This window comes from Lissotriton helveticus, chromosome 1_1 (genome assembly GCF_964261635.1).
Source record: "Lissotriton helveticus chromosome 1_1, aLisHel1.1, whole genome shotgun sequence".
Lineage (NCBI taxonomy): Eukaryota > Metazoa > Chordata > Amphibia > Caudata > Salamandridae > Lissotriton > Lissotriton helveticus.
The window spans coordinates 102,105,961-102,250,139 of NC_136057.1; the positions used below are offsets into that span (position 1 = coordinate 102,105,961).

Consider the following 144,179-nt stretch of genomic DNA (forward strand, 5'->3'; position numbering starts at 1 on the left):
AGACTGCAGCCCCAAACACTAGAACACTGTATATTGCAACACCCTAGCCACAGATATTTCGAATTATTTATCCGAAAAAGCAGATACTACAGAATCACGACAAGTAGAATGGGAAGGCATTTGAGACAGTTATTAGAGGTTTAACTATCAGCACAATATTGGGAGCCCGATAAACGATTAATAGAGAGCTAAAAGAAACAGAAAGTAGACTGGAGCAGACAGCAATCACTGAGACCTCAAAGGAACCGGCCGTACAGGAGGCTTTCAAAATGTGTTATCCCGCTGGAGTTTGTGAGATGGGTTAACTTATTATAAACGGCACCTACTGCATGGGGCGGCATGGGTGCCCACATTTCACAGTCCTACCCGGTAGCCCATGGCACGCATTAGTGATGCCCACTGTCTCCGATTTTGTTCGTATATAGCACTCGAACTATTAGCCATCAAACTACGTTCTGTTGCAACAAAAAAGGGTATTAAGATCGGAAACACCACCCATATTCTCTCATCATATGCAGATTATATTATACTTTATTTACACAACCTGCAGGGTGATCTCAAGCCTATCCCAAGTATATTTGTTCCCTTCCAAAGTCTTTCAGGCCTTCCCATGAATGAGTCCAAATTGTATGCCTACTATTTCAATGACACAGCAAGGGTAGAGCGATCCGCTTTGGCCCCTGGGCATTCCCATTTGAGCCTACTTCTTTCAAATACCTCGGCATACAAATATATAGGGGAACTCAGGAACTACTGGACAGTAACCTATTACGTGCAACCAAGGCACTTAAAATCAGATCACATTCTGGACCTCATTACCACTTTCGGTGGCGGGGAGAGTTGCCATTTCAAAAATGGTTATGCTCCGAAGACTGTTATGTTATTTCACAAATCTGCCCATGGTAGTAGTACCAAAAACCATCTTCAAAACCTTGAACACGCTGCTTTTAGAATTAATATGGGGTGGGGCCGCAGGAGAGTGGGGCTCTTGAAAATTCAGCTGAGTACTGACCAGGGAGGCTTGGGGGTCCTGGACTTTGAGGCACACTGCTATGCGAGTCAACTTTAAAGGCTATCACACTGGACTGCAGGTCATAACCTCCATGAGACAGGGATGACGCAACAGACACCAGACCAGAGGACCCTCCATACCCTGTTATTGCCTGGAGGAAGGACCCCAATAGCGGCTCCCCCTTTGCTGAAAACAGCCCTCAGGTATTGAAAAAAAACAATCCAATACACTAAGAGGTTACTCCCCTGCGCCCCTAATGTTCCATGGTTAGGGATCCCGACACAAACAAGAGTAATAAAAACTAGAAGCTTCTCCAGATGGACATGAGAAGGTGTGAACACTGTTGGGATGCTGTTCGCTGACAGTGTTGTATTAGACCATGCGAACTTTGTTAGAAAGCAAGGGGTACCACATTCACTTTATATTCTACATGCGGCATCAGTAGGTACATCAGACGGAACTGGGCACCAGATAGCAGAGAGTCCCCCTGACACAATTTAATACATACATTACACCTTATGGGCAATGGAAGGCATTTAACCCTATGGCTGTACAAGGGAATTCACTCCCACGCAGCAGTTTCACTAGAGGCGCTCAGAGAAAAGCGGAGCACTGAAATAGGTAAAGAAACAATTGACAAAGAATGGGACATCATATTAGAATACCCCAAAAAAGTATCCTGCAATGCCAAATTAAAACGTATTCAACACATGGTGTTTCATAGGGCCTACCTTACACCGCACCGATTAAAAAAAGATATACCCGGAGGTGGGAGATCACTGTTCCCAATGCTTTGCACAAACTGCTGATCTGCTACATATGGGCTTGTACTCGATTGCTCCCCTTCTGGGCAAATGTGATGAAGGTCTAAGGAACTGTTACGAACATAATAGGGGGACACACCGCAGAATAATGTATACTAGGACTGCGCCGTAAACGCAAGAAACAAACAGTGCAACCCGATTTGCCAACTTATCCCTAATATTGGAAAAACCCTCAATTACTATGAGGTGGAAATCCGCATTGCCCCCTGCAATGCTCACCTGGCATGGAGAAGTAGTCAGATGGGGAAGGGCCGAAAGCATGGCATTAAGGAGGAAGGAAACCAGGGGATTAAGAAAGACCCCTATTTCACTAGAATGGGACGCAGTGCGTGAACTCTCTATATCCTCTGAAGCTTCATTACATTCAGACGCTGTAGTTTAGATACTCACCCACCAATACAAAACGTAGAAAAACAAAAACAGATCCCCCCCAGACATTAACAAACCAGATACACGCACAGCTGTAAACCAATTAATTTGAAATATACACACAAACAGGGACTAAACCAATTATTTATCGGCTCATGGGAGGACAGGAGGGAGTCTAGGGAAGGGAGGGGTGGGAATGTTTAGTTGTAATTTACAGGAAGGCGGGGGAAGGTTAAGTTGATGTAGAATGAATGAACATACCAGTGACACCAGCACTGCTACTACGAGTTACAACACTGTCACTGCATCTTCTATGGTGGTAACACCGCTTTACAGAATATTAGTATGTTGAAATGATCGCCCTCTGATTACAGTAGGAAACTCATATATGCATTTTTTTTTACATATGATTCGCTGTCTCGCTGGATTGTTAAGCATAAAAATCAATAAAATATGTTTTATTAAAACAGAGAAGCATGGGAACTTTTCATAGTACATTTGGATGACGGTTGTCTGGCTGAAGAATGTTATAAACTAATCCCTCTCCTGCAGTACATAGTAACACATGACATGTGGCCTCAGAGAGTCCTAGAGATGGAGGGGTGTCATACATGCATCTTAAACAGGAAGCTGTTCACGCACACTGGAGTGTATGTCATAATTGAACATTTAAAGGGCTTATAACTGTTCATGTGCACTGGAGTGTACAACGTAACAGAAGATTTTGAAGGATAAAAGGTTTAGCAAGTTTTGTGTCAAGAACTATCAATTTTATTAACTATACGAAGGTGAGGATTATGCTTCTCAGTCTTTGCTGCAATATTCGCAGCAGCCATGAAGACAGCCAAACACAAAAACTACATTTACCATCAATTCAGTGACTAATCAGCGCATACATGTCCCTTTATCAATCAGAGGCACCAAAACTATTCCTCTCTATTTGCTCAATTGACCAAAAGATCAACAACTTGTGGATTTCCACTATAGAGCAGAACCCTCCAGGAGGTCATGGAAGTGAAACTTTTGTCACTAAAGACAGCAACTCCAGATGAATCACAGATCCAACCTGTTAATGGCCACTTCCTAAAGAGGCCTTTCCTGCGCTTCTGCTCAGTACATCAAACAAGGTACCGTCCAACCCAAAACGGAACATTCAAATAATAGAGAGGGACTTCAAACAAACATATTCAAACAAGACACAATTATGGAATATAAGATTATGGGCTGGATTTATTACTGGGAGGATGGCCTGCAGTTTTGCTTAGGGAACTGAATATATTACTTCATACCCATGGTGGAGAGCAGTCCACCTAATTTATAAATGACTGCCAAGCATTTCTCAAAATATGACGGCGGTTCCTGGCAATGTGTATTACTCTCTTCTATGGGGCTGTGCCAGCAGGACGCAGCCCTGTAGCATGGAGTAATTGTTTATTGTTTGCAAAAAGAAAATCCTGAAACTATATTTTCTTTTTGTAAACAAAAAATATATTGCTCCTTTCGCCATGAGAGTCTTCTCTCATGGTGAGTGGAGCATTATAATACTTTTATTGTTCCTTCTGGCAGTAAGAAACAGCATAAAATTACTACATGTTCAGGATCTAAACTGGACGGGCATGTAGCCATTTCTCCAATGGCTCTTACTCCTGAGGGCTGTTGGAGAAGTTATGCCACGGCAGAGAGGGAGCAGTCTCATTCTGGACACACTGAAGGCACACCTGCATTTAAATCAAGCAGATGGACCCTCATGTTGGCGGTATGCATATTCCGTCACTGTTGAGATGGAGTATACCCAACACCAACATAATATTCAGGACCTAATTCACATCTAATGCACATGTTGACTAACACTGGGATAATCCTCATCCTGTGCCCTTAATAGAATTGAAAATTCTTGATGCAGGAGCTAGATCATTTTTTATTCTATGTCAGGAACGGAGGCTGAGATTATGCTTGTTTAATGCTGGTCAACGAGCACAGATGGCACATTGGATATTGGTTTATAATAAAATGTCTTGAAAGTAAAATCAGATGACCAATCTATACAATCATTAGATCATCTAACCTGGCGCATAATGAAAATGATTTGGGCACCACTGCCACTGAGCCCCTGACGAGTGTGCCCAAATTTACTCATGTCAATCCGGTCTTCTGCCATAAAAGCCCAACCCATCTGCCCAGATCAGCTGATCTGACAGGACCATATGGCTTTTGGCAATCAACAAATGGTCTTCAGCATCTTGCTTGAATCCCATCGAGCAAAGCTCATACGCTTTCAAACATTGTACAACACAAAATGTAGGCTCATTAGGAAAACCTGAATATGAAACATTTAGGAAAGGTGATATTCTGTCTAGAAATGTGGCAAGACATCCCTTCAGGCGAAAATACCTCTTAGATCTTAAGCTCTTATAACCAAAGATCTGCTACATGACATCCAGCATACAAGCATCGTCAGTCGGAACAACAGTTGTTGCACAATCTGGGCTTTTCTCAACCCGTCTGCCTTTTAGTTAATTAAGTCAATAGAGCTCCCCTCTAGCCTCAACTCCCCTCTACTCCCCAGGACTCACCTCCCCTCTCCCCCCTGGAATCACCTGCCCTCTGCACCCCTGGACTCACCTCCCCTCTACACCCCTGGACTCACCTCCCCTCTACACCCCTGGACTCACCTCCCCTCTACACCCCTGGACTCACCTCCCCTCTACTCCCCTGGACTCACATTTCCTCCCCCCCCCTGGACTCAGCACCCCTCCCCTCCCCCTCCCTGGACTCAGCTCCCCTCTCCCCACCTGGGCTCACCTTCTCTGTACTCCCCTGCACCCACCTCCCCTCTCTACACCCCTGGACTCACCTCGCCTCTACACCCCTGGACTCACCTCCCCTCTACTCCCCTGGACTCACCTCCTCTCTCCCACCCCTGAACTCACCTCCCCTCTACACCCCTGGACTCACCTCCCCTCTACATCCCTGGACTCACCTCCCCTCTACACCCCTGGACTCACCTCCCCTCTACATCCCTGGACTCACCTCCCCTCTACACCCCTGGACTCACCTCCCCTCTACACCCCTGGACTCACCTCCCCTCTACTCCCCTGGACTCACCTCCCCTCTACTCCCCTGGACTCACATCTCCTCCCCCCCTGGACTCAGCACCCCTCCCCTCCCCCTCCCTGGACTCAGCTCCCCTCTCCCCGCCTGGACTCACCTTCTCTGTACACCCCTGCACCCACCTCCCCTCTCTACACCCCTGGACTCACCTCTCCTCTACACCCCTGGACTCACCTCCCCTCTACTCCCCTGGACTCACCTCACCTCCCCCCTGGACTCACCTCCCCTCTACACCCCTGGACTCACCTCCCCAATACACCCCTGGACTCACCTCCCCAATACACCCCTGGACTCACCTCCCCTCTACTCCCCTGGACTCACCTCACCTCCCCCCTGGACTCACCTCTCCTCTACACCCCTGGACTCACCTCCCCTCTACTCCCCTGGACTCACCTCTCCTCTACACCCCTGGACTCACCTCCCCTCTACACCCCTGGACTCACCTCCCCAATACACCCCTGGACTCACCTCCCCTCTACTCCCCTGGACTCACCTCACCTCCCCCCTGGACTCACCTCCCCTCTACACCCCTGGACTCACCTCCCCTCTACTCCCCTGGACTCACCTCCCCTCTACACCCCTGGACTCACCTCCCCTCTACTCCCCTGGACTCACATCCCCTCTCCCCCCTGGACTCACCTCCCCTCTACTCCCCTGGACTCACCTCCCCTCTACTCCCCTGGACTCACCTCCCCTCTACACCCCTGGACTCACCTCCCCTCTCCCCCTGGACTCACCTCCCCTCTACTCCCCTGGACTCACCTCCCCTCTACTCCCCTGGACTCACATCTCCTCCCCCCCTGGACTCAGCTCCCCTCTCCCCCCCGTCCTCTCCTTCTCCCCACATGTGCCCCCCACTCTTCTGCCCCTCGCCCCCCTCTCAGTCTCACTCTCTCTCCTCTCTCAAGAGTCTCTTCTCCTTCACTATTGGAAACTAATGAACAGTTTCACTTCCGGGTCACCCGGGGCAGAGTCGGCAGAAGCAACGGAGCCGATGGAGCTCTCCCCAGGCCTGTGAGGTGAACAGTATCCTGGTCCAAGGGGCAGCGTCAGCACCAGCAGCGGAGGCCGAAAGAAGCCTCCTCTCAGGATAACATTACCCCGTCCCCGCCCTCTCAGTAATATCTGCTTCCGGGTCAGGGGCGGCAGCGTCAGTACCAGATGCTGCTGAGCTCTCCTCAGGCTTGTGAGTGTGATAGTATCCGGGTCAGCGGGGGCAGAGTCAGCAGCAGCAGTGAGCCCAAGCCTGCTGCAGAGGAGAGGATCCATGAGGGTCTGTCTGTCTGTCCTGTGGAAGGAGGAGCCCTGAGGGTCTGTCTGTCTGTCCAGTGGAAGGAGAAGCCCTAGCTGCAGTTACCTTCAGTTTCATCAGGGGTAAGTGAGACCTCTCACAACCAAGAGGTGTGCATACAGCCTGAGGTGCACTGACCTCACACCATCATGGGGGGGAGGGAGGGTAGGTGTACTGACCTCACACCATCATCAGGGGGTGCAGGGGGCAGGTGTACTGACCTCACACCATCACCGGGGGATGCAGGGGGCAGGTGTACTGGCTTCACACTATCAATCTGGGGGGGGGGGCAGGTGTACTGACCTCACACCATCATCAGGGGGTGCAGGGGATAGGTGTACAGGCCTCACACCATCATCGGGGGGCAGGTGTACTGACCTCACACCATCATCAGGGAGTACATAGGGCAGGTGTACTGACCTCACACCATCATCAGGGGGTGCAGGGGGCAGGTGTACTGACCTCACACCATCATTGGGGGGGCAGGTGTACTGGCCTCACGCAATCATCAGGGGGTGCAGGGCAGGTGTACTGGCCTCACATCCTCATCAGGGGTGCAGGGGGCAGGTGTACTGGCCTCACACCATCATCAGGGGGTGCAGGGGTACTAGCCTCACACTATTATCAGGGGGTGCAGCCTGAGGCGTACTGGCCTCACACCATCATCAAGGGGTGCAGCCTGCAGGTGTACTGACCTCACACCATCATCAGGGCTGCAGGGGGCAGGTGTACTGACCTCACACCATCACCAGGGGTGCAGGGGGCAGGTGTGCTGACCTCACACCATCATCAGGGGGTGCAGGGGGCAGGTGTACTGGCCTCACACCATCATCAGGGGATGCAAGGGGCAGATGTACTGGCCTCACACTATCATCGGGGGATGCAGGGGGCAGGTGTACTGACCTCACACCATCATCAGGGGATGCAAGGGGCAGATGTACTGGCCTCACACCATCATCAGGGGGTGCAGGGGCAGGTGTACTGGCCTCACACCATCATTGGGGGGAAGGTTTACTGACCTCACACCATCATCAGGGGTGCAGAGGGCAGGTGTACTGGCCTCACACCATCATCAGGGGATGCAGGGGGCAGGTGTACTGACCTCACACCATCATCAGGGGGTGCAGGGGACAGGTGTACTGGCCTCACACCATCATAGGGGGGCAGGTGTACTGACCTCACACCATCATCAGGGGGTGCAGGGGGCAGGTGTACTGACCTCACACCATCATCGGGGGGCAGGTGTACTGACCTCACACCATCATCAGGGGGTGCAGGGGGCAGGTGTACTGATCTCACACCATCATCAGGGGTGCAGGGGGCAGGTGTGCTGACCTCACACCATCATCAGGGGGTGCAGGGGGCAGGTGTACTGGCCTCACACCATCATCGGGGGATGCAAGGGGCAGATGTACTGACCTCACACTATCATCAGGGGGTGCAGAGGGCAGGTGTACTGGCCTCACACCATCATTGGGGTGCAGGTGTGCTGACCTCACACCATCATCAGGGGATGCAGGGGGCAGGTGTACTGACCTCACACCATCATCAGGGGAGAGGGGGCAGGTGTACTGACCTCACACCATCATCAGGCGGCAGGTGTACTGACCTCACACCAGCATCAGGGAGTGCAGGGGGCAGGTGTACTGACCTCACACTGTCATTGGTGGGGCAGGTGTACTGACCTCACACCATCATCTGGGGGTGCAGGGGGCAGGTGTACTGGCCTCACACCATCATCAGGGGAGAGGGGGCAGCTGCACTGACCTCACACCATCATCAAGGGGTGCATGGGACAGGTGTACTAGCTACACACTATCATCAGGGGGTGCAGCCTGAGGTGTACTGGCCTCACACCATCATCAGGGGGTGCAGCCCAGGTGTACTGACCTCACATCATCATCAGGGGATGTAGGGGGCAGATGTACAGGTCTCACACTATCATCAGGGGATGCAGCCGGCAGGTGTATGTGTAATGTTTAATAATTGTGAGACTACATGGCCCACTGTTATATATGAATCCCTTCATTTAGCCATGGCTCTTTAAAGAACATTGCATTATGAAATGTAAACACCCATATTAACAGTGTTTAGATCCAAGCTACATGTCCCCGAATGCTATGTATCCTTGCGGAAATTGAGGACTTGAGGTGTACTGTGCAAGGGGGTCACTTTGTCACCTTGTTATAATACATCAAAGATTTAGTGTGGCCTTAGTGTGTGGTCTTAACTCCTGTATACACTTACAACGCAGGCATTACATCGTAACATCCTTTACAAGGCATGACACTACAACGCAGGCATTACAACGCGTGATACTACATCACAATTCACTGCTTTGCAGGCATTACAATGCATACCATTACAACGCATACCATTAGAGTTAGAATAGTAATTTTTACCCCTACACTATCCAACACTTACCCTACTGTTGCACCCCCTGGAGTTGGAATAGTAATTTTTACCCCTACACTATCCAACACTTACCCTACTGTTGCACCCCCTGTAGTTAGATTAGTAATTTGTATCCCCATACTATCCAATACTTACCTTAAATGCAATGTGATGGTATGCGTTATAATGATATGCGTTGTAAAGGTAGTATGCGATATAATGTTTGTATTCAGTGGGAGGTTGTCTCTGCAATGGATTAAGAGGTATGCTAGGAGGAAACAAAGGCATATTTTTTCAGAACAAATTTGTTTCTTCTCTCAGAATACACATCTTTATTAAGCACCTTTGTCCACAGTTCTGTACACAGTTCTGTACATTGTACATTGAACCCTTTGATATCCGCACTTTGTTCCCTAAAGTAAGGTGGTTGTTTTATTCATAACTAGCATATGAAGCTGACTTCTATTTCGTTGATATACTTAATGATTTGTGGGGGCAGGAGAACACATATTTGGGGCTCCCTATTTGGAAAACATTTGAATTTATTACCGCGTTTAGGGTCATTGAAGTCCGTGTGATGCCCCAAAAATATTTAATCGTGTTAAACCTTCAGAAACCGGGGCCGGCAAAAGCATCTAAAAGCCCAAGCTGGCTATAGTCCACCAGCCAAGTACTATCAAAGCAGCTTGAACAGACATTGATAAATATTCTTTTTACGTTTGAGTCTAGATTTTTTCCTGCAAAAAGGTTTCATGTGGCTGTCCAGTCAGGTTGTTACTCCCATTGCAGGAAATCCTGTTATTGGTTATGTGTTCTAAGTTTAGTGGACTAGTGCATAATATTACAATAAAAAGACATAAAGCACTTGAAAGTGTAGCTTTAGTTGCTGAATATTTGTAATTACAAATAAATCCCCTTTCACCATTGGCATTCCTGCTGCAGCAACGAAAAATCAAAGCACCGATCTCAGGATTTTCGCCATCGCATTTGTGAAAATAGAATAACTTTCTCTTTATTTCTCTTCCCCGCCTTGTCCATCTCAAATTCTATATATGTGTAAACCTACAGCTAAACCCGAGCCACTTTCAGTGGAGGGCCTTGGTGGGGTCGCATACCCCAAATCTCAACAACAATCGTTTCACCGGTTTCCCACAAATGCTGCCAGGGCCACAAGTATTCCTTTTCAGCGTGTTTTTATTTTAAGCCAAGTCACTCGGCGTGTTTCGGAGGCAACATCCTTGTTCACGAGTACGAGTGCAAATCACAGTGTTTATACAATATCATGTGACACACCTCTACGTAATAGACAGTGACAACAGATTCAAGGTGTTTGAACGTCCTCAGAGCTGGGCAAAACAGACTTGTTTAGTCAATGTTGGGAGATACATCGTGAGACATTGCATTAAAATCATCATGCAGTATGTAAATTAAACATTAGGTCATTGCTGTGGACCTAAACATTTTTCTTGAGTTTTTTACGTGCTGTTGCGAAAAGCATTAATTCCGCATCATCACGTGCGGCACTTTGTCATTTCCAACCAAATAAGTGCTGGTGAAAGTTCACTGTGATTATAAAATAAACTACGTCATCTGTAATTCTACGCGCTTGGTGTAAAACACATTCAATCATTAGTGCTGGTGACCAAGCGCGTAGAATTACAGATGACGTGGTTTATCTTGTAATCACACAGAACTCAACTCTGAGTTGAGGCTGGGTAGACCACGCATATACAGTTGAATGTGAGGGTTGAGACCGGGCACACCAAGCATGCGCAAGAGAATTTGAGGGTTGAGACTGGGCACACCAAGCATGCAGAAGAGAATGTGAGGGTTGAGTTTGAGCACACCAAGCATGCACAAGAGAATGTGAGGGTTGAGACTGGGCAGACCAAGCATGCGCAAGATAATTTGAGGGTTGAGACTGGGCACACCAAGCATGCAGAAGAGAATGTGAGGGTTGCGGATGGGCAGACCAAGCATGCACAAGAGAATGTGAGGGTTGAGGCTGGGCAGACCAAGCATGCGCAAGAGAATGTGAGGGTTGAGGCTGGGCAGACCACACATGCACAGGAGAATATGAGGGTTAAATCTGGGCACACCACGTGTGCACAAGAGAATGTGAGGGTTGAGGCTGGGCAGACCACACATGCACACTTCGGAGCAGATTTATTATTTTTAATGCAACATAGATCAGCAGTTAGGTGCAGCGCTGTGATGTGCGAGGGGGAGAGAGCCGCGCCAAGCCAGATTTATGAAATACAGCACGCTGCTGCTCACTATCCCTGCACTAGTACACAGTCTACCTAGTGCCACACAAAAAATACTTAACATTATAGGCCAGAGGTGCGTGTGCTGTCTAGCATAGGATTCGTACTGGAAGCACACCATTCCAGTATAAAATCCTATACAAAGAGTAATCCTTAAACACTCCAGAGTTTGTGTTTGTGCTGTAAAGTGCTGCACAGGTTGTGTTTGTGCTGTAAAGTGCTGCACAGGTTGTGTTTGTGCTGTAAAGTGCAGGGCAGGTCGTGTTTGTGTTGTAAACTGCAGGGCAGGTTGTGTTTGTGCTGTAAAGTGCAGGGCAGGTTGTGTTTGTGTTGTGAAGTGCAGGGCAGGTTGTGTTTGTGCTGTGGAGTGCAGGGCAGGTTGTGTTTGTGTTGTGATGTGCAGGGAAGGTTGCGTTTGTGCTGTGAAGTGCAGGGCAGGTTGTGTTTGTGCTGTAAAGTTCAGCGCACATGCAATGTGGGGAGTGTTTGAAGAAGTGACCGTTTCTCTGAGTTATCACCTGATTCAAGGGTTTTTTTAACATAAAATTCACAGATCCTCAGTACTCTCACAATGCGATATTGCAGCGTTGTACATTTTTCCATATTTCCGCGTGTCGCTAATATATGAAGTATCGCGTGTCCATGGAGGTGATAAAAAAGAGAAGTTTATTTCTTACAGAATGCTCCATCCACAGATCTGCTTCCTCCTCAGATACTGACACCTTCCAACTACCTCAACAGCATTCCTCATTGGGTGTTGCCTCAGAGACTCTGGGATGTCACAGCTCTGTTGAAGAGACTGCAAGAACTTTGTGTGAAGAGTGAGCCGTGATTATTTGAGTTGTTACATGTGATTGTGCAGATCTGTGCCCACCCTGTGTGTAGGTCTCTTGGAGTAGTTGATGTCCGTGAATGGCTTGGATGAAGCTTAACCTTTTACTACAAAATGTATGGAAGTGATTTGTGTGTGCGAGACAGTGTGTATGTGCTTGTTTGTGATTGGTCGTCTTGGGTGGATACATTATATATGAGCCTGTAAGCGACTGATCCGTCTGATTACACATTTCCAGTGTGTAGGTCTTTGTGCCTGGGGATGAATTATGTTTCATATGTGTGTGCGCGCAGAAGAGCACAATGCCTGTGTAATTGTGCAGCATTGAAGATGTGGTTAAGAAATATCTGGTTTGTTACATTAATCCATTTATAAATGAGGTGTGAGGCTGTACCAGTGAGAGCTGGAGTTTGTGTCACATCTGTGAGTACACAATTGAATGGACTTTTTAAAGAGCAATTTTTTTTGTGTCCGTGTTTGTTGCAAACATTTGGGGTGTGTGTTGCAAGCTTTTTGCTAAAGACAAGACTGTCTGCTCCCAGGCACACCTGGCCGCCACCGCTGGGACCAGAAGTCAGGTAGTATACTCAATAATTCTCATATTCTGCATAAGATCTAAAGTCTTTCAGGTACACAGATTTTAGTATCTCCCCCATGTTTGTTTCGTTTTTAGAGGCAAATGGCGTGTATGCCAGCCACACATATAGAGTAATCTGGTATTCAACAGCCCTCACTTTGGACCAACAAACAATAAGACTCTTCTAGATCCTCAGATTGAGGAATCGTTAAAAGCGGCTTTACTAAATCCACCCTCCCTAGGCAAAGATAAGGTGGAAATACTCAAATTATTAGAATCTTCTAAGCTGGATATCCTGTTTTTAACTGGAACCTGGTTGTCAGAGGAATCTACTCCAGATCTCCAGAAGCCATTCCCGAAGATGACCAAAAGAGAACAAGCTCAGAGAAAGGAGGTGAGATATCAGCAATTATTCTCCTGTGGATTCACACATCTCTTTTACAAATTACTCAAACTGAAGGGGTAGATCTGCTTTCCTTTCTCAAGTTTCGAATTGATGACGACAACTCGGTCCCTAAAGATAATGAATTTGCTGATTTAAGGATGTTGAATTCACACCAACACATTACATGCTCAGATCACATAAAATGAAATCCCTTAGATCTTATCTGGGTGTATAATTCGAATTGACTGAATATAATCATCCTTCCTTGCATACGGTCCAATCAGTATTTGATCAGTGTTTGTATTCCGGTCGATTTTTCTAACTTGATCCGCAAGCAGGAAATGAAACCACACACACATGGCGATACAGTAATACAGAGCCAGTGTTATCAAAACTTTCATACCCCTCCCCCCTCTTCCCATCAATTGAAGACATTCTCTCCAAAGAAAAATAATCCACTCTGAGGCTCAGACAGGGTAGTGACCCACACCCCTCAAATCCAACAGCGTGTTATAAACCACACCAGACCAGTGCCCTGGTGCAGGCCAGAGTTAAAGGAGGCAAAACCTGCATTGCGTCGACACTGGCAGGAAGGTGATGCTGAAGAGAGCAAAATCACATATTAAATTGTGCTTGAGGAATATAAAGACAAACCCTGTTCCATGCAAAGTCCTCTTAATAGGTAAAAAAAATCTTAGAAGGAAATAAAACATTTTTTTTGATATCGTGAATGATTAGTCGCCCCAAGATGAAATGAGAACTTCCCTGACTCCTATCGAGGCATTCTGTGACAATGTAAATGCTTAACAAAAACATTCTTTAAAGATAGTATAAACAAATACAGCAGCAGTAATTCTGAAGTTGAGTCTGAAAAGAACTCTACTCTCCTTATCCTTGTTTGAAGAAATAAACAAGCTCCATGAATTTATGATCAAGGTCAAATCTGGGTCACCAACTGACCCTTGCCCTCTAGCTGTCATGGAATCTCCGACCTCATCAATCAATTAATCAGCATTTATAAGGTGCACCCCAAGGATATCGGGGCACTGAGGGTACTGCGTCTGTCGAAAAACCAGTTCTTGAGCAGTCCCCTGCAGAGCGTTTTCATCAATCAGCAGCTCAAGTGATCGCTCCAAGCGCGTTTCAAAATGTTGTAGAGCTCACGTTACTGAAAAACCAGGGAGAAGTCCTGGATATAACCAAGAATTATAGATCAAAACCTCTGCTCCCTTAACCTGCAAAAACTATTGGTCAGAGAATTGTCTTCAAGAGGTTCCAGGCTTTATAATTCTTATCGATGGAATGTCAGCCTCACCACTCCAGGTTCAGAATATGATGCAATTTGATGACTACTTGATGAGGTTAAATCAGATAAAACTGAATATTGACCAAACTATGATTGTAATTTGAAAGAATAAGACCAATCCAACAAAAATGAGATTGTTGAACCCAATTTTCTCAGGACTTAGGTAAGTTGCTCCTTTCCCTTCCGGAGGGCAACTCTTTGTGGGGGTGGGGGGGGGGTGGGGGGGATTTTAACGCTGTGGTCTCAGGACATTGTGACAGACATCCACCAAGGGACATACCATCCGGTCACACGTGGTTAGCGGACTTCGTAGAGACATTTGGCTTTACTGATTTATGGCGTTTCAAACACCCCAATGACAACCAGTACACCTTCTTTTCAGGCCCTCATCGCTCATTCTCCCGAATAGACTATATATTAACACCTCTACAGCATGGCCCCACCGTCCAAGAAGCCATAAACTTAACACGGGCATTTCGGACCACTTCCCACTGATGGTACATCTCACTATCGGAGATAAACGGTTAGGAAGTATAGTGCCGATTAATGCCTGGTATCTCCGTAATGCAGACACACGGAAAGCACTGACACTTGCGATTGACCGATATTTTGAGGGCAATGACGGTACGGTAGACTCCTCGGTGGTGTTATGGGAGGCTTTTAAAACTGTACTTAGAAGGGTGGCCCTTTCGGCGATTGCGGGCCGTCGTAAGGAGATGGAGGCACAAATGGTCAAATTGGAGGGAGATCTACAGGAGTTGGATGCTGCGGCTCTTGCCGAGGGTGGTCCAGAGGTTACCCACCACATGCAACTCTAAAGGGCTGAATATAAGGCGGTGGCCACTGATGCCGGCAAAAACGTAATCAGGGATAGAGAGGGTAGAATCTTTGACCAGGGTGATAAGGCGGGCAAGCTCATAGTTTGGCTGGACAAAAAGCAACAGTCACAGAAGGTAGTGGCGGAGCTCAGGACTGAGTCAGGAGCGGTTATTACAGAACCACGTGAGATTGTCAAGGAGTTTGAGCGGCACTACCGGAGGGTCTATAGTAGAGGGTCTGACCGGCCTGAGGACTCGATGGACTTGCTTGCAGACATCCGTCTCCCTACCCTCACAGAGGAAGAACGGGAGACCTTGGAGGCTCCGCTCTCGGCTGAAGAGCTGGGCCGAGCGATTAGCGACCACCGCTCAGGGAAAGCCCTGGGATCTAACGGGTTGTCTATCGAACTTTATAAGTCTAATGCCCTCAGCCCGTACTTGAAGTAAATGTTTGAGGAAAGCAGGGAGAAGGGAATATTGCCGCGAGACCAGCGTATAGCTACTATAGTGTCCATCCCTAAGGACGGCAAACCTAAAGACTCGTGCGCCTCTTATAGGCCTATCTCTTTGCTAAACGCGGAGCCCAAGATCCTTGCTAAGGTTCTGGCCAATAGGCTCAAGCCGGTACTGCCGTCACTGGTCCATCCGGACCAGTCGGGCTTTATGCCCCATCGCAATATGGCACTCAATCTCCGTCATTTACACAGAGTGCTGGGGCGCTGTCACACTATGCGGGAGGATGCAGTGGTGGTGTCGCTCGACGCCACCATGGCATTCGATACGCTGGAGTGGCCATATATGATGGCGGTCCTTCGGAAATTGGGCTTCGGCTTCGAATTCAGTCTCCTCTACTCAGAGCCCCTGGCCCAGGTTACTGTCAACAATAAAATCTCCGAGGTCTTCACTTTGGAGAGAGGGACACGACAGGGGTGTCCCCTCTCACCCTTGCTTTTTGCCCTATCTCTGGAGCCCCTGACTGCCTGGATCAGACAAGACCTTTCCTTAAAGGAACTCCGCTGTGCTGACGGTTGGGAAGACAGGATATCGCTTTACGCGGATGACATCCTTCTTTACCTCACGAGACCTCGTAAATCACTTATGGTAGCCATGGACATTTTCAACAGTTTCGGGAGGAACTCGGGGTACAGTATTAACTGGGGCAAATCAGTACTGTATGTCCTTAGCGGAGAACCTCCGGCGGTCCCCCGGAACTGCCCGATCAAGACAGCCACGGATGGGTTTAAATACCTGGGAATTTTTGTCTCCAAAGACAAGGCCACCAGGTATGAGAAGAATCTCCTGCCACCTCTGCAACGATTCAAGAGGGACTCTGCCTCCTGGCGGAAGCTGCCGTTGTCCCTACTAAGTAGGGCGTCACTCTTTAAAATGATGGCGTTACCACGATTCTTATATGCCCTGCAGAATTGCCCAGACCTGGTTCCGCAATCGTATTTTGCATCTCTCGAAACCACGCTGAGAGAGCTACTGTGGGCCGGGACGCCTCATATTTCCCTTCAAAAACGTACCTTGGCTGGTTTGATAGAGGCATAGCCCTCCCTGGCGTTCGAAAGTACTATTGGGCTGCGCATCTTTCGGCCATTAATCAGGGCACATACTGCGATGGCAACGACCCGGGGTATGGAATGGACCGGTGGCTCTTACCAGGGGGTAATTTTGAGGCGGCCCTGTACTCCAAACCTGGCAGGTACCCGCTTACCGGGCCTACCAAGCACTCAGTGCAACTGTGGCACATAGTGCAACGGAAACTGGGCTGGGCTAACACTCTAACTATGGCTACCCCGTTATGCGCTTCGGAAAGACTGGGCACCCTAGGCAGCACTAAAGGGTTCCGCAATTGGGACTTGATCGGGAGCTCCCACATAAAAGATTTATGGGGTCCAGAAGGTGTTGTGTCCTTTGCCTCACCCCAATATACATATGAGCTCGCTCAAACAGAACACTACCGATACATGCATGTCAGGCACTCCCTCCAAGCTAACATCCCCCCGGGGACCCTCCCCCCAGCCTCGTCACCCCTGGAAGACAGACTACTAGATGGTCACCTTCCCGAACACGCCATTTCCCTCACATATAAAAAAATTATAAATAACTCCCCAGACTTATTACACTCCCTTAAAGGGAAATGGGAGTCCGATGTGTTGGAAATAGACGAGGAGGAGTGGAGAAGTGCGCTAGCGTCCCCAAAGGAAGTTGCCATATCGGCCAGACTTCGCTTGATTCAGCTTAAGATCCGCCATCGAGTTTACATTTCAGGGACCAGATTGCAATTGATGGGCCGCAGTGCGGATGGGCTCTGCAGGAGGGGATGTGGAGAGGTGGGGACATTCTTCCACATTAAATGGGAGTGCCCATTGCTCCAGGGTTATTGGCAACGGATACATCGCTGCATGCAAAAGGTGTGGGAGGTGGAGCTACGAGTTGAGGCTAAGAGGTGTCTACTGAATATTTGGGAACCTACTGACCTGTCGTCCCGAGGGAGGGCTTTGGCCACACTGGGCTTCGCCATCGCAAAGCGGAATATAGCTAGATTGTGGGGGGCAGCCGGGCACCCTGCACTTAGTTCCTGGAAAGCAGACATGGACTGGTGCATGCTACAGGAGAAGACTGTTTATGTAGCATGGGGATGGCCACAGAAATGGGCCGCTATCTGGTCCAAATGGAACAAATACAAGGACCACATTTGCGAACCCCCCTAGACTTCCCAGGTTGACGAACCACTCGCATTGCTGAATGTATAATGAAGAACTGTAATGAGTAATATCAAAGGTACACTCGTTGCTTTGATTTTCCTAAGGTACTACTGTATGTCTTTAAATGTCTGACTGTGACGACCACCACTGTTTACTAAAAAGTTAATAAAAAAGATTTTTTATTTTAAAAAAATGAGATTGTTTCCCGAGCCTAAACCCACAGCTAAAAGCCTCTGCGTGATAATCAATAGCAATCTTAGCAAGAACCAGCAGGCTGGAGCAGTAGGATCTAAATGCAGATTTGTGCTGGAACTGCTTCAGAAACTAACCCCACTCCTCCCACTTTAGACAAGAAACGCAATAGTGGTGGCCGCTTCATCACCCTTCATAGACTACAAGTAATTCACAGCAACGCAGCTTGTTTGCTACATCATCTTCAGAGGTGGGCACGCGCCACACCTAGATTGAAATAACAAATCCACTATCAGACCCACCGCCTCAGCCCTAAAGGGTTGTGATGTCTAGCCCCTCACTTCATTGCAAACCAGGTGGAAATGCATACACCCGTACAAAAGCAGAGATTTCCTCACTTGAATTTACTTGCTATTGCAAAATTATAGAAGATCAGATCAGGTGGACGCAGCTTTGGTACAAGCTCCTTTCATCCAGAAATCTGACAGCCCACAAGCCTATTCATACTAGATTCTTCCCTGGTCTGATTTGTTATCTCCTCTTTTATGTATTTCTGATTCAGTGCCAAGACACCCCCGCTTGAACATGCTCTCTATATATACAATGACATAACAAGCGTTTTGTAGATCCTGTAGAGGTTTGGTGTGTTGGCGCGTCCTTCAGTCACTGAACTGAATACTGCAAAAGAGAGCTGTACAGTGCAAGTGAGGATGATAGGGCAGTCTTGTCTGCCAGGTTATTATAATCCTTCGATTGCTGCAAGGCAGTTACAATATTCTCTTTTTGTGGTAGCACAGTATACAATTTGACCAAGGAACAGACATAGTGTTGGAAACACATTTCAAATCCGTGCCTTTCATAATATATGAACTATGTTGCGGGTATTGTGACATTTTAATCATTAATTTTTTTCTAGTTTTAGAAATGAGCGATGTTCTCTGATCACACTGGGGTTGGTGAGACAAGAAGGAGTATTTTGACCTAATTGTCCTGTGATAACGTGTTGTCTTTCCTCTTTTCATCTGTTCTGCAGACACTTGAGACTTGAGCTTCAATTTACCGGAATGGGGAGAAGACGGGCTCCAGGAAAGAAAGTGACAGCGCAGGGTTCACGTGAATCCGTAAGAGCCACAGCCCCATCTTTACCTCTCCATAACGTCTCCGCTTCGGGATCTCAAAATGATGCTAAGAGGGACCAGGACCTGGAACCACTTTCAGAGAACCTGCCGCACATTATCCTTTTATCCATGCTGGAGGAGTTGGAAGCCAAACTGGAGAACTTGCTGAACACTGTGGAGGACGTACCTTCTAGAGTCACTGGGCTGATTAAGAATATCTGGATAGAAAAGGATCAAGGTTCCCCAGATAATGCTGGAGTGACATTGAAGGTGGTCTGTCCGGCGAGCATTAGAGATTGTGCTGTTAGCGGTCTCCTGCGACACCTCAACTGGACAGGTCAGAGGAACCGAGCTTGTGTCTCCAGACAGTGTTTTCTGATGGGCATGCACCAAAACAGGACTGTACACTCTCTTCTCCGACCGATGTTCAAGGGCATCCAGAGGAGCCAAACCTTTGTCTACAGCCAATGTTTCCAGATCGCCATCACCCACAGCAGGACCAGTGGGTGCAACCTGGGTTTCCAGATGTAAACGAGTCGCAGCAGGATGAGTGCATGCAACCTGTGTTTCCAGATGTACACGAGTCACAGCAGGACCAGTGCATGCAACCTGGGTTTCCAGATGGAAATTGAGTACAGAAGGATTGTCCTCTATCCCGGTGCCCTCAGACAAATCCCCCAGGCAGATCACTGGAGGCAAAGCTGTGTCTTCACTCAAAATTTGTTGATGGGCAGACACCACAGCAAGACCGGAGCGTACAGTCAGCCTTCCCAGAAGAGTGGGAGCCAGATGAGCCCCTGAAGCAAGAACCATCCCCATTGTCTGCTAATAGCTGGGACCAGCAGCAGAACCTCTGCCCACACCCACTATTCCCCGAAGGACACAAACCACAGCAAAACCACCGTATACAACCCACGCTACCAGATGGGAAGGAAGCTGGTGATCCTTTGGAGGAAGAATTGATGTGCTTTGATTTCCAAGATCCCCAGGAGAACCGCAGACTACAACCCGTGTCACCTGATGGGAAGGCACCAGATGAAAACTTAGAGTCTGGGCTGTTGTCCTTTGATGATTTGGGGTCACAACAAACCCAGGGCCTACAGCAGCACCTATGCTTGAAGCAGGAACTTCCTTATGCACCGGATCCAAACGTGAATTACGAGCTGGAATCCAAGCGCCCTGAAGCACAGGAACCAGATCAGAACGACAAGCTAGAACAGACCTGTGCAGATGCACATGGTTCAGATGAAAAGTACAAGCTAGAACCTCCCTGTACTGATGCAAAGGGTTCAGATCACAACAGCATACTCGAACCACTGCACCCTGAATCACAGTATCAACATCAGAACTGCAAGGCAGAACTGTTCTGTACTGATGAGCGGGGTCAGTGTGTGCCTCCATCATTCCTAGGAGTGGATACAGATACTGCAGATGAAGACTCAATGGAGAGAGGAAATACAAAATCACATTTATTGCTGTTCGAAGCTACCCCAGGTATGTGTTTCACTATAAATGGACTCTTGGAGTGCATACTAACACATGTAACCTCTTCAAAATGCGTATGGGCAGATTTGAGAAAGTCTCTGAGGGGAGGATTATGGTTTGTATGGAACCCACTGAGCAATACTGACACCAGAATACGAGTACACAGGGTGCAGATGTTTCCCTGCATTCTCCTCCTCTGGTTCCACACAGGACTGCATCCTTCCTGTGCAGAAACAGGCCTGGTAATGGGATGTTGCAGGAGACAAATAGGCTAGTAGCTCTTGTCGTTCCTTGTTCATCCTCATTCCAGGCTGATGAACTGGAAATAACGCTATTCATGGGAGGAATTACTGGCCAGAACCACACGTAATAGTCGGATGCAAGTGATGTGGTGTTCATTGAGAATAGCAGACATGCGCAGTCTAGAGAGGGAACTGTGTTTCTAGTTGCACAGTTGCATTGGGTAAGACGCAGTCGTCTCCAGTTCCTGATGTGAAAATCCTAGTCTGTATTCGGCCTCAACAGCATGGCTGACCAGGGATGTTCTTGTCACTGCAGGGTTCTCCAGGAGTGCACATCATCTCATCATAGACAGATACACAAAGGTTTTGGAACTCTGAGGTGACTTGCAATAATCTTATTATATGCACCAGGTGGTACTTTATCCTGTATAATACATGGTCACACCATCACCTTTCTCACAAACCTTGGTGCATAGCTCCTACATATGCAGCAGCTAACATGTTTGCAAACATGAAGAATGAACATAAAACCTCGTGTGCAAAAGTAAAAATAAAATTTTTTAGATATTTGTTGCAAAAAGATGTTAGAAATAGTTCAATAAAAGTCAATAAAAAAAAAAGCTGCAGTAGCTCGGAACGTGTAGAAACATGCAGAAAGATTCCACCCTTCCTTTATCTAAGGAAACTAATAAACATATTCCCTCTGCTTCTCATAGTAAGCTAATAACATACAGCAGAAGTAATAAAAGCAAAGTTCTGTTTGTTGCTTTAAACAGCTACTCCAATTATGCTTCGTGACTTTCACATCAGCTGGCATTCTGCCCTCAGGACTCAACTGTAATAACTTACAAAAGCCGAGTTCTGACGTCTCTTCTTCATAATCACTGACTTGGTGCGTCACAAATTTCTCATTATAAAGAAATTAGAGACTGCCATTTATACAGGGATTACAGAACCCCACGTAATATAATTATATATATATATATATTCACTGAAAAAACCATAGGTTATAGACCATATATAGTTAGGAATTAGCATTTAAAAAACCTTATTTTACTCACACAAAACCATTGAAATTCCATATATAGTTAGTTGCAGTAACTATATATCGCGCACCCGCAATCCACTGCTGATCATGTCACATATTACATCATTCATGACATGGTCAGTGACATCACTGATGACATCATCTAGTGTCTGTGTGTTTTTGTAAAGTTTAAATATGTTTTACATATTGAAGAATGAGTGGATGTATGGAAGACTGAGTGTGTGTGTGGCTGGCTGGGAGGTGTGTGACTGTGCATATCAATGTGTACTTGTATCAGTGATTGTATAAGAGAGTAAGTATGTGTTAGTTTATGTGTGAAAAGTATGGTGTTCTGTGTTTAACTGTATAGATGAGGAAATCGAAGTGTGATTGATTCTTCACAGGACTGACTAGGTGTATGAGTGCATATGATAGTGTTGTAATAATGAGTGACTGTATTTATGAGTGATTGTATGGGTGAATGAGTGAATGTGTGTGTAGACGTAGGAATCAGTGAGTGCGTATGTAGTAACTGGTATTGGTGTGTCATGATGTCATCACTGATGTCATTTGAGATGTCATCAGTGATGTCATCAGTGATGTCATTTGAGATGTCATCAGTGATGTCATCAGTGATGTCACTGACCATGTCATGAATGATGTAATATGTGACATGATCAGCAGTGGATTGCGGGTGCGCGATATATAGTTACTGCAACTAACTATATATGGAATTTCAATGGTTTTGTGTGAGTAAAATAAGGTTTTTTAAATGCTAATTCCTAACTATATATGGTCTATAACCTATGGTTTTTTCAGTGAATTTTCAAGGTTTTGTAAATGCTAATTCCTAACTATATATGGTCTATAACCTATGGTTTTTTCAGTGAATTTCATAGGTTTTTTAATAGCAAATCTTTATAAAAATAATACATTTTAAATCTAATTTTATATTTTATAATTTTTTTATTTTTTTTTAATATTATTTTTAGTGCGCTCCCGGGGCGCGGACAGGTGAACGCACGGGTAAGCGCAATCTGGCGGCGCGCCCCGAGGCGCGTACTAATGCGCGTCCCGGAAGCGCTATTGTCGAGAACGAAAACAACATCGTGACGTATCGCGTAGCCGCCACGCCTTGCGTCATAAGACACGTATCGCGTAGCCGCGAGATGCGTCTTATGACGCACCGCGTAAGCGCACCCGGAAGCGCATACGATCGCGCAACGTAAGCGCCCCGATGCGCTTACGATACACGCCCGGGACGCGCCCCGGGCGCGTAGCGTAAGCGCGTCAAACCATGTGACTTTAAAATAACACTTTTCATTGGTTCAGAACTTTTTTTTTTCCAAATTGTGTGAAACCCACCCATTTCTCTCACTATTGCTTTGTACTTGGAGAGAGCAAGAGCTGTTGTGTCTACTCTATCTCCTACTTTTCTGATCTCCAGCAATGGCTGCAAGAGAGTCATCCAGCAGTGATTCAGAGGGATTTTTGGATGAGGACCCTCCTCAGCAAAAGAAAAAAACCCATTTCATTTGGAAATTTTACGACATCCCAGAAGGACAGAAAAAAGTGAACGCTCCCAAAGTAACATGCAAAATATGTGGGAGTAGTTTATCCAGAGGCAATCCTCTGAAAAAATATAGTTTTGGCAATGCCAATTTGATCCGGCATGTCAAAAGAAGACACCCTAACAACTTTGCCAGGGAGAGTGTCAGAGAGCTGGCACGGAATGTACCAACAGATGGCGGCAGCACCTCCACTGGTGGAGCAACACCTTCGGGACCACCCCGTGGAAGAATGATCCCTAACATTCAGCCGGTGTTTGCGGGCATCAAATTTTTGTGCGCAGAGTGTGACGAACTGCTCTGCTATGGGGAGCAGAGTGTTGAACTGATTGCCCTAAAGAAACAGCAACACCGCTGCTCTTCCAGTCCCTAAATTTTCAATTTTTTTTTGCTCCTGTTGAGCAGTTTTGGAATCCTTGTTTTTGTTTTTCCCTTGAAAAAAATACAAAAAAAATATAAAATTGTTTTAAAAAGTCTAAAAAAATATAAAACAAAAAAAACAAAAAAAAAATATATATAAAACAACAAAATGAAAAAAAAAGTTCTTTTCAGAACTACCTCCAATTTTTAAAAAGAAGCTTTATTTTTTTTAAAGTCTGTCATTTTTAATCTCCATGGTACGCTCCCCCGTACGCTCCCCGGTGCGCGTACCGGGCGCTCACCCCCGCGAAAATCGAATTTTTTTTTATTTTTTTTTTCACCCGCGGGAGCCTTTTATGGCCCCCACATGTAACCTAGGGGGTCAGGGGGTGTGTACCCTGCCCCCTCTTGCTCATTTCCCCCTTTGATTTTTGCCACCTCTTGTGTCTCAATCCTACCGAGACACAAGATGGCGGCCGCTGCGGACTGTTTCGAATGTTTATAGACACCCGAGAACCAATCAGCTTGCCGTGCGCAGATCGCGTGGCGCGCCTGGAGCGCTCCCCTGTACGCGTACGTGGGAGCGCTCCAGGCGCGGCTCTAGATATATATCTTTTTTTGAACGTTAATTTCTCAAAATCCACTGGAGCACATATATTGAGACCTACAAAAGGCACATCGGGCTACCAGTCCCTACAAATTTGCCAAGTTTCGTGCAAATCCATTCAGCCGTTCGGGCTAAAAATGAGGCTAACCGCCCTATGGAAAACTCAATGTTAAAAACACGTTTTGGGACCCCCCTTTTTTCTCGGCCCCCCCTGGACCAACTCCCCCCAAATTTCCAGTGGCTGCTCAGAAACAAAATGTTCCATTTTGCTGAAAATTTCAGCCAATTCCGTCCACAAACGCCAAAGTTATTAGACATAGAATTTTCAAAAATCCCATAGGGAAAAAATCCTAACTATATATACCTACTGGCGACCGCCATATATATATATATATATATATATATATATATATATATTACCTACTGGCGGTCGCCAGTAGGTATATATAGTTAGGATTTTTTCCCTATGGGATTTTTGAAAATTCTATGTCTAATAACTTTGGCGTTTGTGGACGGAATTGGCTGAAATTTTCAGGAAAATGGCACATTTTGTTTCTGAGCAGCCCCTGAAAATTTTGGGGGGGTTCGTCAAGGGGGGGCCGAGAAAAAAGGGGGGTCCCAAAACGCGTTTTTCCCATGTTAATTTCCATAGGGCGGTTGGCCTCACTTTTAGCCCGAACGGCTGAATGGATTTGCACGAAACTTGGCAAAATTGTAGGGACTGGTAGCCCGATGTGCCTTTTGTAGGTCTCAATATATGTGCTCCAGTGGATTTTGAGAAATTAACGTTTAAAAAAAGATATATATCTGTAACAGCGGACCGGGCAGCGCCCCAGGACACGTACTTTTCGCGCAACGGAGCTTTGTGAAGCGAAGCTGATTGGTTCTCCGGCGTCTCTCAACATTCCAAACAGTCCGTAGCGGCCGCCATCTTGTCTCTCGGTAGGATCGAGAGACAAGAGGAGGCCAAAGCGAAGGGGCAAATGACCATAAGGGGGCATAGTACATTGTCGCTCACCCCCTAGGTTTGATGTGGAGGTTTTAAAAGGGCCCCGCGGGGCAAAAAAAAATAAAAATAATAATAATCGAACAGCTGAATGGATTTGCACGAAACTTGGCAAAATTGTAGGGACTGGTAGCCCGATGTGCCTTTGCTAGATCTCAATATATGTGCTCCAGTGGATTTTGAGAAATTAACGTTCAAAAAAAGATATATATCTGTAACAGCGCACCGCTTCGCGTACTTTTCGCGTTACGGAGCTTTGCGAAGCGAAGCTGATTGGCTCTCCGGTGTCTGTAAACATTCCAAACAGTCCGTAGCGGCCGCCATCTTGTCTCTCGGTAGGATCGAACAGCTGAATGGATTTGCACGAAACTTGGCAAAATTGTAGGGACTGGTAGCCCGATGTGCCTTTGCTAGGTCTCAATATATGTGCTTCAGTGCATTTTGAGAAATTAACGTTCAGAAACAAGATATATATCTGTAACAGCGCTCCGCTTCGCGGAGATAAAATTATATGTGTATTACCTAGCTGTTGCTAACACCAGTTAGCGACGGCTAGTAGAAGATAGCGACCATCTTGGGCCCCACTTTGCATGTGAGTGATATTTATCACTAATGACATGCAAAGTGGGCATGCCAAGATGTTAGCGACTGGAAACAGTCGCTAACATCGCTATCTCCTATTATCAACTTTTGGAAATATTCGAGATAAGCGCGAATATCTCCAAAAGCTACCACCTGCCCTGAGCAGTTCTTAGCCATGTTATCCAATGGGAGGTGGATAACATGGCTAAGAGCATTATCTCGGTAATGCATGAATATCGCTGAGTTTTCAGCGATATTAATGCATTGCGGTCGTTTTTTATCGTATTTCCGATAAACCTTGATAATAGCAAGGTTTATCTGCGATAATTTCTGACGGTAAAAAAATCGTTGCTAAGCATCGTTAGGGATAAATATCGCTTAACTTTGGTAATATGCCCCAACGTCTGTTAACGTTCGATTCGAAGGAAATCAGGAAGTGTTGAAAAACATTGTCTGCGCCATCTTGTCTTTTTTCAAATGCCACACTTTTGTCGTGCACGGCAGCCATTTTAGATGCCTTGACCAGACCCACTCTGTGCACGCTGTCGATCCTTAGCATGGCTCCCCACCCTCGCAAGCATCTCCCCCAGGCAGTGGTCACCCCCGCTCTCTGTCTTATGCATGGGTAATAAACCTCCCCCCATCTGCGCTGCTCTTCCCTGAGAATCACACCCTGTGCCCGCCCGACACCTCCCTTTCGCCCTATTCACTACCGCACCCTCTGACACTCCTTTTCCTCTGTGTCCGATTGTCCAGGCTGGTCCTAGGGTATCAGCTAGCCCTGCAGATGTAGTTTATGGCCACAGCTGTAAAGAATCACCCCTCTTCAAAGGAGTTATAGTAGATCAAGGCCCACACTCGATGAGATCCGTCACAGCAGAAGCGTTGCTATTATCTGAAAACCATCCTGTATTGTGATTGGGGAGGGGACCGAGCCTGAAGCGGAAGATTCCAGGGATGACTCTTTGTACATCAAAGTTTTTACAATTATGTGTCACATTAAAAATATATAGCACTCCGACAAAGTAGTAAGATTATAAAACTTTAATAATTTATAAATATATACAAGAAAACAAAAATAGTAATAACATATAAACATTTTTAGGGAAAAACAACGAAGTAGCGGTCGGCTGTGCGAATAGTCCCAACGCAGCACAACGTCCAGATTTCCGGCGTGGGGCGTCGCGGGGGGTGGGTCATCAGTAGCAAACTGTTGTGCGAATAGTTCCAAGGCAGCAGAACGCGCTGAAATCTAGATGACACGAAAGTGATGTCTAGTAAGTTGCCACCCAGCAAATAACGGCATGGGGCGTCGCGGGGGGTGGGTCATCAGTAGCAAACTGTTGCGCGAATAGTTCCAAGGCAGCAGAACGATGGCACCAAGGTGATGTCCAGTAAGTTGCCGCACTGGTTTTGGTATCCTACAATGCTGCTCCGAATAACGGCGTGGGGCGCCCCGGGGGAGGCGGCGTGAACGGGCCTCTCCAGGTGGAGTGTCATCTGTTGTAGTGGGGCGCCCCTTTACCGTTTCAGTTGCCATTCCGTCCGTTTTTGGTCCACTGTGTCAAAAGCCGCAATTCAGCTGAGTTGCGCCCACTCTTGCGGTGCAGCGATAGGCGGCTGTCACAGGACTCTCAAAATGGCGGCAGGCTGTTTCCTTTTTGGGCCTGGTCCACTGAAATGGCCCTGGGACACCTTGGAAATCGGACGCTTGTCTGCTAGGTCTTGGACCCCATTCTCGAAAGCGTCCCCTCCGCCTTGAGAATTCATCAAAAGTTTTGGGGGCTCCGACTCCTGCAGGCTTCTGGTGGGGAGCGGCTGCCATGATTGCTCGCGGAATGACCACGACTGAGCTACGAGATGGTGGTGCTCTCATGCTGACGCCAGCTTCAGTCTGAAACATCCAGAAACAAGGTGGGGCTTTCATCGTTTGGGAAAAAAAAAAGTTTTCATCCAATGAAAAGTGTTGTTTTTAGGTCACATGATCAAGCCTTCCATCATTAGGAAACCAAAAGTAAAATGAACCAATGAAAAGTTTTATAAACAAGTCACATGACCTGTTATGCGGCATAGGGTGTAAAATGCGGAGAAAATACGTTGGCACGTGAGGCGGCGTCAGTAGCGGACCGATGTGCGAATAGGCCGAAGGCAACACAACGCGCCAAGATCCGGATGGCACCGAGGTGGTGTCCAGCAAGTTGCAGCACTGGTGTGGCCATCCTACAATGCTGAAAGTCGGCGTGGGGCGCCCCGTTGGCCTGTGAGTTTGCGTCAGTAGCGGACCGATGTGCGAATAGGCCGAAGGCAGCACAACGCGCCAAGATCCGGATGGCACCGAGGTGGTGTCTAGTAAGTTGCCGCACTGGTGTGGCCATCCAACAATGCTGAAAGTCGGCGTGGGGCGCCCCGTTGGCCTGTGAGTTTGCGTCAGTAGCGGACCGATGTGCGAATAGGCCGAAGGCAGCACAACGCGCCAAGATCCGGATGGCACCGAGGTGGTGTCTAGTAAGTTGCCGCACTGGTGTGGCCATCCTACAATGCTGAAAGTCGGCGTGGGGCGCCCCGTTGGACTGTGAGATGGCGTCAGTAGCGGACCGATGTGTGAATGGGGCCGAAGGCAGCGCAACAATATTTTCGGAATAGAAGACACCCCTAGGCGCTGAGATGCCAAGATCCGGATGGCACCGAGGTGGTGTGTAGCAAGTTGCCGCACTGGTGTGGCCATCCTACAATGCTGAAAGTCGGCGTGGGGCGCCCCGTTGGCCTGTGAGTTTGCGTCAGTAGCGGACCGATGTGCGAATAGGCCGAAGGCAGCACAACGCGCCAAGATCCGGATGGCACCGAGGTGGTGTCTAGTAAGTTGTCGCACTTCTGTGGCCATCCTACAATGTTGAAAGTCGGCGTGGGGCGCCCCATTGGCCTGTGAGATGGCGTCAGTAGCGGACCGATGTGCGAATGGGGCCAAAGGCAGCGCAACAATATTTTCTGATTTGAAGACACCACAAGGCGCTGAGATGCCAAGATCCGGATGGCACCGAGGTGGTGTCTAGCAAGTTGTGGCACTGGTGTGGCCATCGTTCAATGGTAAAAGTCGGCGTGGGGCGCCCTGTTGGCCTGTGAGATGGTGTCAGTAGCGGACTGATGTGTGAATGGGGCCAAAGGCAGCGCAACAATATTTTCTACAATATTTTCGGAGTAGAAGACACCACAAGGCGCTGAGATGCCAAGATCCGGATGGCACCGAGGTGATGTCTAAGTTGCGGACCGATGTGCGAATGGGGCCAAAGGCAGCTCAACAATATTTTCTGAAGAGAATACACCACAAGGCGCTGAGATGCCAAGATCCGGATGGCACCGAGGTGATGTCTAAGTTGCGGACCGATGTGCGAATGGGGCCAAAGGTAGCGTAACAAGATTTTCTGTATGGAAGATACCACTAGGCGTTGAGATGCCAAGATTCGGATGGCACCGAGGTGATGTCTAGCAAGTTGTGCCACTGGTGTGGCCATCGTACAATGGTAAAAGTCGGCGTGGGGCGCCCTATTGGCCTGTGAGATGGTGTCAGTAGCGGACTGATGTGCGAATGGGGCCAAAGGCAGCGCAACAATATTTTCTGACTGACACCACAAGGCGCTGAGATGCCAAGATCCGGATGGCACCGAGGTGATGTCTAAGTTGCGGACTGATGTGCGAATGGGGCCAAAGGCAGCGTAACAATATTTTCTGTATGGAAGATACCACTAGGCGTTGAGATGCCAAGATTCGGATGGCACCGAGGTGATGTCTAGCAAGTTGGTGTGGTCATCCTACAATGCTGAAACTCGGCGTGGGTCACCCCATTAGCCTGTGAGATGGCGTCAGTAGCGGACCGATGTGCGAATAGGCCGAAGGCAGCACAACGCGCCAAGATCCGGATGTCACCGTGGTGGTTTCATAGTTGAGAGGCACTTCATCTGCAGTGGGGCGCCGAGATCCGGATGGCACCGAGGTGATGTCTAGCAAGTTGCTGTACTGGTGTGGTCATCCTACAATGCTGAAATGTAGTGGGGCGCCCATTTACCGTTTCAGTTGCCATTCAGCTGAGTTTCGGCTGCTCTTGATGCTACAGCGACAGGCGGCTGCAAGAGGACTCTCAAAATGGCGGCCTGTTCTTTGGATTTGGGCCTGGTCCACTAAAATGGCCCTGGGACACCTTAGAACTCGGACGCTCGATTTTTTTTTCCTTTCCTGTACATGCAAAAAAAGGTAAATGCCCGGTACGTTACACGCTTCATCTGCCACGATGAACTCTCCAGAGGAACCGAAAAAAAATATAGTTGTGGTAACTATACCATGCATCGTCATATGGAGAGGTGGCACCAATTAATTATAGTGCTGCATAAAAGAGAGATTTGGAGGAGAACCCCTGACCTGCTAGTACATTCATCAAAGAAGTGGCACTGAGAGCTTCAGAGGCAAGGGAAACGGTCCCAAATATTTAGAAGAACTTTGGAAAGATTAAAATGACATGTTTAGATTGTGGTAAATTAATTTCATGTGGACAGATGAGTGTTACTCTAATAAATACAGCATATGAACATCATCATAGTCGATGGTTGGTAGAGACATTTTGACTATATCCTGGACCTGCCCGTCCTCGCCCAAAATGGCGCCGGAATAAATGGGACTCGTAACTCCTTGTTGTGTACTGGTTGCAGAACCTTGAAATCACGAGATACGTATGCAGTTTTGAAGCACATGGCGGGCGGGGACGAGAATTGATTGAATATTTCGACATCCCTATTGATATTAAGTTCTGATGTGTTATTGATTACTGTACTGTTGAAAATTCGAATTAACGTCACCCATGGTACTTGCCCGCAAATGTATATCTAGATAATTTTATTGTAACTGGCCCTGTCGTATTTTAATTATAAAATGTACGTCCACCGATTCCGTAACTGTTAGACACCTTAGTTCTTGCAACCTAATGGCCCGCCCGTTACGTTCCTCTACAGTGTAAATGTCTATTCATCATATACGATTACAGTTTGCTCCGTGGCAGGCCCACGTGGTTATAGGCTCGTATTTGTATAATGAAATTTTCACAATAAAGGTTTTTAAAAGAAAACATGGTAGTAGTATATACATTGGTAAAGTTTTTAATAATAGTCACTGTTTTAGAATCATTAAAAGTCAAGTGAAATAAAGCAGACCAATTACATGAAGGGTAAAAGGTATAATACGAAGGAACGCAGTAAAGATAAATGGTCAAGGGCTGTTGTGTTTTCTATTCCTGCAACATAAAGTGATCGATAAGAATCTCATATTCAGGCGTATCGGCGACTAAGACAGCAGGTCGACCCTCTTTTGCTCAACGGCTCCGTCATGGGACGAAGAAACGCTCTTTTTCTCGAAAAAAGAATATATTTTACTTGCAGGACAGTTGTAAAATTTCCGGGAAAGTACATTAGCCTGGAACATTATAACATATATTTAAGAAAAAATAATGTTCGGAAGTAATTAAAAGCGTAATTTTTAGGTGATATGACCAAGGCTTTCATCATTAGAATAAGAAAAGTAAAATGAACCAATGAAAAGTTTTATTAACAAGTCACATGACTTGTTATGCTTACGTTACGCGCTGCGCGCCCCGGATGACTTCCGGATGCGCTAACGCGGCGCGTCATATGACGCATTACGCGACAACGCAGGTCCAGAATATAGTCAAAATGTCTCCACCAACCAGCGGTCGAAACACAACCCCTTTCAGCAGGCTAAATAGTTCTGTTAAATGACAACAGAAGGGACAGGCAACAAGAACCATCAGTCAAAGAGGGGAGGGCTAGTTCTTCTCTACCGGGTTACATTGGGGCGCTACCGGAACTGATCGAATTGGTAGTCTACAGTGTTTCTGGATGTTTCAGACTGAAGCTGGGGTTAGCATGAGAGCACCACCATTTTGTAGCTCCGTTGTGGCCATTCCGCAACCAATCATGGCAGCCGCTCTTTATCGTTATTTTGGGCGAGGTGGGTGGCGGAGCCGAGCTGTTTTGCAGCCATCATTGTGTGGAGTTCAGTTCATCTCACTAGTTTTGTATTTGTCATGAGGGGTTGTTCCTAATGTTTCTATTTTAGCGAGGTCAAAAAGAGATCCCATTAGTGGCCTACTGATTTTGCTCGATTCCTTTTCTTTTTTTTTACACGATTTTTCGTTATCTGCAAAGACTAAACAGAGTATTGCGACTCTGTGTTTGTTTGTAAATAGAGAATGAACCAAAGAGAACTAATTCTAAAACAGTAAATACTTGGATAACAATCAATCAAATGGAGAGAGAAGCAGGCACGACGGATTACAACGGGGGCAAAGGCCTGCGTTAACTACCTTTCACTATCTGCAAAGAGAGAGTACTCCTAATAGAAATGAGGGGGGGGGGCACCATTCAAAGCAGATCAGTGTGCATAAACACGAAAATGTTTTCACTTACCACGTACTTGACATTCGACAGCTTATGATATTTGCTATTAAAAAACCATTGAAATTCACTGAAAAAACCATAGGTTATAGACCATATATAGTTAGGAATTAGCATTTACAAAACCTTGAAAATTCACTGAAAAAACCATAGGTTATAGACCATATATAGTTAGGAATTAGCATTTAAAAAACCTTATTTTACTCACACAAAACCATTGAAATTCCATATATAGTTAGTTGCACTAACTATATATCGCGCACCCGCAATCCACTGCTGATCATGTCACATATTACATCATTCATGACATGGTCAGTGACATCACTGATGACATCACTGATGACATCTCAAATGACATCACTGATGACATCACTGATGACGTCTCATTTGACATCATTCTTGTGCTAATACGATAAACCTCTTCAGACTCTAATATAACCTTAGATACACTCAGTGTATACAGACACTCACACACTGCCACTCATCCATGGAGTTACTCACACACCCAGTCAGTCATGCAAAGAAACAATCTCACCTCCATTTCTTCAACTATACAGTTATACACACCTTACTTATTGAAACATATACTAACACATATTTACTCTCTTATACAATCCCTGATACAAGTTCACAATGATCGATACAACCACTCACTCATTCAGTGGCTCTCATGCACAGTTATTTATATATGCCAACTCTCACATGTACTGTGTTTTACATATGTACTTACTATGACATGTAGCATTGAGATATCCATTCACTCATCAATACACTCATGCACACAGTCAACTGCCCATGTAGCTGTTTCCACATGCACTCTTGAACTCATACACCTAGTGAATAAACTGCTCACACATCTATGCACAGAGTCACACACCTTCCAGCCACCCCCACACAAACTCAATCTCCCATAGAAATACTTGGGTAACCAATTAATAACACATATAGCCTCTCGTATAGCTAATGATCAACACATGCAGCAGTTTACATCACAACAGACATAATGATGCACAAATTAAGACAGTTTAGTCACTAACCCATGCATTCAGTGAGACACATTTAATCACTCACTCATACAGTCAGTCACGCACCTACTAAATCCTTCATCCAGACACTTATACATCCACTCATTCTTCAATATGTAAGACATATTTTAACTTTACAGAAACATACAGTCACTGGATGTTGTCATCAGTGATGTCATCAGTGATGTCATTTGAGATGTCATCAGTGATGTCATCAGTGATGTCACTGACCATGTCATGAATGATGTAATATGTGACATGATCAGCAGTGGATTGCGGGTGCGCGATATATAGTTAGTGCAACTAACTATATATGGAATTTCAATGGTTTTGTGTGAGTAAAATAAGGTTTTTTAAATGCTAATTCCTAACTATATATGGTCTATAACCTATGGTTTTTTCAGTGAATATATATATAGTTATATATATATATTACCTACTGGCGGTCGCCAGTAGGTATATATAGTTAGGATTTTTTCCTATGGGATTTTTCAAAATTCTATGTTGAATAACTTTGGCGTTGATGGACGGAATTGGCTGAAATTTTCCTGAAAGTTTGGGGGGGATTCGTCAAGCGGGGGCCGAGAAAAAAGGGGGGTCCCAAAACGTGTTTTCCCCATGTTAATTTCCATAGGGCGGTTGGCCTCACTTTTGGCCCGAACGGTTGAATGGATTTTCACCAAACTTGGCAAAATTGTAGGGACTGGTAGCCCGATGTGCCTTTGCTATGTCTCAAGATATGTGCTACAGTGGTTTTTACGAAAATTAACTTTGAAAAAATATATATTGGCCTACATTGGGCTATATATATGTTAGAGCCCAAATGTAGCCCAATGTAGCCCAAAGATGGCCACAAGAGACAAAAAAAAAACAAAAGTCCTAATATCAGCCAGATGTAGCCCAACTATAGCCCAATGACAGAATGTCCCAGAGTGTTCTAAAGAACAACTAGAGCGCTAACAGTCTTACTTATGACAAAAGTATGGCACACCTGAAGTCATCTTGATTGGAATAAAGTGTTAACACTTAAAACATTTAATTTGCAAAGGAACAAAATGAGGGGGTTCATTTTGCCATAGAAATTATGATTAGTGCTGAAGAAAGAAAAATTAGGGCACATTTTGAGTGACTTCTCAAATCCTCTTATATTTCATTACAAAAATTCTGATATGCAGTCTCCCAAGATGGCCACCAGAGACAAAAGAGCCCAAATGTAGCCCAAATGTAGCCCAATGTAGCCCAATGTAGCCCAAAGATGGCCACCAGAGACAAAAAAAAACAAATGTAGCCCAAATATCAGCCAGATGTAGCCCAACTATAGCCCAATGACAGAATGTCCCAGAGTGTTCTAAAGAACAACTAGAGCGCTAACAGTCTTACTTATGACAAAAGTATGGCACACCTGAAGTCATCTTGATTGGAATAAAGTGTTAACACTTAATACATTTATTTTGAAAAGGAACAAAATGAGGGGTTTCATTTTGCCATAGAAATTTTATATATATATACATATATATTCACAGAAAAAACCATAGGTTTGAGACCATATATACTTAGGTATTTGCATTTACAAAACCTTGAAAATTCAATGAAAATACCATAGGTTTGAGACCATATATAGTTAGGTGAATATTTTAATCATACAAAACCAATGAAATTCCCATATATAGTTAGTTGCACTAACTATATATTTCGCGCACCCGCAATCCACTGCTGATGATGTCACATATTACATCATTCATGACATGGTCAGTGACATCACTGATGACATCTCAAATGACATCACTGATGACATCACTGATGACATCTCAAATGACATCACTGATGACATCACTGATGACATCATCCAGTGACTATGTGTTTCTATAAACATTTAAATATGTTTTACATATTGAAGAATGAGTGGATGTATAAGTGTCTGGATGAAGGATTTAGTAGGTGCGTGACTGACTGTATGAGTGAGTGAATAAATGTGTCGTACTAAATGCATGGGTTAGTGACTAAACTGTCTGAATGTGTGCATCAGTATGTCTGTTGTGGTGTAAACTGCTGCATGTGTTGATCATTAGCTATACGAGAGGCTATATGTGTTATTGATTGGTTGCCCAAGTATTTGTATGGGAGATTGAGTGTGTGTGGGGGTGGCTGGGAGGTGTGTGACTCTGTGCATAGATGTGTGAGCAGTTGATTCACTAGGTGTATGAGTTCAATAGTGCATGTAGAAACAGCTACATAGGTGGTTAACTGTGTGCATGAGTGTATTGATGAGTGAATGGATATCTCAATGCTACATGTCATAGTAAGTACATATGTAAAACACAGTACATGTGAGAGTTGGCATATATAAATAACTGTGCATGAGAGCCAGTGAATGTGTGAGTGGCTGTATGGATCATTGTGAACTTGTATCAGGGATTGCATAAGAGAGTAAATATGTGTTAGTATATGTTTGAATAAGTAAGGTGTGTATAACTGTATAGTTGAGGAAATGGAGGTGAGATTGATTCTTTGCATGACTGACTAGGTGTGTGAGTAACTCCATGGATGAGTGACAGTGTGTGAGTGTCTGTATACACTGAGTGTATCTAAGGTTATATTAGAGTCTGAAGAGGTTCATCGTATTAGCACATGAATGATGTCATCAGTGATGTGATCAATGATGTCAAATGAGATGTGATCAGTGATGTCATCAGTGATGTCATTTGAGATGTCATCAGTGATGTCATCAGTGATGTCATTTGAGATGTCATCAGTGATGTCATCAGTGATGTCACTGACCATGTCATGAATGATGTAATATGTGACATCATCAGCAGTGGATTGCGGATGCGCGAAATATATAGTTAGTGCAACTAACTATATATGGGAATTTCATTGGTTTTGTATGATTAAAATATTCACCTAACTATATATGGTCTCAAACCTATGGTTTTTTCATTGATATATATATATATATATATATATACATATAATAACTTTGGTATAGTTCAATGAATCTGCACAAAACTATTTGGGATTGGCATGGCTAGTTTCATGCAGTGTTTTTTTGTGGTCTTCAAATTAAGCCACTAGTCATTTAAGATAGATCTAGCTGGACCTTTGGCCGACGAATGGTCCGTGCATCTGGCCTCGCGGACCCAAATGTAAAAATATATTTGCTCCGATTGGATGAGGAAGCTTTTTTGACCATCGATTTCGGATACGTAAACCCAAAGTTGGGTCTGCGGACCTGAAGCTCCCTGATTGGCTGGCTACATCTTGAACCATTACATGATGAAGAGACTTGTTCCCCGCATCCTGTAAAAATACTAAAGAAGCCATAAAGAGCTGTGGTGCCATCCTGTCTCTCCCTGGCACAGGGGCTGCCTAATGTTAAAATGTAGAAAGAAATTGCTGATTCTGAGAAAGAGGTTGGATTCCACATCATGACCCTTGAGGTCCGCAAACCTTAGGCAGGTGTCTGCGCAGGCACAGTAATTGGCCTTGTACATTGGTGGACATTTGTGATGTTTGGAGACCTGCTGCTTGGTCTGAAACCCTATTGATGTCCAATAATGATACACAAGTTGTAGGGGTCCGAGAACCCTTAAAAATAAAAAATAAAAAAACATAAGCCAGGCCCTGTAGGGAATCCCCTGCTGTGCCCAGGCACCGTTGAACACCTGTGCCTGCTTGGAGTTGACTGCAGGTAACTGTTGCGTGTGTATATGATGAAAAAAAAAACACTGAAAGAAGCATTGGCAAAACAAATAGGTGTCTCCTATCCGAAAGCTATTGGCTTTGGCAACGACTTTTAACCATTATGTACACCGGTGTGACTGCTGTTCGGCATGGCTAAAAGTTAGTGGCACAGGGTCGGTGAGGTAGATAGAATGGGGATAAATTGGGGTAGAGTGGATTGGCGTAGGTTGGAGTCAAGTGGGGTAGATTGAATTGGGGTAGATTTGGGTGGAGTGGAGTAGATTGAGATGGAGTAGTATGGATTGGAGTGGATTGGAGTGGGATAGATTGGGAAAGAATGGGGTAGAATGAGGTAGATTGGAGTCGAGTGGTGAAGACTGGAGTGGAGTAGATTAGAGTGCACTATTTTGGGATAGATTGGATTGCTGTACATTGGACTGGAGTAGAATGGAGTGGCGTTATATAGAGTGGTGTAGGGCAGATTGGTGTGGGGTGGGGTAGAGTGTGCTGGAATTGAATGGAGTAGATTTGAGTGGGATAGATTGGGATAGGTAGATTGGAATGGATTAGATTTGACTGGAATGAGGTAGGTGTGGGTAGAGTGGGGTGGAGTGGAATTGGATAGATTGAGGTGGAGTGTTGTGGGGTAGATTGGGTGGATTGTAGTGGGGTGGTTTGGATGGAGTGGGGTAGATTGTATTAAGTGGGATAGATTGGGTGGAGTGTAGTAGATTATAGTAGATTGGAGTTGGATAGATTGTGGTAGTTTGGAGTGAGTAGATTGTGGTAGATTGGAGTGGGTAGATTGTGGTAGGAGTGTAGATGAGTTGGATAGATTGCAGTGGGGTAAATTGAAATGGAGTTGGGTAAATTGGACTGAAGTAGAGTGAGGTAGATTGGGGTGAAGCCAGTTAGATTGGAGTAGATTACAGTTGTGGTAGATTGAAGTGGAGTGGGGTAGACTGGGGTATATTGGAGCAGAGTGGGGTAAATCTGAGTGTAGTGTGGTAGATTGGGGTGGAGTGGGGTAGATTGGAGTGTGGTGGGATTGATTGGGTTAGAGTGGGATAGATTGCGGTGGGTACATTCGGAATGGATAGATTGGAATGGGGTGAATTGGAGTGGGATGGATTGGGGTACTTTGGAGAGGAGTGGGATAGATTGGAGCGGGGTAGATTGGAGTGGGGTAAGTGGTGTGGAGTAGAGGAGCGTGGAGTAGAATGTTGTTTCATGGAGTGAGTGGCATAGATTGGAGTGGAGTGGTGTGGAGTTGAGTGGTGTGGAGTATACTTGGTGTGGTAGCGCACTGCCATTACAGACAACACATTGTGAATTGAAATGATCATTATATTTCCACCGAAATATGGTTTTACTGCACACGAATGATAATGTTTGCAAATGTCATCCCCTAGTGTACTAATGTGTTTCAATCATATTGAAATATTTTTCTCCACACTTCATAATACAAAACAAATGTGCTTTATTTGTACTAATTCTGATATATTCTGAAACACCAGCCCAGTTCTTTTTTGTATGTCTTGCCGCAACAGCGCTTAACTTTGTGGGCTTACTGCTCACCCATTGCTTTTTATTTGTTTCTTCGAATCTCCTTTAAACAGCCTTGCTTCCCAATGGCTAATCTTTCGTACTTGTCCCTCCTTTTCGTAGATTGTTCCCTCCCACGGAGCACCGTCCCGTTACTTTTATCTTTGCAATGGTCCCATATTATCAACTGCTTTAGGCACTTTTTCTTTTTTCATTGTCTAAGAGCACTTCATATGAGCACTTTTTTCACTCTCTCCAAGTTTTTTTGTAAATGGCTGTAATTCTTGTTCATATCTCGTCACATTTGCTGTTCATTCACAGACCAAAATCAAATGTCAGATGATTTTTCCCCTAAACAGCCTGTTCTTTCTCTGACTTCAAAGTAAGAGAGCCAGTTCCTCACCGTCTCACTCATCGCTGCTTGCCTCTCCTTGCTTGTTATTTATAAAAGCAAATTACTTCATTTTCTTGCCTTCACCACCTCCCCTTTGCATAATGGTAGCAGCCGTTTCAGCTAAAGTGCTCATGTCTACTGCTGCCGACCAGAAACTTCACTGTCGACTGTAAAGTTGGCACCTAAGGTACTAGAAGGACGGCTTGGGGTGGAGGGGACATTGGCATGTACAGAGGGCCGTGCCATTGAAGCATCTTCTGGCAGCTCTCACCAGCAGCATCATGACGCGACCCTGCCACATCTGTACAATGTGTCCGGGCCGAAAGCAGTGTAGGATAATAGCTATATATTCTGTAACCAGTCTGTTTGCTATGTACAATCCACTGTACTAAATGATAGGAGGTATTCTTAGTACATGTATTTCTAAAATGTCACATGTTGTAATATTTAGGACACATACTATTGTAATGCAAGTTGATCTCTAGTAAAGTTTAGGACATGTATTATTTGTAAAGTAGAAATGCTTTCCACTTAAAATTGAATATATATACTTGGTAGTTTGTTTAAAGGACTAATCAAACCAAATGCCAGAAGTACAATGCTAAAGAATTGTGAAGCACTCTGATACCCAGTTGGGTCATGTTCGCGCTATATAAAACACTGAATTAATAAATGAATAAAAAACCTGAGTCCAGGGAGACCCCCCACACCTGGTACCTGCTGTGAAGAAGGTGTGTGACCGCTGAAAAATTACCTTCACGCCCTGCAAGGCCAGCGCCCTCGATGCTGCCTGCGTGGTGGCCATATTGAGGCAGGAAAGCATCAGGACATCTCAGGCATTTACACCCAATACCGTGAAAGACGGCAAGCCCGTAGGCCGATTTGGAAATTATTGGGTGCTTTGCTAGTGGTATCTTGAGGAAAATAGTCAAATAAAGTACGGCGGCGCGGCCAAACTACTTTTCAAAAATAACATACTCACACTAGGGAGAGACTTCTCAGGCTCTGATTGTGGACTGGGATTCTCTGCAACAGAGAGCAACCATATCTAGCTTCTTATCAGACTAATAGTCCCCTTTCCCTGCGTTCAGAAAAAAAATACAATATCAGCATTTTTAGGTACAGCACCTAAGGAGCTTATTGACGGCACAGTAATAACTCTCCGTACCCGGCATTCTAATTTCATTAATCATATCCACCACATTTGATCAGTAACTACGTGTTAATCTTTGTAACCCGGCAAAATGCAGTAGGATATTTCTTTTTTGACTGATGGTGTGGGACACTGCTAAAAGTCAATTGCAGAGTCAGTAGGTTTTCAAGGCAAGACCAATTGGCTTTGCCAGTCCTTGTTTTTTGTTGTGCGCTAGGAAAAAAATCTTACACTTTCTCTTCTTGTATGGATACTCAACAGAATTGTCACATAAATTCTCTCATTTTGAAGTCATAGGAAGAAAAGTAAACACCAAACTCCCTCAAAGAGAGAGCTTGACATTTGACCTCTGTCTTTGAATGCACACCAAATGATAAAAACAAGATTTAAAGGCCTTTTTACAGAAAGCGTGTTTGTGGAAGAATACAGTAAACAAGGTTTGGGCAGCGGGAGGGACGGATGTGAGTTACAAACCACAAATCCAATGGTAAGGAGTGGGTGGAATGTATTCTCACTGATGCTTTTTGAATATCCCCAATATGTCTTTAGCTCTGTCTGGTGGTCTTGGATCAAAAACAAAAAGGTCACAATGAAGTTATTATTGGGATTGCTTTTAACATCTTAATTTATGTTCATTTGAAACACACTTAAACCATAGTCTCTCTCTCTCTCTCTCTCTCTCTCTCTCTCTGTCTGTCTCTTTCTTTCTATCTTTCTCTCTTTCTTTCTCTCTCTTTCTTTCTATCTTTCTCTCTCTCTCCCTTTCCCTTTCTCTCTCTCTCTTTCTTTCTATCTTTCTCTCTCTCTCCCTCTCTCTCACTCTCTCTCTCCCGCTCTTCCTTCCTTCCCTCCCACGTAATTTGTGGTTTTAAGAGTTTCTATTGAAAAGCAATTATTTCTTTGCTAATAACCTTGGAATCGGGGGGCAGAGCTAGCTCGCAACCAAGATGGCTGCTTGAGCCAAGAGCTCCCCCGTCTCACTAAACTATCTGGCAAAAATCGTGTGAGCTGCACAATTATCAGCGGTCCTAAGCACACGGACTGGGTCCTCCGATTGTTGCTGATCACAAACACCGAAGGTGCAGATCTCTGGCTTCCCCCCTTCTTGCTGCCCGGACAGCGGTGGCTTGGTGAACTGGTAGCCGTTGGAACGGCGGGGCTACGTCGGTCCCTGGGGATTGCGGTTCAGATTCAACCGTTGGCCTGGTCGTTCGGTGGTTGCGGAGGCCGGCCCTGAGATCGGAGAGGGGAGTGGAGTGCGTGATCCTCCCACCCCGGATACCGCTGGACTGCCCGTCCGGAGTGCGGAGTAAGTGGCAGCCTGCGAGATGGCGGCGTCCCGCGTGAAGCTGGGTGCGGTCCCGACAGAGCCTGGGGAGCGGCGTCCTGCGGGGCCTGGCCCCTGGGGCGCGAGCGCTCACATCGCGGCTGCGGGCTGGAGCGATTGGGGAAGAATTAAGATGCGGAGCGAGACCCCAGTGGCAGCGGAGCCCCGGAGGAGGGCATCATTTGAATCGACCCGAGAGGGGCTTCCCAGTCCCCTTCCCCCGGCGGTGATTAGAGGTGTAGGTGCCATATGGAGGTGAGAAGTAACAGTGAGGAGCACAGCCCTTGAGAAGTGTTGAAGGAGAGGAGGGCACGGTATTCCTATAATGGTGGCTGGATATTACTCGGGCCCAGGGTCCATTGGAGGTCCGCTTCCCCCAGCGGTGATCAGAGGTGTAGGTGCCATTTGGAGGTGAGGAGTAATGGTGAGGAGCACAGCCCTTGATAAGTATTGAAGAGGAGGAGGGCGTGATATTCCTATAACGGTGGCTGAACATTACTCGGGTCTAGGTTCCATGGGAGGGCCCATCTAACCCCTCTCTGCCAGCAGGAGCGACTGAAGGTGCTGCCACTAGGTTTACAGTGCAATTGGGAGCCGACATTGTGGTTGCATAGTGTTCTGCGCCAGTCGCCTTACATCACGAGTACAGGAACTGCCCGGGGCCCTACTCAGCTGCCGCGGTGAGCTACGTGGAAAGGACCCAAGTGGGTGGAGGGTGAAGTGATCGACTGCGGGCAGATTTGAAAGCACAGAGGGGCCAAGAAACGGTGTTTAGTGACGCGGGGGTCCTGATTATAGTCCTGCAGATACACACGTCTGCACGTCCTGCTGAGGGGTGGTGCCTGGCTCTGGGGTATCGCGGCGCCTAACCCCGGCGCTACGAGTGGCGGTAATCGTGGACTGAGTTCCGCTGGAAGGGACCATTTCCTCCTTACGTAGAGACTTATCTCGTGGTGGGGGTCGCAACGACACCTGCAATTGGAAGCTACCGGCTGTGTTGCTCTTCCCCTGGTAAGGAGCCACACGGCAACATCACGATGGGTCGGGTGGACAGGAATCAATCTAAGCTTTCGTTTGATCCTAAGAGACCCAAGCCTAGCGAGGCCACACCGGAGGGAGGGCCATGCGAGTAAGAGCCAACTGAAGAGAGTCCACAGCAGGATATTCGCGGCCTATTGATCGCCATAAAGAAGAGCCTTCAGGGAGGGATCGCCTCCTTGGGAACTAAGATGGACGCACTCACATACAGAATGGATCGCATGGCAGAGAGCTCGATAAACATGCGGAACGCATTGACATGTCCGAACGACGCCTGACGGAGGTGGAGGAGGCTCATACCACCCTGGATACGGAGCACAAATAGCTGGGCAGGGTTATCCAGATCTTACAGGTCCATTACATCTGGGGTGTTTCCGGACTGTTGGAAACATGCCACACTCCTCCCGCTGAAAAAAACCCAAATGGAGATCCGGAGGATTTGAGCAATCTCCGACCGATTTCCCTATTGGCTGCTCCAGGTAAAATGATGGAAAAACTGATTCAGCACCAATAATTGATTAGTTTCATTGAAGAGAATAAGATCTTGCATGAAACTCAATCGGGTTTTAGGCCGGGCTTCAGCACTGAGACCCCCCTGATTGAAGTAGCTGAGTCGGTTAGGTGGTCTCTAGATTCAGGAGCATCTGCTATGCTGGTGCTCCTGGATCTATCGGCCGCATTTGATACGGTCGACCACGGCAGACTTCTGCAGCTCCTAGAGGACATTGGCCTTCAGGATAAAGCACTTGGGTGGCTTTATTCCTATTTGACCAACTGGTCACAGAAGGTGGCGTTGGGCTCTTTCTCCTCTAAACCTAAGCGACTGGGGTGTGGGGTCCCTCAGGGATCGGCACTTAGCCCGCTACTCTTTAATATTTATCTGGCACCACTTTTTACTATGATTGCCAAATGGGGGGTCATGGCAATCTCATACGCAGACGATACCCAGCTCGTCTTCCCCTACTCAGAAGTGTCGGAGGCAGCCTTCGGTAAATTTAAGGGGTGCCTCCGCGATGTAGCCAGCTGGATGAACACCAATAAATTAAAGTTGAATGCTGGCAAGACGGAGGTGATCTTTTTTGGGAAAGGCCATCTGTGGTGGCCATCTGAGATGGGCCCTGCGCCTTCCCCCAGCACAAAGACTAAAAACTTGGGGGTAAGGTGGGATGAGAGCTTGGACTTCTCTGCCCACATTCAGCAAGTGACAACAGGGTGCTTAAGCAAGCTGAGGAATTTGCGCAAGTTCCTCGTGTTGCTTCCAGAAGACTGCCGAAAAATGGTAGTCCATGCGACGGTCACCTCGAATCTGGACTATGCAAATGGCTTATATTTGGGCCTACCCAAATATTTGATTCAACGTCTGCAGACCGTGCAGAATGAGGCTGCGAGGCTGATAAAACACATTCCTTTTAAACAGCATGTCTCTCCGCATTTGCGCGAGCTGCGCTGGCTTCCGGTGGCAAGCAGAATTAAATTTAAGGCGCTAACACTGGCTTTCAGAGCTTTCCGTGGCACCTGTCCTAGCTATCTTAAAGCAAGACTCCCTAGGTATGAACAGGCGAGACTCTTACGGTCAAACTCTCTATGCCAGTTACACGTCCCACGAGTCAGAAAGGCGCCTTTGGGAGGCAGGACCTTTTCAGCAAACACGGTGAAGCTGTGGAACGCCCTACCGCCTGCCATTCAGTCGGCAACATCAGAGATTGGTTTCAGGAAACATTTAAAAACTTGGCTTTTCACTTAAAAGATCTGATCCACCGGCTTTACTTATTGTCTACTTTGAGCTTCTCACATAGCACCGGGACACCTCCTTGCGAGGTAGCTGTTCGCGCTTTAGAAATTTCTGTATTATTAGTATTATTATTATTACAGGACAAGACGGAGGACTTGGAGGCCCGCTCTCTGAGGTTCAATCTCCGCATCACTGGACTTCCGGAAACCACCAAACCACCAAAACCGGGAATATGGAGCTGTTCATAGAAAATCTTTTGAAGACCTTGCTAGGGGACACACCTTTCTCTGGAATGTTCGTGGTCGAGAAGGCTCACTGGTCCCTGGGCCCGAGGCCAAAGCCTGGGGGTCCTCTCCGGCCTCTAACTGCGAGGCTGTTAAACTACAGACTAATGTTTCTAACTCTGCCTGGGAGATTCAATGTATGTTCCTTGCCCAGTGCTTGTGCCTGGTATTTTGGGGGAGGGCCTTTGGTTGGATGGCATTGAGATTGAAAAGAATTAGGTGGTGGTGAGTCCAGTCGGTGGGTAGGATAGAACCGAGGGATATGGTGTTCTGCTTAGAGACGATTGCATCAAGGGTAGAGCCAGTTTAAGCCAGTGACAAATGTGAATTATAAAACATACATATTCAGCCAAGAATGCCAGAGACCAGGTAAGACCATTGATGAGTTTGTTGAAAGAATGGATGTTTGGTAAAGCACAGTAAATTCAATTAATTTATGATGAGGAGGCTACCCTCCTCGGAGTAATCAATGGATGTCTGTCGTATGCATTTTAACGACAAATGCTGATGGAAACTGAGCTTGTATCAAGTCCTCAAGGCTGCTTGAGATGACAAGCGTGCTTATCGCTAAGTGACTGACATGGAGGCCGTAGGCGCCCAAAGTGCATCGGTCATGAGCACAAAAAGTAAGCCACGGTTCAAGGCTGAGGGACACAATGTCCTGACTCCACAGAACAAGCATTTGCAATGCAATAGGTCTCGCATTAGGAAAGTTTGAGCTATTGGTATTGTAAATGACACATTTTTTATTTATGTGTTGGTTTTGAAAATAGCGAAATTAATAGCTTTGTCATTTACAATGCCAACAGGTTTACCTTTCGCAAATGTGACACCTATAGCATTTGTAATGCAATATGTGTTGTATTTACGTGACTTAGATGTATCGATATTACAAATAACAATGGCTTTTAGGGGGGAGGAGCCAAGCTGGCGACCGAGATGGCCGCTTAGGCTCCTGGCTCCGTAAGCCTCCCCATCCTGCTACGAGATCCTGCTAGTTCTCTTGTGCCGGTGCAATGCCCCTGTGAAGGTGAATTGAAACGATGCAGTATCGTGTAACCCCGACGGTTCCATGACCTCTGAGTGCGGAGAAACGTCGTCTCAAAGTTTGTGGCCCACATCAACGCTTGAGCCGGGACCCCGAGTAGGAGTGCACCCGGCTATCAGTTGAATAACATCGGCCATAAAATTGGGGTGGACTCGGCCCGCCAGAGCGGAGGAGGAGTTTGGTCCCGTCGCGATGTAAAACATCCGTACTGTTGGCGCCGTAATGGAGTGACTTAATTACGCTATGGATGCAACTGGAGTGATATACTGACTGAATTCGACACCTGAACGGCTGGAACCGTCCGACATGCGATCTGATGGTCGTGGATATATCCTGGTCAAGGCTCCGACCTGTCCTGGCACGCAGACGGATTGAATTACGGGCTCTCGCTCCTAACCTCTGGGGGGAGTCTGTTTGGGGGCTCTGTCTTTAAGGGCCCGGGTGCCTGACCGGGACCGGGAGCGGAGAGCTAGACATGCCGCCTGACATAGACCCTTATGAGATTCGGACCTGCTCCTCCGAGGCATCCGAACAAGGTCGTGCTGATGACCTGGGAAGATATGTCCTCTGTACGGGGTCTCCAAAACCAGACCATAAACTTGCTTATGTGGGGACACAAATGGAGCGGTTCGGTGTTGAACCTACGCTCGGAGGAATAATGGTGGCGATCGGTGAACTTTTCTTGAGCCGGAGCGTCCGAAACCTGGAAAGAACATTGGATGCCGCTGCCTTTGAATGGGGGCATGTGAAGGCGGTTGTTCCTCAATCTAGATGCACTGAGAGAGTAGCGGAGTCCATTGAGCCCGGATTGATTGAGGTCGTCGACTCTGTGACAAGTGGGATGTATAAGACTCTAGACGGTATTTATGTTAATGAACAGAAATTGGATGTCCTGACTGTGTCAGTGAGTGCGAAGTTGAGGTTGATGGGAGGGAAACCGCGCCATGTATCGAGGCCGACGGCTTCTGTGAAGACTTGTGGGTGGCACGGCAGGGAAGTCCACTCATCCTTTTCGGACTTAGTGCAATTGGACTTGAAGCGACGCCGAGAGTTCTTATCAGCGTGGATGGGACCTAGAATCTATAAGCTTGAATCTTTCAAATCATCTTGGCCTCGCTCATGTTTGCATTCAAGCGTATACCACCGGTTCTGACTCTTTTGGGATGGCGGCCGTTCGGATGAAGTACAAACGTATGCCTGATCGTGCGGGTCAAGGCTGAGGACGACTTATTTTTCGGGACATTGGTCTGAGTGGTAACAGTGTGGGGTTCACTTTGAATGATGGTACCGGGAGGCAAGGCTGGCGCGTATTGAATCCCCCATTCTTTGCTAATAGTGTAGTCACTGTTGTGTCTGGAATTCTGGGGAGGACAAGTGTTAGCGGGTGGGGGAGCGGCCGGGAGCCTGTAAGAAGGCCCTCCTCCATACACTGTTTTAGTTTTTAGTTCTTCTTTTATATCTCTTCGTTCTCTCTATATTTCGGGTTCCAGTTATTTGGGGCGACAGGCACGCTGCTAGGGGGGGTTGGCCGTAGCCATCTGCAGGGGTGCAGGGTGGGGGGTTGGGGGAGGGGATTTTTCATTTTGCTCGTTTCTATGGCCCTTTTCTCTCTTTTGTTTCTCTTCTTTTGTCTTTTCTTTCGTTTCTTCATTTTTCGTGTCAACGTAGTGGGTCCACTTTTGTGTATATTATCGATATTTCATATCAGTGCCTGTACTTCCTACAGTATTATCAGTATCAATGGGCAGGCGCTTAACTGGTGCGAACTGTAACTATATACTTGTTTATCCTGAATCATAAGCCTTAGCGCCATTGTTCTAACTGCGATCGTTTTAACTGTGGATGTTTTATTATTCTGCTCGCACTTCGAATGACTGTGTTATTGTAGGGCACCTGATCCTTTTATTTTTATATTATAAAATGGAGCCTTTTGAATACTGAAAAAAAAAAACAATGGCTTTTAATTTTTTTAAATAATTAATACTTAAATAAAAGGTATTGTAATTTATAATGGCAATAGCTTAAACTTTTGTAAATACCTTTTGCGAAGATTATGTTCAGTGTATTTTATTGTGACGAAAATCCAAGAACAGAAGTGAAATATTAACATCTTTTTGTGACATTTGTAATAAAGCTTGAAACATGGAGAGAACATATTTGAACCAGTTGTTGAATGGTTGCACAGATTGATGCTGTGGTGGCGCTGAGTGATGTGGTGGTGACGAGTGATGCTGTGGTGTTCAGTGATGCTGTGGTAGCGCATAGTGATGTTGTGGTAGCGCATAGTGATGTTGTGGTGCCCCTGAGTGATGCGGTGATGGTGCTGAGAGATGCTGTGGTGATGCGACAGATAGATAGAGTGAGGGCGATAGATAGAGGGAGGGCGATAGATAGATAGAGGGAGGCGATAGATAGAGTGAGGGCGATAGATAGAGTGAGGGCGATAGATAGATAGAGTGAGGGCGATAGATAGATAGAGTGAGGGCGATAGATAGATAGAGTGAGGGCGATAGATAGATAGAGGGAGGGCGATAGATAGATAGAGGGAGGGCGATAGATAGAGGGAGGGCGATAGATAGATAGAGGGAGGGCGATAGATAGAGGGAGGGCGATAGATAGAGGGAGGGCGATAGATGGATAGAGTGAGGGCGATAGATGGATAGAGTGAGGGCGATAGATGGATAGAATGAGGGCGATAGATAGATAGAATGAGGGCGATAGATAGATAGAATGAGGGCGATAGATAGATAGATAGAGGGAGTGTGATAGAGAGAGGGTGATAGATAGAGGGAAGGCGATAGATAGAGGGAGGGCGATAGATAGATAGAGGGAGGGAGATAGAAAGATAGAGGGAGGGAGATAGATAGATAGAGGGAGGGAGATAGATAGATAGATAGATAGATAGATAGATAGATAGATAGATAGATAGATAGATAGATAGATAGATAGATAGATAGATAGATAGATAGACAGATAGATAGAGGGAGGGCGATAGATAGTTAGATAGATAGAGGGAGGGCCACAGATAGATAGATAGATAGATAGATAGATAGATAGATAGATAGATAGATAGATAGATAGATAGATAGATAGATAGATAGATAGATAGATAGATACCGTACAATCTATTCCAGTTCCAAGGAAAATAATCATGTCCGCATTAAGAGCGGGGCAAGAAGGGGAAGAAAGGGTACATAGATTAATATAAAACAGTAACATTAATATCCATCAATGGTAGGGGGAGAAAGAGGAACCCAGTTTTTGTCCCACTTAAAAAGCCCTCTACGGAGTACAAAGGGTCTAGGCAGCAGTTTACTTAACAGGTCAAACGCACATATTTTTCTTCCTGCACTTGCCTGGGGCCTGGCTCAGTGTTTACACTATAAATAGTTAAGGGGGCCAGGCGACGGAGCTACACGTCACAAGGATAAGGAATGAAAGAATGGAGAGATACACCATACAAAGTGGAGATAGATGAAAGAATAAAGAGAAAATGCAGAGAATGGATAGATAAAAGGGAGAGGACAGATGAGGAATGTGCGGAGAGACGCAGGGGATAAGGGAAGGAGAGAAAGAGTTAAGAGAACAGAGAAATGCATAGAGATTAAGAGTGAAGAGCAAATGAAAGAGTGGAGAAAAACAGGTAGTACAGAGAAAAGAAGGAGGTTCAGAGATGCAAGGGAGAATGGAAAGGTTCCGGAGCGAGATGTAGAGCCTAGAGAGCAGAGAAAGAGGAGTTGGTCCGGAGAGAAAGAACGAAAGACAAAGAAGAAAACCATAAGAGGAGAAATGTGTGAACTGTAAATAAAGATAAAAAGACTGAGGGGAGAATGGGAGCACGTAGAGAAGAGTGAAATGAAGGGATAGAAGAAAGGGGACAAAAAGGGCCTAACGTAATTTAGTAGAAAAAAAGAGAGAGAAGTGGTGAGCTAGACATAGTGCACAATGGAAATATCTGTGGAGACTGGATAGAAGGGAAAGTGGAGAGATACGTGTAGGAAAGGTGGGGCGGGGTGAATGAAGAAAAGCAGTGAGATACAGAGCCATCGTGAGGCAGGTAGAAGGAAGATATATATGGAAGTCTGGACAGATATGGCAGACAGAGGCAAGAGCAGGGGACAGTTAAGAGATAGAGGGGACAGAGCGAAAGGGACAAGAATTCGGTACTGCTGCGCAGTCACTCACAGTAAAGGTGAGGATTTCAGCAGACACAGGCAAAGGATCACACGCTCGGGTGAGAGGCTGACGAGATTCACAGCTCCTCCCAAGGTATCACTTGCACAAAGGAAACCCTTATCTGCCAATAGTCCAATTTCATGCTGACAGGAAAGGGAAAACATCTCTCAACAAGCATTGGCAGCCGCAAAATTAACGTTAAAAAAAAATCCATTTGGCCTCTGCGAAAAGCTTCTCCTCGGCAACTTGTGGTAAAGGGTGACAGTAGCACGTTACACATATAATAGGTACACACTCGCCAATGACCACTCGATAGCAACCGCCTTCATCTGAAGAACATAAACTTAGTCAGACAAAGAGAATGTAACCTCACGCAAAAGAGAGAACGCCGGTTATCGCCACCCAAACTGAGTCCGTACAAACAGCAGCACACAATTCACACCAACACTGAACACTGACACCAGATACGAGAAAACTCCACTAGAATAAAAAAAATACATCACTGTACTTTTGATGGAGACTACCAAAAGCACATCAAAATATTCTAAATGCATGATACATATGTACTATATATATATGTACACTCCACTTTTAAAGGACATTGGACCGAGCACACAGAACACAGTTTAGAGCGGGAAATAGCCACAATCCACCTTTGAGGGAAACAAACGAACATTTAGCAATCACGCCACACTCTTGAAGAATCTCCTCCCCCCCACATCTAACCCCGGGGCTGGTGGCTCAGTGGACTAATGCGTTCACTCTAGGGGACTGTTTGACCTTATGGTCGCAGGTTCAAATTCCGGCGGGTCCACTCAGCCTTTCATCATTCGGAGATCGATAAAATGAGTACCATTGAGTTGGGTAACAATAAGCATCTGTTATTCAGCACTAAGTTGCCCCCGGTCGAACGTGCATTTTGTGATGTTATAAAGCAGTTTCCTCCACCTCTCAGTAAGACAGGAGCACTCCGACTACCAATATGGAGTGAGGAAATGATTTATGTGATATGGTATTCAGAACCTATAACTATTTAGCACCAGGTAGGTCAGCAAACAGTAGAATATGAAATTTTGGAACAGGGCCAATACAAACAAACAAAACCCGATGCATACTGGAACCTCGGTAAAGAGCAAATTGCTCTCATACAACACCCTCCATTCTTTCAAAGTGTCTGGAGTCAACACATTCGACGCCTTAGTGCTTATTCACTTAAGCAACACATTGAAGAGTGCACAGGTGTTTGCAACCTCCGTGAAGGTCGATGCACCAACCAAGAATCTTGCTAGGCAATGGATAGCAGCACCTTCAAACACCACTTTATATGCACTGTTCTGCATTCCTTTTCCCTGGTGGGTGCCTTTCCTGTCCTGTCCCCTTTCCCGTACCTAGTGCACTCCTCCACCTCACCACCATGACACCACCGTTTCTGCTCCCGCTATAGATTTCGGCAAGTCGGCCTAAGCTCTGACAGGAATGTCACCCGCCAACAAGCCTTTTCAGGCAGGAGCGCCGCATGCCCCCGGCCTGAGGAGACCCGCGCCTTAGGCCTCCGGTCTGAAGTGCGCGCCCTGCCTGAGGAGCGCCTGGTGCCCCCGGCCTGAGGTGCGCCTCCTTCCCCCCCCGTACCCTGTACCCCGGCAGTTAGTTCATGCCCCGTCCAGCGCCCCCCACACCGGCCTGTGGCCCGAGTTACCTTAGACTCCGCTGAGGAGAGGCGCTCCCTTCCCCGGCACCTGTCACTTTCCTCCACCGGTGGCCTCCTCCCTTTCCCGGATCCCTGCCGCCCCGTTCTCCGTGCGGCCGTGCGCAGGCCGGAAACAGTTCACAGACTTCAGCGTAATGGATCACGGCGCATGCATAAGCACTGTGCTTTAAAGGGACACCACACGGATGAGCTGCGCTCGCTAAATTGTAGGTAGGGCACTATCCGTCCGCGCTTGCGCGGTCATTCTAGGCATGTTTCTGATCATCGGCTGACCACGCTCCACACGTCAATGGTTGTGCTTTTGGTCAGGTTGGTGCAACTGCGGGAATGCTAATGTAACAGGCTGAGAGGATCGCCGGGCGCGTAGCAGCGCGGTGGGAACGCACGTCGCCGTGAGCGTGCACATCGGATCGCCGGAAAAGTTAGCCGATCTCCGAGTCTGCCTGCTGCAGACACTGACCCGCTGCAGAAGGAGAGGGAAACGCGGAAAGAGCCGGTGAGTGGGGGGTGAGAGGGGTGTGTGTGTGTGTATGTGTGTGTGAACAGTGTGCTGCACGTGGCCATCTCTTGTCTGAATGCTGGTTTGCCTGCGGGACAGGAGATGTGCACGGCTCCGTGCACCAGTCGATCTCCCTTGAGACCCAACTCGACAGCAATAGGTCGAGAGAGCTCGACCTAAAAAGAAAATGTGTTACAGATATAGACTGTCATTTCCACACTAAGGTAAATGTCCCACCATTGGACAGATATGCATACACTGTGGTAAAGCAAATCATTTTGTGACGACTCGCAGCGCAAAGATAAAAGTAAGTGCGTTGTAGCCTATAGACAAAATGGCTGACCAAACGCTACATCAGTGACATTCAATGTACTCCCACAAGGCTAATCGGTCACACCAATTGAGGCAAATCGACGCAAAATGAAGTTGATAATCGTCTAAATCGTCGAGAAAGAATTCCTCCATGTCTGTTTACAATGAAAGGGACAATGACAATTGTGCAATATTGATGTTTACTGCAAAAACGCATGCACATATGGGGCTAGTCGAATGTGATAAAAAATCCAAAGTGAAGACATTTCAACATGAAGACAGCTGTGCGTCGATAAATATTATGCCGCTGGAGATGTATCACAAATTATCTCCGGTACCACAACTTACGAATTCAAAGACTAAAGTATACTCATGGACTGCCTCAACGCCCTTCAAAAGTCAAATAAAAATTTTGTAGCCATGATGAAATATAAGAAAACTGTGGTGAATGTGCCTATTCATGTAATTCAAGGAACAGCTTCAAGTGTTTGCTGAGTTTCCATAGTGCTACGGATATGGGACTGATATCAGTGAACTACACTATGAGTGCTCATCATAAAATTGTAAGTCAATTTATTTCATTATTTCATGGGTCTGGAAAAGTCAATTAATTAAAGTAAGGTTACACATAAATTAGAATTTTCATCAAAGACACAGACGAGTTGTGTTTCACTTGCAGGAAGCTGTTAAAAAGGAACTTCATTTTTTACTTATACATGGCATCATTGAGCACTTCATTGGTTCGACACAATGGCTTTCTCCCATTGTAACAGTGCCTAAAAGAGACAGTGAAGGACCTGTACGCATAAGTGTTGACATGCGTCAGGCAAACAGGGCAACTGAGCAAGAGAAACCTCACAGTCCGCACATTGCTGATATTATAACTCAATTGAATGGCGCAGAGTTCTTCTCTCGACTCAACCTAAATAAAGGATCTCACCAATTGGAACTTGAAGAAAAATCCAGATACATTGCAACCTTTTCTACGCATATTGGTTTGTTTTGCTAAAAGCGATTGAGTTTTGGTATATTCTCTGCTGTAGAACTTTTCCAAGACGTCATTTGACTTATCATATAGCCTGTAGTAAATGCATTTAACTATAGTGATATATTGGTATTGTGGGGCTGCACAGAAAGAGAATTTCAAAACTCTCATGCAAGTATGTCGTTTACTGAATGATGCAGCCTTAACTCTGAATGCTGACATATGTGAATTCAACAAGAAAAGCTTGAAATTCTTCAGTCATGTCTTTTGTGATGGGGGTATGAAACCTGATCCATCTAGAGTACAAGCATTGTCTACTGCAAATCCCCCACAAGGCATTTCTATCTTACGATTATTTATTGGAACGGTCAATTACTGTTCTAGATACATACAAGACTTTGCTATAGTCATTGCACTAGAACTAACCAAAAAGTATGTGTGTTTTCATTGGTCACATGAGTGTGAGAAGAATGAATGAATTTAAGTTTATATGGCGCGTAGCTACCCTGAGGCCTCCTATCGCTGACCGAGCGGCAGAGTAACAGCAATGTTAGGTCGATGCCTTGAAGAGATGGGTTTTCAGGAGCTTGTGGAAGGCCAACAGAGCTTCCAAAAACTCAAGCAAACCATTGAGAGCGCCATTTAAACGCCCAACTTTGATCCCAAACTCCATACAGAGGTTGTAATTGATGCTAGCCCTGTAGGGTTGGGCGCAATCCTTGCACAGCACAAGGGACTGCCAAATTCACTGAGGCATATCGTGGTACATGCCAATAAGAGCCTGTAACAAACTGAACGTGCATACTCACACCCTGAGAAAGAAAGTTTGGCACTGGTTTGAGCTTGTGAATAATTTCCATGTGTTTGTGTATGGAAAGCCTTTCACATTAGTGGCTGATCAACAAGCATTGTTGATGGTATTCGGCAATTCCACAGCAAAAATGCCTCCTAGAATTGAGCGTTGGGGTTTGAGGTCACAAGAATTACAACTAAACGATTCTTCATCGTCCAGGGAAAGATCAGAAACTGGCTGATTATGCCCTGGTACCCAATCTAAGACAGTGGAGGATTACATCAAATTTATGGTGAAATCGAGCACATCAACTGCCATGTCTTTAAAGAAAATTGTCACAGCCACAAGCCAAGGTAGCGGCATGTCAAGATTAAAAGTTGTGCAACCAGCATTCTAAACCTCTCACTAATGACAGCGAGTATATGAAGTTCAGAAATGTAAGAGATGAACTTTCAGTAATGCAGGACGGCCTCATTCTGCAAGGTATTCAGATTGTTATTCACCAAAGTCTCTGTCAACAAGTAGTCCCAAGAAGGAGATCGATGAATAGTTGCCACTAAGAGAGCTCTCCGTGATCGAGTCTGGTTTCCTTATCTTGTCGAAAAGGGTCAAAATAATTGAAGACTTGTCACATATGCAACTGTCTTTTATCTCAAGTTAGTCAGCAACCTTTGATTATGTCAGAATTGCCACAATATACTTGGGAGAGAATTGCTATTGATTTTTTATGGCCCTCTGGATAATGGACATGATCTTCTAGCTATTGTTGATCAATACTCCCATTTTCCATTGGTAGAAGACCTTTCATCCACTACACATGAGCAGGGTTTTTCAAAACCTAGATGCAACTTTGCGACATGACTTATACCTGCAATTTTGAAATCTAACAACGACCCACCTTTTAATAGTCGAGAATTCAAAAACTTTCTAAATCAGAGCTGAGCGCTGTAGTTTGGAGCTGTGGAGACGAAGAGCAGTTTCTGGGGAGTCCTGGAAGGATTTCAGGACTTTTCCTCCCCCGAGCAGCAGTGAGGATGATGATGACACGGTCTTCGACGGGCAAGGAGTTCGGACGAGGAGGGCAGCCCAGTCCCGGCGACCCCCAGCACGAACAAAGTGCGGGTCACCCTTACCCTTCTCTGTGGAGGCGCTGATGGTGGACACAAGGTGCTCTCCACGGGGAGTGCCCCCACCGTAGCCGCCGCACCCCACCTTCAGAGGGGCACGGGACAGCCCCAGTCCCCAGGGGAGCTCGGCCTCCATGGACACCGCCTCGGTCAAGTCGGAGAACTCTGAGGACAGGGGCGGCCTGGGCCAAGGACTGGGGCAGATACTCTCTGCTGCCAAGAGTCAACCCCCCACTCCTCTGTCCCCCGTCTGGGATACGCCAACTTGCCTGCTGGCGATGCGATCCTTGAGGGGAAGATGCGGCGCTGACTTCACAAGGTACCGCCGTTGTGATCACTCAAAACGTTATTTTCCTGACCGCTGAGACCTGAGCAACATTGCGGATGCCTGGTGGAGCTGCTAGACATCTATGGAGGAGATTGGCCCTGGCATCCCCCTTGACCGTCACCTACCCAGCCGGATATTGGGCACATTTCCTCCTCGTCTCCTCGGCATGACTCCTTCCTCCCCTCCCTCCTACGAATTCTTGCAACATTGTTTTTGTGTACTGTACCTTACTATGCTCTTGTAACTGATGTAATTCTTGATGCAATGATCCTAAATGTAAAGCGCTCTGATACTCTCTTGGGTCTAGTTGCGCTATATAAAACTTTAAAAATAAATATCTCAATATAAAGCATAAAAAAAGCACTCCTCTTTGACCCCAGGCAATGGTCTGATAGAACGCCTCATGAGTACTCTAAAGAAAGCTTTTCAACATTCTGCATTGGGGAAGCTCGACCTCGAAGGTTTTGAACATTATTATTTGAGGTTACCGTTTGACCCACTCACTCAACCTAAGAGGATACTCCTGCAACTATCATATTTGGAAGAGTCATGACAACCAAGCTTTCCTAACGGAAGGGGCTGGGTGTGATAGGGGATACATCTGCATTCATCTGCTTGCTGATAGTCTTCTTGAGCTGGGAGAGAGGTCATTCACACTTTCATTTGAATAGGTTGTGTCCTGCCCTCACTTAAAGGACTGATTTACCCCCTCACTTAAAGGACTGATTTACCCCCTACTGATCGTCTGGAGCCAGGACTGGGCTGCAAGGGACTTTTGCACACTTCTGAGGATTCATTTGAAGTCACCCGTTCATCAAAGACATTTTTTTTTATTGTTTTTATTTGCATTTTTAAAACCATATGAACATTTCAAGCATGTCACATAAGAGCACTCACTATCCCCTGCCCCGTCCACCACCCTCCTTCCCAATAGTTTCACAGGACAAAGCATATCCAAGAAAAACAATAATATACCCCCCAGCAGTGTGTCACGCAGCATCTTCCACGCCCCCCTCATGTGTCGGGACACAAGGAGGTCATCTCCCATCCCCTCAGAGCCCCCCATCCAGACCATAGTATCATCTCCATTTCCTCCACACTCTACTGAACTTCTTGGGGCAACCCCGGGCTTTATATGTGACCCTTTCGGCTGCCATGTAAATGTCCATACCACTCTTCCATTCATCCAGTCTCGGATGATAGGCGCGCCCCAAGCCCGGGCCACGTCTCTCTTGGCAACCACCAACGCCAACTGCAGGAAAACCACTAATGGGCGAGCTAAATCCACCTTGTGTGCTATTCCCAGTAGCACCAATTTAGGCTCGACTGGGAGGGCCGCTCCCAGAATGGCACTGAGGTCCTTCAGTACCTCGGCCCAGTATCCCTGTATGACCCTGCATTCCCAGAGAATGTGATAAAAATTCCCCTCCTCACAAACGCAGCGCAGGCAATTTGGGTCGCCCGCCTGCCCCATCTGATGTAAGCGATACCTGTCATAGTATACTCTATGCAGGATTTTATATTGTATGAGACGAAGTCGGGACTTTATCGCAACCTCTCTAGGGTGCATCAGGGCCGTCTCCCACTCCAGTTTGTGTCCATCTCTCCCAGGTTTGACTCCCATGTGTCCTTTAACTTTACTAGCCCGTCCAGCATATTGTTAAGTAGGGTTTTATACGTCAGGGAAACTATTTGAGTAGGGACGTGCTCTTGCAGCAAGCGCCCCTCCAGCGGTGCGTATTCCGGTAAAGGCCCTGCAAGCACCACCTCCGCCCTCCAGGCGTGTCGAAGCTGTGCATATTTCAGGTATTGTGTACGATGCAACCCATACTCCAAACTCAGGGCCTGGAAGGACTTCAATGCCCCCTGTCTCATCAGGTCGCCCAAGACAGAAATCCCAATGGCATCCCACCCCTGAAACCCCTTCAGTTTATGTAGCTCCTTAAGCCACGCACAATGCCATAACGGGGTCTGTCTCAACGGTTTATGCGCCCAGCCAATCCGCTTTGTCGCCCTTGCCCACATCTCTACCGTCACGCGCATGGCCGATAGCAGCCCGTCTTTCTCCCTGCCACCATAAAGGTAGTGTAAACACGTCCGATGCGCCATCGTCACCCTCTCCAGTCTGTATGTGGGGTGGTCTGCCGGGGCATGAAGCCAGTCGTTTATTGGCGCTAAATGTTCAGCCCAGTAATATGCCTCGACGTTAGTTTTTTTTTTTTTTTGTATTGGTTTCTCTGCAGTGTCTCTAGTGCTATCCTGGGCTGTTTCCCCAGCCAAAGCAGTGCCCGCAACCCCCCGTTTATCTCTTTGAAAACTTGGCGGTGGAGGGGGAAGTATTTGTTCTGCAGCGCATACAGAAACCGCGGCAGCGTTATCATCTTATACATTGCCGCGCGCACCAGAATCGTGAGGGGGAGGGATCTCCATCTGGCCGCATCGTCAGCGAAGTTAGCAAGGACCCGCTGGATATTTTTCTGATACGAGGTTAACCGGTCCCTCGTCATGTAGATCCCCAGATACATAAACCCCTCATCCGTTACCCGGAGCGTGGCAGGCAAGGCAGGACCTCTGGCCTCCCATAGGGGGCTGTATAATAACGACTTGTGCCAATTCACTGTGTATCCTGATCGCGCTCCTTAGTGACCTAACAAGGCAAACAGGCGTGAGACCGAAACCTCTGGCTGGGTGACGTACAGAAGGATATCGTCCGCGTAAAGCGAGATATTTTCCTCAGCCGCATCGTTCTGGTCAATTCTAAATCCTTTATCCCACTGTCCTGACGTATTGCGCATGCCGCTATCTCTCTAGTGAGGGCAAACAGAAGCGGGGACAAGGGGCACCCCTGCCGGGTCCCCCTCTATATGGGAAAGTCTCTAGACAGCACCCCATTGACCTTAACCCTCACTCGTGGGTCTGTGTACAGAAGGTTTACCCACGTCCTGTACTTCGGTCCTAGGCCAAACTTAATCAGCACCCTCTCCAGGAAGGGCCAGTGAACTGCATCAAACGCTTTTTCAGCGTCTAGAGATAAAAACATGTGCGGCTCCTTACGATCGCAGACCGCCATCAACCAGTTGTGGGTCCTCCGTAAATTATGCCTAGTCGCCCTGTCAGGTGAGAAACCAGTCTAGTCCAGATGTACCAGATCTGAGAACACCCGTCGCAGGCGCAATGCGAGAATCGTCGCCAGGAGTTCCATGTTCAACAGGGAAATGGGTCAGTATGACGCACGCTCTTCTGGCGGCTTACTCTGTTTATAAATTGGCACCAGTGTGGCCATGCAAAGATCCGGCGGGAACGAGCCCTCCTGAGCTGCATCGGTGTACAAGGCCAGCAGATGAGTGGAGAGTAGATCGGCCATTTTTTTTTTTTATTCTACAGGAAACCCATTCGGGTCCGGAGATTTCCCCGGACAGAGTCTAGCTATAGCCTCCCGAACTTCCGTGATTGTTATCTCTTCTTCCATACACTTTTGGGCCTCCTCGTCTAAGGTAGGGGTCTCAATGCTAACCAAACACTGTTCCACCTCCTCCGCCGAGCCCTAGTCCCTTGCCTTGTATAACTCGTCATAATACTCCGCGAACGCCTGTGCTATCTGGGCATCCGTCTGTTTGGTACGGCCCAGGGCATTCGTCACCTTCTCCACCCACCTCGCCTCCTGTTCTCTATGACTTAGCCATGCCAGAAGTTTTCTCGACTTATCCCCTACATCATATAACCTATGCACGGTCGACTTTGCCTGTGTTTTGGCCTCGTCAGTCATCTGGGCCCTATATTGCTGCTGCGTGTCTAGTAATTGTCTAAGTGAGTGTGTCATCCCATCCGCCACATGGCGGCACACCAACTCAAAGATACGGGTTGCAAGGTCATTCAGATCTCCCTGCACCTTACGTTTTTCCCCTGCGATTCTATTCTGCGTCCTGTCTCTCATAACTGTTTTAAAAGCTTCCCAGAGTGTAACCCTTGACTGCACTGTGTTCAAGTTTTCGGCAAAGTACACCTTCACATCTGCCCACAACCCCCGCAACAAATCCTTGTCCTGCAGGTCCCAGGCCGCCAATCGCCAAGTCCCGCCCAGTGGGCCGCCCTTCATCCCTATTGTCACTAGCAGTGGTGAGTGATCTGATACTCCCCGGGCCAGGTATTCTGCTCGATTCTCAGCTCTAAGGGCATGACGTGGAAGGAGGATGTAGTCCAATCTAGAGTACACCTTGTGGGCCCCTGGAAAGTAAGAGTAAGTCCATCTCCAGACATCTGTCAGTCCCATCATGTCAGTGAACTGCTACAGAGGGGAATGTTTCAGAGTGTCCGCCCGCAACCCCGATCTATTCAAGGTGGGGGACATAACGTCATTAAAGTCCCCTCCTATCACTTGTAGTGTGGCTGGAGTATTTAAAAGGATATCAGCTACTCCCGCTAGGGTTCGGGCCTGTAGAGGTGCATAGACAGAAACTATTGTGACCTTCTGGTGTCTCCAAGTGCCCGTAACCCCAACGTAAGTACCCAGGGGGTCAGTCCACGTTCTCTTTACGGCAAAGGGAGGGGACTTCCTAATCAGAATGGCCACCACTCTGGATCCCGAAGTGTATCCCACATGTGCCAACACGTTATAGGTCCCCCGGGCCAAAAACCCACATCACGTACCACGTAGGTGAGTGTTGGACCTGACCCACTTGGCAGGGTCATCCCTAAACTTTTTGCCTTCCTCCAATACTCTCTCTGACCTGTTTTTGTTGGTTTAATGACTCTGGGCACTTTACCACTGCTGACCAGTGCTAAAGTGCATATGCTCTCCCTGTGCAAAGTGTACATGTGATTGATGTCCATGATTGGTTCATTGGATTTACTGTTAGTCCCTAGTAAAGTGCACCAGGAGTGCCAGGGCTTGTGAATACCAACCCTGCTAGTGGGCCTGCAGCGCTGGTTGCGCCACCCACAGAAGCAGCCTTAAAATGTGTCTAGGGTCTGCCATTGCAGAACCTGCGTGCAGTCTGGTACTGTCACACTGGCTGGGCAAGTGCACACACTTGCCAGCCCCTAAAACCTTCCCTTAACTTCATATTAGTCACCCCTATGGTAGGCCTGAGGGCAGGGTGCATTGTAAGTGTAAGGTAGGACATGCCCTGATGTGTGTGGCATGTCCTAATAGTGAATTACTGCCAAATTCGTGTTTCACTATTGTAAGGCTACCAGTTCCCTTTAGGCCAGATGGGCTGCTGGAATTATTACCCACTGGTAGAAATTAATGTTTAGTATGCCTGAACTCAGAATGATAGAATACTTCTTTTAGTAAAGTTTATTTTAATATCCTGGGTTTGCAAATGCTACTTTTAGAAAGTTAGCATTTGCTGGCCTAACCATTTCAGCCCGCCTCTGCTTGGATGTGGATCGGACTGTCTGGTGTGTGTGAGTGACAGGGCTGGGAGTTGACAGGTAGTGAATAGCAGGATGACACCTTAGTGGGTGGTGGGAGTTTCCCCTGAATGATGCATCAGGCTGTGCTCTGCCTCCACAATGCTGGCTCCGCCCTCCTGGGGAGCGACTGATGACTCAGCCTGCACCTGGCCCAGGAAGGACCGAAGCTTGTCAACAAAGTGCTCAAGCTGCCTCTGTCTTCACAATGCCGGCTCCGCCCCCCTGGGGAGCGGCTGATGTGCCGGCCCTCACACTGAATGCAGAAGCCAGAAGTACCCACCACAAGTGCTCAGAGACTGGAGCAGTTATGCAGAGGCCCCCCTGGCTTGCTAGAACAAAAGAAACTGGGTATAAAAGAAGGAGCCCTGCTCCGTGTAAATTAGATCCTGTTTGTGCTACAGAAGAAACTCTGCCCGAAGAGAAGGACCTGGAAGGACTACAAGGAGGAGTACTGACTCTGGCCTGTGTCTGGTGCCTTGCTGCCAAAGGAGAGGAAGAGAAAAGACTACAAGAGACTTTTGCTTTTATTTTGAACTTTGTGCCAAACTCTGCTGAAAGATCTCCAAGGGCTTGCTGTTGAACTTGCCCCCTGACCAGCGCTCCAGGAACAGTGAGCGCTAACCCCTGACCAAGGCATCTGCTGTGTGTGCTGCTTATCGCTGCAGCGCTGATTGAGGAGGACGAGGGCATCCCTCCCCCTGCACACCGTGACCGTGGGGTCAGCCAGTTGCCCTAGCACCGTGAGGCCCAGCCGCCGCTGGCCCGAGCATCGTGACGGCGTCTGCCTTCTGCCCCACACGAACAAAGTAACGGAGGACCCGTCCGGTCCAAGCATCGAGGTCTACTGGGCCCCAGCGCCGTAGACTCCCCCGCAAAGACGGACTGCCGCCCTTCTGTCCTCCCCCGCTATCAGCGTCCTGCCTGCTGCCCCGCTGAAGGGACATCACCGCGACCGGCACTTTGGCTGGGTACGTCCCGCACTGGGGATCGTACTGCCACTGCGCCACACCCAGCCGCCGCCGTCAGGACGAAAGAGAAGACTGAGTAAAAGGACCTGAGCCCCCATCGAGCACCGCCGCCCCCGGGTGACCCGTGACCTGCTGCCTCGAGCCGCCGCTCGCCTCGCCCGTCAAGGAAGCAACGTGACGTGGGACAGCTCCCCCTTCAGCCGTCCTCTTCGAAGATCACCGCAAGAATTTAGAAAGGTACTGTGTCCCTGCCTTCACGGTGCGAGAGCTCTGCAATCCGAGCCCGCACCGCGCTCTGTGACCTCGGGCGCCCCGGGAGCCTCGCAGCTGCTGTCTGCTTGGCAGCGCGAGCCGCCCTCGAGTCAGAGGCTCGCTCTGCTCCTGGCCCCCGAGGCCCCGCCTGACGCTCCCTGGGGCCCACGGCCCCCGCTCCCCGAGTCGAGCCCCGAAGGGTGACTCAGTTCTAGCGCGGAGACAGCCGGAAGCGCCTCGGAGCGCCATAAGACACTGGAACCTTTTTAAACCTGGGCAGAAGGCCCAAAAGAGTGCATCTATTTCACGAACTGTGACTTTGATAAAGAATACTGGAACCTGCATTGAAGAAGTAACCAAGACTGTATTTACAAGCCTGCTTGAAATTATATAAAGAGTATATATTTTTACCAAAATACAGTTTGGTGTCATTGTGTGGTGGGTTGGTGGTGATGGTGTAATATTGCAAATGTTTAACCCTATGTGCCCCAGAGATTAGCCTAAGACTGCTTAAGCCACACTACCTAGAGGGTAAGCAGAGGTTGTCTTGAAGGTAACCCTCAGCCCTGACGGGGAAGAGAGAGTCCCTGCTTGTCGCCAGTGCTGCACTGCGCCAACTAGAGACTCCCCCTTCCTACATTGGACACAGCGGTAAGGATTCGCGAATTTACATTTGCAGTGTTTTACCTTAGCTACTGACCATTGCACAGTGATGACAGTCCAGTAACTAAGCCACAGACTCTTTTTATGTTTTGCGAGAAGAGATCTCCATGTGTTTTTGAAGTCATGCCTGTGTCAGTGAAAATGGAAAAGGCAGCATCCATTTCTTCTATTGACTGTGATTGGGAGAAACTAGAAAACTACACTGGGAAACAGCTCAGGAGCTTCTGCAAAAATTTGAACATTTCCATGACCGGACTCTCCAGAAGGGAGCAGTTCCAAAAGGCGCTGAGGGCCTGGGTCAAGGCAAGGAATGCCCCTGGAAAGGATTTTGAATTTGAGGATGCAGAACAGCAGCTGGAGGGACCCCTGACTCCAAAGTGTAGGGGTGCAACCTCCCCATTGGGTAGCAGTGTTTCTGGCCGAGGTCTGTCGCCAGAGGAGCTGGCGGACAGACAGGCAACCCGAGATCATGAATTGAAGTTGGCAGAGCTGGAAATAAATGGGCAACTGGAGCTAGAATCTAGGAGGTTAGCCCTGGAAGTAATGAAAATGGAGCTTGCGCATGACTTAAGAATGAGGAAACTTGACTTGGAGCTCGAGGGGCTTGAGGCCAGGAGGCCTTCAGCCCAGCAACAAGAAATGTGTGTAGCTCAGAGATTGAGCTTTGCTGAGTTGGAGGTGGAGTCCAGCTCAGATGGTGGCAGCAACATTCAGGTATCTAGTGCAGACAGCATAGCGCGCGCACCTAGAGATATGGCACCTGACTTGGAGGGGGTTAACTTACACCAGGAGGTTCAAGGGCATGAGGTAGCTCCAGTAGTGCGCAGCGTCCCTGAAGGGAATAGGGTAGCTGGCGTAGGAGTTCATGGTCCTAGTGGCGGGAGGGTTTCCCCCATGGTTGAGGTCCTGGTGGGTGAGTGTAAGGACCGCCCAGAAGAGTGTGGGTTGTGTGACAGAGACAGTTCGCTACTGTCTGGCCAGTCTCAGAAGAATGGTGTGGAGTATGTGTGTGAGGCGCTGGATGGTGAGGTGAAGGATAATTTGGTTAACCCTGCTAGGGGGCTGTGTAATCCAATTGTGGGAGAGCATATTGTAAGTCCCAGTTTTCCAGAGCTATGCCAACACCTGTTTGAGAGTGAGTTCTCTGACCCCAGGGAGCTCACATTGGAGGCAGACCTTGTGGTGGATTCCAGAGGGTCTGGAGAGGCATTGGGGTGTGATCCTGTGGGGAGTGGCTCAGGTATCTTCCAGCCCAGAGTGGTGGAAGTGGCGCAGAGTAGCCCAGCTAGGTCCTGTAGTAGTGAGATGGGTGTAGGGCCTCACGTCCTGTCCTTAAGGGGAAGGAGTGAGAATGGGTTTTGTCCCGGTAGTGCCCAACCTCAGTCTCAGAGCCTGGATGGTTCCTTAAGGGAACACCAGGTGGGGAGCCTAGGCTGTCCGGATGAGTCACCCTCTGAGGGGGATCCCCCAGTGGCTAGAGAATGTGGAGGCTCTGTAAACAGAGCTCCAGTAGTTCTGGTGACTGGCAGTACCCCTCCAGTTGGGAGGGTACAGAAGTCCAGAAAGAGGGGCGAGAGGGGGAAGGAGTCCCCAGTGGAAGAACCAGTGGGTCAGGGGCCAGCCAGCAGGGCTGCGTCCCCAGTGAATGACCACACCACTTCTGTCTTGGGGGATCTTCCCACACTGTCAGAGGGACAGGGTTTGGGAGATCTGCGCCAGGCAGACTGTCGCAGAGCACATGAGCTATGTGCCCCCCTCAGGGGGGGCAGGTGTGCTCCCCGGAAAGTCCTGGTGCGCCAGGCAAGTGTTCAACTGCAGGGTTGGGTCCCTGAGTTGGAGGGCCAGGTTCAGGTGTTGTCTGACCTGGAGGGTGGGACCACTGTAATCAGTGTCCTGACCCATGTCACTTCTAGGGGTACCACTCCAGTTGGGAGTGGGCAGTACTCTGGAAGGGGGTGCAGAGGGAGGGAGTCCTCGCCTCTGACCCCGGTGAGGCTTGAGGGTTTAGACCCTAGGTTTACGGGCCAGGTGCAGGGTGTCCCCCCTGACCTGGTGCCCCAGTTGCAGGATAGCACCCCTGAACTGGTGGGCGAATTGGGCAGGTTACCTGCCCCAGGTGCCCTGACAATTCTGGAAGGGGGTACCACTCCAGGTGGGAGGGTACAGAGCCCCAAGGAGGAGGACCGGGTGTGGGAGAGCCCACCCCAGTCTTTGGTACAGCCGCCAAGTACAGACCTGGGACTGGTGGGTCAGTGCCAGGATGTCATACCTGACCTGACAGGAGGGAGAGTGGACAAAGGGTGCCAAGCACCTGGGGTTACTGCCCCCCACTCATTAAGGCCACAGAGGTTTGAGAGCCCTGAGAGGCATGAGGCCTGGGTCTCATCTCTGACTACCGTCAGTGGCCGCTATGACTTGATGTCTGTCTGTTGGGACACACCTGTGAGGAAGTTAAGGTTAGAGGCTGCACAGGTGGTGTCCACAGAGGAAGAGAAGGGTGCCCCATGGATTAGCTGGGTGAACCCTGAGAGTATAGACAGAGGATTTGAAATAGGTACAGATTGGCATAGAACTGGAATGTGCCCCTGCTGTTGCGGGCCAGGTCCATGTTCTATCGCCCTAAGCAGGGAAGCCCATCACAGTGGTGATTGGTCTACCCTGCGTTTTGGCTGGAAGGGGGTTGTGTTGGTCCTGACCCTCTTGGCAGGGTCATCCCTAAACTTTTTGCCTTCCTCCAATACTCTCTCTGACCTCTTTTTGTTGGTTTAATGACTCTGGGCACTTTACCACTGCTGACCAGTGCTAAAGTGCATATGCTCTCCCTGTGCAAAGTGTACATGTGATTGATGTCCATGATTGGTTCATTGGATTTACTGTTAGTCCCTAGTAAAGTGCACCAGGAGTGCCAGGGCTTGTGAATACCAACCCTGCTAGTGGGCCTGCAGCGCTGGTTGCGCCACCCACAGAAGCAGCCTTAAAATGTGTCTAGGGTCTGCCATTGCAGAACCTGCGTGCAGTCTGGTACTGTCACACTGGCTGGGCAAGTGCACACACTTGCCAGCCCCTAAAACCTTCCCTTAACTTCATATTAGTCACCCCTATGGTAGGTCTGAGGGCAGGGTGCATTGTAAGTGTAAGGTAGGACATGCCCTGATGTGTGTGGCATGTCCTAATAGTGAATTACTGCCAAATTCGTTTTTCACTATTGTAAGGCTACCAGTTCCCTTTAGGCCAGATGGGCTGCTGGAATTATTACACTCTATAATCCCAGCAGGCTCAGGGAACATGGTAGAAATTAATGTTTAGTATGCCTGAACTCAGAATGATAGAATACTTCTTTTAGTAAAGTTTATTTTAATATCCTGGGTTTGCAAATGCTACTTTTAGAAAGTTAGCATTTGCTGGCCTAACCATTTCAGCCCGCCTCTGCTTGGATGTGGATCGGACTGTCTGGTGTGTGTGAGTGACAGGGCTGGGAGTTGACAGGTAGCGAATAGCAGGATGACACCTTAGTGGGTGGTGGGAGTTTCCCCTGAATGATGCATCAGGCTGTGCTCTGCCTCCACAATGCTGGCTCCGCCCTCCTGGGGAGCGACTGATGACTCAGCCTGCACCTGGCCCAGGAAGAACCGAAGCTTGTCAACAAAGTGCTCAAGCTGCCCCTGTCTTCACAATGCCGGCTCCGCCCCCCTGGGGAGCGGCTGATGTGCCGGCCCTCACACTGAATGCAGAAGCCAGAAGTACCCACAACAAGTGCTCAGAGACTGGAGCAGTTATGCAGAGGCCCCCCTGGCTTGCTAGAACAAAAGAAACTGGGTATAAAAGAAGGAGCCCTGCTCCGTGTAAATTAGATCCTGTTTGTGCTACAGAAGAAACTCTGCCCGAAGAGAAGGACCTGGAAGGACTACAAGGAGGAGTACTGACTCTGGCCTGTGTCTGGTGCCTTGCTGCCAAAGGAGAGGAAGAGAAAAGACTACAAGAGACTTTTGCTTTTATTTTGAACTTTGTGCCAAACTCTGCTGAAAGATCTCCAAGGGCTTGCTGTTGAACTTGCCCCCTGACCAGCGCTCCAGGAACAGTGAGCGCTAACCCCTGACCAAGGCATCTGCTGTGTGTGCTGCTTATCGCTGCAGCGCTGATTGAGGAGGACGAGGGCATCCCTCCCCCTGCACACCGTGACCGTGGGGTCAGCCAGTCGCCCTAGCACCGTGAGGCCCAGCCGCCGCTGGCCCGAGCATCGTGACGGCGTCTGCCTTCTGCCCCACACGAACAAAGTAATGGAGGACCCGTCCGGTCCAAGCATCGAGGTCTACTGGGCCCCAGCGCCGTAGACTCCCCCGCAAAGACGGACTGCCGCCCTTCTGTCCTCCCCCGCTATCAGCGTCCTGCCTGCTGCCCCGCTGAAGGGACATCACCGCGACTGGCACTTTGGCTGGGTACGTCCCGCACTGGGGATCGTACTGCCACTGCGCCACACCCAGCCGCCGCCGTCAGGACGAAAGAGAAGACTGAGTAAAAGGACCTGAGCCCCCATCGAGCACCGCCGCCCCCGGGTGACCCGTGACCTGCTGCCTCGAGCCGCCGCTCGCCTCGCCCGTCAAGGAAGCAACGTGACGTGGGACAGCTCCCCCTTCAGCCGTCCTCTTCGAAGATCACCGCAAGAATTTAGAAAGGTACTGTGTCCCTGCCTTCACGGTGCGAGAGCTCCGCAATCCGAGCCCGCACCGCGCTCTGTGACCTCGGGCGCCCCGGGAGCCTCGCAGCTGCTGTCTGCTTGGCAGCGCGAGCCGCCCTCGAGTCAGAGGCTCGCTCTGCTCCTGGCCCCCGAGGCCCCGCCTGACGCTCCCTGTGGCCCACGGCCCCCGCTCCCTGAGTCGAGCCCCGAAGGGTGACTCAGTTCTAGCGCGGAGACAGCCGGAAGCGCCTCGGAGCGCCATAAGACACTGGAACCTTTTTAAACCTGGGCAGAAGGCCCAAAAGAGTGCATCTATTTCACGAACTGTGACTTTGATAAAGAATACTGGAACCTGCATTGAAGAAGTAACCAAGACTGTATTTACAAGCCTGCTTGAAATTATATAAAGAGTATATAGTTTTACCAAAATACAGTTTGGTGTCATTGTGTGGTGGGTTGGTGGTGATGGTGTAATATTGCAAATGTTTAACCCTATGTGCCCCAGAGATTAGCCTAAGACTGCTTAAGCCACACTACCTAGAGGGTAAGCAGAGGTTGTCTTGAAGGTAACCCTCAGCCCTGACGGGGAAGAGAGAGTCCCTGCTTGTCGCCAGTGCTGCACTGCGCCAACTAGAGACTCCCCCTTCCTACAGTGAGTCTCCTGGAGCAGGACTATGTCCGGTGCAGTCTTTTTTACATAGGCCAGGACCAACCCCCGTTTGAACTTATTGCCCAGGCCGTTCACATTCCATGTAAGGATTTGGGCAGTACCATTATCCTGTGCCTCTTTTCCAAGGCCACCCACTACGCCAGGCAACATCAGTACCAGTCAGTTTTTGTGCCAGAGAGCATCTGGCGTACAATGTGCAGGTATGTGTGGCAATTCCGTCTGCGACATGCTTTAAAACAATAACAATGAATCAATCAATCAATCAATCAATCAATCAATCAAAGCATTTATATAGCGCACTACTCACCCAGAGGGTCTCAAGGCGCTAGGGGAGGGGGGTCCGCTACTGCTCGAACAGCCAGGTCTTGAGTTGCTTCCTGAAGGCGAGGTGGTCCTGGGTCAGGCGGAGGTGGGTCGGGAGGGAGTTCCATGTCTTGGCGGCGAGGTAGGAGAAGGACCGTCCCCCTGTGGTGGCTCTTCAGATGCGGGGGACGGCGGCAAGGGCGCGGCCGGTCGAACCATCGCTGATACTCTGACAATTCAACCCAACAACCATTTGCATCCATTTTACCCGTACTTTCTCTCCACACACTCAACTCTTTCTCTGTAGCTTCAGCTTGAATAGATTTCACACTCTCTACCGTGTCTTCACACATTCCAACGTCACCAATCGATCTTGCAGGGCCTGCAACATACATTCGACTCATCACATCCCTTGCTGTTTCTTTTGCGACTTCGTCAGCAAATGCATTTCCACAACCAATATCATCAGTCACCTTCTTGTGTGCACTGCATTTCACAATCGCAGCTTGCAAGGGCAAAGTAAGTGACTCGAGAAGTTCATTCACCAACTGACCATGCTGAATCTTGGCTCCATGCGAAGTCAGGAACCCACGTTCTTTCCACAATCGTCCAAAACTGTGAGCCACACCAAATGCATACTGGCTGTCGGTATATGTGGTCACTTTCATTCCTTTTGATAACACACACGCTCTCGTAAGTGCAATCAACTCTGCTGCTTGAGCTGAATTATGTGGGATACGTGCAGTTTCAACAATTGTATGCAAAGTCGTGACAGCATATGCCGCAGTCGTATCACCATTCGGAAGCTTGAAGCACGAACCATCCACCCATAATGTACCATCACACTTCACAAGAGGAGTGTCCTGAAGGTCTATTCTCCCTTTCGTTTCTTCTTCTGTTCTGAGAAAACAATCATGCTGTTCAGAAGCCTCTGTTTCTGGTACAATCGGCAACAACGTGGCTGGATTCAGCGTGTTGCATCTTTTTATGTGCACATGACTTGCTAACAGTGTTAACTCGTAACCTGACAAACGAGCACTAGTTAAGTGCTGTGTCTTGGTCCTATTTAACAACGTGTCCACTGCATGTGGAACCATCACAATCAATGTATTATTCAGGACCGGCTGGACAACAACGCACACAACAGCAAGGAACTCTTCAACATCGTGAGAGAGCTCTCCAACCCCAACGCCGGAATCAACGACATCACCCCGTCGCAAGACCTCTGCAACTCCATCGCCTCCTACTTCCACAACAAGATCGCTGACATACACAACAGCTTCAGCACACAAACAACGCTCCCCACGACCACACCAACGCCCCCCACCACCACCCTCAACGCCTGGACACCGATCAACCTCGAAGACACCATCCGCACGATGAACTCCATCCACTCCGGATCTCCAACCGACCCCTGCCCTCACCACGTCTTCAACAAGGCCGACGCTGTCATCGCACCCCACCTGCGGGACATCATCAACACCTCCTTCGACACCGCCACCTTCCCTGAGAGCTGGAAGCACGCCGAACTCAGCGCTCTACTAAAGAAACCAACGGCAGACCCCACCGAACTCAAGAACTACCGCCCCATCTCGCTCCTCCCGTTTCCAGCCAAAGTCATCGAGAAGACCGTCAACAAGCAACTGGCAGCCTTCCTCGAGACGACTGGATCCCTCGACCCATCTCAGTCAGGCTTCCGGGCCAACCACAGCACCGAGACCGCCCTCATCGCTGCCACCGACGACATCCGAACCCTGCTGGACAACGGAGAAACAGCGGCCCTCTCCGCGGCATTCGACACTGTCTGCCACCACACCCTAGTGCAGCGCCTCAGCAACGTCGGAATCGAGGAGAAAGCACTGGAATGGATCACCTCCTTCCTTGCCGGATGGACACAGAGAGTCCGCCTGCCCCCATTCAGATCAGAAGCCACGGAAGTCATCTGCGGTGTTCCCCAAGGCTCCTCGCTCAGCCCCACCCTCTTCAACGTCTACATGAGCCCCCTTGCAGCCATCGCACGCCAACACAACCTGAACATCATCTCCTACGCCGATGACACCCAGCTGATCCTCTCCCTGACCAACGACCCCGCCACCGCCAGAGCCAACCTACACGAAGGGATGAAAGACGTGGCCGAGTGGATGACGACCAGCCGCCTGAAACTGAACACAGACAAGACGGAAGTCCTCATCCTGGGCTCCTCACCCTCCGCCTGGGACGACTCCTGGTGGCCCCCCGCCCTGGGCAACTCACCCAAACCGACAGACCACGCACGCAACCTGGGCTTCATCCTGGACTCCTCCCTCTCCATGACCAGACAAGTCAACGTCCTGTTTCAACATCCTGCGCATGCTACGTAAGATCTTCCGGTGGATCCCCACCGAGACCAGGAAGACGGTCACCCAGGCCCTAGTCACCAGCCGACTGGACTACGGCAACGCCCTCTACGCCGGAACCACCGCCAAGCTCCAGAAGAGACTCCAGCTGATCCAGAACGCCTCGGCGAGACTCATCCTCGACGTCCCCAGACGAAGCCACATCTCCAGACACCTGAGAGACCTGCACTGGCTCCCGATCAACAAAAGAATCACCTTCCGGCTCCTCACCCACGCACACAAAGCCCTACACAACCAAGGCCCGACCTACCTCAACAGCCGCCTCAACTTCTACGCTCCCAAACGCCATCTCCGCTCGACCAATCATGCCCTCGCCGCCGTCCCCCGCATCCGCAGAGCGACAACAGGAGGAAGGTCCTTCTCCCACTTGGCCGCCAAGACTTGGAACTCCCTCCCGACCGACCTACGCCTGACCCAAGACCACCTCTCCTTCAGGAAGAAGCTCAAGACCTGGCTGTTCGAGCAGTAGCGGACCCCCCCCCCCCCCCACAGCGCCTTGAGACCCTCCGGGTGAGTAGTGCGCGGTATAAATGCCTATGATTGATTGATTGATTGATCACTAAACCAGCAGACTGCCGAATAGAAACAGCTGCTGCCGCAGTGGCTCTCAAGCAACTCGGCAATGCTTTAGCTACCGGGTCCAAAGTCGACGAAAAATACGCGCATGGTCGCTGTTTGTCTCCGAACAACTGTGTCAACACTGACATGTACAACCTTCTTTCTCGTGGACATACAACGTAAAGGGCTTACTGTAGTCGGGGGTACCCAACACAGGAGCCGAACATAATGCATTGCGCAATTCGGAAAAACCTTTCTGACACTCTTCAGACCATGGGAGGGGATTTGGTGTATCTTTACAAGTTAATGCCACCAAAGGTTTGGTCAACAAAGAAAAATTCTGTATCCATTGTCTGCAGTAAGATGTAATACCCAAGAAAGCACGCACTTCTCTCTGTGTCCTAGGCACACTCAATTTCGCTATTGCCTGAATTCTTTCTGGGGTCAGTTTCCTTCCCTCCTTCGATAAGAGATTACCTAAGTAGGTCACTTCTTGTCGACAATATTGCAATTTGGAAATGACACTTTGTGATGCAGATCAGACAAGTGACACCAACCAAAATTAACAGTGAGTCCAAGAGCAGACAATATACCCAAATATACAAGAACAGCAGGGAGTAGTTTTAATATAAACGAGTTCCCATCAGTCCACCATCGAGACCGCCCTTCATCATCTGGGATCTCTTGTGTTTATAATTAACACTTTAAGGGGTAAAAAAACCTGTGCTGGCAGATGGATACGCCATGCGCAGGAAAAACCACAGTGTTATTACAGATGTGAAAAAGATGGCGTGTATACTAGGGGAACTGAATAGCAGTGCATAGAAAAGGTGTGCCACACCTTTTCTATGCACTTCTATGAAGGGCGGTCTCGATGGTGGACTGATGGGAACTCGTTTATATTAAAACTACTCCCTGCTGTTCTTGTATATTTGGGTATATTGTCTGCTCTTGGACTCACTGTTAATTTTGGTTGGTGTCAATTCAGTGTAGGGGGTTTAACAGTTGAGGTCGATAAACTTACCCCTAGGACCTTTCTTGTGTTTGGTAGATCAGACAAGTGACGCAACAATGACAACGTGGCTTCTTTACATATCTCCTCAGTGTCTGCAGCAACAAGCAAATCATCAACGTACTGAATAAGTGTAGCGCCATCAGGTAAAACAATCGTATCAAGCTGTGTTTTTAAAGCTTGACTATATATTGATGGACTTTCACAGTAGCCCTGGGGAGCGCGTTTGAAGCGGAAGCTTCGGCCTCCTAAACTGAAGCCGAAAATATCCCTACTCTCCTCGGCAATCGGGATGCTGAAGAAAGCATTCTTCAAGTCAATTACCGAGAACCAGGTCGCGGAAGCTGGAATCATAGTCAATAGGGCAGTGATGTCGGGAACAACTGGAAATTGTGGCACAACTATTTTGTTCACCTCTCTGAGATCAATCACAAACCGGTAAACAGGTGGCTGAGAAGGATCAGTACGCTTCAAAACAGGCAGAACAGGACTATTGCAAACGTTGCCTCTTGTCTCTTCAATTACATCTTTTTCAATCAAATCATAAATGATCGCTAGCAACGCTTTTTCACCTTCACTAGAGATTTTATATTGGGGAATGCGTGGCATTTTAACATTGGCTTTCAATGTCACAACATATGGTGGTATTTCCAAAAGACCCACATCATTAGGACCAGTAGCCCAAAGAACATCAGGAAGAGATGACAATTCTGTCGGAAGTTTATCCTTCGACAAATACATTGGAGAAACCACTTTCTTACCCAGTGTAAGTTGTACTCCCGAAGGAGAACAGTACAAGGTCGCATACAATCTTTTCAACAGATCCAATCCTAACAAGTTCTCACCACAACCTGTCGTCAGAATAAGGGGTGCTTCGAATTCACAAGGTCCAACAGAAAGCGACATAGGACTAGAAATCGGGTTTCTAACCGGGGCGCCAGAAAAACCTACTGAAACATTTGTTTTGCCAGACAAAGGTGCGCGGGGGAGTTTAGAGTGCATAATAGAACTCTTTGTAGCACCAGTATCCAACAGAAAAGGCTCTGACACACCTGATGTAATCACCTCAACGTAAGGTCCACTCTGATCTACTGGAACTGAAACAACTCCCTCTCTTTGTCTATGGCTGTCCTAGTAATCATTACCGTCCATATTCTCATCTTCTGCATAGTAGTCATCAGCATAGTACTGAGGCGTCCTACCAGACGCGTTATTCTGCTGATCAAAACTATTCATTGAATTCTGAGACGGAAAGGAACGCGCGTTCTGGGGGAAATTTCCACGTCCTCTACCTCTAGGCGCTTGTTGAACACCTCGACCTCTTGCACCAGAAGCGCCATTCATACACTGTAACAAAATAGGACAACTATACTTGAAATTACCTTCTTCTTTACAGTATGAACACTGATTGGGACCTACAGGGACACGCTGTTGAGGATACTCGAACTTTTGCGAGTTCCTCTGAAACTGTTGAGGTTGCTGATAGTTACTCTGGCCACCACGTGGCGGATACGCTTGTTGTAAAAGAACCTTCATTTTTAACTCTTTCGTTTTCTTGTCTGCTCTATCTTTTTCATCTTTGTCCCTATTTTCGCAATACTGTGCAGTAGCCAATATCTGTGCTGAAGAGGAAACTGCCCAAGATCTTTCTGAATCTTTTAATTTCTTACACAACTCGGGAAGCAAATTGTGCACGAACTTGTCAACGAATAACCGTTGACCACCTTCTGTACTCATATCCTGACCACTGTGGTCGATAAACGTTTCTTCAAACCTTGTGAAGAAATCAGACACTGTTTCATCCTTTTTCTGCTTACACGCAGACAATTTATCCCAATTCACACGCATCGCAGGCATCAAAGTTTTCATGTAAGTAATTATTCTACCAGGGAGTTCTGCCACTAAAGGTTCGGGTTTAGCACCACCAACTTGTCTGCCATCAGCAGCAGCAATATTAACCCATGTATCACCTAACTCTTGATCATGATCCGCATGACGAATCTTTCCCCATAAAGGCTGTGGAACAACATTTCCAAACAACATGTCTATATCCGCTAGATTCATAATGCAAGAGCCTGCAGTCTGTGACAATTCCTTATAGTACCCTGCAGGATTCTTACGGGGATCAGGCAATGTCTGCTTAAGGGCCAAAACTTCAACTCGTTTCCAAGGAACATGTACCCAAACACGCTGAAAATGTGCCGGTATAGCTGGGGGAACATTATTCGGACCAGCCGCTATTTCTTCTTTCCATACTGGAGGTACTTCTCTCATTGGGTACTGTCTTACCTTCTTCTTGACAGAGGAGTCAGACTCAAACAATGACCGAGAAACACCTTCACTCCTGAATGACAACAATGTCGCAACTGCTTTCTTAACATCTGAACCCACAATTGTGCCTTTCCCAAGCTCGTACCGTAGATGACATAACTCAGGCGGATTAGGCTCCAAATCATGCTCCTCCAAATCCTCACAAAGAAAAGTACACATCTGATCAAAAACGTACCTCTGCTTTGGTGCTTCCCACTGATAGAAGACATCCATAACAGACTCTAGCTCATATCTTGTCGGGTCGGTAACTCATTTATGTGCTAAATAATCCAATGTTTCCCGTTCTCTAGAATCGGGCAGTTGACTACGCAACTGTGTGTGCGTTGAAACGGGGGTCATACTTGTTGCCCAAAATAGAGGATACAAAAGACTAGCGACAGTGTCGGTCATTCTCTGTCGAACGGAAGGAGAAGTCGACGAGAGAACAGGAGGAAAAACAAAGTGAGGCAGGATAGACGCAGATGCAGAGGCGGTATCAGGAAGAATACCAGGAGTGGTAGTCGATACAGTGGTCAGAGTTTTAGGAAGTAAAGGCAGAGCAGATGTCAAAGCCGGTGGCCCTTGAGGAGGCTGCACCAGAGGAATAGAACCAACCGAAGAGCAGCTGGTGGTTGTGGAGGAGCAGGAGGCAATACAACCAAAGGTTGCGCAGCTAAAGGTTGCGGAGGTGCCGTAGCACTCTGTGCATAAGGGGGTGGCGAACTCAATAAATGCAACATTAGGTGGTCTTTTCCAAGGTCCTTTGCTGCCTCTTGCTGAAGAAGCGGCAAAGCTGGATAACATTTATCGATCGCCATTTTATGTTGCCTGTGCAACTGCTCACTTGCCTGTTCTTCTTCATTATCTTTATACTGCGTAGCAGCTTGCATTATCGAGATACCCCTTTCTCTCTTATTTTTCTTCACTGATTTAATTTCCTTCTGTTTGGCTTCCTTACGCCATAGGCGGAAAGAGTCAAACATCGCCGGCCGGGCTTTCTTCTTAAAAAGTTTAACCTCCAGATTATCTAAGATGTCCGTGTCAAAACTACCATATTGGGGCCATTTTAAAACACCATCCTTTCTGGTGTATCGGATCCATACTTCATTATATGTGATGGGGCCTACGCCGTGCTTCACATAAAGTTCATAGGTTGGGATTCCAACCGGAGGAACAGGACACGAGTCCTCCAATCGGGAATCCCTATTACAACCCAGACAAAACAAGTTTCCAAGTCTGCTAAGACCAGGCATCTTCGCTCTCTAGTCTAGCTTCAAACTTCAAAGGATTATCGAATACGATAGTCTCGTGAATACACGAGTCCCTCGGCTTTGGTACTTGCAAGTTCCAAATCAAAGATCCCAAGGGGATACCCAAACTAAGAACAAAACTAAGGACTGGGAGACGCTCCACTTATACTTAACTGAGGTATCGATGACGTCACCAGAAGACTCGTCTATCGTTTCGCTCTACCAAACATCAAGGGTCCAAAACAGGGCGATAGTCAGGGCAGCAGTCCTTCGTAGCCGTCGGGAAGTGGGGAACCTCGCAGCAAAGACTTTCGGACCACGTCGACTTGCAGGGGTCGATGAAGTGGCGGCCTTCCTCCAGAATTTTCACACGAAGCTCCTCACGAACCTCTGGCTACCGCTGAAATCGCCCTACGTTGGGCGCCAACTGAAGTACTGGGTTTTTCGGAACCCAGCGGTGCCAGGGACACACCCTAAGACTTCGGGTCCTTCCTGTTTCAGACTACAGAAACTCAGAGTCTTCTAGGTGAAGTCAACGATCGAGTTTATTGGCTGCAACCAAGTAACAGGCGTCCTAGAAGTACAACACGGTGTATATTCTCAGGAGACTGCTCAATCTTACCAAACCAGCCTTCTCTTTTTATACAAAATATTATGCGTCAGGCAAACATTCTTTAGTTTACAATTGGCCATTCACATATTTTCACTACAAAGGAAAAGCAGAGTCATGATGACAAGCCCATATTTTAGTTTGTTCAGCCCACAATCAATTATCCGGCAAGGCCCAGTATTTTCATCAGATATCGACGGACCCCCAATAAAACGAGCACCTCCTCCTCGTAAAGCAGGTCATAAAGTAGGAAACAGGGACAGGTGTGTGCAAGATTAGGTGTGGTCCGTGTGCGATGAAAGGTTTATGGCATGTTGTGCCCTGATACTATCTTGCCCGGCCACTGGGAGAGGAACTGACCGAACAGGTTTGGCCTTGGGCAGTGGACCCAGCTTGCCCAGGTCGTGCAGGAGTCAGCAAAGGTGTACGTGTCCTTCAGAATCGGGTTTGGCCTTAGTCATTGGCATATGTGAGGGCAACTCACAAAATGGCTGCCGTACACAAAATGGAACCCGAGGGTTCAGGACGAGAATTCTAATTTTAGGGTGAAATCGTCACTCGAATATGACGAAAATGCTTGTGCATAGTATACTTTCCATTCTCGGTCTTCTGATATAAAAATCGTCATGATACTATGATGTTTATAACACGGGTCCAGAATTTTCAGTACCACAATGTCCCTATCCAAAAAATTGAGCAAGCGAGCAATGATCGGCCGCGGTCTTGCTCCCTCCGGTGGTTTCGCCAGCAGTGCTCAATGCGCCCGTTTTATGACAAAACACGTGGAAAATGTGTCCTTCGGGAAAGTGCGGAGCAGCCACGAATGTAGGAACTCTGACATGTTCGCCCCTTTGAGACCTTCCCTAAAGCCCACAAATCGCAGGTTGTTGCGTCGTGCCCTGTTTTCGGCGTCATCCACCTTCCAGAGAAGCTGCTTATGGGAGGCCTGTAGTTCCGCCATGCCTTTCCGTAGGTCTGTTATGGTATCTTCAGCCTCCCCTATCCGAGTCTCAGAGACCTTCACTCATTCTGCTAGGTTGTGAAGGTCCTGTCGTAGGAGTGCCACATCCACACCAACCTCTCCGACCTGTTTCTGTAGGGCCTCTCGAGACGCCTGTATAGCCTCCATCAGCATGGCTGTATCCGACCTCGCCCCGGTTTGGTCAACATTCGGGGAGGAGGGCCGTGGCAAATCGGTCTAGCGTACCCTGTCCAGGAGGCTTGGGGTCAAAGCTTTTCCTGTCCATGGCTGTGCGTGAGTTGTCCGTGCTCCCTCCGCACCCCCGACTTCCATGGGCCAGCCGCTATCTCCTGCCATGCACTAGAAGACATTATCCACAGGATATCAAGAGCCCCAGTTCCGGTCCCTCTATAGACCCAACAGGCATTGTCTCCACAGGCGCCACCTCCAGAGGCGCCCACCGCTGGTATCTTGGGTGCAGGCGGCGACCCCAGTCACTCTTCACTCTTCAGGCCGTCCGAGTATGGGCGCCACTATCCGCCCTGAATCGGGATACAGGCCCCCCACGCACTTTCGCACCGGGCCCCGGTCTTTCCCGCGTCCGTATCGCTGTAACGGCAGGTCCCTTCTGTCTGCCGGCAGTCACCAGGCGAGTCTCCAGAGGCAAATCCACACGTCTCTCCTTGCTCCCCGGGGCCACGCTAGCTGGCCCTGCCTCGTCCAGGACTTGCCCCTCTTCAGTCTTCCAGCACCCTCTACGAGTCTCTACAGGGTAGGGGGCCAGCTGTGCAGCAGAAAGTTCCAGCGCGTGGGGGGGGCACAGAAGAGGAGCAGGCAGCGCTACAGCTCCCAGGCGGTGCAGGCACACAACATCAGCTCCACATCAGTGCAGGTCACGCCGGAGGCCCGCGAGCAGTGGCCCACGTTCGTTCTCTCTCCGGGTCTCCTTTGGTCCCCGGGGGTAGCGCCATCCCTCGCCTACATCGCTGCCAAACCTCGCAACCCAGCGGCGGGGGGTCCAGCGCGCCGTGTTCGTCTCAGTCGGTCCCGGCAGTCAGTAACTCCCCGGCGGCGCCATCTTGGAACCCGGGCCAAGCACAGGGCTGAAGGATCGCCTCTGTAATTAAGGGCCACCGGAGACCCAGAACAGCGCTCACAGCACTCCAGGAGGGGCAGGGGCCCCCACAGTCCAACACACAGCGGGGTACAGGACTCCCGGCCGGCCTCAGGTATGTGGGATCAAAACAGGTAGCCGGAGCAGCCTAGGCTCACGTCTCACCCAGCCATGCTGCTGGCCAAGCCCCCCCCATCAAAGACATTTTTTAGTATATGTACTGGAGCTCTGATCCCATGCTTTTAGAGGCTGTTTGAGACTTGTAGCCAGACACTGGTGGCTTTACAAACTGCTCATTATTTTTTTTTTTTTTTTTTTTAAAGTTTTATATAGCGCTGGCTAGACCCGGAGGTATCAGAGCGCTTTACATGAGCATCAGATCATAGTTACAGGTTACATCGTTACAAAGGTTACAAAGTTCTTAGAGCATGGCAACATAGTTACTTGTAAGGTCGAGAAAAACAATAAGCACAAATACGTAAGGGGAAAAGAAGGCAAGGTGAGAGATTCAGGGGGGGGTTGGAGTAGGGGAAGTAGACAGATAAAGAAGGTGGGAAAGAGGAGGGGAGGGTGAGAGACACAGCATGGGGAGAAGAGGTGAAGGGTGACGGGGACACAAACCAGTAGAAGAGTCAAGGCAACGTCCAAAGTCCAGTAAGCTGTGATCCCAAGGGAAGTGGTATCCCTTCCTTATCTCTATTGCAAAAGGCTCCCTTTACGCAGTGGACTCTCTCAGAGAGGTCTCCGAGACTCCAAGGTTTACATACTGGATCCTTCCCCAAAAAGGGGAGAGGGAGTGCTTTGGCAAGGGGTGCCATACCATACCTCAAGTGTGAGTGGCTCCCTTGGCGCAGTGGACTCACTCAGCGGGTTCGCTGAGACTCCAGTGTATAAATATTGGATCTATCCCCACCAAGGGGAGAAGGAGTGCTTAGTCAAAGGGCACAAAGGACAGGGGGTAGGCAGAGTTGCAGGCTAGAGGAGAGATTCAGGGGAGAGAGGATAGGAACTAGGGAGAAGACAATAAGGAGAGACGAAAAGAAGTCTGCCTGAAGACCGACTGGGTAGGTGACGACCAAGGAGGGAGTCCAAGGCCCATCTCCCCTATAGCTAAACCAAGTAGCTCCATCGGGCATCAGACAAAAATAGTTCAGTCTCAAAACATTGAGAAAGGAGGGAGGGAGAGACATAAATAGAGTGAGGATGCGGTGGGAGACGATAGGAGAGACGACAGGAAGTGCAACAATGTGGTTCAACAATATACTAGAAGAAGATCAACAAGTAAACATTAAATCAAACAATCAGCAATACAATTAGGGGAGGAGTGAAAGGCGAGAGAAAGTAGTGGGGGGTAGGGTAGGAGAGGGAGTGAGGATAAGGGAAGAGACAACCATAGAGACGAAAGGAAGTCTGTCTAAGGTTCACAGAAAAACAGGATGGGGACAAAGGGCAAGGGCATGTGAGGGTAGAGGACAGAAGCTGGAAAGAGTAGGAGCGGAGAGGGGGGAAGGTTGCATAAGGTGCATAAGGTTTGAACAGACAGAGGCACGTATCTCCTGCCTGGGGGCTGTATTGTCTTGTTGGAGAATGCGGGCAGTGAGACTCTGTTCATCTCCGATGGGTGAAAAAGCTGGCGTAAGCGAGTCCTTTGTTTCTAAGTTTGTGTCTTTATTGGTGGCCATTTTTTGGGTCAGGCGGCCCCTTCTCAGTAGTGCGAGCTGGGGCTTTACAACAGTTGCTGGTTTCCTGATATTGACATCCCTCTAGCCCAACACGGAGGTCATCTCCCTGTCAGCAATGCCCTCATGCTATTAGACAGTCTCTGACAGGGAGAGCAACGAGCAACCAGAAGGGGCTGGCAGAACGGGGAGATGAGCTATAATGCATGTCCAGGAGAAATATGCTGATAGGCCATGGGGAATGGCTCTGTTGTGCCAAGTAGGGAGGGTGAAAAGGCTAGACCATAGAAATGGAATGCAGGCAACGATTCTGCAAGTTTATCTTAGGTTTCCTATAGCACGGACCCAACTGTGTTGGGAACAGATCAATTTACAGCAAAGATTGTGTACACACACATCCCTAAAACATATTCTACCGTGAGTTTTTTAAAGAGATTTCACAGTTTTGTACGCCGACCAAAATATAACGTGGAATGCTCTCTGTTCAGCAATATATACGTACATGTTATTTCTATAGCGCAAACCTAGCCAAAAGGCAACGACCGCACCATCACCCCTTGATGTTTGAGATCCGTAGAACCCAAGGCAGACTCTTGCAAGGCATGGCAAGGTCACGTCAGTCCACCTATTTCGGCTGTGGGATTACCAACCCCAGCATAAGGTGCTTCAAAGGCTGTGCCTACAACCACCTGCTGAACAGGTTATCGTTTTCTACTTTACATTGTAAATTGGCCTGCCTGGCTCTCACCTAGTGACACTGAGTAAACAAAACCAACACAATGTGAATGAAAGTCCAATGAGAAAGCCGTGAGAATGAAAGGCATGGCTGTGGGACCGCAACCAAGGCCCAGAGAGGCTGATCCCACATGCCCAGCATTGCATCACAAGACACCGACCTGGCTGGGAATGCGTGCACAGTTCGAACTTTACTCTGGCTGAGCAACAGGCATACTCCTTTCACACTCACAGTCCACCCTGCAGATTTAACACTGAGAAAACTCTCTAGTACCACATGCAACCAACCACAGACAAAACAACAAATACCAGCAAAAGAAGTCTTCCTTCAAGTTCGACTGAAAGTCTTTAATAACATTAACGTGTATTTTTTAAGAAGCCCTCAAAATGCCTTGCCACGTGGGTCCAAGATGACCAGATATAGGTCATACATGGAGGATACCCACATAAGATACAATTGGATGCAATTAAGGTAAATTTAAGTAATTTACTTAGTAGTTAGGTTGGAAACCTGGCATGGTTCCGCCAGCATGAATCACTAAATAAAAAGTTATTTTTATGCCTTCCTCTGAGATCAAGAGCAGACACTGCTGAACTACAGCTACGTGTCCCCACTGTGCGGCTGCCCGAGGCCACCCGGTGGCCATCAGGAGGGCGGGCCCGTAGTCGTAGAGGGCCTCCCCGCCCCCTGCCTTCGTTCATCCACTCCTCCCCGGGCAGGTGGAGCCCGGGAGGAGGGTGGGCGGGCCAGTGACGTGCGTCCGTGGTGGCAGGCAAGGCGAGGGGTATATAACTTCCCCCTGCCATTTTAGTAGCCTCTTTGCCGCTCCGGACGTCGCGTGTCGAGTTACGGGACACTCTTTTGTCCTCGTCTTTTCTGGCCTAGGTGGTCGTGCCGAGGAGCTGCGGCGGTTTTAAGACGTCGTGTACCTGGTCTGTCTCGTTTATGTGGTGAGTGGCTTAAGGGACACTTGTCGTCCTCGTCTTTGCTCGCCTAGGTGGTCGTGCCGAGGAGCTGCTGCGGTTTTAAGACGTTGTGTCCCTGGTCTGTCTCATTTATGTGGTGAGTGGCGGGGCATTCCCAGCCTCCACCCGTCGTCCCCCATACCTTGGGTTACATGGGGGGAGCAGCCCGGTTTTGCACGGCCTTGGCGGTTGCACGTAGGCCGAGTTTCTCTGCCTTGGGGATGGGGGAAGTTGGGTGCCCTGCTTGATCTCCCGTGCTGTGGAGCAATAGAGGGTGTTTTGCAGAGGGAACAGAGCGGTGTGGAAGGTTCTCCAGAGATGTACTTGCGTCGGGAATAGCCGCGCCCTTGCATTACTTAAATGGCGGTAGAAGTTCATCCTTAGAGTGTCTCGGGGCACGAGAGAGCTGGTTGGTTGCAGCCAGGTGGGCATACTACATTGGTTGAATTGGCCTATCTGACGGTAGTGGCGGAGCACGCACTTCCGTTGTTTGCTAGTTTAAAAATAGAAGTGTGTTTCGGCGCCAGCGCTCCATTCCGTGATTCGGAGCGGATCACGTTTTCCCTTGGTGTTAGGGACAAGTAAGGCTAGTTCTTGAGCTGCTACCTTGGCTTAAGTAAGCCTGGGACATGTAGTCGGGGAAAATTAGAGAATATAGAACACTGTGCATTATGTATGACGCGGGGTGTCCTTGCAGCCTAGTGCCTGGCCAGATAGTACGTACAGATGAACGTTACGAGGCACCCGGCTATTATTGTGTAATGCATCGTATGTTTCACAGCGGATCAGTGGTTCCCACTGTGCCTCCTGAGGGGGGTGTTTTGAGGCGGGTGCTTGTAGGTGTAGTTCTCTTGTCGGAAGAGGACGGTAGATGAGGGTGACTTGGCATATGAGGCGCATCTACGTACATCCGCCCAGGCTGTGCTGCTTTGAGGATATGTTGCTCAGGTCGGGTCACGTGAGCACCGTCAGGAGTTTTTCAGTGGGTTTAAGCAAAGCAACGCGGGCCTTGGGCATTGCTTATTTGCTTTTGAGTATTGCCCGCTTAACACACAGCTCGGAAAACAGACCTCTGAGGCTTGCATCTCCACGTGTCCAATGCTTAGTGAGGTACTGGGTTTTTAAGAACCGGCACAGAACCGGTAACCCAGCGGTATCAGGGTACACCCAGAGACCTCGAGTCCTTCCTGATTCAGACCACAGAAACTCAGAGTCTTCTAGGTGTAGTCAAGGATCGATTTTATTGGCTGCAACCAAGGTAACAAGTGTCCTAGAAGTACAACACACGGGAAGTATATTCTCAGGAGACTGCTCAAATTTACAAAGTCAGGCTTCTCTTCTTATACAGAATTTTAAGCTTCAGGCAAACATTCTTGGTTTTAGGGTATATCATTGACATATTTTCAATACAAAGGAAAAGCAGAGTCATGATGACATGTCCATATTTCACTTCGTCCAGCCCACAACAAATCACCCGGCGAGGCCCAACCTTTCATCAGATATCGGTGGGCCCCCAATAAAAACGGGCACCTCCCCATCATAAAGCAAGTGAAGCAAAAAGAGCAGAGACAGATGTGAGCAAGATACGGCAGGTGTGTGTGCGATGAAAAGGTTTTATGGCTTGTTGAGCCTTGATGCTATCTTGTTCGGCCACTGGGAGAGGAACTGACCTAACAGGTTCGGCCTGGGGCGATGGTTCCAACTTGCACAGGTCATAGGAAAGTCGATTAAGGTGTACGTGTCCTTTTGGGATCGAATTCAGCTGGATTATAAGCCTATGTAAAGGGCAACTCACAAAATGGCTGCCATACATAAAATGGAAGCCGAGGGTTCTGAACGATAATGACGATTTCGAGGTGAAATCGTCACTCGAATAGGCTGAAAATGCTTGTACATGGTGTACTCGTCATTCTCGGTCTTTTGATACCAAAATCGTCATATTTCGACGAAGTTTAATTCTCGAGTCCAGAATTATATATGTGAGTCCAGAATTTTCAGAACCAGAAACCCTCCTTTTGCCCTTACATAGGCAATTAATCTATCCTCATGTTAATCTGAGTCCAGATCTATATTCCTAAAGTCATTGAGATGTTGCTGTAACATCATTCTAGTACTTAGTTCATCTCTTGATACAGGTTTCCTTACACATGATGTGACGCAGAGGCCACATATTGCAGGAGCACACTGTATGCACAGACAGAACAGGAAAAGAATGGCTAAGACCATCCCAATGACCATTAGAATTTTCCATCCCCAGGCGGATATCAGTTCCCAGAACCATCCCATTAACGACCAATCTCCTTTATCCACATGAATAGATTCGGAAATCTTATGTAGTTTTGAGATGGCCTGGTACACTGTTGGAGCGTTATCAGGGATGAAAACACAGCAACTCGATTGGATCAATCTGCATACCCCACCTCGGTCTGCAAGTATGACGTCTAATGCGACCCGGTTCTGAAGGGTCATAAGACGATCCGATTGGAGCTCAGCAGTCAGGTTACTAAGGGCACCAGTAGTTTCTATTACGGTGGACTCAACTACCCTTGTCAATTGCCTTATGTTCCTGCTGTTAGCCATGGATCCCCAGAACGGCAGAAAACCCTTTGCGAAGTCCCCAAACTCTTGTCCTGCAGTGTCTTCTTTACTCAAGACACCTCTAACTATCCTTGTTTTGTGGTAATCTGTCGCTGCTGTGTAGGTGGGAGGCAACAGGAATGAAACAAAACATGAGCCCGAAAAGTCAGGGGCAACCATGTATAGGCTCTATCATGGCAGATGAAATAGGTAACCTTAGCTACCAAAAACGCAGGGGAAGTCTGTGATCCAAAAACATATGTTTCAGTACAGACACTTTTCCCTAACTGAGCTCTGGGATTCTTGCCAGTACCTTGCAGACACAGGTGACCCTGATGGGGTACAACCCAAATCGGGGAAGATATCTTAGCTTGCTGTTTCTCACTCAGAATAGCTCCATATCCTGTCACGTTCCAGCCTATATAGGCACGTATCTCATCTTTGGGGGTAGTTTCATAAGAAATATCATCCTTAATCATGTCAACTATACCCTTGACTAGAGCACTATTTTTGGGGTTATCTTTTATAGAGCGTAGGGGGTAGACTTCACGTGCATATATGAACATTGTTCTGTATGCCCACACAGAACCATTGTGGCTGAATGGCAGGACCAGATAAGGGATACCTTTATCCGTTGTGTGAGGCATAAGACCGCACACCCAACAGTTAGTCGTGTTCATTACAAGTTGGTGTTGGTGCAAGAGCTGAACAAAGGAGTTATTGATAAACTCTAATCTCCTAGCGGATTCATGTTCAGGAAGGGGTTGAAAAGAATGTGAGGAAACAGTAGAAGGGGGAGGTGTAGGCGATGAAGTGGGTGCAAATGTTACTCGAAAAGAGAACAAGACATAACTTATTAAAAATATCATCATACTGAATAACATAAATATGCACAATATCAAGAAGCTTTTCTTTGTCATTACGGTACACATCCTGTGTTTAAAGTTCATTTCCTTGGCAGGTCTCTCCACCTCTGAAAACTCCATCCTCTCTAAAGTGCTGCCCACAACGGGAGGTTGACTCTGCTTAGGAATGCCTCTGTCAGTCCAGGGCAACTCCCTTAGACCGACCAGAACTGCCGACCTAACGTCGTCAGCTGCACCCCAAAGACTTTAAGCAATCGCGGCCCTAGCAGCGGAACCCAGATGGCGGTTCAAAAAACAAAAATAAGCAAGTTTTCTTCAGATGGGAGAGCTGCACTTAAAAAAATAGTACTTGGAAGGAAAAAAATATCTTTATTTGTCCATAGGTCTCGGTCTCAAATTGTAACGTTCTCTTCCGGGTACTGTTTGGTCCTGGAACAAGAGTTCAGGCTCTGTAGTGTTCAATCGCTTGGATGGTGGCACAGCCTCGTGCAAAATGTTCTCACTTTCACGTTCAGAGTTAGTTCCTTTTACACGTGCATCACTGAAAGGTAGGTGACGTGGCACGGTTTTAGTTTCTGAGTCAGCGACACCCTTCTGGACCCACGGGTCATAAGGCAGAGAAAAAGGAATTCTTTTACAGTGGACCTAGTGGATCCAGTTGGCCTTCCCCTCCACTCGAATGGCAAATCTTGTGGAAAGAAGGACGAGGTGCGGTCCGGTCCACCTGGGATGGTCGTTCTTCGTTCTCTGGAAGTTCTTAACGAGGACCCAGGAGCCAGGGTCGATGGAGTGACCTGGAGTCTCAGAGACCGGAGGCAGGGTGTCGGGAACCTGTTGATGCAAAACACACAATTTAGCCGTCAATTCATACAGGTAGTCAAGCAAAACAGGGTGTTCAATCTCGCTGAATTTGGTGAGTCGTGGCACTCCCCATATGTTGGCCGGGCGGCCAAAAACAATTTCGTAAGGACTAAGTTTCACTCGCGAATGCACAGTCATTCTGGTGGATAGGAGTGCTAAAGGGAGAGCGTCAGGCCATTTAAGACCTGTGCTCGCTTGAATTTTGGCCAGTTTAAGCTTTAAAGTGCCGTTGTTGCATTCTACTAATCCAGCTGATTGGGGGTGATTTGCAGCGTGGAACTTCTGCTGGATGCCTAGTCCTTCACATACTCTCTTCATCACTCGACCCACAAATTCACTTCCGTTATCACTCCAGACCATTCTAGGCATTCCAAACCTGGGGAAGAACTCTTTCACAAGGGCTTTCGCTGTGGATAAGGCAGTATTGTCTTTTAAGGGATATGCTTCTACCCATCTCGAGAAGGCACAAACAACAACGAGTACGTATTTTAAATTGTTGCACCTCTCCATGTGGATGAAATCTAGCTGCAAAACCTCGAACGGATACGTAGGAGGTGCAAAATGAGCAGCTGGAGTTGGGGTTCCCCTACCAGGATTGTGTTTCAAACATACCATGCAATTCTTGACCACATTCTCTGCACACTTGGGAATTCCTGAATTTTGCCATACTGGGGCCAACAACTTGCAAATCCCTTTCACCCTGATATGAGCCATTCCATGAGCCATCGTAACTACTGCAAGCACATATGCATCGGGTAACAACCATCTCTGATGCTCTGATAATTTATTCCAACAACCATTTGCATCCATTCTACCCGTACTTTCTCTCCACGTGCTCAACTCTTTCTCTGTTGCCTCAGCTTGAATGGACTTCACACTCTCTATCGTGTCTTCACAGATTCCAACATCACCAGTCTATCTTGCAGGGCCTGCAACATACATTCGGCTCATCACGTTCCTTGCAGTTTCTTTCGCGGTTTCGTCAGCAAATGCATTTCCACGACCAACATCATCAGTCACCTTCTTGTGAGCACTACATTTCACAACCGCCACTTGCAGAGGCAAGGTCAGTGATTCAAGAAGCTCATTCACCAACTGACCATGCTGAATCTTAGCTCCATGCGAAGTCAGGAACCCACGTTCTCTCCACAATCGTCCAAAACTGTGAGCCACTCCAAATGCGTACTGACTGTCGGTATAGACAGTCACTTTCATTCCTTTCGACAACACACATGCTCTTGTAAGTGCAATTAATTCTGCTGCTTGAGCTGAATTATGTGGGACACGTGCAGCTTCAACAATTGTATGCAAAGTCGTGACAGCATATGCTGCAGTCGTGTCACCATTCGGGAGCTTGAAGCATGAACTATCCACCCATAATGTACCATCACATTCAGCAAGAGGAGTGTCGAAAAGATCAACTCTTCCTTTCGTCTCTTCTTCTGTTCTAAGAAAACAATCATGCTGTTCTGAAGCATCTGATTCCTCTACAATTGGCAACAATGTAGCTAGGTTTAAAGTACTGCACCTTTTTATGTGCACATGACTTGCTAACAATGTTAATTCGTAACCTGACAATCGAGCACTAGTTAAGTGCTGTGTCTTGGTTCTATTTAACAACGTGTCTACTGCATGTGGGACCATCACGACTAGTGTATTATTCATTACTAGACCAGCAGACTGTCGGATAGAAACAGCTGCTGCCGCTGTGGCTCTTAAACAACTTGGCAATGCTCTAGCTACCGGATCCAAAGTCGACGAAAAATACGCGCATGGACGTTGTTTGTCCCCAAATAACTGAGTCAGAACTGACAATGCACAACCTTCCTTCTCATGGACATACAATGTAAAGGGCTTACTGTAGTTGGGGTTACCTAACACAGGAGCCGAACATAATGCTGTGCGCAATTCAGAAAAACTTTTCTGACACTCTTCAGACCAAGGAACGGGGTTGAGTGTGTCTTTACACGTTAATGCCACCAAAGGTTTGGCTAATAACGAAAAATTTGGAATCCACTGTCTACAGTACGATGTAATGCCCAAGAAAGCACGCACTTCTCTCTGTGTTCTTGGCACACTCAATTTCGCTATTGCCTGTATTCTTTCTGGGGTCAGTTTCCTTCCCTCCTTCGATAAGAGGTGACCTAAGTAGGTCACTTCTTGTCGGCAGTATTGTAATTTTGAAAGTGACACCTTGTGATGCAAATCACACAAATGCCGCAACAATGACAATGTGGCTTTCTTACATATTTCCTCAGTGTCTGCAGCAATGAGTAAATCATCAACGTACTGTACAAGAGTAGCACTTTCAGGTAAAACAATTGTATGAAGCTGTGTTTTTAGAGCTTGACTGTATATTGATGGACTTTCACAGTAGCCCTGAGGAGCGCGTTTAAAGCGGAAGCTGCGTCCTCCTAAACTGAATGAAAAAATATCCCTGCTCTCCTCAGCGATCGGGATGCTGAAGAAAGCATTCTTCAAGTCAATCACCGAGAACCAAGTGGCAGAAGCTGGAATCATAGGCAATAATGTGGTAATGTCGGGGACAACTGGGAATTGTGGCACAACGATTTTATTCACCTCTGAGATCAATCACAAATCTGTACACAGGTGGCTGAGATGGATCAGTTCGTTTTAAAACAGGCAGAACAGGACTATTGCAAACGTTGCCTCTTGTCTCTTCAATCACATCTTTTTCAATTAGCTCGTAAACGATGGCTAGCAAAGCTTTTTCACCCTCACTAGAAATTCTATATTGGGGAATTCGTGGCATTTGAACATTGGCTTTCAATGTTACAACATATGGTGGTATTTCTAAAAGACCCACATCATTAGGACCAGTGGCCCAAAGAATATCTGGAAAAAACGACAATTCTGCTGGAAGTTTATCCCTTGACAAATACATTGGAGAAACCACTTTCTTACCTAAAGTAAGTCGTACTCCTGAAGGAGAACAGTACAAAGTCGCATACAACCTTTTTAACAAATCCAATCCCAACAAGTTTTCACCACATCCTGTTGTCAGGATAAGGGGTGCTACTAATTCATGAGGACCAACAGAAAGAGACAAAGGGTCAGAAATCGGATTTCTAACTGGAGCACCAGAAAAACCTACAGAAACATTCATTTCGCCAGACAAAGGTGCGCCAGGGAGTTTGGAGTGCATAATAGAACTCTTTGTAGCACCAGTATCCAACAGAAAAGGTTCTGACACACCTGATGTAATCACCTCAACGTATGATCCACTCTGATCTACTGAAACTGAAACAACTCCCTCTCTTTGTCTATGGCTGTCCTAGCAATCATTACCTTCCCAATGCTCATCTTCTGTATAGTAATCATCAACATAGTATTGAGCTGTCCTGTCAGATGCGGTATTCTGCTGATCGAATTTATTCATAGAATTTTGTGGTGGAAGGGGACGTGTGTTCTGGGGGGCGTTTCCGCGTCCTCTACCTCTAGGCGCTTGCTGAACACCACGACCTCTTGTGTTTGAACCACCATTTGCGCGCTGTAACAGAATAGGGCAATTATACTTGAAATGACCCTCTTCCTTGCAATATGAACATTGGTTGGGGCCTACAGGGACACGTGGCTGAGTATACTCGACTCTTTGTGAGTTCCTCTGATTCTGTTGAGGCTGCTGAAAATTATTCTGGTAGTTATTCTGACCACTATTATTCTGATTACCACCACCAGGTGGCGGATATGCTTGCTGTAACAAAACCTTCGTTTTCAACTCCTTAGTTTTCTTTTCTGCTCTATCTTTCTCGTCTTTGTCCCTATTTTCGTAGTACTGTGCTGTAGCTAATATCTGTGCTAAAGACGAGACTGTCCAAGAACTTTCTGAATCCTTTAACTTTTTACACAATGCTGGAAGCAGATTGTGCACAAATCTATCGACGAACAATCTCTGACCACCTTCTGTGGTCATATCTTGACCACTGTGATCGACAAATGTCTCTTCAAATCTGGTGAAGAAATCTGAGACAGTTTCTTCTTTCTTCTGCTTACATGCAGACAACTTATCCCAATTTACACGTATTGCAGGCATTATCGTTTTCATGTAATCAACTATCTTACCAGGAAGTTCGGCTACTAAAGGCTCAGGCTTAGCACCACCAATTTGTCGGGCATCTGCAGCAGTAATATTAGCCCATGAGTCACCTAATTCCTGATCATGATCTGTATGACGAATCTTACCCCATAAAGGCTGTGGAACAACATTTCCAAATAACATATTGATATCGGCTAAATTCATGATACATGACCCAGCAGTCTGTGACAACTCTTTGTAATACCCTGCAGGATTTTTACGCGGATCAGGTAATGTCTGTTAAGGGCTAAAACTTCAGCTCGCTTCCATGGGACATGTACCCACACACGCTGAAAGTGTGGCAGAATAGGTGGGTCAACAGTTGTGTCACCCTCTCTCCATTGTGGGGGAACTTCTCTCATGGGGTATTGTCGCGCCTTTTTCCTACCAGATGCACCATGCTCAGATTGTCATCCAGAAGTGCTCCCCTTACTCCGATATGATAACAATATCTCAACTGCTCTCTCGACATCGGGACCTACGATCATGCCCTCTCCAAACTTGAACCGTACACGACACAACTCTTGCGGGTTGCATTCCAGATCATTGTCTTCCAAATCCTCGCAGAGGAAAACACACATTTGCTCAAAAACATATCTCTGCGTCGGTGCTTCCCACTGACGGAAGACTTCCATGACAGACTCTACATCATACTTTACAGTATCCATAACCCACTTATGAGCTAAACAATTCAATAAATCTCTCTCTTGATAGTCAGGCAGTGGACTTCGCAACTGTCTTCGTCCTGTGTTAGGGGTCGTAGTAGGCGACCCGAGAAAAGGTGAGAGAATATTAGTAACAGTGTTGGCCTTTTTCTGCCGAACGGAAGGAGAAACTGAAGGAAGAACAGGTGGAAAAACGGGGTGAGATAAGGCAGAAGTAGAGGCAATAGCAGAGGGAGCACTAGGAGAAATAGAAGGTGCACTAGGCAAAGTCGTAGAAGGCATAGGTGAAGTAGATGTAATCGGTGGGCCTTGAGGAGGCTGCACCGAAGGAGTAGGAGCCAGCTGAAGAGCAGCTGGTGGTTGCTGTAGAGGAGCAGGAGGCAATGCAATCACAGGTTGTGCAACTAAGTTTTGCGGAGGTGCTGTAGGATTCTGCGCATAGGGAGGTGGCGAACTTAATAAATGCGTCATTAACGGATCTTTTTCAAGGTTTTTCGCTGCATCTTGTTTTAGAGGTGGCAAAACTGGATAGCACTTATCTATTGCCATTTTACGTTGCCTGTGCAACTGCTCACTCATCTGTTCTTCTTCATTGTCTTTAAACTGCATAGCAGCTTGCATTACGGAAATACCCCTTTCTCTCTTATTTTTCTTCTCTAATTTAATTTCCTTCTGTTTGGCTTCTTTACGCCATAGGCGGAAGGAGTCAAACATCGCCGGCCGGGCTTTCTTTTTGAACAGTTTAACTTCGAGGTTATCTAAGATTTCGGTATCAAAGCTACCATATTGGGGCCATTTTAAGACACCATCTTTTCTGGTGTATTTGATCCATACTTCATTGTATGTGATGGGGCCTACTCCGTGTTTGACATATAACTCGTAAGTTGGAGTTCCAACCGGAGGAACCGGACATGAGTCCTCCAATCGGGAGTCCCTATTATTACAACCAAGACAAAACAAATTTCCAAGTCTAAGACCAGGCATCTTCGCTCTCTAGTCTAGTTCCAAACTTCAAATGATTATCGATTACGATATTTCTCGTGAATACACGAGTCCTTCGGTTTTGGTGCTTGCAACAATTATCCCAGCCGTCGGGAAGCGGGGAACCTCGCAGCAAAGACCTTCGGACCACGTCGACATGCAGGGGTCGATGAAGTGGTTGGCCGTCCTCCGGAATTTTCAAACGAAGCTCCTCACGAACCTCTGGCTCTGGCTGGGCTGGTACCGCTGGAATCGCCCCAAACGTTGGGCGCCAGCTCAGGTACTGGGTTTTTAAGAACCGGCACAGAACTGGTAACCCAGCGGTGTCAGGGTACACCCAGAGACCTCGAGTCCTTCCTGATTCAGACCACAGAAACTCAAAATCTTCTAGGTGAAGTCAAGGATCGATTTTATTGGCTGCAACCAAGATAACAAGTGTTCTAGAAGTACAACACACGGGAAGTATATTCTCAGGAGACTGCTCAAATTTACAAAGTCAGGCTTCTCTTCTTATACAGAATTTTAAGCTTCAGGCAAACATTCTTGGTTTTACGGTATATCATTGACATATTTTCAATACAAAGGAAAAGCAGAGTCATGATGACATGTCCATATTTCACTTAGTCCAGCCCACAACAAATCACCCAGCGAGGCCCAACCTTTCATCAGATATCGGTGGACCCCCAATAAAAACGGGCACCTCCCCATCATAAAGCAAGTGAAGCAAAAAGAGCAGAGACAGATGTGAGCAAGATACGGCAGGTGTGTGTGCGATGAAAAGGTTTTATGGCTTGTTGAGCCTTGATGCTATCTTGTTCGGCCACTGGGAGAGGAACTGACCTAACAGGTTCGGCCTGGGGCGATGGTTCCAACTTGCACAGGTCATAGGAAAGTCGATTAAGGTGTACGTGTCCTTTTGGGATCGAATTCAGCTGGATTATAAGCCTATGTAAAGGGCAACTCACAAAATGGCTGCCATACATAAAATGGAAGCCGAGGGTTCTGAACGATAATGACGATTTTGAGGTGAAATCGTCACTCGAATAGGCTGAAAATGCTTGTACATGGTGTACTCGTCATTCTCGGTCTTTTGATACCAAATTTGTCATGTTTCGACGAAGTTTAATTCTCGAGTCCAGAATTATTTATGTGAGTCCAGAATTTTCAGAACCACATTAGGAGTATGATTTTAAAGGGAGAACATGTTAACAATGCCCCAGTTGTAAAGTTGTTTGTGCACCAAGCAAACGCTTGTAATTTATCACTTGTCCGGAGTTGGAAGTTGAATGTCTGTGGGGGACGACAGGGCGAGTGGTGTGCAGAGAACCTGTAGAGGCCTTTCTACGAACCTTGAGCAGTGACCATCCCTGCGCTTTCAGCCAGTGCCGCGAAAAGGGTCCTCACAATTATAATTGTATGTTGGAAGCATTGGCACTTTTCCTACATTGCCACAAGTGTTATGTTATTTATGCTAGTGTCCCCATATCGAGCGCGGTGCGTGGACTCATCACGGGCGTCTCTTGCCAACAGGCTTTGAATTTGAATAACTGTGCTTTGGGATGAAGATTAGCATTGAGCAAATGCTCATATTGCCACAAAACTAGTGTCTTATTCAACTTTAACACGTGGAATTGCATATGTCAGCGCGATGTGAAAGCCTATTACGTGCGCATTTTGTTACTGGTGTCCGTATTTACAAATGGTGAATAGTATCATTAGGCCATAGTACCTCGAGCCCGTTGCGCTGTATTGTTTTGGCAGCTACGCAATCACGTTCAGGTCCTCGTACAGATCTGTGTTGGGGTTCGTTCTGTGTCAAAGATTGATCCTTTTTTCTATCTCACCGGGTCTGCTGTAGACGATGCGCGAGGCATCGAGACAGGAGCAATCCTTGTAGCTACATGTTTACAATGATATGCGTTTATATGTATGGAGAGGTGTATTGATAAGTGATGTATTGTGTATGGCTCAGATTTGTAAGGATGAATAAATGTTGAGATTAGTAAAAATTATTTACTTGACCGGTTTTACGAGTGCGAAGTTATGTTGAATGGGTCATACCTCTGCCTATAAATTCAAGGTTGCCTCTGTTACCGTAATGCGGGGTACAACTGCGCTGTTACATGTTCGCATGGACAGGAGTCCGTAATGCGAGGTACAACTGCGCATTTACATGTTCGCATGGACAGGAGTACTTTCCAGTTGTGGCGTTCCGTTTCTCCTGGCAGCTGTACACTGTGGCACAACGTGGGCGATAGTGTGTCTTTGTGCGTCTGCCCCTCCTTGCATGCGAGACACAAGGCCTGCTTGCACATGCGTAGCCTGGCATTAGTTTGTTGAGTCTATTTGTAGGTGTTTTGGTGGGTGTGCGTGAAGCGGAGACATTGCCCGTAGACCCCCCCCTTTCGGGTTGGTTTGAGGCCACACAGTACCCGGGATATCCCAACGAGAGGCCACCGCCACCTCCGCTCTGACACCGCGGTGTCAGAGCGCTTCACACAGGAACAGTTATGACACACGTGGAGGGGAAATAAGTCAAGTGAACAAATTACAAAACAAACGCTAAATGACACGAGGCAAAAGTGACACTTGTGTGCAACCGAGAGACAAGAGGTAGCAAACGTTCATTACAGGGGGAAAAAGTGAGATGTGTACAGGTTACAAAAGCGTACAAAGTACAAGTAGAGGCATAATACTGGCTAGGGCGCTCGACCTCGGACCTGGGACCTGGGTTCGAGTCTCGGTATTGTCGCGAAACATTTGTGCCCTGGGCTAATCTCTTATTTCCCCTGGCCCATGGAACTTGGCGGGTGCTACATGAATCATTGTTGGACTGGATGCGGCAACCTCTGTTTGTAATTTTAGGGACACACCACATATGGAAGCTGTTAATTTTATGACTCTGCCTTCTTTTTTGGGTCGCGAGGTGTTCATGGGTAGTGATACTCCTACTCATGACTTGCCCCATTCTTTTGGGTTGAGTTGGCGCGGGATGACTAGTGGTTTCTTGCCTTTAGGCCGCGTTCACAGGCAGGGATTTTGGCCTAACCACTGCGTTAGTGTTATTTTTTTATTGTTTTTTTGGTTATCCTCATATACCATTTCTGTCTCTGATAATTCGGGAAGCTGTATGTTGTTCAGCCAGTTTTCCACCCGCTGCCTGCTCTGAGATGTGTTTGATCCGTACAGGGACTGCATGTAGATTTTGGCCTCTTCTCTGATGAGATCGTCATCTTGCGTGGTTTCACCTGTGCTTGTCAATGATAGGCTATCAATCTGATTCCTAATTCTGTCAGCTCGGGCCTTCCATGCTAAGAGGCGACCACATTTCTCCCCGTACGCAAAGTGTTGTAGCTTGCTCACATCCCATTTATCCTTTAGGTCTTTGTCGAGCTCTGCTTGATATTCTGCTCGCAGGATGTCCAGTTCTCTTTGGGCGGTGAGCCTGCTATGTGACTGTTCCGTTGAGGCTCTCTGAAGCTCCTGCTCTTTTACTTTGATTTTCAAAAGACGTGCTTCCCCCTTCTCCTTCCTCAATTTACTCCTCCTAATCATCAGAGTGGTCAGCACACCTCTAGTGCAAGCTTCGTATGTGTCCCAGACTATTTGTTTACTTACTGACCCACTGTTGACCCTGAAAAATTCCTCAGACTCAGTGATAAGGTCCTGTCTGACCCCCCTCTTCAAGTGGTAGAGTCCGGTCTAATGTCCACCTCATTTTGCTGTGCTTTCTGCTTCAGATGGATCGCCAACTCAACAACTGAATGATCAGACAGGATTGCCGGGATATACGTTATAGAGTCCACTGCGGAAGAGAGAGTTTTGTCTAGCAAAAAGAAATCTATTCTTGAATGGTGGCCATACCTTCTGCTATAGAAGGAGTAGTCCCTTTTCCCTGGGTTTTTGAGTCTCCAGATGTCTGTTAGATTGAAATCCCGCATAACATTCTTGAGTTCTAATCTGGACTTTTGAGGGGGAGTAAATCTGACTCTGGAGGTTCGGTCCAGCTCTTTATCAAAAATGAGGTTAAAATCACCCCCAAGGATTATGGGACCATCTGTCTCTACTAAGGCATTTTTAAGTTTCGTCAGTGCTCCTGTAGCATCCTGATTGGGGCCGTAATATACTGCACACGTAAGGGGAGTTTGTCCAGTTGTCAAAGATGCCACCAACCATCTCCCAGTGTGATCTGTCTCATGTTTCGTGAGCCTGATCCCTGTGTTGTCTCTGATTATTATGGCCACCCCTCTCGTACTGCCACTTTGCTCTGAGCAGACTACATCCTGAGCCCACCTGTATCTATTAAATAGTGACTTACATTCCTCTTTCTCTAGATGAGTCTCAACTAGTAAACATATTCGCTCCCGAGTTAAATAGAAAATCAATTATCCTGCGTGCTTTCCTGCTGTCCCTCAACCCATTGACATTCCAACTAATACATTTTATCCTACATGTCATGTTGGCCAGATAGATGATCAACCACGGAATTACTCATTGGCCGGTTCCCAACAATGATACGGTGCAGATTTTTGTGTATATGAGGATTATTTTTTCCCATTTTTCCCCCTACCCCCCGCCCACCCACCCACCTCCCATGAGGAACCCCCTCCCTACCTCTTTTGGCGATCTTGTCGCCGGTTGAGAGCTCACCGGAACCCTGTTCGGTGATTCCCCTAACGCATAACAAACAAAGAAAAATAGGACGCCAAAATGCGATCTCTAAATCATAATCATAACTCTTCTGAGTGCCTAAGTTCGCATGTTCGTATGTACATTTGTGCATATATATATATATATATTTTTTTTTTACTTTATACTTTGTCTTTTGTACACCCCTACTTTACCTACTTTGTGCATTACCCCCCTCCTCACGCTGCGTGTAGGTACATTATATATATATATATTTTTTTTTCTAGGCTTCCTTCTCCCCCAAAATTTTTTCATTTTTAATCCTAACCCGCCTTAGTCAATATTATGTTATTTACTCTGTTAAATTACATCCACTTTCCACTTGTGAGCACCGCTAGCAGTTTTAGGTGAACATGCCATTCTGTCTTTAAGGGGTATTTTGCAATTTTTTCTAAACTATCTAATAGAGAAAAAGTACTATTTTAGCGATTAACTGGGCTTCCTAAAAGCTTGGATTCAGATATGACTAAGGGGGGCCTGTCTCGCATTAGAGTGAGGAACGTATCGACTTCTTGGGGTGAGGTAAAATTGTGTGTTCTGTTTCTCCATACCACTTTCAAAAAAGCTGGGAACTTCATCTGCACCTGTGCATCCAAACTTTTTAATTCTGACATCCGATTCCCCAATTCCCATTGCCGCTGCGCTTTTACTTTCCCCACATCTGAGCGTATAAGGTAATGGGCAGAACCAATTTGAAGAGTTTTATCTTGCAGTGCCCTGCTTAGAATCAATTATTTTACAGTGAAGGTATGAAAGTTTACCAGGATCTTTCTCGGACCTGTCCTCCCCGCTTGCTGTCTGAAGGGGTCTCTGTGGGCTCTCTGGATCTCAGGTTCCAGATCGATCTCCGGGCTATCCTTAAGAACACCCTCCCTCAGAAGCTTACAAATAAGGCCCTTAACATCACCGTTTTCAACCCCCTCCGGAATCTTTAAAAACTTCAAGTTGTTTCTCCTTGAATGGATTTCAAGTCTTTCAACATCCATCTGCAGGGCTCTGTTCTGTACTCTGAGAGTTTCAATGTCTCTATCATGCCTTTTTGAAGCCCCTGTGAGCAGGCTTACTTCCTCCTCCAAGACATCCGTACGTTTACAAATTTCGTCTAACTTTGCTTCCAGGTTAGAACACTGCTCATGAATGCTTTTCTGGTTCGCTTCAGATGTGTCAAACTTTTTGTCCAGTTTTGATACCAACTCTTCTCTAAGATTAAGAAGGAGCGTCCCTACCTGTGATATACCTCCATCTGAGACAACTAGTGGAGTTTTGCCAGCCTTATCGGTCCCAGATGCAGCTACAATTTTAGGTACAGTTTTGTCTGCTATCTTTGGTGGATCAGCTTGATCAGCCCGTAAAGAGTTTTGGCTTAATGATTCGACTTCTCTTTCCGGCTGGTCCTCCGGCTGGTCCTCTAAGTCCTCTAAGTCCTCTATATCCACATTTTCTGCCAAAACCGTGATTCTATTCTCAATAGGCACAGATGGAGACACACCGTGAGACACACCATGCACGCTGGACATACTGGACATACTAGGCTCATTAAGCTCATTAATTTCATCAGTTACACCATTTACTTTAGAGCCAGGTGCAGATTGGGGACTTGGAGTACTGTCCGTAACGCCTGTATTGGCTACGAGGGTTGAAATGGAAAGGCCCCCCTCCTTAAGATCTACGACTTTCTCCATGATTCTAAAGTAGGATTTCAAGGAGGGTGTGGGCTTCAGCAGGGATGAGCACATCTTAGGCAGCTTTTGTTTCTTAGCCTCGCCTGCTCTTGCGGTTTTCCCCCTCCTCTCTCTCCTCTTCTCTTTGGGGGTAAGTGGTGTTACCTCTGCTCTGGTAGAGCTCAGACACCCGGTCCCCGTCCCTGTCTTAAGTAACTCTAGATTAGACCAAAGCTGGTATCTGTTCCTGGCCGGGGGTGCAGGGACTGCGTGTGGGAGAGCCTTAACCTTGGTCTTATCTCTAGGATTGTCTTTCTCCCCCGCGGAACTGCACCACGAGGCGCCGATTGGAGAGACTATGTCAGCTTCTAGAGGGTGCAAGAGTTGCACCTAAGTCCATCCCCTCACACTGCGTGAAATTCAACTTGGGTGGGGCAAAGACTGGGGGACTCACACTGCCACTGACACTGACCACTGCACCCCCCTAAATATCCCTACCTCACCCGAAGAAACAACCTCTGCAGCATAACAACTCACCTCCCGTGTCTCATCCACTGTCCCATCCACTGACCATTTGGGGTAGAAAAAGTTGCGGTAGAGAGGCGAGCCGAGGCTGACTCTTGCCAACAGCTGCCGCGACCTCCGCCAGATACTCGCCCGGTCTTCTGCGCGTCTTCGTGCTCTTCAGTACACCACACCTCTGTACTGGCGATGTCAGCAAAACCTTTCGCCGTTTTTCCTGCCTCCTGGTCCGCTACCTGGTCCGCTCGAGCCCTGGGAGACGCTGATTCGAACAACAAGGTGCGTCGACTCCAACCCATAGTCCGGGTACTTTCTACCTCGGCTGCCGCTGGGTCCTATTGCTAGCCGGATGCCGGGACGCTCTAACGCCGTATGTCTGCGGTGGGTTCACCTTGCGGGGGAAACAGGGGTTTAAAAACAAAAAGATGGAATTAGAATAAAGTCGCTAGGAGGGGTACGGTCTCATGTAGTATCTCACCGTTCTGGCGCCACAAATGCAGCGTTGATTCGGGGAACCACCTCCTGGTCCGTTCCAGAGCTCTCACAGCAGACATCAGCCTGCCGCCATGTTCCTCCCCTCCACTGCGTTAGTGTTGAGTGCGTGCTGGATAACTAAGGGTGCGGCTGAAATAGTGGTTCAGGATCGCATTCACATGCTGTGAGGTTGGTCAATTCAATTAGTTTGTGCTGCGTTCGCGCTGCTTAATTATGGTTTCTTGTCGCAGGATCGCGTCACATGCAGTGATTTCGGTCAAATCAGTAGTTTGTGCTGAGTTTGCGCTGCTTTAATAGTGGTTGCTTGTCGCAGGATCGCGTTCACATGCAGTGACTTTGGTCAACCCACCTACCTTTCATGTGCCTTGGATTGATAAATGAATTACTGCACATAAGCGCTTCTTCTCTGGGCCGAGCTCGCACTCCCGACGCGGGAGCTAGAACCAGGTTTCGAGCCGAAGGGTCGCGTCCAATTAGGTGATCCTGGACAAAGCGCGTTCACATGCAGGGATTTTGGTCAAATCAGTTAGTTTGTGCTGAGTTTGCGCTGCTTTTAGTGGCTTTTGGCCATCTCACTTACCTGTGCCTGAATAGGGAAAGAATTACTGCTCATTTAAGCGCTCCTTACTTCTGAGGTAACGGGTTTTTAGGAACCCGCTGGTGTCAGGGGATAACACCCGAAGACCTCTGAGTTCTCTCTTGTTCCGGACCACAGAAACAATGAGTCTTCTATCGCAGTCAAAGATCAAGTTTTATTGGTAGCTACCAAGTAACACGTGTCCCAGAAGTACACCACACGGAGGGTAGGTTTTGAGAGACTGTTCGTTTTTACAGAACAAGCCTTCTCCTTATATACAAGATATATGGCTTTAAGCAAGAATTCTTGAGTTTATGGTATGGCAATATACATATTTCTACAATAATACAAAGAGCGAAGTCATGTAAGCAAGCCCATATTTTAGATGTCCAGTTCGTTGATAGATTACCCAGTTAGGCCTGGAACTCCCATCAGATATCGATGAAACCTCAATAAAGAAAGGTGTAACCCAGTCATAAACCTGGCCATAAACAAGGAACGTGGACAGGTGCATGTTTGCAGAAAGCATGGTCTGTATGTAGTGAATGGTTCGTGGAATGTTATGCGTAGATGCTATCGCATTCGGCCACTGGGCGAGGAGCTGCCTAAACAGGTTTGGCCGAAGACAGCGGAGTCAGTTGGGACAGGTCAGGGGAAAGTCACGAAAGGTGGACATGTCTATTTGGATCAAGCTCGACCTTTAATTGACTTATCATGAGGGCAAGATGCAAGATGGATGCCGTTCACAAAATGGAGTTTAAGGGATGGGACGGAAACTGTGATGTAGGGGTGTTGGCAACCCTCGATTGTAACGCAAATACATAGGAATGATGTCCTAATCATTATCGGTTCGTAGACACAAAAATCGTCTCGGTACGTTGAGGTTTCGTGACACGGGTATTGGACCTCGATATCGGGAGAACAACGGGGTCCGGATTTTGAGAACCACAGACCCTCCTTTTGCCCTCATATAAGGCAATAACTCATGCTAATCTGAGTCCAAATCGGTATGAAGAAATTCGTGGAGATGTTGCTGTAGCATCATTCTGTTACTCAGCTCGTCCTGCGACACAGGCTTCCGTACACACGAGGTAGCACAGAGGCCACATAGTGCAGGAGCACACTGTATACACAAGCAAAACATGAACAGAAGTGCCAAGATCATCCCAATGAAGATCAAGGTTTTCCATCCCCAGGCAGTGATCAGCTCCCAGAATCACCCCAGCAGGGACCAATCCCCTTTCTCAACGTGAAGGGAACCAGATATTTTGTGTAATTTGGAGATGGCCTGGTATACTGTCGGTGCGTTATCAGGGATGAAAATGCAACAACTGGATTGGATGACTCTACACACACCACCACGATCGGCGAGTATGATGTCTAAGGCAATTCGGTTCTGAAGGGTCATAAGTCGATCCGACTGAAGCTCTGTTGTCAAATTGCCAAGTGCTCCGGCCGTCGTAGTCACGGCGGATTCAACTATCCTCGCTAACTGTCGAATATTTCTGCTGTTCGCCATGGGCCCCCAAAATGGCAGAAAACCCTTTGCGAAGTCAGCGAATTCCTGACCCGCGGTGTCGTCTTTACTCACGACACCTCTAGCTGTCCTTGTCCGATGGTAATCTGCTCGGGCCGTGTAGGTAGGAGGCAGCAGAAATGAAATAAAACATATACCTGAGAAATCAGGGGGCAACCACGTGTAGGCTTGGTCGTGGCAAACGAAATACGTGCCTTTGGCTGCCAAGAGTATAGGGGAAGTTCGGGAAGCAAATACATATGTTTCCGTGCAAACGCTCTTTCCTAACTGTGCTGTGGGGTTCCTACCAATACCCTGTAAGCATAAGTGACCTCGGTGGGGCACTATCCAAACTGGGCGGGATTTCTGTGCTGTCTGGCTCTTGACCAGGTAAACCCCATGTTTAGTCACATTCCAACGGGTGTAGGGACTCAGTTCATCTTTGGGCATTGTCAGATATGTGTCGATATCCCTACTCATGTTCCTTATCCCTGCGATTAGTGCCTTGTTACTGGAATCGCTCGCAGCGGAACGGGTCGGGTATGGTTCTAGGGCGAATAAGAACATGGTTTGGAAAGCCCACAGAGAACCATAGTAGCTGAATGGCAAAATGAAGTATGGGATCCCCTTATCGGTTGTATGTGGCATAAGTCCGCATATCCAACAGTTTGACGTGTTCATTATGGACTGGTGTTGGTGTAGAAGCTGGATGAAAGAGTTGTTTACAAATTCGAGTCTTCGGGCAGACTCGTGTTCAGGTAAAGGGTGAAAGTAGTGTGGAGAAATAGTGGGAGGAGGTGGTGGCTGGGTGTCATTCGAAAAGGTAACTTTAAAAACGAATAGTGTACAACTAGTAAAAAACACAAGTATGCTACATAACATTAAAACACATAGTATCAGGAATCTTCTTCTGGACAGTATCGTGCGTAACTGTTTTCTGAAGTTCGTGAGCCTGACAGGTCTCTCTACCCTTGGAAACTCCATCCTCTAGTTGCTGCCCGCGGTGGTTGATTGATTCTCCCAGGGAGCGCGCTCTGCTCAGTCCGGGGTAACTCCCGTGGACCAATCAGAACCGTGGACCTAGAACTTCCCAGTTGCACTCCCCAGACTTCAACCGCGACCCTAGCAGCAGAACCGGATGGCGGTTCGAAAAATCAAAAATGAGCTAGTTCCCTTGGGACGAGAGAGCTGAAAATCCAAAAAATAGTTCAAAGGGGAAAAAGGAAATTACATTAGATCAAACTTTTATTAGTTCTTTTGTCTAGACCGCAGGTTGTATCGTCGTTTCCCAGGTACGGTGTGATCTTCAAACAGCGTTTCAGGTTCAGTAGTGTCCAATTGCATAGATGGTGACACAAGTCCTTGCAAAATATGATCGCTCTCCTTTTCGGTACTAGTTTCTTTCAAACGGGCATCGCTGAAAGGGATGAAGCGAGGTACGGATTCTGTCTCAGAGTCGGCAAGTCCTTTGTTGACCCACCGGTCGTATGGAAGGGGTAGAGGGACCCGTTTGCAGTGGGTCCCATGTACCCAGTTCTTCTTGCCTTCCACTCGCACAGCAGATCTGGTTGAAAGTAGTACTAGGTGCGGTCCGGTCCACCTCGGTTGTCCGTTGTTGGTGCGCTGAAAATTCCGCAACAAAACCCACGAACCGGGTTCGATGAGGTGACCTGGATCGTCAGAGGCTGGTGGAGAAGAACTGTGAACCTGTTGGTGTAAAACACGCAATTTAGTTGTCAATTCGCACAAATAGTCAAGCAGTACGGGGTGTTCTATCTCGCTTAGTTTCTTGGGTCTTGGCACGTCCCAGACGTTGGCTGGGCGGCCAAACACAATCTCGTGGGGGCTAAGTCCTAACCTGGAGTGGACAGTCGTCCTGGTTGACAAGAGTGCTAGAGGCAGGGCGTCAGGCCATTTAAGACCTGTACTGGCTTGGATCTTGGCTAGTTTGAGTTTTAGAGTGCCATTGTAGCACTCTACTAATCCAGCTGATTGGGGGTGATTTGCAGAGTGGAATTTTTGGTGGATGCCTAAACACTCACACACTCTCTTCATCACGCATCCTACGAATTCACTTCCATTATCACTCCAGACGATTCTAGGCATACCGAACCTAGGGAAGAACTCTTTGACAAGGGCTTTGGCAGTTGATAAGGCGGTGTTGTCCTTAAGGGGGTAAGCTTCCACCCACCTTGAAAAGGCGCAAACAACAACGAGAACGTATTTCAGATTGTTGCACCTCTCCATGTGGATGAAATCGAGCTGCAAAACCTCGAACAGGTACGTTGGAGGCGCAAAATGACCAGCTGGAGTTGGGGTTCCCCTACCGGGATTGTGCTTCAAACATACCATACACTTTTCGACCACATTCTTTGCACATTTTGGGATATTGCTATTCTGCCATACTGGGGCCAATAGTTTACATATTCCTCTAGAACTGATGTGTGCCATTCCGTGAGCCATCGTTACTACTGCAAGTACGTATGCATTAGGTAATAACCATCGCTGGTGTTCCGATAATTCGACCCAACAATCATTCGCATCCAATCTACCTGTGCTTCTTCTCCATTCATTCATCTCGTTCTCAGTGGCCTCGGCTTGTATCGATTTTACGCTTTCAATGGTGTCCTCACACATTCCCACATCAGCAATCCATCTAGCGGGACCCATGACATACATCCGACTCATTGTGTTCCTTGCAGTTTCTTTCGCAACCTCATCTGCCAATGCATTCCCCCGGCCAACATCATCCTGAATCTTTTTGTGTGCACTGCATTTTATAATGGCGACTTGTAGGGGCAAGGTGAGTGACTCAAGGAGCTCATTGACTAGCTGGCCATGTTGTATCTTTGCACCATGGGACGTAAGGAACCCACGTTCACGCCATAATCTCCCAAAACTGTGAGCCACACCAAAGGCATATTGGCTGTCAGTGTACACATTCACTCGCTTTCCTTTCGCCAGCACACATGCTCTAGTAAGCGCTATCAACTCTGCAGCTTGTGCAGAACCGTGGGAAATGCGTGCAGTCTCTACAATGGTGTGTAACGTCGTTACGGCATATGCTGTGGTCGTATCACCATTCGGCAACTTGAAACATGAACCATCAACCCATAAAGTATCATTGCATTCGGGAAGGGGAGTGTCTTGTAAGTCTACTCTCCCTTTTGTCTCTTCCTCAGTCCTGTAACAGCAGTCATGTTTGTCAATCTTGTCTGTCTCTGTCGGGATGGGTAATAACGTAGCGGGGTTGAGTGTATCACACCTCTTTATATGGATGTGACTTGCTAGCAGGGTAAGTTCGTAACTGGATAGTCGAGCGCTAGTAAGGTGTTGCGTCTTTGTCCTATTTAGCAAAATGTCTACTGCATGCGGAACCATAACGATCAAAGAGTTATTCATGACTAATCCAGCAGACTGTCGAATGCAGACAACTGCTGCGGCTGTTGCTCTTAGACAACTTGGCAGTGCCTTAGCCACTGGATCCAGAGTTGCCGAAAAATACGCGCATGGGCGCTGTTTGTCCCCAAAGAGTTCCATTAAGACTGATAATGCACAACCTTCTTTTTCGTGGACATACAATGTAAAAGGCTTACTGTAGTTGGGGTTTCCCAACACAGGAGCCGAACACAATGCATCGCGCAACTCGTGGAAACTCGTCTGACAATCTTCAGACCAAGGCATAGGATTAGGCATGTCTTTGCGGAGTAGCGACAGTAAGGGTTTGGCTAGTAGTGAGAAATTTGGTATCCATTGTCTACAGTACGATGTAATGCCCAAAAAAGCTCGAACACCTCTCTGTGTCCTTGGGGCACTTAGTTCTGTGATTGCCTGTATTCTTTCTGGTGTCAGTCTCCTTCCCTCCTTCGATAAGATGTGACCTAGGTAGGTTACTTCTTGTCGACAAAATTGCAGTTTTGAAAGGGAGACTTTGTGCTTCATGTCACATAGGTGACGTAATAGCGACAACGTAGCTTCCTTGCAAATCTCTTCAGTGTCTGCAGCGATCAGTAGATCGTCTACGTACTGAATCAATGTTGACCCATCTGGCAGTACAATTGTGTCTAGTTGTGTTTTCAGAGCCTGACTGAATATTGATGGGCTTTCGCAGTAGCCTTGAGGAGCGCATTTGAAGCGGAAGCTTCGTCCTCCTAAATTGAAGCCGAAAAGGTCTCTACTCTCTTCGGCGATCGGGACGCTGAAGAAAGCGTTCTTCAGGTCAATCACCGAGAACCAAGCTGCTGAAGCTGGAACCATTGTCAATAAAGCAGTAATGTCGGGACGACTGGAAACTGCGGTATAACTACCTTATTTACTTCTCGGAGGTCAATCACAAACCTATACACAGGGGGCTGTGAAGGATCAGTACGTTTTAAGACCGGTAAAACTGGACTGTTACAAATGTTTCCTGTTGTTTCTTCGATAACATCTTTATTGATCAAATCATAAATGATCGTTAATAATGCCTTCTCGCATTCGTTAGATATTTTGTATTGGGGAATACGTGGCAATCTGACGTTGGCTTTCAAAGTTATGACATACGGTGCTATCTCTAAACGACCTACATCGTTGGAACCATTAGCCCACAGTATATCCGGAAGTGATGACAATTCCGTTGGGATACCTTCTTTTGACAAGTACATTGGAGAAATGACTTTTTTCCCTAAAATAAGCTGTACTCCCGAGGGAGAACAGTACAAAGTCGCATACAACCTCTTTAGCAAATCCAATCCTAACACATTTTCACCGCAACCTGTTGTAAGAATGAGGGGTGCTTCTAATTCACAGGGGCCAACAGAAAGGGAAACAGGACTAGAGATCGGGTTTCTAACAGGGGCGCCAGAGAAGCCTACTGAGACATTCATTTCGCCAGACAAAGGTGCGCCAGGAAGTTTTGAGTGCATAATAGAACTTTTTGTAGCACCAGTATCCAGCAGAAATGGCTCTGACACTCCTGAGGTAATTACCTCGACATAAGGTCCATCCTGATCTACTGGAACTGAAACAACTCCCTCTCTTTGTCCATGGCTGTCCTAGCGATCGTTACCCTCATTGTCGTGTTCGGTGTAATAGTCGTCAGCATAGTACTGAGCTGACTTGGACGATGAATTACTCTGTTGATCAAAGCTATTCATGGATTTCTGAGGCGGAAAAGAAGTTATATTCTGAGTGAAATTTCCACGGCCTCTACCTCTAGAGGCATGCTGAACACCTCTTCCCCTTACACCTTGGGCACCGTTTAAACGTCGTGCAAGAGCCGGACAATTACCTTTAAAATGACCCTCTTCTTTGCAATACGCACATTGATTCGGGCCATACGGAACACGCTGGTGGGAAGACTCGTTTCCTTGCGCGTCTCTAGAATACTGCTTATTCTGTTGATAATTGGGCTGGCTAGCCATACGAGGCGGATAGGCCTGTTGGAGAAGAACTTTAGTTTTTAAATCTTTCGTCTTTTTGTCTGCCTTGTCTAACTCATCTTTACGCCTATTTTCATAGTACTGGGCTGTTGCTAGAATCTGCGCTGACGTAGAGACAGCCCAAGCACTTTCTGAGTCTTTTAGTTTAGCACACAATTCAGGAAGCAAATTGTGTACAAACTTGTCTACAAACAGTCTTTGGCCACCCTCGGTAGCCATATCCTGACCACTATGGTCAGTGAAAGTTTCCTCAAATCTCGTGACGAAGTCAGACACATTCTCGTCTTTCTTCTGCTTGCACGCGGATAGCTTGTCCCAGTTTACACGTACATCAGGCATAATTGTCTTCATGTACGCAATAATTCTACCAGGAAGTTCAGCTATTAACGGCTCAGGCTTGAAACCACCGATTTGTCTAGCATCTGTAGTCGCAATGTTCGCCCATGAGTCACCTAATTCTTGGTCATGATCCGTATGACGTATCTTACTCCATAAAGGATGTGGAACAACGTTCCCAAACAACATGTCTATATCCGCTAAATTCATTATACATGAGCTTGCAGTTTGGGTAACTCCTTATAATACCCAGTCGGGTTTTTACGGGGATCGGGTAGTGTCTGTTTGAGTGCTAAAACTTCGGATCTTTTCCAGGGGACATGTACCCATACACGCTGGAAATGAGGCAGAACCGGTGCAACTGCGTTTGCATCACCTTCCCTCCAAACCGGAGGAACCTCTCTCATGGGGTACTGTCTCGCTCTTTTCCTACTAGACGTACCACTGTCAGACAATGACCCAGAATTACCACCCGTACTTCGATGTGATAATAATATCTCAACTGCTTTTTCAACGTCGGGACCAACTATCATACCCTCCCCGAATCTAAATCGTAACCTACACAACTCTGGCAGGTTGCTCTTCTGACCATTATCTTCCAAATCTTCACACAGAAAAACACACATCTGCTCAAAGACGTATCTTTGCGTTGGTTCATCCCATTGACGGAAGACGTTCATGACAGACTCTACATCATATCTCGCTGTATCCATAGCCCAATTTCGTGCTAACTTATTCAATGACTCCCTTTCCTGATAATTAGGCATTTGGCTTCGTGATTGTCTTCGTTCCGTGTTAGGGGTCGTTTTAGGCGACCGAAAAAGTGGTGAAGGAAAGTTAGTAACAATGCTGGTCATTTTATGCCAGACGGAAGGTGAAAGTGGAGGAATAACTGGTAGTAGAACAGAGTCACGCAAAGCAGAAACAGAAATGTTCGTAGCACGAGTATCAGAGAGACTAGAAGGTGCGCTAGGCGAAATTTTAGAAGGAACGGTAGGAGAAGTAGACGTGATCGGTGAGCCTTGAGGAGGCTGTGCCAAAGAAACAGGAGCCAGCTGAAGAGTAGCCGGTGGGTGCGGTAAAGGAGCCTGTATCACAGCTACCAAAGGTGCAACTAAAGGTTGCGGAGGTGCTGTGGCATTTTGTGCATAAGGTGGCGGAGAATTTAATAGGTGGGACATTAATGGATCTTTCTCGGATCCTTCCTTTTGACCTTTTCCTCTATTTGGCAGCATCGGGTAACATTTATCTATCGCTAGTTTCCTGCTCCTAAGCATCTGTTCGCTCTCCTGCTCTTCCTCGTTATCTCTGTATGCAACGGCAGCTTGCACCATTGACATACCTCTTTTATTCTTTTTTGCTAATCTTATTTCTTTCTGTTTGGCTTCTTTGCGCCATAAGCGGAAAGAGTCAAACATCGCCGGCCGGGCTTTCTTCTTGAACAATTTGACCTCTAAGTTATCTAATATTTCTTGGTCGAAACTACCATATTGGGGCCATTTTAAAACACCATCCTTGCGGGTGTATTTTATCCATACCTCGTTATATGTTATAGGACCTACGCCGTGCTTCACATAGAGTTCATACGTTGGAGTTCCAATTGGAGGAACCGGACAAGAATCTTCCAATTGGGAGTCCTTACTACAACCAAGACAAAACAAGTTTCCGAGTCTGCTAAAACCAGGCATCTTCGCTCACTAGTCTAGCTTTAAACTTCAAAGGATTATCTGTTACGATATTTCTCGTGAATACACGAGTCCTTCGGCTTTGGGGCTTGCAAGTACCAAATCAAGTCGTATCTCAAGGATACCAAAAACTAAGGACAAACTAAGGACTGGGAGACGCTCCACTTATACTTAACTGAAGTATTTGAAGATCTGTGACGTCGCTAGAAGACTCGTCTATCGTTTCGCTCTACCAAGGATCACTGGGTCCAAAACAAGGCGATAGTCAGGGCAGCAGTCCTTCGTAGCCGTCGGGACGCGGGGAACCTCGCAGCAAAGACCTTCGGAACCACGTCGACATACAGGGGTCGCTGAAGTGGCTGGCCGTCCTCCGGAATTTTCACACGAAGCTCCTCACGAACATCTGGCTTGGACCGTCACCGCTTGATATCGCCCCGAGTTGGGCGCCAACTGAGGTAACGGGTTTTTAGGAACCCGCTGGTGTCAGGGGATAACACCCGAAGACCTCTGAGTTCTCCCTTGTTCCGGACCACAGAAACAATGAGTCTTCTATCGCAGTCAAAGATCAAGTTTTATTGGTAGCTACCAAGTAACACGTGTCCCAGAAGTACACCACACGGAGAGTAGGTTTTGGGAGACTGTTCGTTTTTACAGAACCAGCCTTCTCCTTATACACAAGATATATGGCTTTAAGCAAGAATTCTTGAGTTTATGGTATGGCAATATACATATTTCTACAATAATACAAAGAGCGAAGTCATGTAAGCAAGCCCATATTTTAGATGTCCAGTTCGTTGATAGATTACCCAGTTAGGCCTGGAACTCCCATCAGATATCGATGAAACCTCAATAAAGAAAGGTGTAACCCAGTCATAAACCTGGCCATAAACAAGGAACGTGGACAGGTGCATGTTTGCAGAAAGCATGGTCTGTATGTAGTGAATGGTTCGTGGAATGTTATGCGTAGATGCTATCGCATTCGGCCACTGGGCGAGGAGCTGCCTAAACAGGTTTGGCCGAAGACAGTGGAGTCAGTTGGGACAGGTCAGGGGAAAGTCACGAAAGGTGGACGTGTCTATTTGGATCAAGCTCGACCTTTAATTGACTTATCATGAGGGCAAGATGCAAGATGGATGCCGTTCACAAAATGGAGTTTAAGGGATGGGACGGAAACTGTGATTTAGGGGTGTTGGCAACCCTCGATTGTAACGCAAATACATAGGAATGATGTCCTAATCATTATCGGTTCGTAGACACAAAAATCGTCTCGGTACGTTGAGGTTTCGTGACACGGGTATTGGACCTCGATATCAACGGGGTCCGGATTTTGAGAACCACACTTCTGGGCCGAGCTCGCGCTCCTGACGTGTATACTAGAACCAGGTTTCGGGCCCAAGGGTCGCGCCCAATGAGTTGTTTCTGGACAGAGCGCGTAACGTGCATGTGCCAGAATGTGTAATGTATAAACTGTGCACCTGCCCTTTCGAACAGAGCGCACCGCTGTTTAATTTGGTTCAGTCATAACACAGGGTTGGTCCTTTCTTGCCCGGGTAAATAGTGGCATGTTACATAATACAGCGCTTATTCTGGGCCACGCATCCACGTGCTACCTGGCAGGCACTCGCGAAGAGGTTACATACTTAATTGCAATTTTCTGGATAAAGACCTGTTCTGGGAAACGCCTTCCTGGAGCCAGGTATGTAGAAGAGCGCTGGTAGATTACGCGTTACATCTAGAGGCAAGCACATAGGTTCCACCTTCACTGAGTAGGGGGAGAGCACAAAAGGTTCAGACACTGGCTGTACGCGCTCTGTGTCTGCCTCCCATTTAACCATAGGAAATGGTATTAGCATGGTCATGGATCCATTCACCAAGGGGCCAAATTACAGGCAAGGTATTGAGCACATACATGTCGAAGGGATGCCGGTTAGGGTATCGTTCACCTATCCAACACACAACCTTCACCTGCGAGTCAGATTCTTCCCTATTGTTCCATAGGAAAGGGGATAAATTACTTCTGCTTCACCTACCTGTTGATTCGTCGTATGAAGGGGTTGTGGTAGTTTGTGTTTCATCCTAAGTTTTATTTGGGCCTAAGCTGTTAGGTCTTCGGGCAAGCCATTGAGCGAAGTTGTTATCTCGCCTTTAGTTCAGCAGAGCTGCAATATGTATAGGACGAGAACCTGTGGCATAACTCAGCCCCAGGCATGCCATCTTGTGTGACCCTATTGAATGGAGAGAATTCCCATTCTCACATGACGCGAGCTCTCGGGGGATGACTGGGTGTCATGTGAGTCAGCTCACAGCTGTCGATGGTCACCCTCCTGGGCCTGTCGGCAGGCAGTGCTCCCTATGCCGTAGATGAGTGCAGACTTGACCCGGAGGTGGCTCTTGCCAAATACCAGAAGTAAACATGATGTAAGAGGATGTTACTGCATCAAATGGCGGACTCTCTAACCACATGAACATTAGGGGAAGACACTTACAGGGTCAGGGAGAATAGAACTTGTAGAATAAAAAGGCCGTCTGCAAATAATGGAAAGGGCATTAATTGTAATTGGAAGTCTCCTTAAAGGAGGGGAACTGGAAGTTCAGTTTGGAGGCCTGGGATGAGGATGGTTCCTGGGTAGAGTGGTATGGAGTTGAGTTAGGATGTGATACGATATCACACATACCAAAGTGCAATGGTCATTATCTGGCTTAAGCATCCGAATAATGGACGCAGCTGCAAGTCACGATACTACGCCACCACCCCTGCCAGTACAGGTCTCTGCTAGTATGTTTCTTCTTCCTCACCTTCCTGGTGCATCAGCGGCCACGAAGCCAAGTATACTTCATGGGGCGCTGCTCATACTCTATGGTGGCCATGTTCACACAATGCACAGAATGGAGTGCGGTGTCAGTCATATGGGGCTAACCCGAGGTAGCGAATTGGACATTTGATAACTGGTCGCTTCAGTTAAGTCATATCCAGCCGCTCTTTAGCCAGGGCAGCAGGCGAGGGGAGGTAGTTGCATCATTCAAGTGTATTGTGGCACAGAAAGTGGGGTCCACAGTGTTAGAGCCAATGGCGACAGGGTCCGTTGACCTTGGCTTTCCCTCTTCCTTTACCCTGGAAAGGGCACACAGTAGCAGAATGTTCCATTGCTCTGGGCCGGATGTACCAGGGAGTCGCTCTGCGACGGCGGGAGTCGAGCTGTTCGCACTACAGTATTTTGGGGCATCCTCCTTCTGACATGCACTAAGGGTAGTGTTGTATACAAGCGGCTCATTACCCCAAGCACATGTCCAGCAGGCGACGCTTTACATCCTCCTGATAAGGCTAGTAGGGGGCAGTACAGCGTCACGTGCAGCGAGTGGTTTGTGTGAATAAGCTATTGGAATTGCCTTTTCAGCTATTGTGAAACTCTTTAAGTGCTGTGCGATAATTCACCTGGGCACCTTAAATCGTACAATTTACAGATTTGCTGTCCGGGCTTACTCCTGTGGCGCGCAATGGGGAGGGGCCCTCACAATTTCCCCCGCTTAGTTTGCGAGGGTTCACACTGATCTCTGGTAACCCAACACCCCTTTTGCTCATTTTCACTCAGATGGATTGTGCCTTTGCACGGTGGGCTCCTATCGGAATTGGACACACGGCTTCACGAATGCGATTACGTGTGGTAGGGCTCCCCTGGCTTGCACAGGAACTGCCTTGTGAATAAATATGAGTAGCCTATAGATCCTCTTGGAAGCCCCTCCCAGTGTGCGAAGTTGGCCTGATGTTCTATGTCTCCAGCTCTGGGGGCACCTTGCAGCAGTCAAAGCAATCTCTTATGGTGGTGGTTGTATGTCAACCTTATAGTCTAGCTATCCTAGAGGTAGCATGAAGTAGCTGCCTCGAGGCTACTGTGAAGCCAGTGTTTTACCATTGCAATCCTGTGATATCAAATGTAGGGGCCCCACACAAGTATATATTAATGTAATTTTCACCAGAATGATCCCATGTACTCTTTATGAGTATAGAAGCACAAGCGTTTAATAGAAGCACTTTTAACTGATTATTCGGGGGACCGCGGTACGGCAGAAGTTGAAACTTACCGGGGGGTAGTCTGCTGACGCCTTGTGTGAAGGTGTGTGGTTGGGTCTCAGCGGCGTGTGCTGGATCTCCTATTGTACAGATTACAGGAAGTGCTAGCAGCAATGGGGTCCCCTCCTCAGCACTTGGTCCTTCACCTGAGGGTTTGACCCCACGAACCGGGGACGGTCTACACTAATGCTGTGGAGGAATACGGACTCGGGGGTAAGCTGCAAATTAGTGACAGAGGGGCTTTGGTTCGTCAGGCATGTGTTGTTTCAGGACAGGAGCAAAGGTCTCTTTGAAGTGGGAGGGGTCCACCTCTCATCTGTCGTTTTGGACTTGTTCCTATTGGACTGACGAGAAGCTCTGCAGAGCAAGGGTTGCAGGTTCCCTAAGTAGCGCAGTGGTGGGGGGCCCGGCCGGCGACGGTGGCCGCCGGCCGGGCTGTGGCGGAGTTAGAGGGCGATCCGGAAGCAGAGAGGTGCAGCACTGTACTTCAGCGGGCACATAGGGGTGCCAGAGCCTAACCTGGAACCTCATGGGAGGTCCAGGAACCCGTGTCGGCGCCCCAGTAGTCCTTCGGGCGGTTGTGTGCCTGTGCAACCAGGGGTTTGCCTAGATACGCCCCGCAAGGGGCTTGAGTAGAGTGATTACCATAATGGTGCAGCAGATGGGTGGTTCGCCACTGTGCTGCTTGGCTCATCAGGCGGGCAGGTGGCGAGAATGCGGCCTGCCCTTGGATCGTCCATAAGATAACCCACCGTGATTACATAACGTGTTGTATGTAATAAACCTTCAGCAACTTTTCCCAATCTAACACTGGTGTCTGTGTGTTATTTGCGGGATGTTGGGTATGTTGCGGGGCGGGGGGTTCTGTTGACCTGTTGTGACTATGCATTGCCATGCCCTTTGAGGTAGTCCCAATCATTAGCAAGGCCTTTTCTTATCCTCCAGCCAGCAGCCAGTTGTGTTCGAGTTTCCGATTGGCCGCATTAACCACATCCCATTGGCTGATCCAAAGCACTCTTCCTTTCAAAATGGCTAAGTCATGTTTTGTGGCTTCGATGTTGAAACACATTTTCGCCGCCTTCTGTCAACACCGGCTAATGAATAAATTCATACCTTCATCTTCCAAGGCGGCCGATGCAGACCTATGGATATTGCGGCGAGGTAGCTCAGTGGGTTCAAGGCACTGCTGCAGCGACATATGCAGAACAATGACATCCTCCCAGTGCGGACATAATTAGTAACCCTTGCGTTTGGAAATATCTTTCATTCAACACTAAACGCCAATGTGAAATTCAACATTGGCTTGGGAAACAGTGGTTTTCTAGACATCTAAATTGTAATCGGTGAAGTAAAACGAATGTTAAACTTTGGCATGGAACAATTGTCTACACGGGCAGCAGTCTGCGCTGGCTCCATCGATCAGAAGCTCAAGCCGCTTCCTGGCACAAAGCGCCCAGGTTCACTTTGCAGAAAGCGGCAGCCAGGGGCAGAGGCCGGTCTGTTTGAAGAGCGGCGGTCGCCGCCGGCCGCGCATCCTTATCTACAGCATACAGGGATATGGAGTAACTCACAGCAGTCTCGCTGCCTCCCGAAGCCCAGGTATACAGCCAGGCTTCCACCGGGCCACTGCTGCCATGCCCGGTCAGGGGCACGCTGGCTGCCGGCCAGGAGTTTATATACACAGACAACTGCAGAAGAACCGGTGCCAGCTCCTGCCCTGGCAGCCAGGAGGGAAACGGGGAGGGGGCAACATTGTACAGGGAAAGTGATGAAACTCAGGTCAGAACTTTATAGTGACTTTAGGGAGACGGAAAGCCTGATTCACACAGTGTGAATAGCATTCTTGTCTCATCCATTCATATAGATCTAATCAGAGTGACTTCCTGGGACATTTAACCGGCGGAGAGGCGGCGAGGACAGGGCGCCTCGCAGTATTACCCCGGAACAAAAAAAAAACATTAATGTATGCAATAACGTCACACGTTTGCAAAGCAAACTCCTAGAGTATTTTTTTTTGGGTGGTGTGGGGGGGCAGTTTGCAGACCCCCCCTTAAGTTGTTTCATAGCAGGCGTACACAGTTCCGTACCCTTTGTTTTGATCGTTGGCATACAATCCATAATGGGAAATTAAAACTACAAGTCCCAGAATCCAAAGGGAAAATCGAAACAGCACTGAAGGAAAGATCCTCTCAAGAGAACGGGTGCTGTCTAAACTTGAGAGGCTCTTTTTAGTCAAGGAGAGGAGCATTTGCTGTACAGAACTTGCCTCTTCTGAAATACGCATGACTTAAAATGTTTATTCTGGTGCTTAGTGTTCTAAGAAAAGATGTCAGAAACCTGAATAGGCGAGACAGCACACAGACAGAGTAAATTCGGCACCTCCACCAAATGCCGCTTAATGAATGAACAGATGGCCACAATATACTGATAAACAGAGCTAAAGCAAAATAAACGCCCAAAGCCGCATGCATCATTGCCATGAGGACTGCTGTGCTGCCAGGAGCAACCACCATTTCGACTAACTGCCTGGTTGTGTTGACCTGCTGCTGCTGGGCTGCAGGAGGGGCTTCCAATTTTCAACCTAAATGTATGTGCTGTCTGCTGCCTGCCACCTCCTTTTGTGCCCCAAAGTGCTCTCCAAAGGCTTGTTTGCTTGCCCCCTGTTCTCTCGAGATCTCAGGGCCATCAAAGACCTTGTTGCCTCTTTTCTCCAAGACTTCTACTGGGTGAGCCCATTTTACAAGGGCTAGCATGTCGCCAGTGCTCCCTTCTGCACCAAAGTAAAGTTTTGTGCATTATAGGACAGTGCACCATGGGCCTACAGTGCAGCGCTCTGACCAGGGGAGTGCCTCTGTGCATTCTAGGGAAGTGCTCCATGTTTTACAAACCAGTACGTGGTGAGCGTTTTTCTCAAGCGAGAAGAACGTTGTTTCGTCTGGAGGCATTCCCAGAGAAACAAACACGTCCTTGAGCCAGCGTGCTCACTGCAGCTGAATTGTATTGTGACCCTCACCCCCGGAGTCTGGCAAGATATCGCCACCGTCAGATGCCACCAAGAACAAACTAGTGTGGCCCCTCTGGCCGTGAGACCCGAGGAACAGCCCCCTGAAGACTTGTACTGCTCTGAGGTCGTACAGTGCAGCGTCTAAGGCAGCAGAGCTACAGGAGCTGCACAAAGCCTTCAAGCCAGGCCTTTGAACGACACGTTGTTCTGAGGCTCATTCCAGCCAGCCTCGCCCTTTGGTTTTAACGCGTATACTGCACGAAGCTCTCAACGTCGGGTCCCACTCCCGTGACATGACAACATTGTTAGCAAGTTACAGATGCCCTGAGGACAGTGACCCTGCAACCACAAAGGTACTGTGAGGCGGGTTGGGTCCAGAAGAGTGGTAAAGCCGCCCTGCTCTCCTTCACGGGTGGTTGGATGTCCTTGGGCAAAGAGACGCGATTCAAGCGGCCCCGGTGGGCTCCAAATTCGCAAGAGTGTGAGGGGAATTTCTTGTTCAGCATTGTCACTGCTCTGGAGATGACCTCAAGAATGGCACAGGCATGTCCATAGAGGAGAACTGCTGGCAGACTCACGTTCAATTACTGTTTATCGTTTAGTAGGTGCTCCTGCACCCTACGTTTGGTTTCTAAATGCAATCACTTCAACTACGTTCATTACAGTTACCATATGTAGTGTAATAGGAGCGCGTGTGTGCTGTGACCTATGTTTTTATAGTAATTTGTGTTTTTCTCTGTCAAACCTGCATTATTTGCACTAAAGGTGTGATTTCAGTAATTTTGGTCTTGTTTGATGTACAATATAGAATTTATTTTTACTTAGTCCTATGTGGATTCCCTTTTGTGGTTTATTCACTGGGTTGCTGCGCGAGTGTGTTGCACAAATGCTCTGCACATTGCATCTTTAAACTCTGGCTTACCCTGTCTAGAGTGGTGGATTCTGACTGGCTTAGGTGCCTACCCTAGCTAACCAGAAACCCCATGTCCAACAGTGGTTCTTGTGAATCACTTGATTTCCCAGCATGCTCCTGCTGCAGAACTAAGTCACCGCACTTTGTGTAGGACTAGCCACCATTTGTGTCTCAAAGGGAAGTGCAACTCTTTTTCTTAGAACATACAGTTTTTCCCTGAATTGTAACTGTTCACTTCTCCATATTATACCAATGCAGCTTTTTCAAGAAATATTTTCTTCATGTAATTTTCAATGTTTTTTCTATTTTACAGCACAACAATCACATCTAGAAAGTATGAATGGGAAAGAAAGCCATAAAGATTCCGGAGGCAAGATTAATTTTACTCCAAATATCTACTTAAAGAAACGGCGCAGAATGCACATGAAGGAGAGACGCTTTGCTTGTAATGTGTGTGACAAAGGATTTATCAATGAGACACTTCTTGTGAGGCACAAAAAAGGACACATCAGCCTCGGGCCATATCCCTGCGACACGTGTAAAAAGTGTTTCACTCAAAAGGCAATTTTTTTACAGCATCAAAGAACACACACTGGAGAGAGGCCTTATCACTGCACACTGTGTTCCAAGCGCTTTGCTAATAAGAAAGGCCTTGTACGGCATCAAAGTGTACACACAGGAGAAAAGCCTTATCACTGCACCATGTATAAGAAGAGCTTCAATCAAAAGTCGCATCTACTAAAGCTCGAACTAATACACACCGGAGAGAGACCTTATCACTGCACTGTTTGTTCAAAGCGCTTTTCTCAGAAGGCAACCCTTGTACGACATCAAAGTGTACACACAGGAGAGAGACTTCATCATTGCACTGTGTGTTCAAAGCGCTTTTCTCAGAAGGCAACCCTTGTACAGCATCAAAGAACACACACCGGAGAGAGACCTTATCACTGCACCATGTGTGAGAAGAGCTTCAGTCAAAAGACAAATCTACTAAAGCACAAACTAATACACACCGGAGAGAGACCTTATCACTGCACTGTGTGTTCAAAGCGCTTTTCTCAGACGGCAACCCTTGTACGGCATCAAAGAACACACACAGGAGAGAGACCTTATCACTGCACCATGTGTGAGAAGAGCTTCAGTCTGAAGACAAATCTACTGAAGCACAAACTAATACACACCGGAGAGAGACCTTATCACTGCACTGTGTGTTCAAAGCGCTTTTCTCGTAAGGCGACCCTTGTACAGCATCAAAGAACACACACAGGAGAGAAGCCGTATCACTGCACTGTGTGTTCAAAGCGCTTTTCTCAGAAGGCAACCCTTGTACAGCATCAAAGAACACACACAGGAGAGAAGCCGTATCACTGCACTGTGTGTTCCAAGCGTTTTGCTGATAAGGGAAACCTTGTACAGCATCAAAGAACACACAGTGGAGAGAGGCCTTATCACTGCTCTGTATGTGCAAAGAGCTTCACTCGAAAGAAAATTCTTCTTCAGCATCAACACATACACACAGGAGAAAAGCCTTATCGCTTCACCTTGTGTGAGAAAAGCTTCAATAAAAAGGCAAATCTACTACAACACCAAACAAAACACACCGGAGATACCATATCATTGCACTGAGTGTTCCAAGCGCTTTGCTTATCAGGGATCCCTTGTACGGCATCAAAGCGTACACACATGAGAGAAGCCTTTTCACTGCACTGTGTGCGAGAAGAGCTTAAATCAACAGTCAAGTCTCGTAACACCAAACACACAGGAGAGAAACCTCTGCAAAGTGTCTTCCAAGCGCTTTTCTCAGAAAGAAAGGCCATGTACGGCATCAAAGTGCACACACAGGAAAGAGGCCTTATCACTGCACAGTGTGTGGGAAGAGCTTTACTCAAAAGGTACATATGCAACGGCACCAAATAATACACACTGAACTGAACCCTATCACTGCACAGTTTATGCCAGGAACTTCACTCAAAACGAACGTTTCTACAACACCAATTAATACAATCAAGATAGATCCATTTTCACTGTAACAATCTTATGTCCTGCTTACCCCAAAGTAAGTTTTACTGGAATGTTGTAACTTAGCGAGGGCTTATAGTCATAAATTCCTAATGGCCAGGGTTCCCTGTAGGGAGCGTGCATTTAGTGTAATAACCCTGAGTGCGCAAACTCCGTAGCGAAGCGCATGCACTTCACACATCACTGAGGCACCATTTGCAGCTCTTGCTATTAAAAAGCGAGCAACGTAGAAAAAAAGATCTCTTGCGTGAAGGAGAACAGAGAGCAGACCTTGGGCCTAGCAACATACCACCGTGGAAGAGGGGAGAACGAACAGCGTGCCTCTTAAACAGCAGTATATCGGGTTGTCGAGGGTCACAAGTTGTGCAGCATCTTTCTTCTGCGCATGCCGTTTGCTGCACTAGTTTCGGAGAGAGGCTGCAAGGCTTTACAGGCAGCTGTGACTCTCTGGGTCTGATCCGCGCCTCGCAGGTGAATTTATTTTAAAAGGCCATGCACTAATTAGCATTGTTAGGTATTTAAGGGCACGATGTACGGCATACTAATGTTTAAGTCCCAGCTAAAAGTGTTCAAAGGCAAGCACTCCTTGCATAATGGTATGCCTGTGCTAAACTTATTTAGAGAAGTCATTTCTGACCCTGCCGCAAGCATGCTAAGTCATATGTACCCCCAGTGAGGCAGCATTATTAAGATGTGTTATTTTCCCTGCCTAGACCTGGGCTCTGTAATTGCAGCTCTGGTCACATGTGAAGCGTGATTGCGAGCAGCCATACAAGAATGTAATGAGATATGATCGGTAACCAATCACATCTTCCTGTTATTTCTTTATAAATGTGCTGAGTCTTTCTCACTGCTAGTTGATTCTATTGTACCAACTGAATATAGAATTTATTTATCACCTCGCTCACGCCATTACATGAGGGCACAGCGCAACGGTCTCACGCCATCTTACAAAACACACACTAAACTACTACTTACATGTCACAACAACTTTGAGCTCACAGAGAGGGCTCTCAGCACTGCCCCCTATTCACAGATGCCAACAAATAAAAGCCCATAGCCACTCTGCAGCGCACAGAGGTACTTGCCTCTCGTAACAAACTTGCTTCCATCTTCAGCCCAGGTGCTGCTCGCTCTTTGTGGTGCGTGATTACTGTTGGAGCTGCAGAAAGAAACGTGGGCTCTTTTACCTTCCCATCATACCTTTTCCCACATTTGTTTAAGAGTTAGTAGTTGAACTGTGGTTATTGCAGATGTATGTAGACATCTTTTCCAAATAAATCCTGCTGTATCTTGCATTGCATTGGGTTCGAGTCAGCATTCTGTGCATTTAAGATCCCTTCCTATAGGGCGCACATTTATTTTTGTGTCGCTCTGTAAGCTCTACAGCGCTCAGGCTTCGGTAGTGAAGAGTGCTGCTGTAACCAACTGGAAAGCAGCTTACCCACTGACCAGCCCTGTATCTATGTGTGCCGCCAGGTATAACTTGTTTACCTCTTGTAAGGAGTAAGTAATGTATTCAGACTTATTTTTTTAATTTCTTTTCTTCATCCCAGCCCTTTTTTGCTTTTCTCATTCGAAGAATGCAAAATACAACAAGACTTAGGGCAGGATGTACTCGCATCAGGAATACCGATTTCCTATTTGTGATTCTCTAGGAGTCGCAATTTGGAAATCGGAATTCCTAATGTATGAAACTCTTTTGAGTTTCATTAGCGATTGCTAGCGAGATTCAAATAGACCTACCTCATGCATATTAGTGTGGTAGGTCGCAATTTGAGACCCAGTAGGAATCACAGCCATCACAGAGATGGCAGCCTGCTGAGGTCAGCAGACCACCATGTCTTTGATTGTTTTTTAATAAAGCAGTCTGTTTTTTTGTTTTTTTTAATGCAGCCCATTTTCCTTAAAGGATAATGGGATGCATTTAAAAAGAAAAAAAATAAGCTTTTTCATTTAATTTTTGTAAGAGTAGACAGTGGGGTCCGAGGGACAACTACCTGCTCTTAAAAATATTTGAATTCCATTCTTCAAAGGATCTCTACCTATTTGCAAATGTTTTACCACCTCCTTCCGGGAGTCAGTAAAATTTGACTGTAATTCGGTTGCAAAACTTTCATACAGCCGACCCAGATTCAGTAATTGGAAGAGATGCCGTGTGTAGGAGAGTAGGGTCTGCTTCCTATGGTCACCCCCACTTTTTGCTGTGATTTATTGGTTTTTCGACTTTAGACTGGCTGTGGACCTGCTAATCAGACCCACAGCTCAGCTGTTCTCTCTCTAAATTGATACCATGTACTTTAGGTACATACCTGATTGGGTATTGGGTCACCTTTGTGAGCCCCTGTATAGTGCACCATAGGTACCCAGGGCATAGGTGCACCCAAGGCCTATCAGGGGCTGCAGCATGTATTATGCCACCCCTGGCTGGCCATCCAAACTGACACCACAGGCTGATCACTCAGCTTGAGTAAGGTGGTGTAATCACCCCTTACTTAGATATAGTATTCCTATATCTAACCTTATATATAGACACATATTCACCTATAAGTCACTCCTATGGTAGGCCTGGACAATCCTGGAGGCAGAGTGCTTGGGTTTATGTGAGAGGGTGCCCCAGCATGAGCTGAGACCCTCTGCAGCTTTCGGAACCATGTCCTTATAGCTGTTCTATGATATAGCCATACCATACACTCTTAAGTGCATTATAGTCCTCGCGGTTAAATGCTAACTTTGGTTTGGCTTTATCAAAAAATGTCGTGTAAGGTGTCAAACGCTTTGGAATACTATCCCACAGTCAATTCTGGCGGCGGGCGTGGCATTCCACCCTTCTAGAGGGAAAAGACATGTATGTTACTGCTTTACTCAGTTAAAGTTAAACAGAGCCTCAGCATCACAAAATGGATGCTGCTGCCACAGACACGAGTCTGACCTCCTGCAGCTGGACGAAACTCCAGCAAGGGAGGACTGGACAATAGGTTTCCTGTTGAGGGAGGTGCTTGCACCTCCCCAGACAGCCTGTAGTGTATTGGGGCAGGGGCACACAATGTGCTCCATGCATAGCCCGGTTCAAACCATTTGCTGGGGCACTCCAGCCCCAGCTCTGGCACGAAACTGGACAAAGAGAAAGGGGTGTAACCACCCCCTTCTCAGGTCCACCCATAGGAGGGACCTAGCAGGTAATCCAGCCCCTTAGTTTAATATAAAGATAGGAACTGTGTCTAGAGACATTAGATTATCCTGGAATGAAACTATGAAACGAAACTCTTGGACTTCGACATTCTATACCGACTAGAAGACTGAAGATATCTCCCTTGTGGTCAAGGAGTGACCACCCTGTTCAAACAGGCACCACCAGTAACTTGCCAGTTTGCTTTGTCGACGTTCCTGCCGGAACCCGACGACTCAGCGACTCAGAAACTGGACTTTCAGACTTCTCCAACTTTGATCCACATCCACAGCACAGCTGAGACCCGTGTCGGACACGAGAGACGTGGGACCGGTTACCCTGGACTACCTGCACTTTGCTAATAGTGCAACGACCGAGGCACCCTCGCAGTTGTGCATTGGGGTAAGAGAAGCCCCAGACCCGAGCATCATTTGCACTAGAGCTCTGCCCTCCTCACTCCACCAGTGCCGCGTGGGGCCGCTCCTGCATTTCAGCTTGACGCGTCTTCCAGGTTGCTAGCCCGTTGGCTAGTGAGCCCTCTGAAGACGATCCTTTGAATTTCCAATGCTTGCCTGGTTGCTCTGGGCTTGCTCCAGCTTTCTTCCAAAAGAGAAGTGCCTCAGACCTTGCTGGTCTGACCTGCAACCAATCTTCACTTCCTGCGTGGGTTGCGGTTACCAAGGCTTGTTGGGTCCAATCCAGATACAGACACAGCAGTCAACTAGATCCTTTGTGGGACAGCTCGAATCCAGCTCCTGGTCGTCGTCGATGCCTCCTGGTCCTCGTGGCTGCAGAGACAAGCTTCACCTCTTCACCTGTTTGCATTGCGACTTCACCTGGTTCCATCCTGGTCACTGGCTAGTGACCCAGACTCTGTCCCCTCTGCTTTCAGGTTCTTCTGTTCTTCGATCCACCCTTGGATCCACCCGGACACTCTTCCTTCGGCCGCCTGCAGCACTTCTTTTACAGGTCTCCATTGAAAGCATCGACGAAACCTGACACAAAAAGACACCTATGCACCCGGCTTCCCTGGGTGAGGTAACTCGAGTATTCCGGTGCTCCCGTGGGTATTGACTATCCAAGTGTCCTAGGGGTTTTGTCATAGTCTACTCGGAAGTGCCCTTAATCAGTAACTTTGTGACTTCTTCGTTCTCCATTGAAAGTCAATGAGAACCCGCGCCTGTGTTTAGACACTGCAGGCCCCGCCCATTGGTCTCCTACTTCCTAACCTTTGATTCTGTAGTGTAGCCCAAGTGATTCCCTAGGCCTATTCACTATTCTTGAAGTGGTTCTTATACCACTTACTTAGTATATGGTCCGTGGGCCCCCTAGGGCAGAATTGTATTTGTGCAACTTAAAGTATGCTAAATGAGTAATTTGTAATGTATTTCGATCTCTGACCTCATAAAGAGTTCAGAGGGGTTGTGTTAGTAATAAATACATATATATTTTATATATACCTTGTGTAGTGTCATTTCATTTGGTATTCAAGGGATTATATATGGTAAAACAACTGGCTTCACTTGCTCTCTGAAGTTTTAGCCTCAGACTGCTGGTTCATGCTACCACTAGGATAGCTTGTCTATAAGGTTGGCTTTACAACCACCATCAATAAGGGTCGTTTAGACTGGTGGAAGGTGCCCACTAGAATAGTGGACATCATATACCAGGCTAACTTATCACACCGTAAACACGCCCCTTTTAAATACCAAATCGCAAACCCTAATTACGAGTAGGTAGCGTGTTACCGAATCACAATTTGTATTTGGTACATTTGTAAAAGCATTTTTGCGGTTGGACATTTCCGACTGCAAAAATGCTTCATACAAGTGACCCCTACTGATTTACTCCCCCCAGCAGGAGAACTAGCCAATAGGGCACTACACTAATGGTGCAGCACCAGCTTTGCACGTTTGCAGCAACAGCAGTGGCATGAGCACCGGCACTATAGTTTTTTTATAAACAAATTAATCACTGCAAGCATTCATTTATTTGTGCCCCTCATGATTGACGATGTCTCCTGCAGCCTTGGGCTTGGAGATACTATTTTGTTGAAGTCCATGTTCGTGTTTTCCCAGCGGACGTCAGAAGCTCCTGCTGTTCTTGGTCCATTCATCACACACTCCTTCTGGTGCTTGCTGACTCCTCATGCTTCTGTGCACTTTACTATTGGTGCAGCAGGTGCAGTGGCACAGGGCCCAGGACTGTGAGGGGCCTGTTGACCCTGTAAATTACAGTATATTTGCAGCCCAACAGCCAAATTGATGATTTCTTTTGCTTACACCTGAGCTCATGGCATCCTGGTCTTTCCACTAATATGCATAAACCTGAGCTGGGCATCACTGCTAGCACTGATGGGGGGGAAGGGGAGTTGTACGTTTTGGAAGGAGAGTCGATCTCTCAGGACCATGCACAGATAAAATGATAATTATTACGAGTCACTGCAGTGCCGACGCCTGAGCAGCAAGAACACTTCGTCTACCTCTTCTTGGTTCATGTGGGACTTCATTCGACCTAAAATAAGTTTCCCGTATGCTTCATTTAAAAACGCAGTTTGCTTTCCTAGATTCAACAGCAAAGTTAGATTTTAGTAGGATGAACAGCACATAGGATTATACCTGCAAGTGTTTTGGAAATACAAAACAGACATACACACATGTATCAACCCTTTTAAAAATATCCACACCTTATGTCCATTATACTCCACTCCACGTGTTGTATAGCATTCCCCATCATAGGGAGGGACGCCTTCACAAAAGAAGGGTCGAGGACGTGTAGCGCCTTAAAAGGCTTCAAGCCTGTGCTCTGCGTGCTGCAGATGTCCACAGTGGATGCACTAACCATCTGCACTACCTTACATGCTTACTACGACACATGAACAACGGTGTATGTGTGTCTATTGTAACTGATGATCAACAAACGCTTTGGTTTAGAGGGTCGCCTAAACCTTTTTGTTTAGAAGCTACAAACACTTTCTTTCTTCAGCACTTTGCATTTCATGTTCACTGTCCTGCGGCTACCAGTCCACCTCAAACTAAATACACTGGATGCGTGACACGTTATTTCATCCTGCTTTACCTAAGAGGATTTGTGTTTCCAAATGTTGTGTAGTAGTTTAGTATGTCAAAAACAAAAAGAGAGGTAGGGAGAGTAGAGAGACACTCTTATTCCCCGGTAATTATCAGTAAACAAAGAAAGAGTGTCCACCAGTAGTAATCAACCACAGTCTGGAACAAGTAAACGGCTTCACTTAAGGCGTTAAAGAAAATAAAGAAAGCCCTCACTCACCACCTAGTGATGACATGCTCCATCATCGGGCTCCACCAAAGAGACCGAATGTCTCTTTGGTGTGCTACAACGCCAGATTTACTGCGGAGCGGGTTAGTGAGTTTAGGGAGTGATGTGCAAAGAAAATTAGTGAGTGGTGGATGGTTAAAAAATAGTCCGTAATGTATCAAAATTAACTTTATTCTAATGATCACTAGGGACAAATTAAAAAATATGATTCGGAAAATCATCCACAGTTATTAGAGTGGGGGTTTCCTATAAATCAGCCATCATGTTTCAGCCACGAAACGGTGTAAATTTACCTGGCATTCATCAGGACTCTGTGTGTATTAAACCCTGGTGGAATGGACTCTCTAAGGCCCACCTTAGCCTAGGGACGTGAAAGTGAAAATTAATAAAAAGTGAAAAGTGCAAAAAGATTAGGAAGGAGATTCAACTTCCTAATAACTCCTAGTTTAGGAGGCTTCCAATTTAACGGTTTCTGCACCTGTGGGAAGAAATGACAAGGACATACAGATAGGACAAAACATACATTCAGTAATGAAGCTGATCACTTCTGTCAATCAGTAGTGCTCCAGTATGTGGTATCAGAGACATTCGTGGTAGAATAACATTACAGTTATCACCACCATGGCCCCTAGACATTTAGCTGCTAAAAGGTGGGTAGTGCCGTGTGTTATTTGTGCTATGAAGTTGAATTAAAAGGGTGTTTCCTTTGTTGCTATCAAATTAAAATGCAGGCACGATCGTGCTAACAGGTTAAAATATCTCACTTTTGTGGTGTTAGAAGATCACACCATGGGTCACAGGAGGGGGGTGGGAGCGTAATTGGCACACCCTATATGTAGTCGAGACAAAGGAAGTAAGCGTACAATAAGTTTTATAGCGTTGAAATAGTACTTAGCTTAGTGATGCAATCATCAGCCCAGTTCAGTTTGTACTCACGCCCTCGACGCTCGGCACCCTCTGTATACCTGCATCTACCCTCGACCGGACCCCGACGATGAAGACGCGGGGCCGGGAGAGCATTAAATGGAGGTTTTCGCGGGGTCCGGCTTCCGGGTGGGCGTGGCCGCACTGGGTCGATGCCTACGTGCGGGTCAATCGGGGCACGTGTGCGTCATCTGACGTTGTGGACACATGATCGCACTGTGGTCTGTTGTGATGGCGACCAAGCGTCGCTCTCCTCGGAGGGGCTTGGTCAAAAGCGCCAATCAAAGACCTGGATTAACGGAGTCTGGAGGTATTGTTTACATGTATTGCTAAATGCGGATGTTCCATGACAAAACATCGCTCAGTTAGAGGGGCTTATTCGCATGTACAAAACGGAAGCCTATACTACCGGAGCCTGGGGGTATTGTTTACTTGCATTGCCCAACGCGGATGTTAGATATCAAAATAGCCTTCGGTTAGAGCGCCATAATTTTAGAAAGGTTAACTGATTAGTAGCCAGTGTATAAGGCAGAGAACAAATTTCAGTTTCGGGGTGATATACACAGAGCTCCCTTAATTTGCACCAGTCGATAATCAATGGGCCATAGTGGCATTATTAATCTGACTTATTGGCAACTAAATTCTGATATAACCAAAGCAGAGATGTTAGTCATGGAGGGAAGGAAAATCATTATGCTATCCAACAACTATTGGGATGCCAGGTTAAACTAAGATTATACCTAGTTTACTTCATCACAGAGTTCCAAGGGATGTCGTCATTTAATCCAAGGAGGTGGGTCCCCAGCCTATAGACCCACCGCTGTTCTTTCTCAAACAGGCGATGATTTATGTTATTACCATTACTCACATGTTCAATAACTGTCCACCGCATATCGTTCGTGGTATGGTTAAGTTCTAGATAATGTCTGCTCATTTTTGTTGTGGATATTTTACATCTGATGTTTGACCGGTGTTCACAGATTCTCTGTTTTACCCATCGCCCGGTCATGCCTATGTAGCGTAGTTCACAGGGGCACGTGATGAGATAGATAACATTCTGCGTATTACAGTTAGTGTGTTCTCTCTGAGTCCACGTCTTGCCATGTTCGAGTTCCAATGTTTTGGAGTGTGTTGTCAGGTGGCAGACGCTGCAGTTCGAGCACGGGAAATGGCCAACCAGAATTCTTAGCTACGCTTCTTTGGCTGTGCACCAATTTCAGTCCATTGAAATACTGTCACGGCTGTGAATGGTACCGCATGATGTCTGTAGCCTCACTGAAGGGCCAAGATCAAAGTGCTTACACATCTTTTCAGCTCCTCCACACATACACGTGCATTCAAACTCTCTGTACATACTAATGTTGGGAAAGTAGAATGAACAGTATTCCAATTGAGGATTGGTTGCAGGTTGCTGGCTCCACTCATCATCCACTGTTCCACAAGCAGGTCGTTTGGCGCTTCCATTTATTTAAGGCAGTTCCTGAAATATCAGAAATAAAAATCTTTCACACTCTCAGGGGCTTCCTTTCTTTTCTTGTTGAACTCCCTCGCTGGTGGTTTTTTTTAAATTCTTTTTTATTAACATTGTAAAGATCACACATGCACATTTGACCACCTCGTAGTCCCACTGCACAACATAGTTCTTGTATGATACAGAAAGTAGTACAAAGCATTCAGTGGTAAGTGGCGCTCTTCAGTATACCTTTCTGCTGCTGACAGTCATTCGATAGACCTCTCCCCACACATCTGCCCCACAGGACCTGTTGTCCGTACATTCTTCAGCTGCATACATTCGTTCCTCCTTTGCAGGGGTCTGGTGTTACCGCAGCGCCATTCCATCGCCCACCATGCTGCAGCCTGCAATCCTCTTTTAGTATCCTGTGTCCAGCATCGCCCCTCTTCGTGCCCCTCCTCCTCGGCATTTTCGCCTTTGTCCACTATGTATGCCTTATAAAGGGCCCAGTAGTCCCTAGGGCGGTTCTGTGCAGACTGAAGCTCATTAAAAGAGTCCTCATTACAGTGTGCCATGTCCGAGTGCCGATCCCCCAATTTTGGGGCAGGCCCCCTTGCCCAGCGCATCGCTACTCTGCGCTTAGCTAATAGTAGTCCAATAACTACTAGCTTCCTGACGATTTTCCTATGTCTTTATCGTATCCCAATAAAGCTAGCATTGGTTCCATCTGTATAGTGAGGCTGTTCTAGCAGTCAATTCCTGGAAACAACCTCCCAGAATTGAAGTTTCCCTGGACAGTACCAAGCAGCATGTGTAACCCCTGTTTCCTGCTCACTGCATTGCAGGCAGTTTGCAGATTCCCGTAGGCCACATAGGTACAGTCTTTCCAGCTTATAATGCACACAGTTTAAGTACTTAAAGTGTATCAACTGGTGTCTCCAATTGACAGATTCCTCCTTAGCAGGACTGCCATACCTTATCTTCGATGTGCCTACCCAAGTCTCTCGGCTAGTCCGATCTTGCTTCAATCACACCGGGTCTACGCCTACCTGTGCGTAAGCATAGAGCACTCTTACTAACTTATAAGAGGCTACTTCTGTATCTCTCAATTCATACCGGACTCTATGGCAGTGATATCGAATCAGGGTTGATGGCGGGGTGCCTTGCTCCAATCCCCAACCTTTACTTTGTGAAAAAGATCTCCCATCTTTGTTACCCCTTGCGTTTGCAGGGCAGTTCTCATATTTGTTACCAGTACTAATGAGAGCCAGGTGCACCACTCCAGTTTAACATGTGGGAATACAAGAGTGTGCCCGCTTGTTTATCTCACAAGCTCCGCCATGCATGTGATGCAGTGTTTAGTAGATCAAAGACTCCAATTTGGTGGGTTGGAGCCTTGAAAAGTTTCTGTGGGGGTGTGCGGCGTCTCTCTCCAAGCACTGATTAGGCAGATTGTGTGGGCCATGAATCCAGTAATAGGCGAAGGAGCTTTGCACCACTTTATAGTAAAAATCTAGGTCTGGCGCATTAAAACCCCCATGTAATAAGGTAGAGTGAGGACCTCCCACCGAACCTTTGGCTGCTTTCCCGCTCATGCTAATTTTGTCAGAAAACTGCATAATGTTGCAAAAATTGCTTTAGGCAGGAGAATAGGTATGTTCAGAAACAGAAACCTACGGAGGACTACCATTTCCATAAGAGCTATGCGCCCAATAAGAGAGAGTGGTGGTTTGACCCAGCGGTTCACATCTTCGTCTAACATTTGTATTGCCTTACCATAGTTCCCAAGTATGACTATTGCTGGGTCTGTATGAATCCCTATTCCCAAATACCGTACTGCTTCTGTGGTCTATCGTAAGGGGAATTCCAATACTGGTGGCGTCGTGGATGGGGTAAATGGAAAAATGATGGACTTATCCCAGTTAACCTTTAGCCCTGAAAGACCCCCAAATCGTACCACTTCTCTTAACATAGGCGTAAGATTCTCCCCTGGTTCCCGTACATACAGCAACATGTTGTCAGCGTATGCTGATATGACTAGTCTGTAGCTCAGGGATCGCGGCCCTCTGTGACCATGATATTCTCGGAGTGAGTATGGCAGGAGCTCCACTATGAGAGCGTATAGCAGGGGCGATACGGGGCGGCCCTAACGATTGCCTCTTGTAATCGAACTTTGGGACGTGGTTATTGCACCAATACGAATATGTGCCACCAGATTGTTGTGCAGGGTCCTAACCAATTGTTGAAATACTCCTCCCACTCCAATTCGTCTCAAGTTTGTTCTCATGAAACGGTGTGTCTCCTGTATGACATGTATAAGATTGAAATCCAATAAAAAGATTTGCTCTCATGAATACCCACTTGACTGAGTCAAACGCCTTTTCAGCGTCCAAAAAGACTGCGGCCGCTTCTGTTTTGGGATCCAGGAGCTGTAGTGCATCCAGCAGCGTCCTAAGATTAGTATGCAGACTCGGACCCGAGACAAATCCTGACTGCTCTGGCCCCACCACCCCCTGGTAAAATATCAATGTCAGCCTATTGACAAGTACTGTAGCGTATATTTTCACATCAACATTTAATAATGATAAAGGCCCGCAGGAGAAGCACACATTTACCAAGTTTAGGTATTCCAAGTATGAGGGCCTCGCGCATCAAAGGTGGCATTATTCCGGTCTGTACCATTTATTCATAGAGTGTGACTAAGTGTGGTATCAGGACATCTTGATATGCTTTATAAAAAGCCACAGTTAGGCCATCCATCCCCGACACTTTCCCTGATTGCATACCCGCCGGTGCTGCACGGATCTCCTCCGGGTCCAGATGCTCTCACATCATTTTAATGTGCTCCAAATAGTCATTTATGGCTGCCTCATCCGGGGTTATTCAAGACCTATATAACTCAGCATAGTATTTGCGAAATCTCTCGGCTATATGGTGCTGCTCATGTAGGGGTTGGTCATCTTCATCTAACTCTTACAACAGAGTCTCTACCTCTCTCCTAGGGTGCACCAATGCCCCTAGCACGGTCCCTGAGTTTTCCCCTTCTCCGTATGCTTTGGCTACCGCATACTGTCCCATATGCCGAAACTTCAGGGCTGCTATTTCATTGTACTCTTCTAGACTGACCTGGATGTACCTTAACGTTTGTTTATCTCCCAACCGTTGATGTTCCGTTTCTAGCTCTGATATTTCTTTTTCTAGGAGTGTTCACCTACTCCGGAGGGATTTCAGTACCCCTTAGTGCTGTGATATAACCATTCCCCCGATATAGACTTTGAATGTTTCCCAGACCGTAGCAAATATATCCACTGAGCCTACATTGCCTAAGAAAAACTCACTTATTAGCTGGCTCAATTCCACTTTAAAGGCGGAGTCTAGGAGAGAGCATGGTGGGAATCGCCAAGTAAAGGCAGAGGTCTGGCATTGTCAGAGCTCCATGGTCAATATCACTGGCGAGTGATCCGAATATGTACGGGGGAGGTTCACGTTGGGTAACCCTAGGCACTAGGCTCTTAAAGATTAACCAATAATCTATCCCAGTGGGTATGCCATGTACGGTGGAATAGTGCATATACCCGCCCCCGTATTTGAGCAATGTCTCCATATATCCACCATTCCCAAACAGTCCATTATATCTGTGATGGCTTTTGCAGCCGCTGCCGGTCTGCGGGCCGGGTCCCTTGATCTATCCTTAGCAGGGTCCAGGAAGTAATTAAAGTTGCTCCTCCAAATCTGAGGCAGGCCATCGTCCTGGTGCAGGTAGGTAGGTCATCATAGTTAGGACCGTAAAATCCAACCAACAGGACTGCTACGTCTTCCTTATAACAACGGTCCACCACAAATCTACCGCTTTGGTCAATGTGTACATTTTTTATCCTCACACCTGCATATTTGTCATCCCAGATAAGGATCCCTCTAGGATGTGAGGTAAATACTGATGCAACAAATTGATATGTTGTTGTTTCGCCCCCTTTCTCATTGGCTCAAAGTCTGGTTGAGCAAGGGTACCGCCCTAAATAGAGAGATCCTAAGGGATTGTATGGCTCTGGACCATGGGCACTACATTCCTTGGTTAAAATACATCCAGGATGGATATAGGACTCCTGGTAGGGCGGATCTCTATAGTAATCCGAATTCAAAGAAAGAAAAGATCTTCTTTAGGCCAAGGAGACTTTTTTTAGACAGCGGCTGGTGAACAGGGAAGAGCGTGAGTTAATGAAGTCCAGTGTACGTAAATATATTATTCTTAAGACGTACCCACAATAGAACCGTACCTCCTAGGGCTTCCCAAAATGCATGACCGTTTTTTATTAACTGCGGCGGTAATTCAGCAGCGGTGCGGCGGTGTAACACAGTGGGCGGTGCCACGTCAGCCAACGGACATGCGCAGCACTACGAAGATAGTGCGCTCGATAACAGCCGTTGTCCGACGCCAGCAGCAAAGGGGTTAACAAGATTACGTTTTGATTTATTTCACCTTCTCCCCGCCCACCCGCGGGGGAGTAGAAAAGGCGAGACTCTGTTGCCATGTGGTTGCGATGGCAAATCCCCTCAGGATATGACTCATTTTTTAATGTTTTGTAGTTATTATGAGGTGCCGAGGGAGATGTTTCTAATCCCCATTTTAAAACTAGCAAACTTTACCCAAGTGTGCCCTGCTTTTACCTTTTTGGCCATGCTTTCGGGGTCCACTTTATGGCACGTTCTTAGCTTTTTAAAGGTTACAGTTAGGCTTAGATCTAGCTGTGACTAAATTTCATATATGATGTAGTCCTGAAAATGTGAGCATTCTTGATTTTTATATATGATGTAGATACATTTTTATGTCCTTTTTTTCATGTACTTTATAATGAATTAAAACTATTTATTCAATGATATTCATGGGCGGGATCCGTCCGCTACAATCTAACTTGGACTTTTATGTTTTTTATACAAAAGCTGAATAAAGTACTTTGATTGATTGATTGACCTGGCAATCTACGTTGCGTCAATTCATCACGATTGGGGGACCGGTGCGTCTCCTGTAATATTGCTCCATCTACACTGTAGCGTTTGAGATATTCTATCGCCTTCCGTATTCTCTTACGGTCATTCAACCCTCTAACATTCCTTGTAAGGAGTCTAATCTGCGGCTTTGTGTGTGGATCAATCATTCCTTGTCTTATATCTTCCATGATCTCAGTGCTTTGTGTGCTGTGCAGTTATGAGTAGCCAAATTGTCAACATACACACTTCTACCTAACAAAACAAATTAGACAATACCAATCCCGTTATGGATCTCACCCACCCTATACATTCACAAACTTTGCATTCAGTCTGAATGCGCCATTGGCAGGCACTGTGAGAAACCTGTCGAGCCTTCAGTCTCCGGATTCTCAATCGTGCCCGTCATAAACACCCAACCACAGTCTGAGCTCACCCAGACCTGAGGGGGGACAACTTCACAATTTGTAATTCATTAGAGTCATATGTTGTATGACAATAAAGAGACAGAAACACGTCATCTGAAAAAACGATTTTCTCTTAGGAAATGCAAGATGGATTAAAGCATGTGACATGTGAACGGGGACTGCTCTTCTGACCTAGGGGACGTTAGGGTTTTTACGTCATCTCTGAGAAATTAAGTTAAGAGCATAAACATGAAGTTTTAAAGCCCAAGTGGGTCAAAGGTGTAAAGACACTGCAGAGGCTCATGGGGTTGTCCAGGCCAGCAGTGGTATGAGAGCGGCCAGTGCTAATAATGAAGGGGAATGGAGTGGGATCGTATAAGAGGTGTGACAATATCAGGGCAGTTGAGGGAGTGTTAGTGAAATTAAATTTAATTTAATTGGTATAAACCTCTTCCGAGATCCAGAATATGTTAATATAGTTTATACATATTTCCAATTCCATAGTACCACGATATATCACGAAAAACATTATATACAAAAGAGATTCTTCTTCTTAATTTAAACATCTCTAAAATAGCGGGAGAAACACTTTCAAATAATTAAACTTTGTGACATACAAATTCATCTGGTGGGGGTCTTATAAGCTCAAGCAGATCCATTGCTCTAAAACTATTATAATTTGTGCAAATCGGTTTTAAGAATTGATTGCGGGCATCGGCCAAGCTGCTATTTGGACAGACAAATAGGACATGTACCAAATCTTGGATTCATCCTCTACACAAATCACATTGGCTGGTTTTATCAAAATTACTGCCCCATTTTTTGTTATATCTTTCAGTGGTAATGTCCTCAGTCTTAGCATCAGGATGCAACGCCTAACCTTATGGTCCAGTGTAAAACTCAAATATTTTGGGATCTCTTTATAGGATCACTGAAAGAATATCGACTGAAAGAATATCGACCATCAAAAATATCGTTGAGAAAATATCGACAGTCAAAATATCGAGTTTCTATCTACAAACAGGTAAGTACAAAAATATCGAGTTAAAAATATCGTTTACAAAAATATAGTTGTAAAAAATATCGTATTTACTAAAAACAGTGTTAAATTAAATTAATATTAATAATTAATTACTAAAATATACTTAAAATTACTTAAATTAACTTATAATAATTAAATAATTAATGAAAGTTAAATAAATATTTTTTTATTTCATATTTATTAAACATATATATATAGTAATAAAATATAATAAAATAATACCCAAAAACTGAAAACTGACCCTGAACCCTAAAAATACCCCTTTACCCAAAAACTGAAAACTGACCCTGAACCCTAAAAATACCCCTTTACCCAAAAACTGAAAACTGACCCTGAACCCTAAAAATACCCCTTTACCCAAAAACTGAAAACTGACCCTGAACCCTAAAAATACCCCTTTGCCCAAAAACTGAAAACTGACCCTGAACCCTAAAAATACCCCTTTACCCAAAAACCCAAAACTAACCCTGAACCCTAAAATTACCCCTTTACCCAAAAACCCAAAACTGACCCTGAACCCTAAAAATAAAAACAATATTACTTCACTTACCTTAAAAACGATATTTTGGCTGTCGATATTCTGTCCTGTCGATATTTTCTCCAAACGATATTTTGGAGTCGATATTATGTCCAAACGATATTTTGGAGTCGATATTATGTCTGTGTACCCTCTTTATACTCCACCCTGGCTAGTGATCGCTTATAATGCAATAACTGTGGACAATAAAGTTTATCCATTTCATATCTCAAGCTCCAAGTAGATTTTTTCTGATAAAACTTTAGAAAAAGATTCTTTGAGCACTGGGAGTGCTCCAAAGCAATCTCTAAATTTCCTTTAAACATATTTGTTCCTGGCCCAGCCTTAAAGTTTCTTGACATATAATTGCTCTCAACATATCTTCAGGTGCATACAATATGTTATAAGCCCACCTGACACGGTTTGCCAAGGCTCTTTTATATGCACTCACTACCCCTAATTCCAGTCGGAGTACGTGAACAGGAGTGGCTTGACTTGTAGTAGTAAGCATACGTAAGAGTTTTCCATCCTTGAGATTTAAATAAAAATATATATATTTTATAGAAATATATTCTAAACCATATATTAAAATAGGGATAATCTTTGTTCGATAAATTTCCAAGAGGGCTGAAAAATGTTGCCTCCCAGTAGATGTATAAAACTTTTTTATAGCACTTGCATGGGATACTATTTTGAATTCAGTTCATTGACATTGCAAGGCAGTTCCAATAGACTGGGAGAAAACTCTCCCTAAATAAATGTAAGTAGATTAAACTGTACTATTTTTTTTTGGAGCTATTTATTCTTGATCAAAATTTTTCGGAGTGTGTGGCTTGGAGTGTCAAGATGGCGGTCGCATTCTAGAGTGCTCTGGACCCCTATGTCATCCGCTCCGAGGATCCGCCACCATCGGCTGCTGTCCTCCCCTTCCAGCGGCGATACCCATCTAACCGCAGACAGGAGTGGATGTTGGCATGGAGCAGACCCAAGAAACGCGAGGTGCAGCATTCGGATCTGCCCCGGGCCTCCCGACTGCACCTCTGACAAAATGGCAGCTGGCACTCCCCACACCAAATCATAAAGGCCAGAGATCACCCTCCTGCCTCACAGCGATGTAGATGTGGCCCAACACATTCCTGAGGCCCCTGCATCAATCATAAGCAGCAATCGGAGGCCCCGGGAGTACCTGGGACAAAACTACACAGCGATTAAGTCCTCTGACCCGCGAGGTGGGCCCAGAGGCGCACTCTGCCCCGCGGAGATACCCATGTCCTGGTCCCGGCCTGGTGCGACGCAGGAGCCCCTCACCCGGCGCCACCTCTCTTACGGACTTGTGAGTGATAGGGCCCTACACACATTCCAGAGCAGGGGCCTCCTGGCCGGAGCCTGTCACGACTGGAGCGATCACATCTGAGGATCCATATAGACCACCTGCCTCCAAGCCCTTGGAGATGACCCTGAGGGAGATTGGGACTGAAGACTTACCCACCCGCACCTAATGAAGGCTAAGGATCGGCTGCGGTGGTAGCGCAGTGGGGCCTCAGACCATCGAATCTCCTTGGGACTCCTCGGCTGCTGCCGGCTCCTGCTCTGGGAAGCTCGGATCCTGTTGGGAGCCCCTCTTCCTTGACTGGGAGGCCTCCCGGGAGGGGGCCCTGGGCCTGAGGGGCTGGTGAGCCCTAGGTTGGAGAGCCAGTGCTTCGACACTGCCAGAGGAGAAGAGCCGGCCTCGTCATCCTACTGTGCAGCGACGCAGGATGACACCTGACTTTCACCAGGTAAGGGAGATCGACTGCTAGCTCATGCAGCGGTGGACCTCTGTCCCCCCTCCCTTCCCCATTGAGCAACAGGGCCAGAGCCCCCCCCCCCCCCAACCTCCCAAGATTCCTCATTCTGGCGTCCTCACTTGGCTAATGCTCACTATCCCCTCCATTAATCCAACCAGAAAACCCCAACCCAACTCTGGATGCCCGAGGGGAACAGAGTACATCCCTTCTGCGCCCTACAGGCTGTGGACCTTAACCCTTACTCCCACATCCTACAGGCAGCAGTCACCAAGCAGAGCAGACTGGGGTCGAACCCCTGACTTGGCCCTGGGAGCACAGGGTTTCCAGCAACAGCATCCTGTGCCGGGTGTGCAGCTGTCACCAGACTGATCTGGACCGTTCTGACTGCTGGCGGTGGGGGAGGCATGGGGGGCTGAGTGGGGAAGGCCCGACATTGAGTGAAATTGGTCCAATTCCCCCCCACCACCACCCCAGGCGATGTCCATCGGGCCCGGCCACTGGAGGCTCAGCCCTGAAGAGAAACACACACTACGATGACGGCGGCAACCCCTGGCACGAGCTCTTCCAGGACCTTGTCTTTCCCCAGCCAACCCAATCAGCCCTTCACTGCAAGTATCGGAGAATCTAGTGAAACTTCGGGCTGAAGTGGCCATATCCCAAGGACTTGCCTACCCCTATCCTTATTGTGGCTCTGAGGCATCGACGGTGGGGACCCGCTCTGCCTGACATTGGGTCCTACCTCAGCACCGCCAATCGGCCTCACCTGGGCGATATCGGGATCCCCCCCCTCCACCCGAAAGACCAGCAAGGCCTCACGTGAACCCACAAGATGCCTGGACAAAACCAAACAAAGGGAATCACTGTAAAGACCGCCCGACTCTAAGCAGCCTCAACAATATCCATTGCCTGACCTTCTTTTCCGTGAACCATGGGGAAAGACTGAGGTAACGGGTTTTTAGGAACCCGTTTGGTGCCAGGGGATAACACCCGAAGACCTCTGAGTTCTCCCTGTTCCGGACCACAGAAACACGGAGTCTTCTAGTCGAGTCAGAGATCGAGTTTTTATTGATAGCTACCAAGTAACAGGTGTCCTAGAAGCACGACAAACACGGGTCATGTGTTCTCAGGAGACTGTTCGTTTTTACAGAACCAACCTTCTCCTTATATACAGAAATAATAGCTGCGAGCGAGAATTCTTGAGTTTATGATATGGCTATACACATATTTCTACAATAATACAAAAGAGCGAAGTCATGTAGGCAAGCCCGTATTTTAGATGTCCAATGTGTGATAGATTACTCTGCCAAGCCCGGAACTCCCATCAGATATCGATGAAACCCTAATAAAGGAAGGCACCTCCTAGTCATAAAACTGGCCATAAACAGGGAACAGGACAGGTGTGTGTTTGTAGAAAGCATGGTTTGTATGTAGTGAATGGTTTGGGGAATGTTATGTATCGATGCTATCGCATTTGGCCACTGGGCGAGGGGCTGCCCAGACAGGTTTGGCTAAAGGCAGTGGAGTCGGTTGGGATAGGTCAGGGGGAAGTCAGGGAAGGAGGACGTGTCCTTTTAGATCAAGCTCGACCTTTAATTGACTTATCATGAGGGCAAGACGTAAGATGGATGCCGTTCACAAAATGGAGTCTAAGGGGTTGGGACCGAAACTACGATTTGGGGGTGTTTGCGACCCTCGATTATGACGCAAATGCATGGGAATGATGCCCTAATCATTATCGGTTCGCTGACACCAAATTCGTCATGGTACGTTGATATTTTGTGACACGGGTATTGGACCTCGATATCGGGATGACAACAGGGTCCAGATTTTCAGAACCACAGACCGTCCTTTTGCCCTTATGTAAGGCAATAATTCATATTAATCGGAGTCCAAATCCGTATGAAGGAATTCGTGGAGATGCTGCTGTAACATCATTCTGTTGCTCAGTTCGTCTCCTGACACAGGCTTCCGTACACATGACGTAGCACAGAGGCCACATAGTGCAGGAGCGCACTGTATACACAGGCAGAACATAAACAGAAGTGCTAAGATCATCCCAATGAAGATCAGTGTTTTCCATCCCCATGTAGCGATCAGTTCCCAGAACCACCCTAGTAAGGACCAATCTCCTTTTTCCACGTGGAGGGAATCAGATATTTCGTGTAGTTTAGAGATGGCTTGGTACACTGTCGGTGCGTTATCAGGGACGAAAATGCAACAACTGGATTGGATCACTCTACACACACCACCACGATCGGCGAGTATGATATCTAGGGCAACTCGGTTCTGAAGGGTCATAAGTCGATCCGACTGAAGTTCGGTCATCAAATTTCCAAGGGCTCCGGCCGTTGTAGTCACGGCGGATTCAACTATCCTCGATAACTGGCGAATATTCCTGCTGTTTACCATAGGCCCCCAAAATGGCAGAAAACCCTTTGCGAAGTCAGCGAATTCCTGACCCGCGGTGTCGTCTTTACTCACGACACCTCTAGCTGTCCTTGTCCGATGGTAATCTGCTCTGGCCGTGTAAGTGGGAGGCAGCAGAAATGCGATAAAGCATGTACCTGAGAAGTCAGGGGGCAACCACGTGTAAGCTTGGTCATGGCAGACGAAATACGTGCCTTTGGCTGCTAATAGTATAGGGGAAGTTCGGGAAGCGAACACATATGTTTCCGCGCATATACTCTTCCCTAATTGAGCTTTGGGATCCCTGCCGATACCCTGTAAACATAAGTGACCTCGGTTGGGTACTATCCAAACTGGGCGGGATTTCTTTGCTGTCTGGCTCTTACTCAGGTAAACCCCATATTTGGTTACGTTCCAACGAGTGTACGGAGTGAGTTCATCTTTGGGAATCGTAAGATAGGTGTCGAACTCTCTACTCATATTTCTTATCCCTGCTATTAGTGCCTTGTTACTGGAATCACTTTCAGTAGAACGTGTCGGGTATGGTTCTAGGGCGAATAGGAACATGGTCTGGAAAGCCCACAGAGAACCATAATAACTGAAAGGCAGGATGAAATATGGGATACCCTTATCCGTTGTGTGTGGCATGAGTCCACATATCCAACAGTTCGATGTGTTCATGATGGACTGGTGTTGGTGTAGGAGTTGAATAAATGAGTTATTTACAAATTCGAGTCTTCTGGCAGATTCGTGTTCAGGTAGAGGGTGAAAGTAGTGTGGAGAGATAGTAGGAGGAGGCTGTGGCCGGGTGTCATTTGGAAAGGTAACTCGGAATACGAATAGAGTATAACCAGTCAAAAACATCGTTATGCTACACAACATTAAAATACATGTTATCAGAAACTTTCTTTTGGCCAGTACAGTGCATAATTGTCTTTCAAAGTTTGGGAGTCTGGTAGGTCTCTTTACCCTAGGAAACTCCATCCTCTAGTTGCTGCCCGCGGTGGTAGGTTGGTTCTGCCAGGGGGTGCGCTCTGTTCAGTCCGGGGTAACTCCCTTGGACCAACCAGAACCGTTGACCTAAACGTCCCCAGTTGCACTCCCCAGCCTTCAACCGCGACCCTAGCAGCAGAACCGGATGGCGGTTCGAAAATCAAAAATGAGCAAGTTTCCTGAGAGCGAGAGAGCTGAAAAATCAAAAATAGTTCTTGGGGGAAGGGAAAATTACATTCGTTTGTGTGTCTTTTTATTAGTCTCTTTGTCTTGACCTTAGATTATACTGTTCTTTCCCAGGTACGGTGTGGTCTTCAAACAATGTCTCAGGTTCGGTAGTGTCCAACTGCATAGACTGTGGCACAAATCCTTGTAAAATATGATCACTCTCCTTTTCGGTACCAGTTTCTTTTAAACGTGCATCGCTGAAAGGGATGAAGCGAGGGATGGATTCTGTCTCGGAGTCGGCAATTCCTTCGCTGACCCACCGGTCGTATGGAAGGGGCAGAGGGACCCGTTTACAATGGGTCCCGTGCACCCAGTTCTTTTTGCCGTCCACCCGAACCGCTGACCTCGTGGAAAGAAGTACCAGGTAAGGTCCGGTCCACCTCGGCTGTCCGTTGTTGGTGCGCTGGAAGTTCCGCACCAAAACCCACGTGCCGGGTGTGATGGAGTGACCTGGATCGTCAGAGGCTGGTGGAGAGGAACTGTGAACCTGTTGGTGTAAAACACGCAATTTAGTTGTCAATTCGCACAAATAGTCAAGCAGTACGGGGTGCTCTATTTCGCTAAGTTTCTTTGGTCTTGGCACGCCCAGACGTTGGCTGGGCGGCCAAACACTATCTCATGGGGGCTAAGTCCTAATCTGGAATGGACTGTCATTCTCGTTGACAAGAGTGCTAGGGGCAAGGCGTCAGGCCATTTAAGACCTGTACTGGCTTGGATTTTGGCTAATTTGAGATTTAAAGTGCCGTTGTAGCACTCTACCAATCCAGCTGATTGGGGGTGATTCGCAGAGTGGAATTTTTGCTGTATGCCTAAAAATTCACACACTCTCTTCATCACGCGTCCTACGAATTCACTTCCATTATCACTCCAGACAATTCTAGGCATGCCAAACCTCGGGAAGAACTCTTTGACAAGGGCTTTGGCGGTTGACAAGGCAGTGTTGTCTTTAAGGGGGTACGCTTCCACCCACCTGGAGAAAGCGCAAACAACAACGAGCACATACTTCAGATTGTTGCATCTCTCCATGTGAATGAAATCGAGCTGCAAAACCTCGAACGGATACGTTGGAGGCGCAAAATGACCAGCTGGAGTTGGGGTTCCCTTACCGGGATTGTACTTCAAACACACCATACAGTTTCTGACCACATTCTCTGCATATTTCGGGATATTGCTATTTTGCCATACTGGGGCCAATACTTTACAGATTCCTCTCGAACTGATGTGTGCAAATCCGTGAGCCATTGTTACTACCGCAAGTACATAGGCGTTAGGCAATAACCATCGCTGGTGTTCTGACAATTCGACCCAACAACCATTCGTGTCTAATCTACCCTTACTTTCTCTCCATTCATTCACCTCTTTCTCAGTTGCCTCGGCTTGTATAGATTTCACGCTTTCAATGGTGTCCTCACACATTCCTACATCAGTAATCCATCTAGCGGGACCTACAACATACATCCGACTCATTGTGTTCCTTGCAGTCTCTTTCGCAACCTCGTCTGCAAATGCATTCCCGCGGCCAACATCATCCTGAATCTTTTTGTGTGCACTACATTTTATAATGGCAACTTGTAGTGGCAAGGTCAGTGACTGGAGGAGCTCATTAACTAGCTGACCATGTTGTATCTTTGCACCATGTGACGTAAGAAACCCACGTTCACGCCACAATCTCCCAAAACTGTGAGCCACACCAAAGGCGTATTGGCTGTCAGTGTACACATTCACTCGTTTTCCTTTCGCTAACACACATGCTCTGGTAAGCGCAATTAGCTCTGCAGCTTGTGCAGAATTATGTGAAATGCGCGCAGTCTCTATAATGGTGTGTAATGTCGTTACGGCATATGCTGCAGTCGTATCACCATTCGGCAGCTTGAAACATGAACCATCAACCCATAAAGTATCATTGCATTCAGGAAGGGGAGTGTCCTGTAAGTCTACTCTCCCTTTTGTCTCTTCTTCTGTCCTAAAGCAGCAGTCATGTTTATCAATCTCGTCTGTTCCTGTCGGAATGGGTAATAACGTTGCGGGATTCAGTGTATCGCACCTCTTTATGTGGATGTGACTTGCTAGCAGCGTAAGTTCGTAACTGGATAGTCGAGCGCTAGTAAGGTGTTGTGTCTTCGTCCTGTTTAGTAAAATGTCTACTGCATGCGGAACCATAACGATCAGAGTATTATTCATGACTAATCCAGCGGACTGTCGGATGCAGACAGCTGCTGCGGCGGTAGCCCTCAGACAACTTGGAAGGGCTTTAGCCACAGGGTCTAGAGTTGCCGAAAAATACGCGCATGGGCGCTGTCTGTCCCCAAAATGTTGTGTTAATACTGATAATGCACAACCTTCCTTCTCGTGGACATATAATGTAAAAGGCTTACTGTAGTTGGGGTTTCCCAACACAGGAGCCGAACATAATGCATCACGCAACTTGTGAAAACTCGTCTGGCAATCTTCAGACCAAGGCATAGGATTTGGCGTGCCTTTACAGAGTAGTGCCAGCAAGGGTTTAGCTAGTAGTGAGAAATTCGGTATCCATTGTCTACAGTACGATGTAATGCCCAAGAAGGCTCGAACCTCTCTCTGTGTCCTTGGGGCACTTAGTTCTGCGATTGCCTGTATTCTTTCTGGTGTCAGTCTCCTTCCCTCCTTCGACAAGATGTGACCTAAGTAGGTTACTTCTTGTCGGCAAAATTGTAGTTTGGAAAGAGACACTTTGTGCTTCATGTCACATAAGTGATGCAATAATGATAACGTAGCTTTCTTGCAAATCTCTTCAGTGTCTGCAGCGATCAGTAGATCGTCTACATACTGAATCAGAGTTGAACCATTTGGTAGAACAATCGTGTCTAGTTGTGTTTTCAGGGCCTGACTGAATATTGATGGGCTTTCGCAGTAGCCTTGAGGAGCGCACTTGAAGCGGAAACTTCGTCCTCCTAAATTAAATCCGAAAATATCTCTACTCTCCTCAGCAATCGGGATACTGAAGAAAGCGTTCTTCAGGTCAATCACCGAGAACCAATTTGCTGAAGCTGGAACCATCGTCAATAAAGCAGTAATGTCGGGGACAACTGGAAACTGTGGGATAACTATCTTGTTCACTTCTCTGAGGTCGATCACGAACCTATACACAGGGGGTTGTGAAGGATCAGTACGTTTTAAGACGGGCAAAACTGGACTGTTACAAACATTTCCTGTTGTTTCTTCGATGACGTCTTTATCAATCAGGTCATAAACAATAGTCAATAACGCCTTTTCACATTCGCTAGATATTTTGTATTGGGGAATACGTGGCAACCTAATGTTGGCTTTCAACGTTATGACATACGGTGCTATCTCCAAACGACCTACATCATTAGAACCATTCGCCCAGAGTGCATCAGGAAGACACGACAATTCAGTTGCAATATTTTCTTTCGACACATACATTGGAGAAATGACTTTCTTACCGAAAGTAAGTTGTACTCCTAATGGTGAACAGTACAAAGTCGCATATAACCTTTTTAGCAAATCCAATCCTAACAAGTTTTCACCACAACCTGTTGTAAGAATGAGGGGTGCCTCTAATTCGCATGGGCCAATAGAAAGAGATACAGGACTGGAGATCGGGTTTTTTAACAGGGGCACCAGAGAATCCTACTGAGACATTCATTTCGCCAGACAAAGGTGCGCCACGAAGTTTCGAGTGCATGATAGAACTTTTTGTAGCACCAGTATCCAGCAGAAATGGCTCTGACACTACTGAGGCTATTACCTCGACATAAAGTCCATTCTGATCTACTGGAACTGAAAC

General features: G+C 47.2%; 1 protein-coding gene across 1 annotated transcript; it reads left to right on the forward strand.

The window, feature by feature from the left end:
• The first annotated feature begins 19,153 nt into the window (after positions 1-19,153).
• LOC144759068 (uncharacterized) lies at positions 19,154-119,117 on the forward strand. The gene is given in 4 exon segments (XM_078646467.1): positions 19,154-19,514; positions 19,517-20,701; positions 117,481-117,787; positions 118,022-119,117. Coding segments are annotated over 4 exon segments (2,625 nt in total). The 3' UTR covers positions 118,794-119,117.
• Positions 119,118-144,179: the final 25,062 nt, after the last annotated feature.